Source organism: Chanodichthys erythropterus, chromosome 1, assembly GCF_024489055.1.
Source record: "Chanodichthys erythropterus isolate Z2021 chromosome 1, ASM2448905v1, whole genome shotgun sequence".
In the NCBI taxonomy this organism is placed as follows: Eukaryota; Metazoa; Chordata; class Actinopteri; order Cypriniformes; family Xenocyprididae; genus Chanodichthys; species Chanodichthys erythropterus.
Genome location: NC_090221.1, coordinates 4,862,878 through 4,985,747, shown reverse-complemented (window position 1 = coordinate 4,985,747; position 122,870 = coordinate 4,862,878). Strand labels below are relative to the sequence as shown.

General features: G+C 36.6%; 5 protein-coding genes across 11 annotated transcripts; 4 read left to right on the top strand and 1 right to left on the bottom strand.

The window, feature by feature from the left end:
* The first annotated feature begins 7,926 nt into the window (after positions 1-7,926).
* Positions 7,927-25,362, top strand: mtnr1al (melatonin receptor type 1A like). The gene is made up of 2 exons (XM_067367850.1): positions 7,927-8,191; positions 24,593-25,362. Exons 1-2 carry the CDS (start codon positions 7,927-7,929, stop codon positions 25,360-25,362), a joined length of 1,035 nt encoding a protein of 344 aa, XP_067223951.1.
* Positions 25,363-31,729: 6,367 nt separating this feature from the next.
* On the bottom strand, positions 31,730-73,051 carry slc36a1 (solute carrier family 36 member 1). Its single transcript, XM_067385375.1, has 12 exons — positions 72,913-73,051; positions 71,041-71,150; positions 69,454-69,565; positions 69,295-69,385; positions 65,937-66,025; positions 65,453-65,542; positions 64,632-64,716; positions 63,722-63,940; positions 62,654-62,752; positions 62,378-62,544; positions 60,598-60,767; positions 31,730-33,252 (listed from the first exon to the last, which is right to left on the bottom strand). Exons 2-12 carry the CDS (start codon positions 71,066-71,068, stop codon positions 32,984-32,986), a joined length of 1,419 nt encoding a protein of 472 aa, XP_067241476.1. The 5' UTR covers positions 71,069-71,150; positions 72,913-73,051; the 3' UTR covers positions 31,730-32,983.
* A 280-nt stretch (positions 73,052-73,331) lies between these two features.
* atox1 (antioxidant 1 copper chaperone) lies at positions 73,332-76,061 on the top strand. Of its 3 annotated transcripts, none has more exons than XM_067367638.1 (4): positions 73,332-73,557; positions 73,733-73,805; positions 73,998-74,169; positions 74,994-75,132. In XM_067367638.1, exons 1-3 carry the CDS (start codon positions 73,459-73,461, stop codon positions 74,141-74,143), a joined length of 318 nt encoding a protein of 105 aa, XP_067223739.1. In that variant the 5' UTR covers positions 73,332-73,458; the 3' UTR covers positions 74,144-74,169; positions 74,994-75,132. The 3 variants fall into 3 exon arrangements, with proteins under 3 accessions (XP_067223739.1, XP_067223827.1, XP_067223654.1); XM_067367726.1 differs by having other exon boundaries at positions 73,444-73,557; positions 74,019-74,169; positions 75,128-76,061; XM_067367553.1 differs by having other exon boundaries at positions 73,444-73,557; positions 75,128-76,061.
* A 13,069-nt stretch (positions 76,062-89,130) lies between these two features.
* On the top strand, positions 89,131-101,160 carry sparc (secreted protein, acidic, cysteine-rich (osteonectin)). 2 transcript variants are annotated; one of them, XM_067367340.1, is made up of 10 exons: positions 89,131-89,259; positions 94,283-94,352; positions 95,112-95,138; positions 95,542-95,629; positions 96,755-96,888; positions 97,127-97,247; positions 97,777-97,910; positions 99,807-99,955; positions 100,178-100,326; positions 100,410-101,160. In XM_067367340.1, exons 2-10 carry the CDS (start codon positions 94,296-94,298, stop codon positions 100,436-100,438), a joined length of 888 nt encoding a protein of 295 aa, XP_067223441.1. In that variant the 5' UTR covers positions 89,131-89,259; positions 94,283-94,295; the 3' UTR covers positions 100,439-101,160. The 2 variants fall into 2 exon arrangements, with proteins under 2 accessions (XP_067223441.1, XP_067223527.1); XM_067367426.1 differs by having other exon boundaries at positions 96,767-96,888; positions 100,410-101,159.
* Positions 101,161-105,450: 4,290 nt separating this feature from the next.
* Positions 105,451-116,011, top strand: g3bp1 (GTPase activating protein (SH3 domain) binding protein 1). 4 transcript variants are annotated; one of them, XM_067385364.1, is made up of 12 exons: positions 105,451-105,572; positions 106,624-106,740; positions 107,670-107,751; positions 107,857-108,030; positions 111,043-111,133; positions 111,241-111,331; positions 111,881-112,091; positions 112,212-112,313; positions 114,424-114,541; positions 114,783-114,908; positions 114,996-115,105; positions 115,185-116,011. In XM_067385364.1, exons 2-12 carry the CDS (start codon positions 106,646-106,648, stop codon positions 115,416-115,418), a joined length of 1,434 nt encoding a protein of 477 aa, XP_067241465.1. In that variant the 5' UTR covers positions 105,451-105,572; positions 106,624-106,645; the 3' UTR covers positions 115,419-116,011. The 4 variants fall into 4 exon arrangements, with proteins under 4 accessions (XP_067241465.1, XP_067241449.1, XP_067241456.1 ...); XM_067385348.1 differs by having other exon boundaries at positions 114,424-114,565; XM_067385355.1 differs by having other exon boundaries at positions 114,780-114,908; positions 115,185-115,992.
* Positions 116,012-122,870: the final 6,859 nt, after the last annotated feature.

Genomic DNA, 122,870 nt, shown 5'->3' with positions numbered 1-122,870 from the left:
CGGTTTGGTTGAGAAAACTATGTGACACGACGTGCTGGCAAAATGAGTCGCAGTATGCACAGGCTAACAGGCGAAACAAGTGAAAAATATCAATTTCGGTCAGTTCATTAAGCCCTCGTCTAGTGATCCCAATGCTCCAAATAGCAATTAAACATCTAAAAGTATCTTTATTTGTATGTTTTCTGAGAGGAGTACCTTTCCTTTGACCATGAAAAATGTTGTTTTTCTCTGCTCGCTTCTGGATGACTGGTTTTTCCTCATTCACAAAGTTGTAATGCTGCGCTTTAAAACGATACCACTTGTGCTATTCATAGCGAATTCTCGATGGCATGAGTCTGAACCAATGAAATGTGATTTTCAAACTCATGCTGATGTAAAAAAAACAATCTTACACGCACTGCATAATCCCGATATACACTTATACACTGAATTACAGTATTTCAAAAATCCGTCTTGGCGAGTATTTCATGCAAACATTATCTGTTATGTCTTAAGTGAAAAACATGTGATATTAGAAATGGTTGGTACTTAAAGCTGCTGTCTGTAACTTTTTTGTGTCCAAAATCTAGAAAAATTATGTAATGAGCGAGTACATCATGAATCCGTTTTCCAAACTGTGTTTTTGTCTTATCCTGAATCACTACGGTACACCTATAATAAGTGTTTATATTTGGGGGCGATTTCGAACGCCAACCGGTGCAGAGTAGCACAGTACCTGCGTGACTCGACAAAGACATAAACAGAGAGTTCCAGCTACAATGTTCTTCCGCAAGACGCATGCAGTTCTTTTTATTAACCACTAGAGCGCCAATAGTTACGGACTGTAGCTTTAATATATAGGCTGTCTGTTTCATTGATGTGTGTTCACACTTGTCACGTTTGGTTCGATTAAAACGAACCCTGGTGCGATTGCTCTGTTAGTGCGGCTCATTTGAGCATGTGTGAACGCTGCCATCCGAACACTGGTGCGCACCAAACAAGCGGACCGAGACCACTTAAAAAATGGGTCTCGGTCTATTTCCACATGAACTCTGGTGTGGTCCGAATGATATATGAACGCAACACGGACCAAGTACATGTAAACCAAACCAAAAACAGGAAGATAAGACCCTAAAAATGACAGAATCCTCATGCATATCAGTCGCGAGTTTGCCCATCACACGCAGCAGATTGTTTGTGTGCGGTGGAGGGATTCCTGCTGCTGTTTTGACTCCTTTACACATTTTATAAGCTCTTCACGAGTTCCCAGCTGGCCAAAATACCATCATATGCAGGCTACACACACACAATGAGCGCATTTATCTCAGCACACGGGATTGTTTTTGGATGTTCAGTAAGTTCCGTATCAAAATAGGCAAATATGTCATAAAATCCGTCATAAAATCCCTGTGCCTTTAGGTTCGGTATCTATTGGTTCGAAATTGCCAATCTGAACACTAATCGGACCAAGACTAAATTTTTATTTAGTTATTTTTTTGTCAAACAAACCAAACGTATTGAACAAGTGTGAACGCACCCCAATCAAACAATTGTGGAATCATGGAAAAAAGTTATATATATATATATATATATATATATATTCCTATAAATATGGGTTTTGACATGGTTTTTGCCAAATTTGGTGGCATTACCAGGGATTTTAAGGTATTGTTGCTCGATGATTTTGTTTTGGAACCTTCAGAAAACTCTCCAAATTGACTCTATCGACTTCAAACAGGTGTAGCTCAGTCATTTTTTGTCAGATTCCAACAAATCATACACATTTTAATAGAGAATGTAAGTATAACAATAACTCATGTTTAAAAATTTGCTCATTCTGACTCATTTTGGCAGCACGGGTCACATATGTTATTATTAGCATTGACTGATTGTAGTGTTGCATGTCATTATCAGGTTGGATGCCAGCTGTGGGGCGGATGATTACATCTGCAAACATACCTGAGGTGTGTTGTTCATCCAACCCATATGTGCTCACTGAAACCAGTGTGCTATATAATTTGAATCATGTTCAAGTGTGCCATATGGTATAAAGGTTTTTAGCGATGCAAGGAATATAGAAGCACATTTCACTACAACAAAACAGCAGTATAGTGGTTATATTGATTTGTACAGTCGACTGAAGCAGAGGCTGGTTCTCTGCTGGATCAAAACATTAAGCACCCAATGTGAAATATTACATGTTTGTTCAAGAAATATCAAATATAGTTCCCCGCAAGTTGATGTGTTATTGGCTACTGGGAAATTTGTGAGTACCCTTAGGCTGTGTATGAATTGCTGTGTTTGGTGAAGAGTACTTTTTTGCAGTTTTAGAAGGTTTCAGTGATCTGAGGCAATCATACAGCTTTTTAGTGGCTCATTATGCTTCTTGACAAACTTTCTAATGCTTACTAATCATTAAAAAGATTAAAAATACTGCCAAAGTATGAAAGAAATTGGACTGATTGAAGAATTGTGTGTGTGTGAACATCACAAACAACAGCTGCATTTCTGAAGCGCTTCTCGTGTTCATAACAGTAATGTCATCTTTAGGGTACAATATTTTTTTTTTGTTTTGAGAAGTTATGAATAGGGATTTCCACCACAGCACATCTTATTGGATACAAAGATGAGCTGAATGTGATTCATTTAGCAGACTGGTGCATGCGTCATCAAATTGTATCTGCATGTGCTCAATGAAACCACTTCCTTCCGTCATTGACTGCTACTGTACATCATTGTAGTGTTTAGTCTGTAGTGTTTCAAATGACATAGTACAGTGTTGATGTACATATTAATGGCAGCTGTTGCAAGTATTTGTTATGATCTGCCGGATGTTTGTGCAGTGGCTGTGGTATGTGTGAATGTATTTTTTCTTTTGTATTTTCAAAAAAAATTAATGTGGGACGAATCCCATGTTTAAAATGAGTTCCTCTGTGAGAGAATCTGTGTTGTCTTTGCCATTTCCAATCTCTGTAGAAAACATTATGAAATATATTAAATAAAATTATGTTTAATAAACAGAATGCAATATGTTGTATTTTGGATGAATTATATGCTTGCTTGAGGATTCAAAACATTATATTAAAGGGGTGGTTGATTATGATTTCACTTTTTTAACTTTAGTTAGTGTGTAATGTTGCTGTTTGATCATAAACAACATCTGCAAAGTTACGACGCTCAAAGTTGCAAAGAGAGATATTTCCTTTTAAGGAATTCTCTGTTTAAGGACTACAACAAACGGCTGGTAGGGACTACAACAAGCTTCTTCCTGGGTTGGTGACTTCACAAACCCTAAAATTTACATAAACCCCGCCCCCGTGAACACACAACAAAGGGGGCGGGGCCATGTTGGGCTGCTTTAGAGAAGAGGAAGAGTTGTTGTAGTAGAGTGTTGTTGTCATGCCGCCATTTTACGCCGGACTGCTTCACAAACGAGGGTCAATTCAACGAAAAAAGATTAACATGACGGCACATGTTAGTCGATGTGTTTAATCAAATCCACAGCAACTACATAAATTTATCCACTAAACATTCAGAAACGTCTAAAAGTTGTAACTTCTTCCTGAGTCTCTCCATCAGTGTCGACTCCGGTTTGAACAATGTAAGGCTGAACACCGTTACTTACAATCCTCATTTTGCCTGCGTGAGATTCTCCAGCTTTGTTGTTGTTTTTGAGCAACCGAAGCACAAGCTGTTTAAGCTCCGCCCTCTTATGGAAAGGGGGGCGGGGAGCAGCAGCTCATTTGCATTTAAAGGGACACACAAAAACGGCGTGTTTTTGCTCACACCCAAATATGGGCAAATTTGTCAAGCTATAATACATGATCTGTGGGGGATTTTGAGCTGAAACTTTTTTTTTCTAAACTATGACTATGAAATTTATTCTCAATATTAAATGAGTTTATTTTCAACATTTTATTTAGACTTTTTTAATCCTTTTTATTATTTTTTTTTGTTATTATTGTTTGGCCCTAATTCTCTTCAATACAATTCATCAGAAACAACTATAATGCTGTGTTTTATAGATATTTAGGTTTTATTTACACTCTAAAAAATGCTGGGTTAAAAACAGCCCAAGTTGGGTTGAAAATGGACAAACCCAGCAGTTGGGTTAAATGTTTGCCCAACCTGCTGGGTAACTCAACTATTGTTTAAAAATTACAGTATTGCTTACTTAAAATGAACCCAAAATATCTTGAAAATTAACATTTTAATAAATTAACATTTTAATTTCATTTTAGATTCATTTTAAGCCATACGAGTCATTTTCAAACAATAGTTGGGTTAAATAAAACTACCCAGCAGGTTGGGCAAACAATTAACCCAACTGCTGGGTTAAAACAACCCAATCGCTGGGTTTGTCCATTTTCAACCCAACTTGGGTTGTTTTTAACCCAGCATTTTTTAGTATGTAGCTTTACTAAAACGGCATCGCACAGATGTTGACATTCCGGACATCTCTGAATGAATTTAGTGATGGATGAGGGAGAATTAAAGCGAACAATGTCCGTGGGGAAATGGCTGGATAGTTGTGGTTTGCTATTGGTTGATCTCATGTGAGTGACAGATTGTCCCGCCCTCACGCCAATGAGGGGAAGTTATTCTGATAAAAGATTATGTGCAAGGATAGATCATTTATAATGAGTACTGCAATTATATAAAAAATAAGAATTGTCTATTTTGATTTCATGGTGACTAATTTCCACAATTAAACTGTGTGAAAAGATTATCAGCAACTGTGCAGCTGTTCGGACTACCGTCCCTCAATAGTCAAGTACAAAAGTGAGCGAGAGACTGCGTGATGCAGCAGAAGCCCATTCAAGGCCGCTCATTAGCATAAAAGGGTCACTTTATACAAACCTTTTGTGAACTTGGCTGTGGCCCAAATGTCTGTAATCAGCAAAAACAAAAAATAAAAAAACACATTCTACTCACATACTGATACGAGGAAGTGAGGCATAGTTTTAACGGGATACAAGTGAGTGCCCTGTTAATCCCCCGTGACACTCTCACATGATAAACAGTCTTGTGGGTAATACTCGCTCACATCTGGATTGTTAAATACAGTGGCTGGAGAGAAATGCACACTGCTTTGCATTCATCATCATACTAAGCAAACAAAAAAGTCTGGTTATTAATGTGACCCCCTGCCATTTCTGGGTCAACAGATGGAGGGCAGCAGTGGTTTGTGTGCTCAGATTAGTGTATTTATAGTGCTTTATGAAAAGAGGGAAGATGAGAAGCCATCAACTGTGGGAAAAAAATTCAGTGAAAATCATACGCCCACAACTCACGTGCAAACACAAATATGTGGAAAGAAGGTGCCAGAGACACACCATACGTTAGGGAATTCATACTTGTCTCTCAGATTTGACACGTGTCTGTTTGGAAACTGATAGATGATGTTCAATCCCGTTATATATGGCATCATGGTGGAGCATGGAATATTGGACATGTTAGCGCCACATTAATCATGATTTTTTCAAGCTTTTTTTTTTTTTTAGCTAAATTGTTGCCTTAGAATGAAAAATATTCTGAAAAAATATAAAATGTTATCTTCAACACAGGATCATTATATGTAGTTAGTAAGTGAGTGTGTATGTATTGCATGCCTTGACACTAGTGTTCTGTCATAAACTTATCAATAAACCAACCAAGAATGACAAGATAAAGGATAAAATATGTATGGACCTGGCAGACTGACAGATGATGAGGCAGTGGAATATATCAGGAGAAAATACCATTACTGACAGCTTATTATGAGCCATAAAATCCTCACGATGTCCAAACCTTCTTGAACAAGCATCATTACAGCAGACAAAATTGCCACAAAAAACGTTTTTGATTTTGAAGCATTAATGTAAGGCATGATGGATGATGAATGAATGTGGTTTAAAAGAGATGCAGCGGTTTTGCATATTTGTTTTGATGAATAAAACGAGGTTACAGGTTTTCAGAATGACTCCTGGGTAACGGAACAATCGCCGGATGATTTTTACGTTTCTGAAAAAAAGTGGATGAGATAAAGCAAGAAATGGTTCTGCTTTTGCCAAAGCTGTGTGCTGTTTATTTACATAAGAATACAAATCATTCTTTAGTCAATCATAATTCTGATATGCTAAGCTATAATTATGACATAAAGAGTCAAAATTATGACATAAAATTTCAAAATATAAAGTTATAATTATGACATAAACAGTTAATTATGACTTTTTAATAATTTCGGCTTTATCTCATAATTTCAACTTTTTGTCATAATTTCAACTTTTTATGTCATAATTTATACTTTGTATGTCATAATAAAGATTTACAAAAGTATAATTTGTAGGTCATAAAAAGTAAAAATTATGACTTTAGAAGTTATGACTTAGAATGTCATACTTTTGAATTTTTGTGTCACAATTTTGATTTTTATATCATAATTATGACTATGTAATTATTATAAGGTCATACTTTCAACTTTTTATGACATAATTAGATTTACCAAAGCATAATCTTTTAGTTCGTAAAAAGTAAAAATTAGGATTTGTATGATATGAATTAGAATGTTATAGTTTTGATTTTGTGTACCATCATTTTTCCCCGCATAATTATGACTGTTGTAATTATAATGTCATCATTTCAACTTTTTATGTCATAATTTATACTATGTATGTCATAGTAAAGATTTACCAAAGTATCATTTGTAGGTCATAAAAAGTAAAAATTATGACTTTAGAAGTTATGACTTAGAATGTCATACTTTTGAATTTTTGTGTCACAATTTTGATTTTTATATCATAATTATGACAATGTAATTATTACGAGGTCATACTTTCAACTTTTTATGACATAGTTAGATTTACCAAAGCATGATTTTTAGTTCATAAAAAGTAAAAATTATGATATGTATGTTATGACTTAGAATGCCATAGTTTAAATTTTGTGTACCATCATTTTTCCCCTCATAATTACGACTGTCATACTTATAATGTCATCATTTCAACTTTTTATGTCATAATTTATACTTTGTATGTCATAATTAAGATTTAACAAAGTATGATTTTTAGATCATAAAAAGTAAAAATTACGGCTTTGTTTGTTATGATTTAGTATGTCATAATTTCGACTTTTTGTGCCATAATTATTATTATTATTATTTAGACTATGTCATAATCCTAACCCTAACCTTCCAGCAAGGAGGGTCAGACCCCCTAATTATGACTAAGTATGTCATAATCTCGATGTTTTTTATGTCATAATTTATACTTTTTGTCATAATTTATACTTTTTATGTCATAATTAAGATTTACCAAAGCATGATTTTTTTCTTATGAGGCTGAAATGGACTTCATCATTCGAAGATTTTTAGTGCAGCTTCACGCCAGCAGGGTCAGACCCCCTCCCGCCCCACCTGCTGACTGAGACATGACAGTGTGCTTTCACTGCGCGCGCCAGGCTGGAGCCATCAGGTGCCCTCACATGATCAGCACGAGCATCCTCAGCATCAGCATCCAGCTTCACACAAAGGCAACACAAGTCAGAGCACGTGCGGATATAAATGAGACAGGTCTCTGGATCTCCAACTGCGCCTCACGATGAGGGAACTTTTGAAGTTTGGGAGGTGTTTATCCACCCTTGTTGCCTATTTATTTCCCGGCGGCAGCACTGTGAATGAGGGACGAACTGTTACGAAGTGAATGAATGGACTTATATTTTATGTATCAGATTTATGAATGGGCGTCTTGGCAAGCACAGCGCGCTTCATAAGTTTTAATGATCGCCCAAAGAGACGCTGGATTACAAATTTGTCTAAAAAAAAAAAAAAATCGCCGCAATTTTATTTAAACCTGTACTATTTTTTCTCTCATTTACGATTTAACTCGAAATCAACTCGAAACCCCTCCATGGCAGCTGTAAGAGCGCGCGACTGAACTGGCGCGCTACCCGCAGCTGCTCGGTGTCTGGATGCGCGCGCTGCGCGATAGATACCCGTGGCACGGAGGACTGGACCCCTCACCGCTGCCCTGCGATGATGAACTGAGGATGGTGGAGGGAACGGACGCCCCTTTGAGCAACATTTCGACAGGAAATCGGGACAGCAAGTACCTCTCTTTCCCCTGGGTGGTGACTTTACTCTCCAGTGTTCTGATCACCACGATTATAGTAGATGTTCTGGGCAACCTGTTGGTCATTGTATCAGTCTTCAGAAACAGAAAGCTCAGGAAGGCAGGTAAATGTCTCTATAATTCATCATGCTGACATGTTTTATTAGCAAGGGCTTCTGAACTGACATATTTAGAGATGTCTCAGATTGATCAAGAACATAATATGGGTTTATTTCTGACAGAGCAGTCAATAAATAATCATTAACGAAAAATATGCATTATTAATATTTATTATTATCACCTGGTTTGCTGGTCTTTAAACCTGAACAACTAAAAAGTGCCCAAATTCCCTCTAAAACAAGAGCAGATTGAGCAGTAAGTCCAGCAAACCAATGGCTGGTATTTTTATTTGATTTATTTTATTCAGCAGGGTCATTATTATTCATCTTTTGGTAACACTTCATTAGTTAACATGAACTAATAATGAACTGCACTTCTACAGCCTTTATTAATCTTAGTTAATGTTAATTTTAACATTTACTAATACATCATTAAAATCTTGTTAACTTTAGTTAATCCAACTAACATGAACAAACAATGAACAACTGTATTTTCATTACTAACGAAGATTAGTAAATACAGTAACAAATCTATTGTTCATGGTTAGTTCTGTTAGTTAATACACTAACTAATGTATAACTAATGAACCTTATTGTAAAGTGTTACCCATCTGGTTAAGCCTCTTATTCTTAATAATAATAATAATAATGCTAACAACAACAACAACAATAATACACTCTAAAAAAATGCTGGGTTAAAAACAACCCAAGTTGGGTTGAAAATGGACAAACCCAGCGATTGGGTTGTTTTAACCCAACTGTTGGGTTAAATGTTTCCCCAACCTGCTAGGTAGTTTTATTTAACCCAACTATTGTTTGAAAATGACTATATGGCTAGCTTAAAATGAATCTAAAATGAAATTAAAATGTTCATTTATTAAAATGTTAATTTTCAAGATATTTTGGGTTCATTTTAAGTAAGCAATACTGTAATTTTTAAACAATAGTTGAGTTAAGTAAAACTACCCAGCAGGTTGGCCAAACATTTAACCCAACTGCTGGGTTAAAATAACCCAATCGCTGGGTTTGTCCATTTTCAACCCAACGTGGGTTGTTTTTAACCCAGCATTTTTTAGAGTGTAGGTTATTAATATGCAATACTAATAATATTTATGCACAATTGTTTTGCAAGCTAAATGGTCACACATTTTCATCATTGTTTTGATCTGTTTAACTGTTAAGCTACACATAAACTTTAATATGAATGAATGGCAGAAAAAACAATTAATTATGCAAATGTAGTGGACGTAGGTTGGTAAGAGCAACATTGCAGTCTTTAGCCTCCTCGTTAGAGTGGCCGACTCTCATGCCGGCGGACCCGGGTTCGAGTCCCGCTTAGAGCGGACAGGTTCGATGATACACAAACAACGCGTTTGCACAGCAAATAGTGATCATCATGATTTCCATTGCATCAAATAGTAGCTTTCACAGAAGTGATTATTGGTTTGTCTCTGCTCATTTTCTTTTCAAAGATTCAGAGACAGCGTAATTGACTCATCAAAGACTTGCAGACCATTATGATCACATGATGTGTCAAACTGAAAACAAGCATGGTGGTATGCAGTTGCTGTATGGATGCTGACCTGTTTTCATTGTCATTTTCAGTCTGTGGATAACATCTCAATCTACCTCCGGCCACTGGTCTCATCTCACCTGACCTTTTCCGTTTGAAGATTTAAACTTTAAGGGCTTTTTAATGTACAGTCATTTTGTCTGACCAACTAATGATTGACCTTTAAAAGAAACAAGCACTGAGAAACTGTGAAGACAAATGAGACACTTTTCCTAATGAGCTTCTTTTTTATGCATGACAAATAAAACAGAGTGTCCTGGTAACCAGTCACATACAGATCTTAATGCAGCATGCATAGTCTTATAGATACTAACTAAATAGTTCCACACAGAAATATCCTCTTGTGATGTTTAATTCTGTTGATTGTACTCCCTGAAGGAACAACACTACACAACTGTGGTTTGTACTGTCAGTGTTTCCTCTTATATAAAGCCATTTTAATGCAGAAGCTTGCAATGCTGCTGCTAGTGAGACGGGTTCATGAACTGCTGACACATCTCCAGTAATTAGAGCTCTAGTGTTTTCACTGCAATGTGATGTGTTCTAGAGATACCACCACAGCATATGCACATCATATGATCTCTTGGTAAATCTCTTCATTTTTTTTTAAGCCCTGACATAAGTACACTACAAAACATTTTCTTAATCAGTATTTTCACCATGTTTTGAGTAAAAAAAATATCTAAATATCCTAAAAGGGATAGTTCACCTAAAAATGAAAAGGTGTATATGACTTTCTTCTTTCAGCCAAACTTAATCAGAGTTATATTAAATAATATCCTTTCTCTTTCCAACTTTGTAATGGCATTGAATAGTGCCAGAGTTTCTGAAGCTCCAAAAAGTGCATCCATCCATCACAAGGTAATCCACACAACTCCAGTAGATTAATTAATAAATTGCCTTCGGAAGTGGTGGGTTTTTGAAGAAGAAGAAGAAGTTTTATTTATATAGCGCCTTTCCATAGCTCAAGGTCGCTTCACATAGCACTATACAATACATTTGCACATCCACATACATAATACAAACCCATAAGGCCAGATATAGCCGCATTATCCAAAATGCATACTGAAAAGATACGCTGAGTCTTGAAGGTAGGCAAAGATGATATATTATGAAGTGTAAGGGGTAGCGAATTCCATAATGTAGGAGCATTAACACTAAATGAACTACCACTATGGGTGTTCGATTCCAGGTTTTTTGGAGTCGACTCCGACTTCCGACTCCCACTGTAGGAGTCGACTCCATTTACTGTACATCAAAACAGGGTCATAAATAAGCCGAGATGGCAGTCCTTACACACTTAATTTATTTTTCCCCGACGTCTTAAAATCCCCTCATTAAAACAACACACGTTTAGCGAGACTGTCCAAATTAGTCCAATTTAGAGATGACTTGATGAGTAGCCTATGTATACCTAATTTTACAGAGAGAAAAGTCACGAAAAACATCTGTGGTTGAATATTATGTCAGAATTAAATAGACGAGAAAGCAGGGATTCTTTAATGAATTCATCTCATTATAATGGTCGGGGTATGGCGCTAAACGCACTCATTGGCTTAAAAGTGCTTGGACACGAGAGTTAAAGGTACAATTTGTGATATTTTTTTCCGCTAGAGGTCGCTAGAAGCCTATTCAAAACAAAGGCGTAGTTTGATGACGCCAAGTTTTAGAGCGGAAACTTGGGACATGTGGTCTCCATCTCAACGGACGGTGCAAAAGAATAGGGATTGGAGTCTGGAAGAACTCATGTTCGTGGATGCGATTATTAACGTTACTGTAGTATGAAGCAGAGCAGGACCGAGTGTTGTGGAGCTGAACCAGGAGCTGAAGCGATTGATCAACACATGCCTCACGAGCAGCGGGGCTTTTATTATGACACAGCCGCCGGCGCCGCTTCCGCTTTTCCGGTCATGAGTTTACGGGAGCTGTCCTTGTCGACAGAACCAGCGGCAGATGGTAAACAGTAATTATGTTCCATAAATAAGTAACACAATCCACCATAAAACGTGCAAGAAGTAAATAAGGAACTGCTTGAAGCGAGCTAGTGGTTTGCTGGACGCTAGACTCTACTTCCGCATTTGTCCACGGCACTGTTGTCATGTGGTTTCTACGTCAGTAAAGGCGGTAACAAAGGTAACTGACATCATTGACAGGCGACTGCACTGCCCCGTGTCACTGTTTAGAATGGGAATTTTCTCATGATTTACAAGTAGTTGAAAACATTAGAGATATTGTTAGTAATAAACTGGACAAAATATATAACACTAGCTTAGTGGTTTTTGGATATTTTACTGCAAAAATTTTACATATTGTACCTTTAAAGATACTAAAATTAATACAATGCATACAAAATGCATACAATATACACTTATTAATGTGTTTATTGTTGATGTGAGTTTTTTATTATTTTTATTTATGGTTAGTTTAATGAACAGGATTAACTATGGAAAATCAAATCTATATTTATTGCAATAATATAAGCTACCAAGCTGACACGGAGGTATGTATAATTACAAACTAAACTCACTATGACTGTTATCAATTTCTAAAGTGAGCTACGTAAATGTATGTGACAAAGTTTCTGCGATGGCTCTCTGACCCGATTCTTCAGTGTCCGAATTTCTCGCTTCATTTCATTCACTCCTTGTTTAGTGCACTTAACCATAGACATTATGCACTTTACTGCCATGCATTATATAGGCTATATGGATTCGAGAATCAGTAAACAAGTGACCGATTCCGGACACAGCAGCAGAGTCGACACCGAGAGTCAATTCTTGTGCTGGAGTCGACCCTGACTCTGGGGCTATTCAGAGTCGAGGACTCCACATCACTACCTACCACCTACAGTGGACAGCCGAAAACGAGGAATGGACAAAAGACCAAGCTCAGATGATCTGAGGGACCGTTAGGAGAGTATGAGTAGAGTAGGTCAGACAGATATGGAGGTCCAAGACCATTTAATGCCTTAAATGTTAGCTGTAATATCTTAAAGTGAATACGTGATGCCACAGGCAGCCAGAAGATCATGCAGTAGAGGAGTAATGTGAGCAGAACGCCTGCTAGAGGTGAGAACTCTTGCTGCTTTTTAGGCAGACCAAGAAATAGAGCATTGCAATAATCCAGACGTGAAGTGATCAATGCATGAATTAAGATTTCAATATTACGAAGATGGAAAAAAGAGTTTTTAACGACAGAAGAAATATGAGAGGCAAAAGATAGAGATGAGTCAAATATGACACCAAGATTACGGACAGATTAAGAAGGCTTAAGATGAACCCCGTCAACTTCAAAGGACAGGTCCGTCCTTTTGACTGAGGTAGCAGAGCCAATCAACTATATTTCAGTTTTGTTGTTATTTAGTTTAAGAAAATTCAAGGACATACAATGCTTGATATCCCTGATGCATGCAGTAAGTGAGTCAGGCAGGAATGGCCTATCAGAGCTGGTGGTAAGGTAGATTTGAATGTCATCAGCAATGAAACTGAAGTCCATGCATGTGTATGATGTCACCAAGTGGAGAACTATAAATGATAAACAGAAGTGGACCCAGAACTGAACCTTGAGGAACACCCTGTGAGACCGGAGCAGTGGCAGATTTATACCCTTGTATGGTGACTGACCCTTTTCTGTTGCTGATGTAGGAAATGAGCCAGTGAAAGAGCTGACCGATATCAGAAAGGCGAGAGATGAGTATTTCATGGCAGACCGTGTCAAATGCAGAGCTTAGATCGAGAAGAATCAGGATGTTTATTAACCCAGAATCCGTGGACAGAAGAATGTCATTAACCACACGAAGAAGAGCAGTTTCACTGCTATGTGAAGAACGAAATCCTGACTGAAAAGGTTTAAAGGTGCCCTAGAATTAAAAATTTCATTTATCTTGGCATAGTTGAATAACAAGAGTTCAGTACATGGAAATGACATACAGTGAGTCTCAAACACATAGACTGTAAAAAAAGATGGACGACGCGACGTCGCTTCCTTCCATTGTAATGAACTGAAGCCAAAATGGCCGACCGAATGGGCGCTGACATGTTACGCAATACGTCAAAAAAAAAAAAGTTTGGAGCCTGGGCATGCGCAGAAGGAACCGTCAGTGGAGCCGGAGGCGGAGTCGCGATATCAAACTTCCGCCCAGACGACTGCGTCATCATTCATGTATTTTAAATAGACTATAAAAATTATATACAATTTAAAATTCTACCTATAAAATAATAGGCTATTCTATTTCTAGAGCAATAATACTTTTAAAACAGCAAATTCAGTAGATAAAATCAATATAATATGCCTCTAGAAACAACTCTAAATCGTTAGAAACGGTCCTGCCATTTTAAATCAAGTTCAACTAACGTTACAGGAGATCGATTGCTGTAATTAGAGTAAGCTATCATTAGTTTTGTCCTGCTAATTATTATTTTATACCCATAAAAATAATAAGTAACTGCCAGATAACGATCACCTGCTTTTTCCCGACATTGTTAACATTAGGTGTGTTATCTTAACTAATAACATTTATTAATTAGCTTATAACACCCATATTTAATGTTACAGAAAAAGGTTCAGTGATCCGTCATATCCTGTAGGTCGGTTAGTACAGTTTACTGCTGAACAACTCATTTTGTTGGTGTTAAATAACAAAGAAATCGAAAATTAACAGTTAGTTAATACATCTTCAATCTCCCCTCGAAGCTCCGACAGTCCTCAGACAAGCTGAGCTGTCAATCAAGTTCGAATCATGACGACACGCCCTGTTTTTATAGCATCAAATTGCTAGCTAAAATCTAAATCACCACAAAAACGAACAATTGAATATATATCTGTGTGATAACAACTACTTTAAATGACCAAAACCATCTTTCAGAAAGTTTTATTTGAAGCAGAATTTATTTTTAAGTTTTCACTGAAGTCTCATTCGACTGCATTGAGAGGGCGGGGTTTATGACCTGTACTGCATCCAGCCTCCAGGGGGCGATCAAAGAGCCCGTGGCTTCACTTTTCAGAACGTATGAGACACACCCGCTCAAACACCATTGCTTCCTCCTTCTTATATAAATCTAATTTGATTAAAAGACCTCAGACGAACAGGCGAATCTCAACATAACACAGACTGTTACGTAACAGTTGGGATCATTAATATGCACGCCCCCAATATTTGCATATGCCAGCGCATGTTCAAGGCATTAGACAAGGGCAGCCAGTATTAACGTCTGGATCTGTGCACAGCTGAATCATCAGACTAGGTAAGCAAGCAAGAACAATAGCGAAAAATGGCAGATGGAGCAATAATAACTGACATGATCCATGATATCATGATATTTTTAGTGATATTTGTGAATTGTCTTTCTAAATGTTTCGTTAACATGTTGCTAATGTACTGTTAAATGTGGTTAAAGTTACCATCGTTTATTACTGTATTCACGGAGACAAGAGCCGTCACTATTTTCATTTTTAAACACTTGTAGTCTGTATAATTCATAAACACAACTTCATTCTTTATACATCTCTCCAACAGTGTGTAATGTTAGCTTTAGCCACGGAGCACTATCAAACTCATTCAGAATCAAATGTAAATATCCAAATAAATACCATACTTACACGATTAGACATGTTGCATTATGAACACTTTGTAAAGTTCCATTTTGAGGGTTATATTAGCTGTGTGAACTTTGTTTATGCTGTTTAAGCAGTCGTTAGCTCTGGGGGAGGGGAACACAAGATTTAAAGGGGCCGCAACCTGAATCGGCGCATATTTAATGATGCCCCAAAATAGGCAATTAAGAAATAAAAAAATAAAAAAAAAACTATGGGGTATTTTGAGCTGAAACTTCACAGACACATTCAGGGGACACCTTAGTCTTATATTACATCTTTTAAAAAGATGTTCTACGGCACCTTTAAAAAGGCCATTAGCATTTAAGGAAAATCTCAATTGTGAAGCCACAACTTTTTACTTAAGAATGGTACATTTGAGATTGGCCTGTAATTGTTCATGTTTAGATGGTCAAGGCCCGTTTTTTTTAAGAATGTGGTCACTGCAGCCATTTTTAATTCTGCTGGAACAATGGCAGATGCTAAACTACAGTTTATCATATGTGTTATGAAAGGTTTAACCTCAGGAACACACATCTTAAACAAAACAGTCAGTGTAGGATCAAGCTGGCAGGATGTGGAATAAGACTTCACAATTAGATCACTTATGGTAGCAGAAGTAGTGAGAGTAAAAGCAGAGAGAGAGTCAGCTGACATCAAGTGTTCATTTGAGTCCGTTGTATAAGGGGTGATTCATTGATTGACTTCAATTTGTCTGAAAATTAATGAGAAAAATTATTCATAAGCACCTTGGAGCCAGAAATAACATGTTGTGGAGGGTTAGTGAGTTTGTTGACCATAGCAAACAGAGATTTGGGCCTGCATTCTTAATAGTAGAAGAGAAATATGAGGATCTTGCAGCATTGAGGGCTGTACGGTAGTCAAGAAAATGTTATTTCAAAGCCAAAGAGTTTTTGTTAGAAAAATGTGCAAAAAAGATTGCAATACATTTTATAAGAAAAAACTAATTCAGTCATGTTTAGATCAGTGTTATTTTGTAATTATTTGTAATATTTACTAGCAATTGCTGAGGGAAAATTGTTTCAAAGTAAATCTTATACCAATTTTTTCAGTGTATATATCTTAATATCCAAACTAAAAGATTTTTTTTTTTTTTTTGTTACAGAAAATATTTTTTTTTGCATTGTATAGCAATGACCAGACAATACAGGCACTATATGGCTCTATGTAGGTCTTTAAATGTGTTTTCATTGTGAACACTTACAGGTGAAGCTGTACTTATCTCGTCATTTGGTGCTCAGTGAGGGAAGATCCATTACAGATAGTGGATCTGGATCAAAGCTAATAAGTGATAAATGTGATGATTTATTCCTTCACAGGCCCTAACATTTCAGACTGATGCACAAGTGACAAAATTCAATTTGTATTCCATTTCCATCATATTCATCAATAGCCAAATTAATTTATAGCACTTAAATTTAAAATATTCTTGACCTCGGTTCTTGTGACATTGTCAAGTCGTCATCTTTATTTAAATAGCACTCTATACAATACAGGGGTGTGTTTCCCAAAAGCATTGTTACCCAACTAAAGTCGCAAGTTCTGTTGTTACCAATGTAGTTGAACGATTTGGCATTTCCCGAAACCATAGTTCCAGCGAACATTCGCAAACAAGTGGTTAGAAGCATAGTTTCTTGGTAAAATCACATGTGGACAACATTCAGTACATTCTATTTCATCCCATTTAAATATATAAACATTTCAGTATATTGAAATTAAATGCATAAGGAAACCCCGGAGTATAACGTACATGTGATGAATCAAACAACAAAACAACAGGGAATGGAAATGGTGAAGTAGTTCTCAGTTCCTTACAGCAGAATGCCAGAGAAATTATCTTGTGGAAAAAGCTGCTGACTGAGTGAACCACAGAAATATTAGGAATAAAGTGTACACCCAGTACTGCATGTTAACGTGATTTAAAAATTAACAGTTTTTTATTGTTTATTTAAATTATATACCAAGTCCTGTCATGAAAATCAAGATGGCACAGGCTGATGGGATCCTTAACGCAACCTGCTGACATTTACATCGTTAACCACGTGGCACAAGTTGATTGATTCCTGTTGCATTTGTAGCTATTGAACTTGCTGTGCAGCATTTAAATAGTGGGTCAGTGTTTACTTGTTTGCAGCATGCTTTCAAAGTTCCTCAGAAACCCTCCATCTTCCCCAGCTCCACCTGTATAGATCTGATAATTTCAGGTAATAACTTATTTGTGCAGCAGTAGTATGTCTTAGACATGTTCACAGCAGCATGTCTGTGTATGTATTGGCAGTAGCAAACCTCTGTAAATAATAACAGAATCAATGATGCAAATTTTAATACAAGACAAATGCAAAAACGGAAAGAAGCTCTAAAAAGAAAATAGTGTCATTATTAGTTCAGTTCAATAACAGTGTCAATGCTGCAAAATTCATCAATTGTGAAACAAATTCAATTTCAGCTGTAAAGCAGCTCTACAGTACACAATAGTGTGATCATGATGCAGCTCAATTCAGTTCAAGTTTTCTTCTCATTTTGATAGTGTATTCCTGTATATGAAGTGTCTTTTAAACCCCAACTAAGCAAGCCAAAAGCAACTGTGGCAAGGAACCTAAAGTCCGTCAGGTGACAGAAATGTATAAAAAGCTGAAATGGTCCACAGAATGTACCTCCAAGACAGAAGAGTTCATATGAAGAACAATCCAGTCCATCAAAATTCACACACGTCCATCAGTAAAAGTCTGCTACTTTGATCATCTAACTGAACTCCCAGAACAACACTGAGAGCTTGTTTCAGAATGACAGCCTGTAGGCATGATTTTACATGTGTCCTGTCATCACAGATATCTGTTGAGCGAGACGAGGTGATCTGTGAATTAAGTGCTATCTGTGCAACAAAGAAAAACTTTAACACCCCAAAAGACCAGAACTACAGTTCTTCATTTTTGCCACCTTTGTAACTACAGACACTTTGTGCGTTTTGTAAGGAAAATATCCATATTTATAACTTTATAAACTAGAATCACTGGCTTCCGTACGTGAGGCGATTCCGGCGGAAGAGTGAACTTTGACCTGATGCATGACGTATTGACCAACGCAGAAAAACAACAGAAAATTAGAAGTCTAAAATGAGAATTTTTAAAGGGAAATGTCGGAGGAGCTTGATTTTGTTCGTTTGAACTGCGAGAGGCGTCTACTCTTACCTAAGCTTACTCTACTCTTACATCCAATATCACATGCTGAAACTCGACTCTTTCGTGACTGCGCGGATGGACGATACTGGAAGCTAGTGATTATAGTCTTATAAATATGGATATTTTTCTTACAAAAATGCATTGCTTTGTTTCAGAAGGCCTTTAGTCCACTTTTAAATAAACTTTTCCTGATAATTTACTCACCCCCATGTCATCCAAGATGTCCATGTCTTTCTTTCTTCAGTCGAAAAGAAATTATGAAAACATTCCAGGATTATTCTCCTTATAGTGGACTTCAATGGGCACCAAAGAGTTGAAGGTCAAAATGAGTTTCACTGCAGCTTCAAATTGTTCAACACGATCCCAGATGAGAAATAAGGGTCTTATCTAGAAAAACCATCGCTCATTTTCTTAAAAAAATTGAAAATTATATAAGTTTTAACCATAAATGCTCATCTTGAACTAGCTTTCTTCTTCTTCTCTATTAGAATTCCAGCAGTGTAGACGCTGCTAAGCGTATTACTGCCCTCCACAGATCAAAGTTTGAACTAATTTTATATGCAATATGCTAGTATATAGATAAGACCCTTATTTCTCATCTGGGATCATGTAGAACAATTTGAAGCTGCACTGAAACTAATTTTGATCAACTGTTTGGTGCCCATTGAAGTCTACTATAAGGAGAATAATCCTGGAATGTTTTCATAATTTCTTTTCGACTGAAGAAAGAAAGACATGGACATCTCGGATGACATGGGGGTGAGTAAATGATCAGGAAAAGTTTATTTAAAAGTGGACCAATCCTTTAACCCTCCGAAGCCATATGGATTACTTTTATGATGGATGGATGAGCTTTTTTGGGCTTCAGAATCTCGGGTACCATTCACTCCGATTATAAAGCTGGGAAGAGCCAGAATATTTATTAAATTTAACTCCGATTGAGTTTGACTGAAAGAAAAAAGTCATGTACACCTATGGCTTGAGAGTGAGTAAATTATTGGATAATTTATATTTTGGGTGAACTATCCCTTTAACATGTTCTTTACTTCACCCAAACAGACAACTGTCTGAGCATCTTCTCTTAATATGAAACATAGTAACAACTACTGTATTTATTTGTTGCTGATTGAGTGAGTGGACAAGCAGAAGATAAGGCTCTCTGGTTTGAGCAATACCAGTAAGTGAACTAAAATATCAAAAATGTTAAATGTGATACCAGCACTATAGGATGGTTAAAATACTGTGTTGTTCACGTACGAGCCCTGTCGACACGTGGGAGATTAACACAGCTGGATGTGAGATGTGTGCTCAGTAATTCAAAAAATTCAATTCATTGCCTCGAGTCACAGAAGTCAATGCAGCACTTGTTTAATGGAGCATCTATACCTGGAGTGTTGAAACGAGCCTTTTAAACAGATATTGAAACACAAAATAAAGCAATTTCATTAGTGTGATGATGTTAATCAGAATTTTATTATGAAAAGAAGCCCCCATAAGAGATGCCACACTAGCACTCATGTGTTCAAAGCGCTCAGCAGGCATGGACACAATTTAATTTTGTTCGATTTTATAGGCCTTTTAATGTTGTTACACAGAACTAGCAAATCCTTTCATTAATGTGAACAATCTTTCACTACATGAGCTACATTGTAACGGAGCATGAAGATGTTGCTCAAACATTACGAGATCTAATTATACTGTGTAGGTCTTTGCTTTGAACCTCCTGGATTTGTCTACACAGTTTGATATTGATATTTACTGCATATTTGTTTGTGACTCATATCAAGCACATCTATTTGTTTTGGGCTTATCACTAAGACTGAGTTCATTCATGCAAAAATACAGAATGATAATCCACACATGGAAAGGTAACATGGCTGTTAATTTCAGTCACACAACAGAGGCCAACAAGAGACTTTACCATCCCAGTGTAAGACTGTTAACTGCTAAATGAGGTGATTTATATGATTTTCACATATTCAGTCAGGTGTTTGGTGGTTTCTCTATTGCATTACACCGAGTCAGGTCTTAAACATACACTACGTATATGAATTCAAATGCATCTAACTTTGCATGCTCGATTTAAAGAGTCATTGCATTTTGAAATGTATCTATAATACCTGGAGAAAATGATCTCAATGGCATGGATACGCAATTTAAAATCTGCCGTCTTTGTTCACAGATGCTTATTTGAGCTTGAGCCATTCATGCCTTGTAACCAATTAATCAGAATGTGTTTTTTTAATTAAAAAGTCAGTATTTTGGTCCAGATGGTGAAGTTAGCATCTACCTGTGGGGAAAACTCGCAAACATGCTAACTTGGCTTTAAAACAACATGGATTGTTAAAAACATTTTACGAATAAAAAACAGACAAAGCTTGCATTCTCAGAGTTTTCACAATGGGCGCTATAGCGAGAAATACAGGGAGTGAAGAATTATTAGGCAAGTTGATTTTCTGATCATATTTTTTTTCCAAGCACATTTTACCAATTCCAATCCACATCAATCTTAATAACTACTATTAATATTGTTTTTAATCATTTATAAGTGATATATAATTGTTCATGAAGGCTGGAAATGAAAAATGCCCTATATTCAGGTGTGCAGAATTATTAGGCAGGTTTTCTTTTACAGATAAAATGAGCCAAAAAAGAGATTTAACTCAGACTGAAAAGTCAAAAATTATTAAATACTCATGAGAAGGACGCAATACTAATGTAATACTAGAAATTGCAAAGTTAAAGCATGACCATTGGACAGTGAAATGCTCATTGGGGCAGCGGGTCATACAAAAACAGCTGGAGAAGAAAAGACACGTTAACTGCAAAATAATTAAGAATTAAGGTGAAGAATTAAGTGTGAAACCATCAGGAACACTTCAGTCTCCAGCGCCACCATTTCCCAGTACTGAAACCTACCTGGAGTCTTCAGAAGTGTGAGGTGTCAGGATCTCAGAGACTTAGGTTAGGTGAAGAATCCTAAAAAGCGACCTGCTCTTAATAAGATTCACAAGCTGAAGTGTTATAAAGTACATGAAGACTGGGTTTTTATAGGCCTTATAGACAGACAGCTTGAGAGTGACTCCTGAAGGACCAGCACCACATCCTCTTGTACCACTGTTTGAAGAATTTATCTTCCAGAATCTGGCAGTAAGTTTTGGAAGATCATGTAGTCCATCTCTGCAAGATGGACATTTCAGGATAAGAGATGGACTAAAAGTGAACTCCCACACCTTACTGCCAGATTCTGGAAGATAAATTCTTCAAACAGTGGTACAAGAGGATGTGGTGCTGGTCCTTCAGGAGTCACTCTCAAGCTGTCTGTCTATAAGGCCTATAAAAACCCAGTCTTCATGTACTTTATAACACTTCAGCTTGTGAATCTTATTAAGAGCAGGTCGCTTTTTAGGATTCTTCACCTAACCTAAGTCTCTGAGATCCTGACACCTCACACTTCTGAAGACTCCAGGTAGGTTTCAGTACTGGGAAATGGTGGCGCTGGAGACTAAAGGGTTCCTGATGGTTTCACACTTAATTCTTCACCTTAATTCTTAATTATTTTGCAGTTAACGTGTCTTTTCTTCTCCAGCTGTTTTTGTATGACCCGCTGCCCCAATGAGCATTTCACTGTCCAATGGTCATGCTTTAACTTTGCAATTTCTAGTATTACATTAGTATTGCGTCCTTCTCATGAGTATTTAATAATTTTTGACTTTTCAGTCTGAGTTAGATCTCTTTTTTGGCTCATTTTATCTGTAAAAGAAACCCTGCCTAATAATTCTGCACACCTGAATATAGGGCATTCTTCATTTCCAGCCTTCATGAACAATTATATATCACTTATAAATGATTAAAAACAATATGAATAGTAGTTATTAAGATTGATGTGGATTGGAATTGGTAAAATGTGCTTGGAAAAAAAATATGATCAGAAAATCAACTTGCCTAATAATTCTGCACTCCCTGTAGTGTGTATCGTCTTCTTTTATTATCATGGCAGTGTCATGCAGGATCCTATTGCACAGAATCCAATGACTGAGACCATATTTAATGCATATTTATTCTGATTTGAAATAACAGGAATCACTTTTACGTTGTATTTATTCTTAATCATGAGATTAATGCTTTTAAATTCAAACTCTAAAAAAAACCTCTTGTTTCAACCCAAATTTGGGTCAAATATTAAAAAAATCCAAGGATTGGGTAAAAAAATTGAACCAAATGGTTGGGTTTGCCCATATTTGACCCACATTTGGGCTGAAAAACCCAGCATTTTTAGAGTGACATATCAAATTATACCTGTGACCCTACAGAGGACAAGCACTTTGGAAAAGGGATGGATGAACCAATGCTATCTCACGACCAATTCGTATGTATTTTGTGAGGTGGCTAATTTGTATGAATTCATGTGATTTGTCTAAACCCCAGTGACAGGTAAGTTTAGCAGGGTTAGGTGTAGGTCATTTGTATGAATTCATACAAACTTGGCAACTCATAAAATACATGCGATTAAGCAAAAAATGTACGAATTTGTACAAGTGAGATTGTACAAATTATCCACCTCGTAAAATATGAATGAATTGCTGTGACATCAGGTTGGATGAACACATTAGTAAACCTAAAAATGGTCAAATTAAACATTGCAGTTGGGTTGAAAATGGACCCATCGACTGGGTTGTTTTAACCCAGTGGTTGGGTTAAATGTTTGACCAACCTACTGGGCAGTTTTATTTAACCCAACTATTATTTAAAAAATTACTATATGGCTGACTTAAAATGAACCCAAAATAGATTGGGAATTAAAAATCAGACACATCATTTCTAGAGGCAACAATATGGAAGAGGATTAGGGCCAAGCAATAATAAAAAATAAAACCATCTCGAGATTAAAGTTGTTAAATTTCGAGAAAAAAATCTTGAAATTTCGAGAAAAAAGTCGAAATAAATTGTTGAAAATAAAGTAATTAAATTACGAGAAAAAACTCGTTAAATTTCAAGAAAAAAGTTTAGATAAAATGTTGAGAATAAAGTCATTAAATTATGAGAAAAAAAGTCATTAAATTATGAGAACAAATTCGTAATTTAATGATATTTTTCTCATAATTTAATGACTTTATTCTCAACGTTTTATCTCGACTTTTTTCTCAAAATTTAACGTCATTTTTCTCATAATTTAACAAATTTGTTCTCGTAATTTAACGACTTTTTTCTTGTAATTTAATTACTATTCTCAACATTTTATCTCGAATTTTTTCTTGAAATTTACCAAAATTTTTCTCATAATTTAACGAATTTATTCTCGTAATGTAACAATTTTTTTCTTGTAATTTAATGACTTTATTTTCAACATTTTATCTCGACCTTTTTCTCAAAATTTAACAACTTTAATCTCAAGATGGTTTTATTTTTTTTATTATTGCTTGGTCCTAATCCTCTTCTGTACAACAATAATAATCAAAAGGTGAACATTAATTAATAAGCAATTTAATAAATGTTTATTGTTTATTATTCATCAAACTTATTAATACATTTTAATTTGCTAAACATTAATAAATGTTCATTTCCAACCTATTTTGGGTTCATTTTAAGTAAGCAATACAGTAAATTTGAAACAATAGTTGAGTTAAATAAAACTACCCAGCAAGTTGGGGAAACATTTAACCCAACCACTGGGTTTGTCCATTTTAAACCCAACTCAGCATTTTTCTCTCTCTCATTCATACGTTTTCATTCGATCTGCTTACGTCCCACTGACGGTTAAATTTAGGTGTGGACCTTCAAGGGTGGCTTTATTTTCCTTAAAAATGATATGTTTCTGTACAAATCACATCATGTGAATTCATTCAAAGTCATTCATTTCTCATGAGATCAGGTTGGAGCTATCTGTTTTTTGAAGGCACGTTTGCAATATGTTGTCCTTTCTATGCTTGAGTTTGTTTCCAGGTCTATGTATGATCTTCTAGAAGAGAATGAAAAGAAAACTCCACACAAAATGTCTGTACACCCTGTTTTCAGCGATCTTTTTCTCTCGTGCTTATACAGGTAATGCCTTCGTGGTGAGTTTGGCGATAGCAGACCTGCTAGTAGCCATCTACCCCTACCCACTCGTCCTAACTGCCATCTTCCACGACCGCTGGATCGCTGGTGATATTCACTGCCAAATCAGTGGCTTCCTCATGGGGCTCAGCGTGATCGGCTCTATTTTCAACATCACAGGCATCGCCATCAACCGCTACTGTTATATCTGCCACAGCCTTAAGTACGACAAGCTCTTTTCCAACAAGAACACAGTATGCTACGTGGTGCTGGTCTGGGCGCTGACTATCCTGGCAATCGTCCCCAATTGGTTCGTGGAGTCTTTGCAGTACGACCCACGCGTCTACTCGTGCACCTTCGCCCAATCGGTGAGCTCGCTCTACACCATCACGGTGGTGGTGGTACACTTCATCCTGCCCATCGGCATCGTCACATACTGCTACCTGCGCATCTGGATCCTCGTCATACAGGTCCGCAAACGGGTCAAGCCCGACAGTCGGCCCAAGATCAAGCCTCACGACTTCCGAAACTTTCTCACCATGTTTGTGGTGTTTGTGTTGTTCGCTGTCTGCTGGGCTCCGTTGAACCTCATAGGCCTGGCAGTGGCGATCCACCCTAGACTCGGTCAAGCCATACCCGAGTGGCTCTTCACAGCCAGCTACTTCATGGCATACTTCAACAGCTGCCTAAATGGTGTTATATATGGAGTGCTAAACCACAACTTTCGAAAAGAGTATAAAAGGATTGTACTTGCTATTTTCAAGTTTAATTGTTGAGTTTTCACAATGAGACAAGCACTGTGTCTTTCTTAACATTTGTAAGTTATTCAAATGTAATGGTGCATCTTTTGTCATTTGAATGTTTGAATTTTGTTATACTGTATGCTTAAATTTGCACAGAATTATATATGTTTGAACTTGAGTTTCTTGTTTACATTATCATCTGCACAATACGTTCTTATTTAAATATTTAATTGGCATCTTCATGTAAAAGATGATGTCTTAAATCGAAACAATTTTAATTAAAATAGTGCTTGAATTGATTTACAATCAATGTACTGATTTTGTTGAAAATTCAAATGCCTGAAAATGTTTAGATATAATACATTTATATTTATATATACTATTTATTTAAATATTTTCTGAAATGCTATTGCTTTAAAACATGTCATGTGATTTTTTTAATGCTGTCTCATTTACATGTTAAATATTTGATTCCACTGGATAAAGATCTAGTAAAACAATTAGTGTTAAGGGAGCATGTCAAACAAGTTATTAGGAGAAATGTTGAGATAATTTTCAGGTTATAATTAAGTTCATAATGATTAAACTTAAATCTACTTATCATTTAATCTTAATTTAATTAACTCCATTAAATCAATTTTATTAGGGTGACAGAAGTCCCATATTAAGAGAGACTTGATATTTATTTCTAAAGAAAATATATCTATGTTATGAATGAATTAAAGTATGTATTAATGAGGATATAGGATATATGAGATTTTAATAGATTACATTTGTGAGCATATTTTTGCTGAAGTAATAGGGTTATGCTAAATGAAATGACCTCAATTACAAAAAAGAGTGTATTATTTATTCTAAATTATTTCACACATATATATCAATACAAATGAACTGATTCGTGAATGTTTCAAAAATGCACAAACAATATATTAAGTGTTCCAATGGAAAACACTTCCATGCATCCTACAAATATTTGTGTTTTTGTGCGTAAAGGTGGTTGGAAATCATAACGTGTAATGCTGTTTTATTTGAAATCTCCACTCTGCATATTTTTCTGATCAAATATTTATTAAACAATCATATTTTTATATGTTGACATTCCTGTGAATGCACCTGGAATCTGAGTGCTGCATTCATTCCCAGAACAATGTTTAACAGAAATTAAGTCCTAATAAAATTTGATCACTGTGCAACATAAGAAAATATATGGAATATTCACTCCACTGTGGGGAAAGAAAGTACTTAGAAGTAAAGAAACCTTTTCTGACATATGGTTGTTTTCATAGATGAACACCAGAAGTACATGCTTGGCAAGATGTATGTTGTTACAACAATGAATAAATACTCACAAGTCAACACACGTTAGAATCGAACCCTTGCCCAAGGCAGTTTTCTTCATGGTGTGCTGCCAGTCATCATTAACCATTCAGAGCAGGTTTGGCAGAAGAAAAACTATAGATCTCTGACAGGGAGCTTTGTGGGTCAGAAAGGACAAATAGCTTGTAGATGGTAGATTTATGCCTCAGGGCTTCAGAATAAAACAGGGAAACGTCACAGAGATGCTGAAGCTCACAGAAAGCCCAAATCACAGTTGAAGGTATCCTACAACACTGCTTAAGCTTTGCTCAAGAGATAGACAGTCAAGTAGCATCTATGGCTGGACATGATTAAATTGTTCCAGGCAGGCCAATACACTGAATATATAATTACACATGATATGTGTTAAAGTCGTCATTAAATCAAAATTGACCCTATTTACTTTGTTAGTGCATATCACTAGTCTTGTGGTCAACAATTAATCCGTGATGGGCGATTTCAAAACACTGTGATTTATGAAGCTTCGAAGCTTTACAAATCTTTTGTTTCGAATCAGTGGTTCGGAGCGCATATCAAACTGTTAAAGTCACGCCCCCCAGTGGTGAACCATGGAAATTTCGAAACACTTATGACATAACAAAGGCTTGTTTACTGAAATCATGTGACTTACACGCTCCGAACCACTGATTCGAAACAAAAGATGCATAAATCTCCAAAGCTTCATGAAGCAGTGTTTTGAAATCACCCCTCGCTAGATATTGTTGAATAAAGTCGTTGTTTTGTTTTTTTGGTGTGCAAAAAGTATTCTCGTCGCTTCATAACATTAAGATTGAACCACTGTAGTCACATGAACTGTTTTAAATATGTCTTTAGTAGCTTTCTGGGCATTTTAAAGTGTTAGTTATCTTATTGTCAATGCAGGCCTCACTTAGCCATCAGATTTTATCAAAAATATCTTAATTCGTGTCTAAAGATGAACGAAGGTCTTACGGGTGTGGATAAACATGAGGGTGAGTATTGACAGGATTTTTCATTTTTGGTTTAACTAACCCTTTAAGATGAGTTTGCTATGATGTAATTTCTTATGACAGGGCTCTCTGTAATCCCTGATTTTGATTGGTCACTGGTACCATTCAGTAGTCAGATATTTCCAAATATTCAACATCGACTATGGCAATGCTGTATATAAGTGCACTCATCCTGGTATATCATTTGATACAATGCACTTATTGTGTACATGCATGTTTATACATTGTACTTAAAAAATACCTGCATGTACTGTAATTACACTGTTGACCCTTCCCTTAACACACCCTTAAAGGTGCCATCGAACGTTTTTTTACAAGATGTAATATAAGCCTAAGGTGTCCCCTGAATGTGTCTGTGAAGTTTCAGCTCAAAATACCCCATAGATTTTTATTTATTAATTTTTTTAACTGCCTATTTTGGGGCATCATTAAATATGAGACGATTTAGGATGCTGCCCCTTTAATTCCTCACACTCCCCGCCCACGGAGCTCGCGCTTGCCTTAAACAGCATAAACAAAGTTCACACAGCTAATATAACCCTCAAAATGGATCTTTACAAGTTGTTCGTCATGCATGCTGCATGCATACATCAGATCATGTGAGAATAGTATTTATTTTGATGTTTACATTTGATTCTGAATGAGTTTGATAGTGCTCCGTGGCTAAAGCTAACATTACACACTGTTGGAGAGATTTATAAAGAATGAAGTTGTGTTTATGAATTATACAGACTGCAAGTGTTTAAAAATGAAAATAGCGACGGCTCTTGTCTCCGTGAATACAGTAAGAAACGATGGTAACTTTAACCACATTTAACAGAACATTAGCAACATGCTAACAAAACATTTAGAAAGACAATTTACAAATATCACTAAAAATATCATGATATCATGGATCATGTCAGTTATTATTGCTCAACTCATTTTCGACTGGACAACCATGTAACTTTCTCATGAGTCATGACACGCTTCCCATATTTTTTGTTGATGTCAGAACTCATAAATTCTTCTCTCTTGGTAGAAGCTGGCCAAATAATAAAGATGCCAGTGTGGATAGGTTGTATCATGGTCCTCAAATATCATAAAGGAAAAATACCCAAGGAGAAAGCATGAACCAGTCTATATTAAATACAAGTTCACTTGCTGAGAGAGTAAACATGGTTTGTGCCGGACACAATGTGTTTTGTGTGGTGAATTATTGGCTGCCGAGAGCATGAAACCTTGAAATTACAAAATAAACAGTTTCTGTGTTGGGTTACCACTTGATGTTCAATGCGAAAGCTGGGTCTTGAAGCTAAATCAGTTGATAATGTGACACCTCAAATAATACTCACTACTGTATCGAAGAATTTAATAATTTAAAGACAGCCAGTGGTGAAAATCAAGTTTTTAATGTTGTTTATATGTCTGTGTGGAGTTTTTAATAAGCTTTAAAGGGGTGGTTGATTGTGATTTCACTTTTTTAACTTTAGTTAGTGTGTAATGTTGCTTTTTGAGCATAAACAACATCTGCAAAGTTACGACGCTCAAAGTTCAATGCAAAGAGAGAGATTTTCTTTTAAACAACTTTCTTTGTTTAAGGACTACAACAAATGGCTGGTAGGGACTACAACGAGCTTATTCCTGGGTTAGTGACATCACTAACCCTAAAATTTACATAAACCCCACCCCCAAGAACACACAACAAAGGGGGCGGGGCCATGTTGGGCTGCTTTAGAGAAGAGGAAGAGTTGTTGTAGTCGAGTGTTGTTGTCATGCCGTCATTTTACGCCGGACTGCTTCACAAACAAGGGTCAATTCAACACAAAAGATGAACATGACGGCACATGCTAGTCGATGAGTTGAATCAACTCCACAGCAACTACATAAATGTATCCACTAACCATTCAGAAACGTCTAAAAGTTGTAACTTGTTCCTGAGTCTCTCCATCAGTGTCGACTCCAGTTTGAACAATGTAAGGCTGAACACCGTTACTGACAATCCTCATTTTGGCTGCGTGAGATTCTCCAGCTTTGTTGTTGTCGAGCAACCGAAGCACAAGCTGTTAAAACTCCGCCCTCTTCTGGAAAGGGGGCGGGAGCAGCAGCTCATTTGCATTTAAAGGGACACACACAAAAACGGCGTGTTTTTGCTCACACCCAAATAGGTGCAAATTTGTCGAGCTATAATAAATGATCAGTGGGGGATTTTGAGCTGAAACTTCACAGACACATTCTGGGGACACCAGAGACTTATATTAAATCTTGTAAAAAGGGGCATAATAGGTCCCCTTTAAGACAAACCATATGCAAATTCATAAGTCAACAACCATTGCTGAGTATTTTCTCCTTAAAACTGCAGTGAACCAAAGGCTCAAAGTCTCAGAAACGCAGTTTGAAATCGCCGGTGTTTCTTACATCACAAACTTGTAACTTGTAACCAATCACGTCAATGTGCATGCGGGCTTTAGCATATCATTAACTTTCTGACATTCTAAGTTGTTCAAAGCGTTTCTAAGGATACTGATTTTTAGAAGGCAGACGGAGATGGCGAACGGGAAAATGGTTTGTGTAACATTTGCAACACATTATGAGCTGTTTGATAACATAATCAAGCAAAAGGCTAATCATATTAATTAACGTTATGTGTCCAATGATGTAAAGAGCAATACATAAAATGCATTACAATTCTGATTCATCAAATTGTAGACGACCCTGTATAATTCACTCTTCCACTTCTTTACTAGAGTAAAGTTGACCGAGTGGATCTCTGAGCTGATGTGAGTGGAGGCGGGGCTAATTTGCATATTCATGGTTCCACGTATACTTTTTCACAAGAAAAACAAAAACATTTTGGTGATCAAAGATTAGTTTTCAGGGATGAAATTATTGACTACATGGGGACTTTAACAGTATAAGCCCCCATTTTTACTTTTAAACTCAGTGGAATGCCTTTTCCCATAGGCCTCCAAAGTTACTGCCTATTGTATTCGACAGCATGCCACAGTCAATGTCCACTGAGCTTGTATTGAACAGGAAACATTTCTGTAATGAGTCTTGACACAAGTCGAATATTACTTGACCTTCCTCACATCCTACAAACTGCTAGACACTGGGAGATCTTTGTTTGTTGTCGAGCAGCTGAAGAAAAGTAAAAATATTTGAGGCCCGGAACTACATAATAGAACATGTTCAAAACTTGCCTTTAGTCCACACAGCATTTTATAGCCATAGCAATTTCCTTTTGATCTGTCTAAGAACAAAACATTGTTATTGCCATTTCTGACACATTATTGTGGATGTCAGCCTTTCCCAACCAATCAAATGCTTCGCCATGATGCAACTCCAATGAAAGAGTTGTGGATGACAAATCAACATTCTCAGCTCGTTCATTTGTGCAAAAGTCATATCAAAAGAAAGGTAATGGAAATAAAAATGAATGATTAAACAAAGGTATAATTCACACATGTATGGTAATCATAGCCATGCTGATGTTCATTGACGAAATCTGCTTTGTATTGCTCAGTGCAAAGTCATTTTCCCTTCACAAAAAGCCTCAATGCCATATTGGTATACGTCACAGACAGGCACCTCTATCTAAACAGCCACAACTAAAGGGATTGACTGCATGTGTTAAATTCATCTGAGCTTTTCACAGACACTGACTCGGTTTGAATAAACCGGCAACCACGCACTACCTCAATAAATGCACCTCCTGAAGTGTTGCTCTTTCTAAAATGTCTAAAACTAATGTGACTAAAGCCACATTTAACAACTGCCAACAGTTACCCTGTAGGACAGGAAGTATTTCAAAATCATTTCAAAGTACAAAATCTTTCCAAGTACCGTTGGAGCATGCATACTCTCGGTTGGAAACCACTACAGATGCAGAGAGAAAAATCACACATGAAGAAGAGGCAGTACACTTGTAAACATCAACACAGGCTATCCATTCTTTAATTCAACCACAGAGCACATTCCAGCCTGCAGATACAATGAGGAAACTCAACTGGTGGACCAAGAAACTCTCATGTTGATAATCAACAAATAAATGAGCAAGTAATGTGATGTCTGTCCAATTTTTTTTTTTTTTTTGAATATCATCTTTACATAATTTCACCAAGTTTAAAGAAGGAGAACATGGACAAAATACAGTATATATACACAATAAGGCCCAAAAAGAAGAAGAAAAAAAAAATCCATGAAACGACAAATCCAAAACAAATAACACTGCAATTAAAATTGCTGTAAATGAGTGCAAGCTAGTTTATGATACAATAAATGATCACAAACTACAATAAAAACTTTGGCACTGCCATCAATATATACAGCAGATTGATACAAAACAAACTGGAAAAAAATTCAAGTACCTCAGTAATAAGCATTTAACACAACCGTACCAGTATTATGTTTTAAAAATAAAGTGAATATGTAGTTATTGGAAAAAAAAAGACTTAGATTATCTTTGAATAATAATGCTGCAATCAGGAAAAACAGAAAATATATTAAATATTTCTCTGCTAGACCAGTCACAGATGGCATCTACTAACTGTAAAAACATTTTTAATGAGATGGTTGATAAGACATACTTAAAAAAAAAACATTAAAAATATTTATAAAAAAATATTTAAAATTGTAAATCAATAAAAAAATGACTAAAACAGCATTAATTGTGCAGATAACATTGTTTCAGAACCATTGATCTTAGTTGAGATTGAGAGGTACTGGGTATTGTGTAATTGTGCAAACATAAAACATTCTGTACTTCGAATGAATTTTCCACATGTTTACAAAACAAGTCTAGGATGAGTCTGTGTGTAGTATCCAGAATTAAATAATTTGATTTTGGTCTCGAAATCAAGAGCCCTAAAAATTCTAATACACAATCACAAGCAGAAATCACTATCTACGTCAATTCTTTTCCATTTTAAGCACTCAGAATGAGTAAACAGCATATGTGAACCAGACAAATTTAACTGAATGTGACAAAAAAAAAGAAAATACTTACTGAGAATCTGTTCGTTGAAACACTGTAAACGACATAAAGAAAAAACAATACAGAGATTATTCTGATAACGTTCAGCTTAAAATTTGGCTACGGTTGACCCAAAAGATTTTAAAACAAGTACTTTGAAACCAATGTAACTCGATACAGACTTCAGTGCTGCAAAAACTGAAGGACAAAACATCTAAAAAATCCATAAGCCATCTACGGACGTTCAGTAAGAAGAATCCCAAGTGGAATTCAGCAGAAATCAAAGGAGCCTGTAGTGAGTAAATGATTCAGTGGGTCTGTACAGCCTACATTTTATCTGTCACTCTGTAAACATTCACAAGAGCTGAAGGTGCGTGCTGTTGTGTCTGCTGCCGTTACGTGCCACGATCTCCTGGATGGTGATGTACGTCCCTGCCACAAAGCCCACAAAGCCAATGAGACTGATGATGATGTCCTTGACCATCACCCAGAGCTTCATGTCTTCATTATGGAAGGTGATCATCTGAAGCAGAGGAGGAATGATGAGGGCCAGAGCGCTGCTACTCACGGAGCCCACCAGAGAGATGACGAGGTCAAGCTCCGGGATCAATATTGCGAGAGCACCTGTGGTGAAACAGCAAAAGGAACATATTTTTAAACCATGCCACCACTTCCAGGTGCTTGTGAGAGAGAACAATGTAAAAAGCCAGAAGCTGGGAAGTTCACCACAAAATAAAAACAATTCTGACATTATTAAATCACCCTCATGCTGCTCAAGAGTTTTGTTTAACTTCAGAACACAAATACAGATATTTTTAATGAAATATGAGAGATTTCAGATTTTTTCATTTGAAGTCTATTCACCCAAAATTCCGATGCTTCAAAACAAGAGATCGTAAAAAATAAATGTATATGAATCGAGCAGTTTAATCCAAGTCTTTTGAAGAGACACAATCGCTTTTTATGATGAACACATTGAATTTAGGCTTTTATTAACACATATAAACACTGATTAGAAAACAAACAGAAGCTCAATCGAACTTGCTTTCACTTGATTTCGCTTTTTTAACTTTAGTTAGATAATAAACTGCGTAACACGAGAATGAACCTCTTTGGTTCTTGCTGAAGCTCAAACGTGCTGCGTAACACGAGAATGAACCTCATTGGTTCTTGAGGAAGCTCAAACGTGCTGCGTAACACGAGAATGAACCTCATTGGTCTTTGCTGAAGCTCAAACGTGCTGCGTAACACGAGAATGAACCTCATTGGTCTTTGCTGAAGCTCAAACGTGCTGCGTAACACGAGAATGAACCTCATTGGTCTTTGCTGAAGCTCAAACGTGCTGCGTAACACGAGAATGAACCTCATTGGTTCTTGAGGAAGCTCAAACGTGCTTCGTAACACGAGAATGAACCTCATTGGTTCTTGCTGAAGCTCAAACGTGCTGCGTAACAAGAGAATGAACCTCATTGGTTCTTGAGGAAGCTCAAATTTGCTGCGTAACACGAGAATGAACCTCATTGGTTCTCGCATGTCAAGCAAGCATGCTTGAGCTTCCCTAACCAAATCTAATGCTATATGTACGTTCATTGATCAGTGTTTATATGTGAATAAAAGGCTAAATTATATCCGTTTATCATATAAAGTGATTGTGTCTCTCTTCAGATGACTTGGATTAAACCGCTTGATTCTCATGAATTTATTTTACGATCTCTTTAAGAATGTTTTGAAGCATCAGAGATTTGGTTGAATAGACTTTCGATGGAGGACAGAAATCTCTCAGATTTCATTAAAAAAAATCTTCATTTGTTTTCCGAAGATGAACGAAAGTCTTGTGGGTTTGGAATCACATGAGGGTGAGTAATTAATGACAGAATTTTCATTTTTGGGTGAACTAACCCTTTAATGCCACTGAGAGCGTTTCACGTTCGGGTGAGGACAGTGGCCATGCCGTGCAGCGCTTTGGGAATGAGGTATCTTAATCTGTTGCTAAGGGGAATGAAGTGGGCATGGAAAAGCTTTGTTCTCAACAACACAAGCCACCTCTGATGTTGGTCTTTCCCCTCCCCTTCCTGTGTTTTTCACACTGTGCATGGCGGGAATACACCACAGCTTTTAAATCTTCAAACGCTCACATTGCAAATTCCTGTCTGTCACACATGAACACACACATTCAAACCCACAGCATGCTTCCTGTCACTTATTATTATTTGTAGGGATTGTCGGCTTCTCATTTTCTTCTCATTTGACACATAAGATAAGATTCTTTCAACCAGGGAATCAGGCAAATCAGCACTGAAAGGTTGTTCTTTTCGGAGTACGTGCCACAACCCAAAGACCTTGGCTTGATGAGAGAACCAAACCAAACAAGCTGCTTTGTAATATGTGGTTTTGAAAGGTGTTGTGGCCAAATTTAAGTCCAAAGAAGACAAATAGTCCAAATGGGTAGAGATGTAGGTTACTTTGAAGATTTGAGCAGCGTACACCAAGCAGCTTACAAAGCAGGCACAGGTGACAGATCCCCCTCGGGGACCGGGAGCAGAACAAGGGCTTAAAAGCTATCGGAAAGTAAATTCACATTAAGGACATGTGTTGGATCAATTGATGGATCTACTAAGCTCTGCTCTTCTAACAAACTAAATTGTACAGGCGTCCAGGAGTCCGCGGCCTGTTACTCATTTGTTCTTGGCTATATACAGAACATGAATTTGCAGAAAGATTATTGTATGAGTCTGATGCTCTTCATTTATTCGAAAACATGTTAAAATGCAATTCATACGTGCATACAATGATTTGAATAAGCATCTGATGAGCATGTTTTTAATTTCTTAAAGGGGTGGTTCATTATGATTTCACTTTTTTAACTTTAGTTAGTGTGTAATGTTGCTGTTTGAGCATAAACAACATCTGCAAAGTTACAACGCTCAAAGTTCAATGCAAAGAGAGATATTTTCTTTTAAAGAATTCTCTGTTTAAGGACAACAAACAGCTGGTAGGGACTACAACGAGCTTCTCCCCGGGTTGGTGACATCACTAACCCTAAAATTTACATAAACCCCGCCCCCAGGAACATGCAACAATGGGGGTGAGGCCATGTTGGGCTGCTTTAGAGAAGAGGAAGAGTTGTTGTAGTAGAGTGTTGTTGTCATGCTGTCACGCCGGACTGCTTCACAAACAAGGGTCAATTCAACGCTGGATTTGCACAAAAGATGAACATGACGGCACATGCTAGTGGATGAGTTGAATCAACTCCACAGCAACTACATAAATTTATCCACGAACCATTCAGAAATGTCCAGTTTCATTCTAAAAGTTGTAACTTCTTCCTGAGTTTCTCCATCAGTGTCGACTCCGGTCTGAACACCGTTACTGACAATCCTCATTTTGGCTGCGTGAGATTCTCCAGCTTTGTTGTTGTCGAGCAACCGAAGCGTGAGCTGTTAAAGCCCCACCCTCTTCTGGAAAGAGGGCCGGGAGCAGCAACTCATTTGCATTTAAAGGGACACACACAAACGGCGTGTATATATATTAAACTTGTGATTATTCGATTTGACGAAAACTACTTACAACGTGTTTTGCACTGGAGTATTAAAATACTTTTCATGTTTTTATCATGGACACTCATATTTGTTATTTATTAAAGCCAATCGGCTTTATTAGTATGAAGAAAATATATCTGAAGAGGTCTGAGATCAGAGTGAACCCTCTGACATCTCGTCTATTTTAGTTTGCCGTTGTCACTGTGCTACCCTACATCTAACAATCAAATATCATTTAGTCAGGAAGATTTCAGAGCATATTTTAGACAACAGCTGGAGCTCTACCGCCACATCCTCACGTCACATCTCAGTGTTTTGTAATTCATGTCCTTTTCCAAAATTCAGAGATCAAGGCCAGCTTTGTATCGAGGACAGCTGCCATCTGGTTTCCCTGTACTCAGTCGGCCACGTCCCCAGTCCTGTATCATACTATAAGGCAACCATCCACTGAAATCAGAGCTGAGTAAAATAGTATTTAATCAGACAGGCCCATCCCTCTCAGCCATTAATTGGATGTCAGGCACATCCCAGGTCCGAGCGAGTTTTCCTCATCCATTTCAGAACTCACCTCTGGCTCATCTTGACATGTCACAGAAACCACATCTGGAGTCAGCACATTTGTCCTCTTGGAAAGGGAAACGGCTATGCCTTGCCAATTGAAGGGCTTCTAGATTAATGAGGTCTGCCACTTTATTTAAGCTATTTTTATAAAGGCAGTTCTCGCACAGCAAGCATTTGATTTGCACGCGCAGCAAGTTTGACAACTGTCCTTTGAGGCAAACTGATTTATGTATGGAAGAGTATGAGAGAAGCCCACTTTCAGACCTTTAAAGAAACTCAAAAAGTGTCAAATGAAAAAGGTGTTGAGCAACAGAGAATATAAGAGCTGTTCGCAAAGGACATCATTTCCCATTAATCATATTTAACCCCAGAGCACAGTTTTATAGGCTCAGCAGCACTGTATGAAATTCATGATCAGATCCAGTGCATATCAAGCACATTTATCATATGGCGTAAAATGCCAGACTAGACTTTCACTCTTACTATAGAAAATGTAAATGCCAATGTGTAACGTCATAATGCTATAGTTCAGGTCCCTTCTTCACTGCAATCTTAGAGCACACGTCTTCAGCAAATTGCATAATTTGAGCTGTAATTCAATGTTTAATAATAGTACAGTGGCATGAAAAAGTATGTGAACCCCAGAATCTGTGAAAATGAGAATTATTTTAATAAAATAAGAGGGATAATAAAAAGTGCATGTTATTTTTTGTTTAGTAAGATATTTTACATAAAAGATGTTTGCATTTAGTTCACAAGACAAAACAATAGTTGAAATTATTAAAATAACCCCATTCATAAGTATGTGAAGCATTGATTCTCAATACTGTGTGTGGTTACCTGATGATCCACGACTGTTTTTGTGTTTTGTGATGGTTGTTCATGAGTCTCGTTTGTTCTGAGCAGATAAACTGAGCTCTGTTCTTCAGAAAAATCCCCCAGCTCCTGCAGATTCATCAGTTTTCAAGCATTTTTGCATATTTGAACCCTTTCCAGCAGTGACTGTAGGATTGAGATCTGTGTTTTCACACTGCTGAGGGACTCAAACACAACTATTAAAAAAGGTTCAAACATTCACTGATGCTCCAGAAGGAAACAAGACGCATTAAGAGCCGAGGGGTGAAAACTTTTGAACAGGATGAAGATGTCACAAATTTTCTTATTTTGTTTAAATATCATTGTTTTTCATTTAGTACTGCCCTTCGGAAGCAACAGAAGATACTTGCATGTTTCCCGGCAGAAAATTGAGTACAATTTACCTTGATATTTGAATTCAAAAGTTTTCACCCCCCGACTCTTAATGCATCGTGTTTTCTTTTAACCTTTTTTAGTAGTTGTGTTTGAGTCCCTCAGTTGTCCTCAGTGTGAAAAGATGAATCTCAAAATCCTACAGTCACTGCTGGAAAGGGTTCAAATATGCAAAAATGCTTGAAAACTGATGAATCTGCAGGAGCTGGAGGATTTTTCTGAAGAACAGAGCTCAGTTTAACTGCTCAAAACAAACAAGAGACTCATGAACAACCATCACAAAACACAAAAACAGTTGTGGATCATCAGGTAACCACACACAGTATTGAGAATCAATGCTTCACAAACTTATGAATGGGGTTATTTTAATAAATTCAGCTATTGTTTTGTCTTGTGAACTAAATGCAAACATCTTTTATGTAAAATATCTTACTCAGGACAGTACAAAACAAAAAATAACATGCAGTTTTTATTATCCCTCTTATTTTATTAAAATAATTCTAATTTTCACAGATTCTGCAAGGGGTTCACATACATTTTCATGCCACTGTATTTGCACTTTCTTATTAAAATAATATAAATTAAATTATTTAAATAATATCTGTTCATCTGTTTATGTTAAAATTTGTCATCTAATAATCAAGGCCAGAATCACGGATACCAATTCTATTATTTTGTATTTGTATTTGTATTTTATTTATATAGCACCAATTTAATACAACATTAGTTGTCCAAAGTGCTCCACAGTGCCAAAAGAAAACAAAAGTATAAATAAAAAACAAATAAAACAATATAAAACACACACATTAAACATCACTCTCCATCATTAGAACGTGCATTCAGAGTTAAGCAAATGTGATTTTAACATAGCTTTAAAAACAAGTAGAACAGTAATCGTTCCACAATTTAGTACCAGCTCGAGACAAGGCTCGATCACCTTTGTGTTTGTATTTTGTCTGTAAGCAGATATTTGTTTTCGGATCTCAAGGATCTGGGCGGAGTATACACTGTCACCATCCTAGACAGGGAATTGGGCGCTAAATTGTGAATGGCCTTAAAAACAAGTACGAGAATCTTAAAAACAATTCGATAACGTACTGGAAACCACTTCAGTGAAATTAAAAGCGGAGTAACGGAGTCATGTTTTTTTGCAGACTTGATCATTCTTGCTGCTGCGTTCTGAATTTTCTGCAGTCGCATTAATGCTGAAATTGCCTTCTCAAAATCCAATAGTGATTTAAGCTATTAAGCTTAATTATTTTCCATTCTCTTAGGATAAAAGTAATTATATCAATTTAATACATTTAAAATACAACATTCATAACATTTAACGGGCCTAAACTGCAATTATTAAACCAATAATAACACAAATATTATTTACACTATATGATTAAGTTTAGGGTCAGTAAGGTCAGTTTTTGTTTTTGATTTTTGAAGTCATTTATGTTCACTCAGGCTGCATTTACTTGACCATAAATACACTAAAAACAGTGATATTGTGAAATATTATTACAATTTAGTTAATTATTACTATTAGTTTACAGTTTACTATTTTACAGTTTTAAAATGTAATTTTATTCATGTGAGGTCAATGATGAACGATCCTTCTGAAATCATTCTAATGTGCTGATTTGACACTTAAGAAACATTTTTTATCATTATCAAAGTTCAAAAAACGAATAAAAAAAAATTACTGTCAATCTTATAACAACTTTTAATTTAAATATATTTATAACAATCGTCAATAAATAATATAATGTCGTATGTAGCTTTGCCTTTATTTGATGTGAAATAACTCTAGATCATACATTAGTTAAAATCAGGATTGATTCTGTTGAAACAACATCATTATTTAAAGTATTGGGGTATAACAGTACATGTATTTATCCCGAACAGTCACGGTACAGACTTCACGGTTCTGTGCATGCAGTCAGACGACGAATACAGTCAGTCACATGCGATCCACACTCCAATCCAGAAGAGGGCGGCAATGCAACACTGCTTGGTAACCGCCACAACAGGAAAAAGTGCAGAAGAAGAGACGATCTATGCATATATATGTTTACGTGTAATCTCTGAAACAGTGTTTCAACCGCGGAGAGACATCAATAAAACAGCTCGAGAATAATATCTCACGTAGCATTACATTTACCTCAGGCAAGTCATTTAGTGTCCACATGTTAATGGGGAGCGTTTCACTAAATATATGCACTATATTAGCTTATATATTCATTATATTATGTAAGTAATGTCTTAATTATTTAATGTTTAAATAAATTTGTCATGAAAACAAGTTATAACAGTGTAACTGTGTAAATGATTATATTTCAAAAAGGAAGCATAATTTTATAATTAGATTTCAAAGTTAATGCAAAACCTGCCTTATGTGCAATTAGCATGTTTTTTATTATTTACTTATAAATTTATTTAAAGAGAGAGACACAATTTGCTCAATAAACCACTGTTTGATAAAAAAAATGAAACCGAGCCATGACTTCAATACCAAGGTGTACCGTTACACCCCTAGAAAGAATTACTTCAGGATCTATCCACCCATACAAATGTTTCCTTTATACTATTGACAACATTAAGAGGAGGTAATAAACAGCCAACAGCCCGTTTGGTAATTATTAGGCATGGTGGTGACATTATGAGATTCTTGGCTTTTGCTACAAATTACAATGCAAGCAACACTACAGGACCAAGAATGAGCTAAAACGATTCTCAAGGCAACAATATTCAAGGCTATATCCTCAGCCTCTTAATTACCAAATGCAGCGGACCTCAGGGACACATTTCACAGCTGTAAACACTCAAGACATACGGGCATATCTGCACTTCTCAGCACTCAGAGACAACAGCATGGCAATGTCAGCTCCGGGTCAGAGCGAAGGAGTCCGCATAAAGCGTCTCGCCTTTGACAACACTTCACTTTAAAATATTCCCAGCTCTGATGACCAGAAAATTGGTTGGTTGAATTTGGAACATGGCCAGGCTAATTTGTTTATTTCAGGCTTTGAGCGTTCCGATGTATTCGAACCACACAAGTGGGATCATTTAATTACAATCCAATTTACATTCGCACACAGGGCGAATCCCCCTCTGCCGTGTGAAGATTTCTAGGGGTGGACTGTGACAAAACTACAGAGGGGAGCGCAGACACTGCAACAAATTACCCATTATCCCCTTCTGAATAATTCCTGACTGTCAGACAATGACTGTTTGAAAAATAAATAGAGGCTCATCACTGGTTCATTGTCAGGAGACAGATGCGGTGGCCTGTATTTGAGCAGTAATGAATGTTTGCGTCAAGGAAGTATCTTGAAAACCACTAAGAATCCATCTGACATTCTGGAAAGAAACACCCTAAAAAAAATGTAGATCTATTTATAAATCTCTCTCATCAGAAGATCTCAAAGCATGGCAACACGCACAACAGGCAGCTGTTGGACACAACTCAGGCCTGCATCTCTTTAATGAAAGTTTGATGCCGTCGATGTGATCGATGTAACCGTGTGACTCACTGTGCACGCACAACATCAGAAGTCAGACTAATGTTTTAACATGTGCTTTTTGGAAATTTGAGCCAGCATATTAATAAATCATATTATGCACAAAAGCAAAAAAAAACTGTTGTAAGAAGTTATTCAGGAGCCACAGACTGGCTGCACAAAGAGAACATTCTAGTGCGAGGAAAAAGCCTTTGCCCATTCTTGTAAAAATAAATTGAGAAGTAAATACATATATATTGTCAGTAACAAGTCCATTGAGATGTTCTCAATGGATCCTTTCAGTCCATTAAGAAGGCCTGTTGTCAGTGGCCATTGTATAAAATTAATAAGTTCATCTGAGACATATCAGTCATGAGGACGCTATTTATTTCTCAGCAGCATTTCAAAATGAGCAACTATTAAACTGTCAGAGGGACAGAAAGGCACATGGAATATGCTGTGTGGAATAAAAGAGCCTACGAAGATGGGAGGAAACACAACATAACGCCTCATTACAATGTCTAGGACAGTTAGTGTCATGAACACCGTGGTATTAACCATGAAAAATGGTGTGTTTCAGTCCCTCTTATGGCGGAGAAGAAAATCACTATGGTTTAGAATGAGGAGAGATAATAAAGCTGAGACTATAATGCCATTATAAAATGAAATATGAGTCGAATCTCATCTCCAACAATACTCCAGACCCACACTAACATTGTATGTGTGAAACAGCTGGGAAAATGTCTTATAATTAGGAATGTGTCTGTTCAGTGAATCTGAGTATTTATCATCATGATCAAAATGAGCATCATATACAGTACTGAGCAGTCATCATTCCTAAGGACTAAAACTGAAGCTTATTTATGCAATTTCATTTGGATACATTTCTACAGATTTTAACCTCTCTAAATTGCAAGAATTAAGAACATCTGGTACTTATCTTGAGGAAAAATGGTATATAGCTACCTAACAGCACTCTGAAGTCAATTGCTTACATTACTCAAATCTCTTAGCAGAGGAACATTAAGGCTTCTTTCACTAATAATTCAATACTGAACAATTAAGATTTCTATTTTGGAAAAGAGGATGAAATTATAGGGAAAAAGGATGTGAAATTATGAGGAAAAGAGGGGGGAATTGGGTTAGGAGATGGCTAAATGGATTCAACTTGTGTCACATGAATGTGCATCAAGGCTCATTACTAGGTCAAGGCTCTGACATCAACCTTTTTACCTTGGCAATCTCAATGTAATTGTGCTTACAATTTTCAAAATTCCCATAGAATAACTGTAAAGGAGGGACCCAAGGCATATCTAGAGACTTGTAAGTAGTGGTCAACCAATATAGATATTTGATGGTCAACGCCAATATCTTTCTGATCAGGGTGGCATTTTCAGGAATGTCAAAATAAAAGTCACACATCCTGCACATCAGCCAAATGGCCAAAAATTTATTATTAATTTATTTATTTATCGGCTAATGCAGATAATTAAAAAATGTCAACATCGGCTATACAATATGTCAACCTTGACTATCTATCGTCGGCCACTAGTAGAAAGCAACTCTTCAACTGCATACACTGCAAAAAATGCTGTTCTTACTTAGGGCCTTATTTAAACGATCTAAACGCAAAGTGTGAAGCGCACGGCGCAGTTGCACTCAGGGCGTGTCCAAATCCACTTTTGCTATTTTAACGACGGAAAAACGGTCCGTTTTTTAAATGGGTTGTCCCTATTCTCTTAATGAGTAATGGGCGTAACGTTCAATAAACCAATCAGAGTGTGATCTCCCATTCCCTTTAAGATCGAGATGCGCTCGCGCCATGGCGGATTGCTATTTACATGGCGGAATTTGTTGGCGGAAAAGCTGAACGCTTTTCAAGCGAAGAAACTGATCTGCTCGTGCGCGAAGTTAAAGCGGGCTTGCAAATGTAGGCTTTCAAATAGCTCCTCGCGATCAGTCAGTTAATATGTGTGTGTATTGGCACGATTGTTCAATTAATTAGCCAGTTTCGTTCATCATTATAAGTAGTAATAGGCTGAATTGAAAATAGGTAGCCTAATTCTAATACACGCAATGACTATTCATCATTACATTTTTATATATATATATGTAGCCTACACAATAATATTCTTTTACACTGTAATCCTTTTGTTTTTAATATTTGGCATGTTTGTGTGATGCGAATCCCTGTGTGTAATAAGCAAAGTCAACGCGCACTGTGGACGCGCCCAGAGGCGCAGTTTCTACCGACGCACTCTAACAAAAAAATATTGCGCCATTGGCTTTAGACTTTAGACCAGGTTTGAGTTGGTCTATGGCGCAGTCTATTTTCAGCTCCTTAAAATAGCAATGCGCCTGAACACACCTCTTTTTTAGACCAGCACGCCCATGGGCGCACTAACTGGCGCAAATGCATTTACTAATTTAAGGACGTGACGCTGAACGGGAAAACGCGAACTAGCAAACACACTTGCGCTGCACCTTGCGTTGCATTGCGCCGGGTGTATTATAGGGCCCTTGGAGTTTTTGTCTTGTTTCTAGTCAAAATATCTTAAAGTTCTTAAATCAAGAAGCATTTTCTTGACAAGTAAAAATTATTTTCTTGTTTTGTGCCAGTGAGGTAAGCAAAATAATCTTACATCAAACCAAAAATAAGATATATAAATCTTGTTTTCAGTTTGGATTATGATTATTTTGCTTACCCCACTGGCAGATAATTTTGCTTGTTTTAATGAAAAACTTAAAAATTAAATAATTGTTTTGTATGGGCAAGCCCCACTCGCTACTTCTTTAAACATAATTTTCTTGGCCAATTCATAATTTAAGGTAGATTTAACTAGTATTCTCACACAAATCTAATCCGAATCGAATCGAATCTTCTCTGGAGTCATACATTTATATATAAATGAATATGGCACCAATCAGCATTGTAGTCAAGACCAGCTCATTCAAGTCATTCAAGTCCGAGTACTTCTTTAATATTCAAGTACAATTTTAATGTAGTACTTTTTTACTTTTACTCAAGTATGATTCTGGCCAGATACTTTTACTTTGAATTGAGTAAAATTTTCACTCAGTACTTTCACTTGAGTAACATTTTTGGGTACTTTTTACACCTCTGATTGTTGGTGTTTCGGAGTGGGATTGCGTGCATTGCGCATAATTTTACTCATTCCCTCTCACACCCAAAGTGTGCAAACATAAAGCCGCCTCTCAGTACTAATGTGAGTTCTTTTTTCACTACTTATTGCACTCAAACAGTCAAATACACACAAAATAATGTCAAAATGCCGATCTTGGTGAGTATTCATGCCAGTTATGTTTTAAGTGAATGTAAACAGTTGAGAAAGAAAAAGTATAATGGATCCATGCGTCAGGTCTTAAAGTGACAGCAGCCTAATATCTACATGGCAGTTTTTTTGTGGCCATTGAGTGTCTAGTAACTTTTGAAAACCACTAGCCACTGTGGACGGTGAGCAAAAAAGTTGACATGACATCTAAACTGTAAAACTTATATAGCTGTGCTAGTTTTATGTCTTTGATATCACCTAATCAAAGAATAAAGTTTTTCATGTACATTATTTATTAATTTGGCATAGGCCTCATGATTATTCAAATTAAACAGAAATTGTGATATACTGTAGGGCTGCGGTTTAATTAAAAAAAAAAATGCACTGTTTCCGCAGCCCAGTGTTTTTACACGTGAGCAGCTAATGATCAGACAATGTTTTGAGTGTCTCAGAGCGGCTCAGTTCACAGTAAATGCTGCTCCACACAAACTCCATCTCTGCTTCTGGTCCGAGTTTATATCAATATTTTATATAGTATATCTCCAAGTTATAATTATAATTATTTTATAGCCATATTGATATATAAATCATAACATTTGACCAAATTGTGCAGCCCTCCCATTTTCATATCTGACCGTACATTATCCCTCACTTAACAGAAGAAAAATGTTAAGTACAAATACATACAGTAAAAGGTCAGATGTAAGCAATGTTAAGGAGGTCTCTATAAACGATTAAAGGTCAGATCGTCGTGAGCACGGTATCACGTGAGTCCGTTTCAAAGACCTTCACTCTTTACTGAATGCCATTTTCAGAGACCTTTGGAGCCACATGGTTCAGGTGTCTCCTTTTGTTTCAGCGGGACTGCAGGAAGCAGGTTTGGAGCCTCCCTGGGGCTACGGGAGGTCAGTTTCAGCAGCTCCTAAGGTAAAGTAGAGGAACACGGCGCAGTCAGAATGCCCTGGTGCTCATGTGTCAGCGTGCTGTCAGCGGTAGCAGCGCATTCCCAGAAAAAGTACAGGACCAGAGGGGGCTCACGCACTGTCCATTCCACTTTCCATTAAGAGTGCACACGGGCACGCTTGCACCCTTGGAAACCCAGTAATACCACTCTCATCTTTTCTGAGCTAGCTTTGATGTGCTCTTCTGTGAAGTTGATTTCGAGCAGGCACTCCACTGTGAGAATGGAGCCTTTATAAGAAGTACAAATGGTTTGATTGAGCATTACTTTCTTGTTTCTACATGTCACACACCCACCTAATTCCTACGGCTTTCTTCAATGAATCCTAAATGAACTTTTGGAGAGCAAGGCAAACAGAGGAAGTATCTGCACCTAATACATCCGAACATGAATCAGACCGAGAGGATTCTCTGCAAAGTCTTGAACAAATGAAAGACAGACAGTTTTCTCACCTCGATAAATCAAAGCAGAGACACAATACTGTGACACGGTTAGAGCTTAACGTTCCGAGTTGTTTAATTCTGTAATCCAGCGATGCCTTTGAACAGCATTAGGAAACTTGCTGAAACAAAGACTGAAAGAACTCAGAAGAGCTGTTTTTGTCATGCATTAGTCATTAAAAGACGGTCTAGCATTATTTATACAGGATGCTTTTGTTCTGAGTAATGCAGATGCGATGGAGTGCTAGTAGCACGAAATCTGTGTCACTGTTGTTTTAACAGCAAAGTATGAATGGAGCATGTATGTGCCTTCCACATGCATACCAAGTGCTAGATGGGAACGATAATGTCACATCTTACAGGTTGCATGTGCATGCATGCATGCTGTCAGGTACAAACAAAAAGCTTTAAGGGAACTTCAGTTTTATAACACGTGACACAACAATTACAAGCTGATAATGTAATAACAATGGCTTTACAATAATAAAAGATACGCATGTCAATCTTAAAGTTCTTGGATATTTTAAACATTGGATATTAAAATTTATGAGAGAGTTCTCTGGTGCTGAGCCTTCTGTTTTGCCTTTGGATAACTCTGCTGTTTTCAAACCAGGACTCTTTATGTTCTATACCAAAAAAGATCAAAAGCTACATTTACAGGTGGTTTTCATCTAAAGTGTAAAAGTTTTACTTGTTGCAACATACAAAGGATCTGTTTTAAATTCTAATGAGTTGCATTGTAAGGCATCATAGACACCTTAAATGCATAGTTCGCCCAAAAGTAAAAATTCTGTCATCATTTACTCACCCTCATCAAAGAAACATGTCTCAGTGTTTTTTTTTTTTTTTTTAATAATTCATGGCCCCAGTATCCAATTTTTCCTCCACACGTCTCATTAGGGTGAGTAAATGATTAGGTTTTTTTTATTTTTAGGTGAACTATGCCATTAAGGTATGTCTCCTAAGACAGATTTGGGCCAAAAGGAGACAATCACAAAGAACAAAATCCCAGAATGCACTGCAACAACCTAAAAAAAAAAAAGGAAAATATCCAAGATGGTGAACAATTTGAAATAAATATTTCATTTAATCTTGAAAAGTAACTAAAATACTAAAAAAAAAACTAAAAAAACTAAAAAAAAAAAATTATTGAATAAAAATTTATTATTTTACTAAATATTTTCTAGGGTTGCACGGCTCATGATTTTTCATGGCCGATTCCAATATTGGTTGTTTAATATGTTAAATATTGCAGTTTGGATGCTTTCATTGTGACACTGACTGGGTATGCAAAAGTTTATAAAATTGACAGCATATCTTTACTTGGGGCATTTGGAAACAAAGCTTACCTATTTCAGAGATGCATGCAAAAGTGAAACACGCTCTACTCCGCTTGTGGGATTGATATCGGACCAGAGAAAGCGTTGAGAGAGTTGGGCAGTTTATGCAAATAGCACAGTCGGCAGCAAATCGCTATGAGGTTCAGGTAGTGATGTCGGACCCCAAAGTGAAGGCATTATAGCATTGCTAGCAGAATTTAGCAGAGTTTTGTCGCTGTAGTGGACACGCACCATATATGATGTCAGCGAGGTGTGGGTAGTCCATTTCACGTGCCGGTGTGGACGGCATTTTTTGTAACTTCCGAAGATGCACGACTTCGAGGTGATTCTGGCTGAGCAGGTATATCTGTACCGGGATCTTACCTGCACCCACTTTGCAATTGTCTAAATTAATTGCTTAAATTTACAAAATGAGCCTACAATAGCAGAAATAAGCCTTTTTAATGAAAATAATGGTCCATGTTTAATAAAATTTCTCATGAGTATTTAATGAAATTAGAAAATATTTAAAAGATTGTTGTTTAATTCAGTTTTATACATGTGTTCTCATATCCATATATTTTGTTCTAATGTAACAATTATTTTAAAGTTTAGCGTGGGTTTGGTGAACTGTAATAAAAAACAAACATCGTCACATGTGTACCTTTCTTCTCACTGCTGCTTCCTGATGGTTTAGGGGACAATTACTCAAAATCGGCCCGTCATTCAAAGAATAGTACTACGGTGATTGCGTCAAGTATAAATGCCCAATCCATTTGGGGAGGAGCACAAGCAGACTATTTATTAGGTGCACTGAAAGGAATAATATTAATATACATCATCTGTGCATGATCATCGCGTAAACGACTGGCCCTCTGGCTTGTCAATCACTGCCGTGACGTTCCGTGTGAGAGACGCGTGGCTGCGCGCTCCAGTAACTTTCCACACTCCACAGGCGCCGCATGCAGTGTTTTTGTCAGGAGACAGGAGTAACAACTTCAGATTATGAGTTACCTGCGGTGAGTCCGACATAATGAATCAAAAAAACACGACACAGCGAATGCTGGTGGTAAACACTCGTGTTCCAATACTCGTGCACGAGTTTTGGGAGGCGTTCCTCTCACTAACAGTCTTTGGTTTCTCAGTCGACGAAAAGATCCTCTTTAGCACCTTTAAGTGACGGAAGTGACAGAAGTGTCTTCAGCGTGTCTCATCTCTGGCCTGTTTTACCGCCATGTTACAGACTTTACAATATTTCCACACAAATTACATTTCGGGAAATTTTTGCAGTGCAGTTTGGAACAGAGATCGACCCAAAGAAACCAAAAAGTTGTGATTTTTGGCCATGCATTGTATGTATTTTTATGCTTGTTATGTAAAAATAGCACCGTGATAACCTCAAACTGTACATTTCACACGAGTTGCTGCCCGTTTCAAATCCGTCACTTATGAGGTTGTATTTCGGTGAGGATGTTTGCACAGAGAGCACAGCCGTAGCTCACTAGGTTTTTGGATCAGAGCATTGTGTATCCTTCATAATAGCTTGGTTGCATGATCCTACGTCTACACACCGTGCTCTTTTCTTCAAATTCAATAAAGCAAAAACATTAATAACAGGTGAACAGGTCAACAACAACTTTCATAAGACCTCATTAATCTAAAAGCAAACAACATGACAAACAGTTTATACAACTAGGTCAGTGATCATGAGCCAAAGGACAAAGATTTTCAACATCCTTTCAGGCCAAATGGTAGATTAATCTTATGTTTCTGACATATTCTTGTTGCCTTACATAGAGCAGGAACTAATTTCTTAGAGACTTTATGAGGACGGATGATAGCGTAATCTTTATGACACTCGTGTCTGTTTTTGCAGCATGACTGATGTTCTTAAAAGGTTTCATGATTTCAAAAAACACCACTTAACTGCTGCATGTTTTATAACAGCAGTCGGATCAAGTATCCTTCAGTCGTGACACAGGCAAACAGATGGAAGGCATCATGGTTGTGGTCTCTTCTCAATCTGATGGCTTTAAACTGGACTGACTTCTAAGTGGTGACGTGACAAACAGCGTGCTGCCTTTTTGCCCATCTCCTGCTGTGCATTTCCACAGGCTTTGTGGTTCATCTAAGTACTGTATCCAGCAGGGGTGATGGAGGAGTGTGGAGAGATGCGGAGATCTTTTTGCTCATTCATCTGGAGAGATACAACATAGTCCCTGCTGACACAACAATTACAGCTCATAGGATCCCTGCCCAGCCTTTACATCAAAAAACCTTGAGAAACTCTAATTAGTTTCTGAAGTGAACAAGCTGATCGACAGCTTCAATCTTTAAAAAAAAAGGCCATATGAGGAGAGGAGAGGGAAGTATTTGTCTCTTTGGTCTGTTTGATGGACTGTACATGTGAGCCCGATCACTCAATCTTGGTCATTTCTGTTTCTCCATAAAACATTAATATGCCCTAGTCAAACTCAGAACTTATTGTTGATTATTAAACTCAGTATTTCCAATTAAACTAGTATTTACACTTGACATTGTGCAGCATTTGCTACAGTAAAGTTCACCGAGTTGAGCTCATTTGAGTGAGTGGAGGGCGGGGCTAATTTGCATATTCATGGTTCCATGTATACTAAATGAAACAAGGGTGTCAAGTTACACAAGCTATTTTAAGGCATGAAGAATTTTCTTTCACAGATGAGTTTTATGGGATAAAATGATTGACTACAGGGACACTTTAACATTCACGCTTCAGAAATTGCTCTACGGCATTAAGGTGAAAGTGGAGGAGATAACTTCCTTTTGCTATTGTCTCACAGTATCAGTCTCACTGTCACTTACTCTCAATGAAATGGAAAACACACAGTGCTCCTCTCAATTTGCATGTCCATTCAATCAAGTTGTAAAGAATGATAGAGCCTATAAGAGGAATTTGTACAAAAGAGAAAAACAGCATTTGCAAAGCATTTATGTATTAAGCTGGTCTGCATTGCTTTGAAGCCTGGTTTGAAATCAAACCACAACATGAGAGCCTGCAAAATGGCAAATTTGCACTGAATTGAGTCTTTAATCCAGTTTCATTTTCCTGTACACCAAGACCTGAAAGCTGAACAACAAGAACTAAGCACTAAGAGGAAAATAAAACATCAGATCAGAGACAGTCCAAAATCAATCTTAGAAGATTATCAGAAATACAGAATAAATTAAACTTTAAAAAAAGTAATGAAACAGTCAAACAGTCAAACTCTGCAACTGCTCATGAATTAATAAGAATGGATACAGCGAGCAACACTAAATAAGCTTTATCAGAGTGTCAGATGATTTTTGAAGTGAATTGGGATTTTCCAGGCTGCATATCCCTTTAAGGCATTTCATCTTTAAAATGTTTGATTAGAAGAAATGACCTATTTCTGAAGTGCTGAAAGTGAGCAAACCAAAGCAGTTTTTCAAAGCAGCTGAAGAAGAATCTCACATTTATTCAAAGACTATAATTCTTTTGTATTATTAAAGGGATATTTCACACAAAAATGACAATTATGTTATCATTTGCTCATGTTGTTCCAATCCTGCATGACTTTTTTCTGCAAATGTTTTTCTTCTCCATTCAATGAAAGTAAATGGGGTCCAGTGTTGTTTTAGACCCTGCTGACTTCCATTAAATGGGCAAAACATTCTTCAACAAACCTTTTTTGTGTTCTGCAGAAGAATGAAAGTCATATAAGCAAACACAGTAAATGTTGGTGCTACGTTCAAACTGTGTTACACTGTAAGAGAACTGTTCATTAATTATTAATATTAAAATGAGCAACAACAAACAAGCAGGGGATGTGAAATTACATGATTCTTTACACTTGCTAAACTTACTTTTGGAGATAATCCTGGTTATTGCTAACATTAGGTATTAGAGCAATTTTACTGGCTAGATCGCCTAGAGAGGGCAGAAGACGGTTTAGAAACACCATTTGCAATTTTATTCAGAGTCACGGAAATAGCAGCTCAATGCATTTAAGCTCGTAGACACGATCAAGACGATCTGAAGTTCAAACTGAGCTTTAGAGTACAAATGTGATTTAAAGGATTAGTTCACTTTCAAATGAAAATTAGCCCAAGCTTTACTCACCATCCTGAATGTATATGACTTTCTTCTTTCTGATGAACACAGCCGGAGATATATTAATAAACATCCTGACACATCTGAGCTTTATAATGGCAGTGAATGGGACCAACGATTATGAGCTGAAGAAAGTGTCTCCATCCATCATGAACGTACTCCACACGGCTCCAGGGGGTTAATAAAGGCCTTCTGAAGTGAAGCAATGTGTTTGTGTAAAAAAATATCCATATTTAACAGGTTATGAAGTAAAATATCTAGCTTCCGCCAGACCGCTTTCCGTATTCAAGTTACGAAGAAAGTGTAAACTGGCGTCACGTAAGTTAAGGTTTTTCTATGAGCTGAATAGGGAAGGCATAAGACGTAGCGTAAGCTTTTTGAACTGCAAGAGTTTTACACTTTCTTCGTATGTTGAACACGGAAGGTGGTCTGGCGGAAGCTAGAAAGTTTACTTCATAATTGGTTAAAAAAAAATTCTCTTTTTTATACAAATGCATCACTTCCCTTCAGAAGGTCTTTATTAACCCCCCGGAGCTGTGTGGAGTACGTTCATAATGGATGGATGCACCTTCTTCAGCTCATACTCGTGAATCATGTTCACTGCCATTATAAAGCTTGGAATGCGTCAGGATATTTATTAATATATCTCAGATTGTGTTCATCAGAAAGAAGAAAGTCATATACACCTAGGATGGCTTGAGGGTGAGTAAATCTTTGGCTAATTTTCATTTGAAAGTGATCTAATCCTTTAAGTGACTTTGAACGTGGCATGGTTGGTGCACGTTTTATTTCAGAAACTGCTGATCTACTGGGATTTTCACAAACAACCATCTTTGTAGTTTACAGAGAATGGTTCAAAAAAGATCAAATATCCAGTGAGCGACAGTTCTGTTGGGGAAAATGCCTTGTTGATGCCAGAGGTCAGAGGAGAATGACCAGACTGCTTCCAGCTGATAGAAAGGCAACGGTAACTCAAATAAGCACTTGTTACGACTGAGGTCTGCAGAAGAGCATCTCTGAACAAACAACATCAAATTTTGAAGCAGATGGGCTACAGCAGCAGCAAACCACACCGGTGCCACTCCTGTGAGCTGAGAACAGGAAACCGAGGTTACAATTTTCATGGGCTCACTGAAACTGAGAAGATTGGAAAAACTTTGCCTGGTCTGATGAGTCTCGATTTCTGCTGTGACATTCAGATATTAAGGTCAGAATTTGGTGTAAACAACATGAAAGCATGGATCCATCCTGCCTTGTATTAATGGTTCAGGCTGGTGCTGTGACATTCAGATATTAGGATCAAAATTTGGTGTAAACAACATGAAAGCATGGATCCATCCTGCCTTGTATCAATGGTTCAGGCTGCTGTAGGTGGTGTAATGGTGTGCGGGATATTTTCTTGGCACACTTTGGGCCCCTCAGTACTGATCAAGCATTGGTTAAACACAACAGCCTACCGAAGTATTGTTGCTGACCATGTCCATCCCTTTATGACGACAGTGTACACATCTTCTGATGGCTACTTCCAGCAGGATAACACGGCATGTCAAAAAGCTCAAATCATCTCAGACTTGAACATGACAACGAGTTTGCTATACTCAAATCTGGCCTTCACAGTCCCCAAATCTCAATCCAATAAAGCACCTTTTGGATATGGTGGAAAGAGATTAGCATCATGCAATGCTTCCCAACATTTTCCAGAAGACCGCTATTCTTCCACTGAAACAACTATTCCCAGTCTCCCTACTAGGGTTGTCAAAAGTACTGAAAGTCGGTACTGAAATGTTAAAAATGTGTCTTGAGTGCTGTTAAGCATGTTATGACTAACTTAAACACCTCTGATTGGCCATTGTGTTCACGTGCACAACAGATTGGCTACAATGATCAATGCTTCAAAAACATGTTGTAAATCTTTCACACTCTCGCTTGCACAGATACACATATTAAAGTTTAAAAGGAGGCATTTATCACGGACTGGTCTGCTGATGGCTGACTTTTCAAATGCTCCCACTTTCAAAATCTGTGTAAGCATTCTGTTCCGCTTTTGAAGCATTGAACATTGTAGCCAATCACAGACATATCTGTTGTGCATGTAAACACAATGACCAATCAGAGGTGTTTACGTTAGTCAGAATCTGCTCAACAGCACTTAAAATGCTCTAGCATGGTATCATCACCTTTTTAACATTTCAGTATGGTACAGAAGTACCTGTTCTTTTGACAACCCTACCCTCTACATATTTGGATTTTATATGTTGAAATGTTTGTGGCATTTGTGTATAAATGTGCATGTTTTGTACCCGACCACATTCTTTTGAAGTGAAGTCATTCTTCTGCACAAGCAGCTCTATAAACAAGTTCAATATGCCAGCTATATGTCAGTCAGCAGTGAAACCCCTTAAGCGTAAAGGATCAGTTCTCTTGCCAAACACAGTGTTCTTCTCTTCTGACGTTATTCTCTGCGACACATGCTTATTGCATCCACACTATCAGCACAGCCCAGCCGCTGTTGGCCTTTGATGGATTCTGCATACACTTGTGATCACACGAGGTGGAAGAAGAGCCTCAGCTCTGTGTGCTAGATGAAGCCCTCTAGCTTCTCTCTGGAGAGCTACAAATCAGGCGTCACAGTTTTGGTCTCTTCATCTCCAAGACAAAGGCACTCTCAACCACGTCCCGTCTGCCCTCAATCAGCCAATGAAGAGGGTCTCCAGTGTTTGATTTTAGATTCATAAATAAAAAAAGAAAAGAAAATGAGTAAAGATGCAAATGCTACAGAGTGAATACTGAAGTAAATTGCTGCTTACATTGAGATCATCCCAATGGACTGAAAACTTCCAGCAAAGCTGCAAACCAGGACAAAAGTTGGAAAACACAAAGACTGAGGTAACGAGGGGTTGTCGCAATGAGGAAGTTTAAAGGGAAAGTTCACACAGATATGAAAATTACCCCATGATTTTCTCAGCCTCAAGCCATCCTAGGTGTATATGACTTTTTTTTTTTTTCAGACGAATACAATTGGAGTTATATTAAATAGTGTCTTGGCTCTCCCAAGCTTTATAATGGCAGTGAATAGAGGTTGAGTTTTTGAAGACCAAAAAAGTGGAACAATATGCTGAGCCAGCGTTCTGACATAGAACCTGAAAGTATTCTCATCGCTTCATAACAGTGCCCTAGATTAAAAAAATTGAATTTACCTTGGCATAGTTGAATAACAAGAGTTCAGTACATGGAAATGACATACAGTGAGTCTCAAACTCCATTGTTTCCTCCTTCTTATATAAATCTCATTTGTTTAAATGACCTCTGAATAACAGGCGAATCTCAACATAACACCGCATGTAACAGTCGGGATCATTAATATGTACGCCCCCAATATTTGCATATGCCAGCTCATGTTCAAGGCATTAGACAAGGGCAGGACGTCTGGATCTGTGCACAGCTGAATCATCAGACTAGGTAATCAAGCAAGAACAATAGCGAAAAATGGCAGATGGACCGATAATAACTGCCATGATCCATGATATCATGATATTTTTAGTGATATTTGTAAGTTGTCTTTCTAAATGTTTCATTAGCATGTTGCTAATGTACTGTTAAATGTGGTTAAAGTTACCATCGTTTCTTACTGTATTCGCGGAGACAAGACTGTCGTTATTTTCATTTTTTTAAACACTTGCAGTCTGTATAATTCATAAACATAACTTCATTCTTTATTGTAAACATCCAAATAAATACCATACTTATGCAATTAAACATGTTGCATGACAAACACTTTGTAAAGATCCATTTTGAGGGTTATATTAGCTGTGTGAACTTTCTTTATGGTGTTTAAGGCAAGCGCGAGCTCTTGGGGTATGGAGCACGAGATTTAAAGGGGCCGCGTACCCTGAATCGGCGCATTTAAAATGATAGGCAGTTAAAAAAAAAAAAAAAAAAAATATGAGGTATTTTGAGCTGAAACTTCACAGACATGTTCTGACATGTTCAAAACATGTTCTTCGGCACCTTTAAGGTTGAACCACTGTAGTCACATGGATAATTTTAACGCCGTCTTTACCTTTCTGGACCTTGAAAGGTGTAATGACGTTGCTGCTATGCGTGCTTCAGAAACCCTCGGATTTCATCAAAAACATCTTAATTTGTGTCCTTAAGATGAACGAAGGTCTTACAGGTTTGGGGTGACATGAGGGTGAGTAATTAATGACATAAATTTCATTTTTGGGTGAACTAACCCTTTAAGCATGTCATATGTATGCAACAGCCAATCTACTCTCTGCTGTCAGCGTCGACCTAAAAATCGGACTTTTTCCCCCCTAATCTTTTAAAGTATTAAAATCATGCAGTTTTCACAAGTCGTTGCGATATGCTTATTGCGAATGTAGATTTGCTATTTTTAGATAATTTTTCTATATTTTATACAGTTTTGCTCTTCTTTTTCTTCTGTTTTAAGGAAACAAGACAAAAATACATTATATATATATATATATATATTTTTTTTTTCCCAGTGAGAAAAAAAAACAAAAAACAGGCAGAGGTACACATTATGACAGCTGTGACATGTGACAACAGGAAGGACTGTCCACTTAACCATGTTAAGCACAAATGTGCAAATGTGTTTGCTAGCTCTATAATCTGGACCCAAAGTCAGTGACATTCAAATGGACGGTGTTTGTGAATGGCTAAAAATGTCTGGTAGCTGAAAACCATGTGAACTAAATGGCTATTGGAGCGTCCAGCACTCTGTCAAAGTGTCAATCTGAGAAAATGACAACAGATTGTGGTCAGCACAAGCCTGGCACAAAGTGTGATGAACTGTGAAGGTGCTTTGACGGCATCTTCACCTCAGAGACTCACATCCTGTGTGATTAATATACAGAAAGCTGACCAACTTATAAATTACAGGCCGTAATTGATCTGCTAAATCACAACCCTGATTTTAATGGGGAGAAACAATCTTTGGCTGTTAGTTTATTAAGCTTATGGTTTGTTTAATTTAATGCATATTGGGGAAAAAACAAAACTTGAGACTGCAAAAAAATGACTACAATTTAATTTAAATTGGTTAAAGAGAATCACGCTCATTTAAATTAAGAATGAATCTGCTCAAATATCCCTGATATTTTTTGACAGTAAAGGCTCATATTTGGCTATATGTTCTTCTAACTTATGGAGAACTCTAAAGGTGATGATACACGTGGCAACTTTTTGAGCAATGTTGCTGCGCAGTGTTGCGTCAACAGGCAACAAAAGCCTATGGTGTGATTTATGCACATTTGTTCAAAATAGCCTGTGTGGGCAGATATTTCACATGATAGGCATAAGTTTACACGATGGATACGTGTTCTCATCTTTTTTCTGTTAATTATTACCATGTTGAGCTTTGTGTCTATTTTTCCTAAATGCATCAACTCAGAACACTTAATGTTATCTTGGTTTGACTGCTTAGTTAGGCAAAATTATTTATTTTCTCATGTAATCTAAGATACAATATGGGTGCGGTTCGGGTCACGGCCTTTATGTCAAACGGGTCGGGTCATGTACAGAATTAAATTAGTGCTGCTGTCGGACAACGGGTCAGGTGTTCTTTTGTGCAGGCTATAACACAGGCTAATGGCTTCAACAGAAGCACATATTATTGATTAACAACCTCGTAGCTCACAGTAAGGTTTATAAGTTATATGGTTGAAAATCTATTTCACTACGACGAAATTGAAAGAGTTTTTACTGTTGCACTCTATAATAGCCTAAAACAACAGCCTACTAAACATTCCTGCCTTATAACTTGTCTTTCAGAAAAAATCGTGCAAGAGAAAGACTGGAATATAATTATATTTTCATTGTTAAGAAAAAATTTGTGCTCAAAAAGCAATGAATGACAACAAACGTTTTTTATCCTTTCTATTTAATTAGATAAATGTGAACATCTTGAATTACTGTGAAGTGTCAAATTCTTCCTGTCTATTCGTTAGCTCTATTATTAAAAGTATAGAGAAATGTGGTTCTATGAAAGAGAATTATCTTAAGTTTGAGAAGCTGGGATTTATATTATTGTCCTTTAGAAAACACATTGCCATGGCTTCAGCTGAAGTCAGTTTTCCTTTGACTGCTTGAAATACAACTACCTCAAGGTCAAGAGAAGATGTTCATCACGTGTTCACGCTGGGTCATGCATGAAAACCCATTCAGGTGAGGAGATAAACAGGCATCACAATTGACATCACAGCTAATGCGTCACACGACATTTTCATTCACATCGATTTTCAAAAAGCCAAATGATTATGTTTTTCTTTAAAAAAAACAACAAAAAAACAACATCAAGCACAATGCCTTGGGCGATTTAAACTCGAAAGGCCTATCTCTCCCGGCACCTGCTACCCATGATGACAGTGACATTATCACAAGGAGGTTTGCAAAAAAACGAGGTTTGCAAAAAAACAATGTTTACAATGCTCAATTTAACTAATAACCAAATATAATCTCACAGCTGCACATCCGAGTCCATGCCAACACCACAATGCTGACAATTTTCCCTCCATGCTTGAATGCCATTAGCATGACGGCTGAAATGGTACCCTTAATGTTTCAGCTTTAAACCACTTTAAAAGCAACTAGGTCAACACAACAACACAGAAACACAAGGAGCATATAGTACTTCATTTAATCCTATTTAAACAATTAAAACATTTTTTCCATGCACATGCATACATTATATGTTTTCCTCCTGACTCTGTTTTGCTTAAGTGTTAATTAAGATATTTTTTTAATTATATACAGTACAGTCCAAAAGTTTGGAACCACTAAGATTTGTAATGTTTTTAAAAGAAGTTTCGTCTGCTCACCAAGGCTACATTTATATAATTAAAAAATACAGTAAAAAACTGTAATATTGTGAAATATTATTACAATTTAAAATAACTGTGTACTATTTAAATATATTTGACAAAGTAATTTATTCCTGTAATGCAAAGCTGAATTTCCAGCATCGTTACTCCAGTCTTCAGTGTCACATGATCCTTCAGAAATCATTGTAATATGCTGATTTGCTGCTCAATAAACATTTATTATTATTATCAATGTTGAAAACAGTTGTGTACTTTTTTTTTCAGGATTCCTTGATGAATAGAAAGTTCAAAAGAACAGCATTTATCTGAAATACAAAGCTTCTGTAGCATTATACACTACCGTTCAAAAGTTTGGGGTCAGTAAGAATTTTTATTTTTATTTTTTTGAAAAGAAATTAAAGAAATGAATACTTTTATTCAGCAAGGATGCATTAAATCAATCAAAAGTGGCAGTAAAGACATTTATAATGTTACAAAAGATTAGATTTCAGATAAACACTGTTCTTTTGAACTTTCTATTCATCAAATAATCCTGAAAAAAAAATATTGTAAACAAATATTTTGTACATCTGTACACATTACATGTTTCTTGAGCAGCAGATCAGCATATTAGAATGATTTCTGAAGGATCATGTGACACTGAAGACTGGAGTAATGATGCTGAAAATTCAGCTTTGCCATCACAGGAATAAATTACTTTGTGAAATATATTCAAATAGAAAACAGTTATTTTAAATTGTAATAATATTTCACAATATTACTGTTTTACTGTATTTTTAATTAAATAAATGTAGCCTTGGTGAGCAGAAGAAACTTCTTTTAAAAACATAAAAAATCTTTTGGACTGTACTGTACTGTATATATAGGTTAATCTCTATATATTTATATTTACAATTACAATTAGGGATGTAACGGTACATCGTTATATCGGGATATCAAGAAATATAAAAAAAGCTAAATGTATTGTTGATGTAAACAATATAATTTGCAACATAAAATTTTATCCAAGCCTCAGCTTACTGTATTTATAAGGTATAATTCAGCCAAAAATATAAATTCTGTCGTCATGTAGGCCTACCCTAATAAGACCAAACCTATAAGAATTGTATTCGCGTTGGAGATTAATATTTTGTAAATAAAGTGGTAAATTATGTTTTTTTGCACAAAAAAGCACTCACATCACTTCATAAAACGGAGGTTAAACCAGTGGAGTCATGTGGATTATTTTAATGATGTCTTTACTACCTTTCTGGGACTTGAAAGTGTAAGTTGCAGATTTCTCAGATTTCATTAAATAGATCTTCATTTGAAAAGTTAAAAGTCTTACAGGTTTGGAACGACATGAGGGAGAGTAATTAATGACGGAATTGTAATTTTTGGGTGAAATAACCCTTTAAGATTAACAGGCTGCTCATGTACGTGGAAGCAGTGTTAACAGGGTGATGCAGTGTTCAAGACTGCCTCCTAGTGAAGAAAACACTGCCAGAGCAGAACAGTCACTGCTGCTCATGTGAGATCACACCTCACGTGTCAAACAGGAATTGCCAACCTTGGGTTTCAAGGGAAATCAATACAACTGCCTTAAAAAAAAAAGACTAACCCTGGATATTTCTAAAAATATATGTTAAAGGCATGGGAGGTAGCCGTTTTGTTGAAAGTGGTTTGGCCGAGCAAATGCCATTCATGGCTATTTAAAAAAAATGGAGGCATGATTACCTTCATCTACAGAAAAAGAGGCACGCTTTCATGTGCACTACCTGCCCACCTTCTTCGACCCACCGACTTTGTGCAACCAAAACACAGAGCTCATTTATTTTCAGCACTCCATCCGAATATCTATCACAGGGCTGAGTCACATGCGGACAAACATTCTCTGATGTGTTCAAGGTTTGGTTTATTTCAGAAAAAAGTGACAAAAGGTAAAAATAGACTTCATCTAACAATGACAAATGCCTTGCAAAGTGCCTGAACAACCTTGGGCCTCTGCAAAAAGGAGAAGTTTGACACTCGCATGAACGTTTTCCCAAGCAAATGAGCCGTTGAAAACGCTCCTGACTTTTGACGCAAGCGGCCCAATGGCTGATGGATGAAAGACTGCTGGAGTGAAAAGGTTTAAGAAGCGTTTGGTTTGTTAAGGTGTTTCTGTTGCAGCATGACTCACATGTGAGGCCTACGAGAGCCACGCGGATGCTGAGGTCCACCATCACCGCCCACCTGGGACCGCAGCGCGCCACCGCCGGCGGGATCAGAATTTCTGCTGACACGTAGAACTGCAGAGCGTAGGTGATGTAGATTCCAAAAGAGTAAAGCAGCTTCACGATCTGATATAACCTACAGAACAGACAGACATTACATACATTTCTGCAGCCATTTATGTCAAACTACCTTTAAAAAGTTTGAAAGAAGTCTCACCAAAGCTGCATTTATTTGATCAAAAATACAGTAAAAACAGTAATATTGTGAAATATTATTACAATTTGAAAAAAAACCTTTTCAATTTGTATATATTTTGAAATGTAATTTATTCCAGTGATCAAAGCTGAATTTTCAGCATCATTACTCCAGTCTTCAGTGTTACATGATCCTTCAGAAATCATTCTAATATGATGATTTGATGCTCAAGAAACATTTATTATTATCAATGATGAAAACAGTGCTGCTTAATATTTTTGTGGAAACTGATTTTTTTCAGGATTCTTAAATAAAAATCATTATTTGAAATAGAAAAACAAATGAATGTATCCTTGCTGAACAAACATATTCATTTCTTTAAAAAACATTACAGACTCCAAAATGTCTTTACTATCACTTTTGAATAATTTAATGTGTCCTTACTGAATAAAAGCATTATTTTCTTTTTAAATTTTTTTTATTTTACCTCAAACTTTTGAACAAGCAACACTTACACAAATAATATTTGAAAAACAATTTGTTGAACCTTTTTTAATTGGTGAATATGGGTAATGGCATGATAGTAATGCATTAACAGAATAATTAGACAGATCACTAATGCCTAACCTACAGTATAAACCCTGAAGTCTTGTATAATTTCAGTTTTATGATTGTCTTTCATCATCATCATAATCAACAAAATATAAATAAAAAGTGGGACTAGAGGAAAATACACATTAATGGGTTAGTTCACCAAAAAATGTCATTAATTACTCACCCTCATGTCGTTCCACACCCATAAGACCTTCGTTCATCTTCAAAACACAAATTAAGATATTTTTGATGAAATCTGATGGCTCAGTGAGGCCTGTAGACAGCAAGATAATTAACACTTTCAATGCCCAGAAAGCTACTAAAGACATATTTAGTAGAAAATAAATTTTGTGCACCAAAAAAAAAACAAAATAATGACTTTATTCAACAATATCTAGTGATGGGCGATTTCAAAACACTACTTCATGAAGCTTTGAAGCTTTTGTTTCGAATCAGTGGTTCGGAGCGTGTATCAAACTGCCAAAGTCACGCCCCCCAGTGGTGAACCATTGAAATTTCTAAACGTTGCGAAACACTTATGTCGTAACGAAGCCTCATTTACTGAATTCGCGTGATTTTGGCAGTTTGATACATGCATTGATACTGATTTGAAACAAAAGATTCGCAAAGCTTCATAAATCAGTGTTTTGAATTCGCCCATCACTAGATATTGTTGAATAAAGTCGTTATTTTGTTTTTTTGGTGCACAAAACGTATTCTCGTCGCTTCATAACATTAAGGTTGAACCAATGTAGTCACATGAACTGTTTTAAACATGTTTTTAGTACCTTTCTGGGCACTGAAAGTGTTAATGGCCTCACTGAGCCATCAGATTTTATGAAAAATATCCTAATTTGTGTTCCTAAGATAAATTAAGGTCTTACGGGTGTGAAACGACATGAGGGTGAGTAATTAATTAATTGAACGAACCCTTTTAAAGATTCTCTGGCACTCACCAGCACAACGGTAAGTTTAATGTGATGCTTCCACGAATGTGCTCTCCAAAGCCAATGTAGCCGATGGTGCCCAGGGAGATGTAGAGGGTGGTGACGATGCCCATGCCGAGATACAGAACCATGGGGAACTTTCTGGGATTCTGCATCTTATTCTCAAGTGGTAGCACCTGTAAATGATGAAGATCGAGAGCAACACCTTTTTGAATTGAACTTTTTTTCACCTGAATAATATTTCTGTGGTGACAAACATAATATCAGAGCAAAAATAAAACTCACAACTCCAATTCCCTCAAAGGCGAATATTGCCGTTCCAAAGAAGAGAGGATAGTCAACGCCTCTTCCCACCAGTGGGAGGTTGATGGGGTATGGGATATTCTGACAATGGAAAGCATATATAGCAAATACTTCTTATTAATTATTCATTGTAACTCATTTTTTTTGTTTAAAACTGTTAAAATCTCTGACAATATGATAGAAGTTTCAGATTTACACAATCTCACACTGTATAAATCAGACTAATCTCAAATACTGTTTTGAAGCACAAATGTAATGCGAATTAAATCATGGTGGTAAACCACTGATTTTACAGTGATCTTATGACATGCTGTGCTGGTTAAATATGCATTAAAAGAACATTTTGTGTCCTTTTGTAAGCATTCTTGTGAACAACAAACCAATTTGCAATCTTCAGCCAACTTCCTCTTTCCGTTTCCCCATGACAAATTTTCTTCTCTCACTGAAAAATTGTGTTATCCACTTGCTCGATTCTCAGTAGCTGCCTTGCCAATTACAAGAGGAGGGTCTGATTTAAAGCATTTAAAGCTGTTCAATAGGAAATAGGCTCTAAAAAACAACCCCGAACCCTGTCATTTACACTTAAATCTTCATCCATAACATCTGAGACTCAATCAGCAGCCCAGCGGAGAGAGCTTGGCCCTGAGGATTGCTTGGAGCAGAGGATCTATTGTTGTATCATTTCAAGCCTAACAAACTTTGATTCCACTTACATAAGGTGTTTGAACACTGTTGTAAACAACCAGCACATAATGGTAAAAATCCAACCACCAGTTTTTTTATAATCCCCATAAATCATAAATATTCTCTCCAAATTATCTGTTTTTTTTTTTTTTACACTACATATTAATTAAAGACATCTTATATAAAGTGTGACCCCCTGAAAAGTGTGTTTGTGCTATCAATGTGTTTAAAAAAATACCAATTGGATTAATACTTAATGCAATTACAATCATACATAGCACAATAAATAATGATGCAATGTGTGTAACAAAGATACACTTTCAACACTGTACTCTGAGTGTGTGTTGCGTGTTTAATGTGTCTTACCATCAGACAGTAGTAGTATATGAGGACCAGGCTGACACACATGGAAATGTTTGCTAAAAACGACAGAGGAGCCAAGTACTTGAGGTTGCGGATAAACACCAACACGATGACAAAGGGCAGGAAGAAGAGCATGTAGAGGCGAGAGTCGTAGCTGGGGACAATCAATGCCGTCTCGTTGTTGTGACAGTTCACTGTTGTCGCATTAGCAGTCTCAACCACCTACAATATGCAAATTAGTGGATTATTTTATGGCAATAACAGTATGACGGTAACACTTTACAATAAGGTTCATTAGTTAACATAAGTGAACTAATAATGAACTGCACTTTTACATCATATATTCATCTTTGTTAATTTTAATTTCAACATTTACTAATACATTATTAAAACATTAGCTAATGCACTGTGAACTAACATGACCAAACAATTAATTAACCTTAACAAAGATTTGTAAATACAGTAACATGTTTAACTTATGAACCTTATTGTAAAGTGTTGACAATATGAGAGTATTGTACATTTCTAGGCTCAAATTAAAGAAAGGAAGAACATCTTTTTGTTGGGGAGAAGCAAACCCAAGGTGGTTTATTCAAATTAAGTGAAAGGCAATGCTGCCCTCTTGTGGTGAAAAAAAAAAAAAGATTGCTCACAGCATTTCTTTGATGCATTTACATTCTATAAATAATTTGGCAGAAGTTTTATCCAAAGGGACAATGTATTTAGGGTAAACATTTTTAGCCATTTTTACATTCTTCACAAATAAAACCAATGACTTTTAGCATAAATTTCTTAAAAGCTGGCCAACAGAAACTACTGTTTTCACTGGGTTCTTATTTAATAACATGACAATAACGGAAATTCTGCTGTTTAATATGGACAAAACCTTTCTTCTGTTTTAAAAGTCTCTCACCTGTTTGACATTGTCACTGAGGAACACGAAGTACACGCAGCAGAAGCCCAGCTGGGTTATGTTGAGGAACAAATTTACCACACGCCTGAAAGCCAAAAAACAGAAACAAAACAGTATGTTCAAGTGCAGGTCAAACTATTTTTAGTAATTTTTAGCAAACTAAAAGTTTATTTAGACAAGCTTTCCAGTAAGCACACATAGTTTCAGCTAGTTTTTTATAACAGAAAATAATATTTTTATTCAGCAAAGATGCATTAAATTGATCAAAAGTGACAGTAAAGACATTTGTAATGTTATTTCAAAATAATGCTTGTCTTTTTAACTTCTATTCATCAAAAATAAATAACAGTTTTCACTAAAATATTATGCAGCACAACTGTTTTCAGCATTGATAATAATCAGAAATGTTTATTGAGCAGCAAATCAGCATATTAGAATGATTTCTGAAGGATCATGTGACACTGAAGACTGGAGTAATGATGCTGAAAATTCAGCTTTGATCACTGGAATAAATTACATTTTAAAATAGAAATCAAATAGAAAACTGTTGCTTTGCACTGTAATAATATTTCACAATATCATCTTTTTTTGATCAAATAAACTGAGCCTTGGTGAGCATAAGAGACTTCTTCCATAAACATTAAAAAAATCTTACTATATATGCTATCATGTGCAAGACAGTGACGCTGCACAGAAATCAGGTGCTGCAAGTGTCACAAGTGACAAGTGGTCAAAGATTATGATGAGAACAGCACAAACTGTGCTACTGAATTATATAAAAAACCTGACTTGTAAGCACTGAAACAAAGTCCTTTAGTTACCTTCCCCATATAGAGTGTCTGCTCAGCCACGGCACGTTCTCCATGCCATATTCCACTGCATCTCCATAGGAAAGAAAGGGCTTGCCCATCCTAAACACAGACAATATTTCATTTAGAAAAATAGAAAAAATAAATAAAAAGTGTGTCATTTAACAATCAACTGCATGACAGAAACACAAAAAATTTATTTATATATTATACTAAAAATATTTCTGAACAGACACCTAAATTTAATTATCAGACCATGGATTAATGAATTAATTATTTGTCCAATGAATTCAAGAGTCAGCCCTATAGTGGTAGATAAATTAAGCAACTTTAAACAAAAATTAAAAAATTTAAATTTAAAAAAAAATCTTAACTCTTTGGCTGAATGCACATGATAAAAGAAACAAAATTAAACTCAAATTCACCATGGCAGAATAAACTGTCAAGAACATATACTGCCCGTATTTCTAAAATTATTAAAGCTGTTTATCCTTACTTTACACTTAGATGATGTGAACATTTCACAAGGAGGCTCATGCAATGTACAGCCACTATACCCATGGCCAGAAGACTTAAAGGTCCTAACTGCAACACGAGAAGAGACAGAGAACATCACGTCAATGATAATGCATAGTTTCCTCATGGTTAACTTGTTAACTGTTATCTCCTTTTTGAACACAGACATGAAAATGCACTATACAAACTTAAATGCCACATTGAGAATTGTTATTACAATTTAATATAGCTGGTTTCTATTTAATTATATTTTAAAATGTAATTTATTCCTATGATGTCAAAGCTGAATTTTCAGCATCATTACTCCTGTCTTCAGTGTCACATGAGCCTTCAGAAATCATTCTAATATGATGATTTGATGATCAAGAAACATTATTATTATCAGAGTTGAACACAGAATGAGCACTCTATTTTTTCCTGCATATTCACAACACTTGTTTGTGCAGTCTAGAGAACAATTTCATAGTAATGATGTGGTACAACTACACAAAGCATCCCTAAAAATACAACTGACAAAAAGGTCAAAGCGTGATATTCGTCCGATAAGTCTGGCAGGAGGCATTCATCAGGGACGTGTCCACACGTCTGCGTCATCTTTGATTAGGTAGAAACACTTGTCAGACTGTGTCTTTTTGTCCCTGTGTCCTCAGCTGATGCTGAGAGAGGTTTTAGTGCCCTTCAGAGGCTGAAAACATGGCTCCACAGTACAATCACACAATGAGTATATAGCTGTGTCACACGCAAAGAGAAGTCAAAGAGAATGATCGCTCAGCAATTTTTTGATTGCATAGAGAACCAAAAAAAATGTCATCAGAAATTTGAACATAGCCCTAACCTTTAGTACTATACTTAGTTTGTGCTATGGACATGAATGAGACACTAAATTATGCAGATTGTTGTGGGACGGTGCACTACTATTTTTTCCCAAAAAATCATGATTTGACTGGTGCATAAAATGGAAATAAAAAAAAAAAAAAAAAAAAAAAAAAAAGAGAAGTTTGGGGTCAGTACAATTTATTTTTATAGACATTAATGGTAACACTTTATAATAACTGCACACTATGAAGCATTAGTTAAGCATTAGTTAATAGTTAATTAATCACTTATAAAGCATTAATATACATTAGTAAGTAGTTTATAAATACAGCTATAATTGCTTTATTCTTGATTTATAAGCATATCTATAATGTGTTTAATAATTGTATTTTCATACTTTACTAATAATCAATTTATTATTTCTAAATTAAGTATTACATTATTTACAAACCAGTTATTTAGGAGTTGTCAGTAGTTCATTTAGTAAGTGTAAGTAAATGATTAATAAACTATTTAAACATTCATTTATACATCTTATTATTTAGACACATAGTAATAGTTACTTAGTGTGTTAGTAAATGTTTTATTAATACATATTCCTACTGCAATTCATGATTAATTCAGGTAGTTATAAAACATTTAGAAGTAGTCAGTTAACTATTTTTGTGAGCTCATCTAAAGTGAGGACTATTTATGCTTTGTAAAGCTTTTATAAATGAGATTTAAAGGTTCAGTGATCTTCTGCACTGCTGTTCTCCAATTTTTAAAGTTAGTACTGAGGTAGTTTTGACACTAGGAATATGTTAATAAAGCATTTATTAACACACTGAGTAACTAATACTATATGTATAAATAATAAGATGCATAAATGTACATTTAAATATTTTATTAATAATTTACTTACACTTCCTAAATGATCTTATGAACCACTGACAACTCCTAAATTACTGGTTTGTGAATAATGTAATACATAATTTAAAAATGATAAATTGATCATTAATAAAGTATGAAAATACAATGATTAAACTCATTATAGATATGCTTATAAATCAAGAACACAGCATTTATAGCTGTATTCATAAATGGCTTACTAATGTCTATTAATGTTTTATAAATGATGAATTAACTATTTACTAATGCTTAACTAATGCTTCATAGCGTGAGTTATTCTAAAGTGTTACCAAATTAATACTTTTATTCAAAATGAAGGACACATTAAAATTGATAACGTTTAGCAGTAAATACATTTAAATTTATGTTGCAAAAGATTTCTATTGAAATAAACTCTTTTCTTTTGAACTTTATACTCAAAGAATCCTGAAAAAAAAGTATCACAATTTCCACAAAAATATGAAGAACAACAACTGTTTTCAGCATTGATAATAATCAGAAATGTTTTTTGAGCAGCAAATCATCATATTAGAATGATTTCTGAAGGATCATGTGACACTGAAGACTGGAGTAATGATGCTGAAAATTCAGATTTGATCACAGGAATAATATTACATTGTAAAATATAGTAAAATAGAAAATGGTCATAACAGCAAATTAAATTGAATTCACAATATTACTGTTTTTACTGTATTTTTTATCAAATAAATGCAGGTTTGATGAACATAAAATACTTCAAATTCTTTAATAAAAACATCAAAAATCTTTCCGGCGCTAAACTTTTGAATGGTAGTGTACACTGAAGCAGGAAAAAAAAATCATGGGACCAGTATATGAAGTATTAAATTACTAAAAAGTAAAAAATTAAAAATAAATGTTATAATCCTGCCAACATTTTATTTACTCAACCAGGGATCCAGACTGACTAAATGCTCACATTTTGCAAACTTTTCTTTTTTTGTGCCAGTGACACTAAAATATGTTAGAAAACGCACTGATCACCAATATTTACCATGGATTTACTGAAGTAATACTAACTGTAACCATGGTATTTTGGCAGAAATGTGGTATATTCATATTGAATGTAAATATATTAAAGCATGTCATGTATAATGTTTTAAAATCTACAGGAGTAATGAACTATTATTACAGTCATTATTGTTATGCATATATTGCATTTATATTTATACTAAATGTGCTTAGGCAACCGTTTCTCATAACAAACACCTTAGTTTTAAAGAAACCAAACCATACAGTTATTTTTTGTTGCATGTACACGCAATACTAACACATGGCCAGACCAAAGTTAGAGGAAACACAAAAACACTGTTCTCTCACCAGAGAGCTGTACACACATTACTGTTTGTGTTGCCTGTTCAAAAATCAAAAGTGCGCAAGTGTGGAAGTTCTTAAATATCATAACACTTAAAATATCATAACACGAGAAATCATGACAGGAACAAAACTGAAAGGCTGACATGATGTTGACATACAGATCATGATCAGATAAGGACATGCAACAACTAACACAATGAGGACACAAGATAAAGCAAAACACAAGACCAGAACAGTTAAAAATAAAACAGACAACATCATGAGCATTCATCTCCAAATTAAATTTTCTGTCCTACCACGAGTCCTGCATTCTTGACAGCCAGAGGCAAGCCGAGCAGTCCCGTGCCAATATTTCCTTTTAGTAAATGAATTATGGTCTGAAAAAAACTGAAAAAGTAAAACAAAATTAAAACAGATCTATGAACATAAAAGTTTTAAAAGATCACAGTGCTTACGAGGATCCTGTTCTTCCTCCGATCCGTTCATATTCTGTGTGCCGTGGGGAACCTGGTGAACGGATGGGCTCATCTTCAGTGGGGCTCTCCGCTCTTCTAGAAAAGTTTGGGCCTAGGATCAACACACAAATAAAGCTTTCACATAATATTAAACTTAAAAAAAAAAAAAACCACACACACACACACACACAAATGCTACCTTTTAAAAGTTTGGTGTCTGCAAGATTTTTAAATATTTTTATAAGAAGTCTCTTATGTGCCAATTTATTTAATTATTTTAATGCATTTTAAAATGTAATTTATCAATTCCAGTGATCAAAGCTGAATTTTTTAGCATCATTACTCCAGTCTTCAGTGTCACATGATCCTTCAGAAATCATTCTAATATGATGATTTCCTGCTCAAGAAACATTTCAGATTATTAGCAATGTTGAAAACAGTTGTGCTTCTTCATATTTCTGTGGAAACTGTGATATACTGTTTTTCATTATTATTCAATGAATAGAAAATTCAAAAGAACAGTATTTATTTGAATTAATACTCTTTTGTAACATTATAAATGTCTACTGTTCAATTTTAATGCATCCTTACTGTATTAAAGTGTTGGTTGATTATGATTTCACTTTTTTAACTTTAGTTAGTGTGTAATGTTGCTGTTTGAGCATAAACAACATCTGCAAAGTTACGACGCTCAAAGTTCAATGCAAAGAGAGAGATTTTCTTTTCTCTGTTTAAGGACTACAACAAACAGTTGGTAGGGACTACAACAAGCTTCTTCCTGGGTTGGTGACATCACTAACCCTAAAATTTACATAAACCCCGCCCCCGAGAACACACAACGAAGGGGGCGGGGCCATGTCGGGCTGCTTTAGAGAAGAGGAAGAGTTGTTGTAGTAGAGTGTTGTTGTCATGCCGTCATTTTACAACGGACTGCTTCACAAACGAGGGTCAATTCAACACAAAAGATGAACATGACGGCACACACTAGTGGATGAGTTGAATCAAATCCACAGCAACTACATACATTTATCCACTAACCATTCAGAAACGTCCAGTTTCTTTCTAAAAGTTGTAACTTCTTCCTGAGTCTCTCCATCAGTGTCGACTCCGGTTTGAACAATGTAAGGCTGAACACCGTTACTGACAATCCTCATTTTGGCTGCGTGAGATTCTCCAGCTTTGTTGTTGAGCAACCGAAGAACGAGCTGTTAAAGCTCCGCCCTCTTTTAGAAAAGGGGGCGGGGAGCAGCAGCTCATTTGAATTTAAAGGGACACACACAAAAACTGCGTGTTTTTGCTCACACCCAAATAGGGGCAAATTTGTCAAGCTATAATAAATGATCTGTGGGGGATTTTGAGCTGAAACTTCACAGACACATTCTGGGGACACCAGAGACTTATATTACATCTTGTAAAAGGGGCATAACAGGTCCCCTTTAATTTCTTTAAAAAAAATCTTACTGACTTCAAACCTTTTGAACAGTAGTGTATGTTTGTTCATTAATTTATAACATCATCTATGCTAAGCCAAAAAAAAAACAACAACAGGCATGACAGTGTCCCATATTGCAAAGGAAATTGGTTTACCATCCTGATAGTTGATATCAGAGGCCATGCTTGCTTTGGTACGGTGTAATTTGCCACTGATAGCTTCACTGATCAAAAGCTTCCCTGCGGAGACGCTGCATCTACAGGCTCTGTGATCGCAGACAAATGAACAGAGTTAATAGCCCTCCCAGAACACATGCATGACGCACAACGTGCCCTTTCTGCGTCATTTTATTTATATCTCTCAGGGCAAAAAACAATATGAGGATTTCAAACATGCAAAATGACTATGCAATCAACATTAGTTATATCTGACACTTTAATATAGCAGCAGGAATTTCACAGAACAGCTCAAATGAACTACTGCATCATTCACATCCACCATCTGTATTATTACACATATAGAGAAAAAGAATTAATAATGTGTTGTCTAATTGTCAGATATGTAATATATAAACGGCAAACAAAAGTAATATATATATTGCACACACACTGCCCTCCAAAAGTTTGGAAACACCCCTGGCAAAGTTTGGTTTTGGACGATATCAGCATAAATCATTTTTTTGGTGCAAATACATTAAAGTAACTTGACATTATCACTGAAGACCAGCAATGATAATTTTCATTTTGATTACATAATAATGGCAATATTTACATGTCAAAGTCAGACATGCCCCTTTGCCAGCTGTGATGCTGGTTACTGGTTTAAACTTGGCCCAGGATTGTAAAAGATTTTTGGGTCAGCACACCTTAATACTTTCAATGAACCAATCAGAACCCAATTTAGGTCAGACAGCTGCTAATGCTGGATATTTTGATGAATTGAAAATTTAAGTTTTTTTTATGTATAAACTGTTTATGTAATAAAATATGTTTTCATAGTTTGTGTTGTCCCTTATCAGAATCTTATGATTAGAACCTTATCTTAAAATAATCAGAAATTAAAAAGGATTCATGCCAATATTGTCCAAAAACCCACTTTTCTAGGGCGTTTCCAAACTTTTGGAGGGCAGTATAATATATTTACATGTATGTAAATATCTTCTGACACCATCACTCTACTACGAAACTGCCACAGTATGTTTTGCATGTATTTGATATTAAACCTTACAAGTGTGAAACACACCAGTTGCATGTCAGAAAGATGTCACAACTATTTGAACTTGTTCCAAACCACATTATTTCAGCAAACTCATTCAGCCACTGTGTAAAAGCTGTAACTGACATTTTTAAGCCACAAACCATAGATAAACTCACAACAAAGCTTAATTCTTTTGCTACAGATATGAGAGCATTAAAACCACACTATATGATAATGCAAAGCAGCTCTGTTCAGTGCTGACACATGATCTAAAATCAATGTTTGACTTTGGAGTGGCCAGTGCTTCGTCTTGAACACATTTCCCACTGACTGCGTCCTTAATGTCTCGTATGCAAAAGACAAATCAATATAAAAACAGATCAATGTAAAAATGAAAGGTTTTCATGACCATGAACTTGTTGTTGAAGTAAATTTGGTAACACTTTACAATAAGGTTCATTTAATGTATTAACTAACATGAACCAAGTGTTGTTAATAAAAATACAGTAATTAATAGTTTATTCATATTAGTTCACAAATATTAATCTTTTGATTATAAAAATGAGTGGTAAATGTTGTGATTAGCATTGACTAATATGTTGTAAAAGTATTGTTATTGTTAATTCAAGTTAACTTACAGTTAACAAATGACAACTTATTTAATTTATGTCTCGTTCACGACAGTAATAGGTGGTAATAAAGTGTAATGCTTTCAAAAATAAGCAGTAATAATATGTCCTGCCTTCAGCTGTCAGTGCTGTCACAACCAAACATCTTGTTTATCTTGCTAATGCTGTGCTACAAACATGAGATGACAAACTTGGACTTACCGTAAGCACCGCTGAATGATATTCACCTACTGTATAAAGCTCATAAAATCCATATCTGAACCCGGACATATTAAAACAGCAGCACAGACGCGAACAAACAAGCAGACATGATGATGACCTGTATCTGCTCTTCTCCTGAGTGTATCCGCCTCTGCGGTCACATGACCATCAGCATGTGCCGGTCAGCTGATTTCGCTTCTGCCTGTACAGAGCAAACCAACAAACATCACTAATGTTTCTGTTTTGAGAATTAAAGAGTTTAACTTTTAAATTTTATCCACATCACATGTTGGCTAAATTAAAACCAACGTGAATTATGTTAATCGCATTATTATTTTTTTTTTGCCTGCAAAGGGAGCGTCAAGCAAAAGTCATCATTTAAAATTACGTAGTGTACGTGTTTAAAACGTTTGTATAGTAACTCGTTGACTCTTAACACAGACGTCATATATAGTATAGAAGAGTATTTCAAAATATGAGCACTTTGATCACATCTATGTACGTTTAGTTCGTTTTTCAAATGATCGCTTTGTTAGTAATTTAGAGATGAGCCCTAAACTAAACAGCGCGTCATCCGTACAGCAACAGTCAGTCCCAGGTCCCAGCAAAAGCGAGTCTGTAAAGACAATCGGATCGATCATGACGGTAATTTCACATTTAATCTAAAATGTAACTCGTAAAGATCTGTTTATATTTTGCTGCCTGATTTCTGGACATCCTAAATCACTTTTTTATGATAACTTCGTAGACATTAGCGTCATAGCTAGCTTGTGATCCTCTCTTAGAATTGGATCAAATATATTTTCTTTTCTCATGACAGACTCAAGAGTTTTTTGTTGACATGACATGTGAGGGATGCTCTGGTGCAGTAACTCGAGTGCTTAAAAAACTGGGTAAGTTAGGCTTTTAAATATTTCATATTTCAAACAGTCTCCTGCTGTGAGACCTTTGAACTGTGTATATTAACCTGTCAAAACTATTTAAACTAGATGTTTGTGAAACTACTTTGGTTTAATATATACAAAATAGTAGCTTAATTTCCTTTCCTTTTTTTATTAAATGTGTTTTTTCATGTTGGGACATAGTTCATTTGTGTTTCTCAACAGATGTCAAGTTTGACATTGATCTCCCCAATAAGAAGGTCTTCATTGAGTCAGACAAAGACACAGATGTTCTTCTGGAAACACTGAAGAAGACTGGGAAAACTGTTACCTACATCGGTCCAAAATGAAATATTACACATTAAAACACTATGAGGTGAGAAGCAGCTGTTTGAAATTCAAATTAAACTGTTATTAATCGCAAAATACTATTGATTTGTGAGGATAAAGCAGAATAAAAAAGTATTAAAGGTGCAATATGTAATATTTTTGCAGTAAAATATCCAAAAAGCACTAGGCCAGTGTTATATATTTTCTTCACTCGAGCACTTACAATATCCCAAATGTTTGCAACTATTTGTAAATCGTGAGAAAATTGCAATTGCGTCATACCCGCGTTACCCTCGGTTTCCATTTTATTTTGTAGAAACCATGGAAACACCAAAGACGCTTTAATGTAATACACGTTCTGATAGACAAGGGAACAACTGTTTTGATATATTTATAGACAGAAAACTAATTATTGTTATATAGCTCAACACATTTAGTCGTATTGTTTAAATCAATTTTCTTGATTTTTTGCGAGTACCATGCTTTACCATGCCTCAGAGAAAAACACTATTTTGTGAAGTAGCTAATATAGCATAATCAGATGCAGCTTTATTTTTAGTAACAGTAATACAGCATTTTCTCCATCATACAATACGTTTTAAATTAATTGCATGCCATTTATCAACACAAGCCATCCAGCATTTAATATGATATTGTAAAATCGATCTATCTTCTTTACATGCACACCATTGAAAACAGTCCCAGGATTTATTTGAAAGTTTGTTTGTTTTTTACAGTAGGCTTTTACATATGAAAGTTTTACTATTAGTTTCCATCCTTCTGTTAAGCTTCCATAAGTGTTGTCTCTTTCTAATACCCTAATATACCTGTACATATTCTTATGATCGCATATCCTTCTCTTTCTTTCAGGTATTGAAGGTCTCATTTTTATTCTGATCTTCCTTCTCATAGTGATTTTGCAAAACAGAAATATTGCAGTTGATATTACCTAAAGCAGACTTGTGTTCAACTTTATTTTTATTCGATGAACCATGTTTTAATAGGTCAGAATCATGCTACTTTGAAGATTATGAAGTGATACTCCCTCATCAGACGGCACATCACACATCAGATAAATCAACACATGCCTTTGGGACCACTGATGGAGATCTGTTTAGCAGAGAATAAGCAGCTATTAGGCTGATTTTTTGTCAATTGTAATAATGCTGAAATATAACCGTTTACAATGTGCTTGTTTTCATGCCACACTTGTCTGCTTGGAATTGTTGTAAGTGTCCAGATGATGGTTCAAATAAAGATTCCTCTATTTACTTAGAAGAAAACATACTGTGTGAATGTGTGGTGTTTGTCTATAACCAGTGTTGTTTTAGTATAATTGAGATACTTTTATTTTGAATTATTGTTTATTTTTTAGTGTAAATTTTAGTTAAAGTTTAAATAATTTGTATGTGTTTTTGTCATTTTTGTGTTTTTTAATTATGTTTTCATTGTTCTTTTTCTTGGCAAGTAGCTAAAATATTTTTTTACACTTTTTTTATATATTTTATTTTATTTCAGATTATGTTTATATTATTTCAAGTAATGATTTTTTTTTTTTTAATGGTTTTAGTTGTCATTTCATCCTAGATCTAAGTTTTTCTTTTCTTACTTTAAATCAATATATTATCAGATCAATAGATTTTAAAATATATATTGTTCAACAAATTATGTTAATATAACTGACCTAGATTGAATTCTTAATATAATTCTTATCTTTTTAATGGCACTTTCAACTTGATTTTTTTTTTTTTAATTTTCAGTGTTTTTTTTACATAACACCTTAAGGCATCTAATGAAGTATAACATGTACTGGTTACTGTAAAAAATCTTTATTTTGGTAAAGCAAATGTAATTGGACTTCTGTCAGTGGGCTTATATTTTTAACTGGCCTCAGTATCAATAGGGGGCAATGTTACCCTTTCAATAAAACATCTATTTTCCAAGCAGCATTTTTTAAATTGAGTGTCTGCATCCTTTTTCAGGCCAATGACCCCTTTGGTGGACCGAGAGATGTATACAATAATGTATTTACATTATTTATTATTAATGGTTTGAAGAGTAGGGTTAGTTTTACATAACACATTTTAATGTGACGGGAAAATTAAACACTTTATCTGATTTTTTAGGTGTTGCAGACCCCCTGTAAAAGAACTATGTTAAATTATCTCACTTAAGTCACACATTTACTATATTCTGTTGGAGCTGTGGTGCAGCTCTCATTCGCTATACTGGTGAAGGAAAAAGCCCATGAACAAAGAAAACAAAAGAAAACATAAAATTTTTGAATGCAGAAAGACCCAAAGCAATCCGTTTGTCCTACCATCACTGCAAAGCTTGTGTTTTAGGAATACTGTTTAAGGAGATGTTCCTATGTATCCAGAAATCATGAATGCATACAGGATGACTCCATTAGGAAGGTATTCTACAGAAGTACAAGGGTCACAATCACAAGAAATGCCATACAAGCTGATTCACATAATGCTGTTAGAGTCATCAAGCCGCTGCCTATAATATGCCTTATAATACGACTGTGCAAACTGCTGTACATCTTGTTCTTTAGAAATGGGTGTTTGCTGGATACCAATATGTCATAGCACATTTTTGTGTATTATTACCTCTGTCTAGTGTGCCGAATACACAAAATAAAAGTGAGTGTAGCATTATTCTCATTGATGCAGAACAGGTTCTTACCTGAAAAGAATCTGAAAGAGTGAATCAGCGACTTGCGTTCCATTGTTCAAGTTGGTATAATTGCTGAGGGTGTAGCCTATAAAAGCACAGAGGAGATGTTGACAGGCAATGCAGCTGTACTAAACCAGGGTGGCAAACAACTGTAATGTATATCTGTGTTTATTTACTGATGAAACAATTCAATTTAACTCCAAAAATAGATCCCAGTCTGGACAGAATGCAGCAGTGTTGTATTTACACATCACACTCAACCAAAAGACAAGAAGAAAACTGTCTTCAGCCATGCCAAGCTTGCCTGGTTTTAAGTGATGGAAACTCACTCATGCTACTGTGGTGTCGACACAATTGATCTTTTGTTGTGTGGAATGGCTAGATTGAAAAGAGAAAATGCAAGGAATGCTCAATCATTCAGGCCGTGTGTAGTGACCGGAGAAGCCTTCGCAACTGTAAAGAGTGTCAGGAAGATCCCCATTGGTTCCCGCCGGCTGGATAAGACAGTGAATGGCAAAGTAACCCACTGTATACATCAAGTAGCTTGAACAAGGAGCCAGTCTTCACTTTTCTTTTTCTTTGCATGACAAATGAAGTATCACTACCTAAATCCTGCAGTACAGGGTAAATCCTTGATTCCTATCTGGAACTTTGTCTCAAGCCCATTCTTTTCTTGGAATTAATTAGTCACTGCAGTAAAAGAATGACTGTGTTTTCACTGTGATACTGCAGATCAAAAGTAGAGGCCAATAGAAAGCTTACAGGGATAGTTTATCCAAAAATGACAATTCTGCCATCATTTACTCCCCCTCAAGTTGTTCCAAACCTGTATACATTTCTTTGCTCTGTTGTACACAAAAGAAAGATATTGACTACAATAGTAGGAAAAAAATACAATGGCAGTCAATGGGGGGCGAGATCTGCTTGGTTACAAATATTTCCGTACGATACCCTAACCCCTCCCCTAAACCTACCCGTCACAGGGGTTTAGATCAATCGCATGAATTCGTACAGTAACCTAACCCCGCCCCTAAACCTACCCGTCACAGGGGTTTAGACCAATCGCATGGATTCGTACGATACCCTAACCCCTCCCCTAAACCTACCCGTCACAGGGGTTTAGACCAATCGCATGAATTCGTACGATACCCTAACCCCGCCCCTAAACCTACCCGTCACAGGGGTTTAGACCAATCGCATGGATTCGTACAACACCCTAACCCCTCCCCTAAACCTACCCGTCACAGGGGTTTAGACCAATCGCATGAATTCGTACAATACCCTAACCCCGCCCCTAAACCTACCCATCATGTGATTTAGACCAATCGCATGAATTCGTACGATACCCTAACCCCTCCCCTAAACCTACCCGTCACAGGGGTTTAGACCAATCGCATGAATTCGTACAATACCCTAACCCCGCCCCTAAACCTACCCATCATGTGATTTAGACCAATCGCATGAATTCGTACGATACCCTAACCCCGCCCCTAAACCTACCCATCATGCGATTTAGACCAATCGCATGAATTCGTACGATACCCGAACCCCTCCTCTAAACCTACCCGTCACAGGGGTTTAGATCAATTGCATGGATTCGTACAACACCCTAACCCCTCCCCTAAACCTACCCGTCACAGGGGTTTAGACCAATCGCATGAATTCGTACAATACCCTAACCCCTCCCCTAAACCTACCCGTCACAGGGGTTTAGACCAATCGCATGAATTCGTACAATACCCTAACCCCGCCCCTAAACCTACCCATCATGTGATTTAGACCAATCGCATGAATTCATACGATACCCTAACCCCTCCTCTAAACCTACCCGTCACAGGGGTTTAGACCAATCGCATGAATTCGTACAACACCCTAACCCCTCCCCTAAACCTACCCGTCACAGGGGTTTAGACCAATCGCATGAATTCGTACAACACCCTAACCCCGCCCCTAAACCTACCCATCATGCGATTTAGACCAATCGCATGAATTCATACGAATTAGCCACTTGGTAAAATATGTGCGAATTGGTCGTGAGATAGCGTTGATATTTTCTCATTTAACATTATATTAAACTCAGAAATGTGTTAAATTACCTTAGTAAATTGGTTGCAAACAGTGATTCACACTGACTTAATATGAAGTAGGTACTGTAGCTGCTACAGAAATGTAAACATGACAGTAGTCTTCAGACAGCCTTAAATGATGGATGGATGTAGAACAATGTCAGCCATATCTTAGATGTGTCTGTTAGCTATCAAAATGTTTTGCAGATAGAAATCTCCAGACACAATATGGGTTTCATGCTCACTGCATGGAAGTAATCACGTAGGTCTTGTTCACTTTTACAAAACTGCTAGCTGAGTCAAAATTATTGTAATTCATAATCAACAACATACTGGAAAGATTTTTAGCCTTTAATGAAAGGCCACACTAGTGCCTGAATGTCCTCAGCTGACCAGCCAGCAGGGTGGCCAGATTCATCCTTTCTGTTAGATTCTTTCACAGGACAGACTATACCGAAACATATTTTTGAGTCTATTTAAATGGTCATCTAATTCTTCAATATTTTCACAGAATCAGACACCAGTTTAAACAGCGATGCTTATCAAGGCTCAGTTTAGTGTATGAAACAAATGAAGTGAAAATATGTTCCTAAATCTTTTCCAAGAGGAATGTATTTCTTTCATGATTTATGAAGTTAATAATGTGATTTTGTTTACTTGAATATGAACTATAAAACACACACAAAAGTATAAAGTTCAGACACAGTCGCTTGGTTACAGGCTCAAACAGGGCTTGCCTTGCTCAAATTAATTTGTCTGTATCTCAAGATCATTTAATGGCTGAGCAGTGTCAAATAACTGCTGCTCTATAGAACATTTGGATTTTTCCTCTTTGGTGCTTTTGAAAACACTAAAATATGTGCAAAGGAAAAAATCTACTGATAAATGTCATATGTAGCGCTGAAAAGAATTCCTTCTTTTTTTAAAATATCGAGCCTACAAAATATGACTAAAGAGTGAGATGCCATGCAGGTAGAGACAAGTGTAATCTTGCACACTGATCAAGGAGAGAAGCATCCGCTGTAACAAAAGCACAGTGCAGCAGCACACCCTGTTCAATCACACCCTGTGTGCGTGACTTCTCCATCTCAACAAATGACCCTAACACTTACTGCAAACGTATAGAATAGAATAAATATAGCTTTTCAAAAAATCAGAAATAAGAAGGAAGACAAAATATAATAAAATAATATATTAAGTTTATGCATAAACCAGCAGAAAAAAATATCTCAATGAAAAAGGACAAAATGCTCATTGTAAGATTTCTTAAAGCGACAGTACACCTGAAAATATGGAAGCTTGTTTTTGCCATGAAATAAAAAAGTTAATTGCAAATTTTTATCTCATGCACAATTACAACATTTTTTCTCACAATTGCAAGTTTATATCTCACAATTATGACTATTTTCTTGCAATTCTGAGTTTATAGCTCACCATTCTGACATTGCGAGATGTAAACTTGCAATTTGGACTTTTTTTTTTTTATATCTCGCAACTGCAAATTATAAAATCATAATTGTACAATATAAACTCACAATTGTAAGAAAAAATTAAATAATTGTGAGATTAAAAGCCATAATTAGCTTTATTATTATTATTCCGTGGGAGCAACACACTCATGTTGCTCCCATAGTGAGCTCGTCAAGTAATTTTTAATATTATTTAAGAGCTGGTGGAGGGAAGAGTTTCAGTGAATATATTATCCTGTTGTAAGGCTGTTTAGTATTTTTACTGAAAAACAAAACAAAAAAAAACAATAGGATTTTTATGCTGTGTGCATAGGTTTAAAAATGAAAATTTGCCTTCATTGACATAGTCCACGAGTAAATTATAACAGGTTTGCAGTTATTGGTTATGGACCAAATTAGCTGGCTTAACAGATGGGGCCTAAACTGAAGCTAATTATGAACACAGTGCGTTAATTAAATGCTACTTTAATTTCTGTCTTTAAATGATGTTTAGTAGGAAAGACTCTATGGATTATTCATTCGATTCAGATTCCAGAAGAAAGCTGCTGATGTGGCAACACAAGGACATTTTTATGAGATCATATTTCTACTCTTAATATTCTTGTCATCAGCACTGTCAAATGTTTTAAATGTCTTCGATATCGAATGCTCCCTGTGGGGATTATTACGGAAAAACGGCCTTCAGGACTGTCGTTGTAAAAATAATTGATTAAAAATGAGCTGCATTGAGATGATAGAAGTGTTGTTCACACATTTGGTGAGAAAATGGGAAAAAGGGGAAGATAAATGAAAAAGAGGAGGCTAGGACTGATAATTTAATAACAGAAGTTTAGCCTGAAGGCGTTAAAGGGGTCATGACAGGAGAAATCAAGTTTGCCTTGATATTTGACATATAAGAAGTTTTTTACCAATAAATCATCTTGCAAAGTTTCAGAGTTTAAAAAGTTTTTTTCTAATTATAAACAAAGCATTTATTTAATCAAACTCCAAAAACAGCTCATTTTGATTCTGCTGGATCTGTGATGTCCCACAGGCAAATACATCTGCATATGACCGCCTCCAGAGCAAGACACTGACGAATAGTTTTACATCATTTCACCATATCCCACCCAATGGAGTTCAGTCGCTTAATGGCTGACATTTACCTACACTCAGTGTTCCCAAGTCTGCGATTTTCCTGTGGAATTGAGCTATTCATTAACACGGTTGCCACGGATTGTTTTTATGTCCGCGTGTTAAAGCAACTCCAAATAACATGATATTTAGCCCCTGAAATGCAAATTTTACCAGGAGAACCCTGTCAAAAACGCTTTACTCATATTCACTTTCCAGTTTAAACAGCTAGTTTGTGTCTCTATACAGACTTCAGAAGGATCCCAGCATCGGAAACAAGTGGATGGTTTATTTTAGAGGCACTCCGGATCGCATTGCAGGATTATATGTTTGTTCGGAGCATTTTGTTTTGTAAACAAGGCACAATGTAATGGAGAGTTTGCAAATAAACTTTTGTGGACAGATGAAGCAGCAACTGTTTTGGATCTGACAGCAGCTGCATCAGTAAATGATTTCATAATGTTTAGTCGGTAAATGGCAGTTTTATATGGATAATGTTTTCAAAACACTTACAGACATGGACGTTGATACTGTCTCCTATGTAATTTTACCCAGTCATAACATTGGTCAATTACTGACTGGTTTTTCTGCATATACTGTATATATACCAGATTTGGACCCCACTGTACTTTTGATAAACTCACTGGAAATTTCTGTTTGTCTCTGAGTTAAAGTTCACCATATTATGAAAAATGAAGACTCTGCATATATAGAAATCACCCTGAAACTCAAAGTAAAAATGCTGACTTTCCACATTAAGGATGTTATTTTATAAGCCCTTCATGTGCTTGTCTGATTTTTATCACTTTAAGTACAACCTGAACATAATCACTAGGCTTCATCTAGTCTTCGTTGTACACGTCACCAGGTCACCTCCAGATTGCACCAAATACTGACAGCGTCTGATGCCCACAATGCCGCATTCTGATCTAGTTAGACACTACAGAAGAATCATCACTATTCTGTCCATTTGCTCCATCTGTCAGTTTACAATAATTGTCTTCCTGAATCGAAGCCCAGATGTTTTCTCTCTACGTCTATCTGTCTGAGTCATCTGTGGAGCAAAGGAAATAAGGGATACAGAGGAAATGCCATTGTATTTTGTCTAGTATACACTATTCCCATCTGTTTCTTTACCTAATTCAGAGTTCTCACCATAACATGGCTTTCTTTAATACCTCAGCATCTTTTTACTGTCAGATTAGATGGCCACTTTATGGCCACAGATTATATCTAATCCTTCACTGAAAAGGATTTGCAGCATCATTGACAGCGCTGTTAGATCCGTGGCTTAATCTGCATCTAGCAAACCTTAGAGTTTATAGAGGTTAATACTGTCTGTACACTGCAGAGGCGGCACAAAAAAATTAAAACTGCAGCAATAATTTTTATTAAAAATTATGAATAAATACTTGATTTTGCAGCATTGACCATCATCTAATGTTTAATGGGGTCATGACATGGATTTTTTAAATGATTACTATTTTAATATGTTCACTTATAATGTTAATAAATTTTTCTGCACAACAAAACAAAAATATATAAAACAATTATATTCATTCTGACCCTCTGTCTGAAACGATCCATTTTCAAGGCGCGGGTTAGTAAACAGCCCCTGTTATGATTGGCTTGCATCATTGCATCGAAAACAGTATCAATTCTAACTCCCTATTGCACAAGTAAGTGTTTTGAAAACATTATCCATATAAAACTGTAATTTACAGACAAAGCATTATGAAATCATTTACTGATGCAGCTGCTGGCCGATCCAATACAGTCGACTACTTCATCTGTCAACAAAAGTTTCTTTTGCGAACCCTTCATACACTGTGCCTAGTTTACAAAACAAAATGCTCCGAACAAACATATATAGTCCTCCGACACAATCCGGGACGCTACTAAAATAAATGATCCACTTTGGATGGATTATGATGTTCTGGGATCACCCATAACGCATTTTTCTATTCCAATGCTCTATTTTTCCATTGATTTTCTATGTAAACATGCGCTAGATGGATGTGACTAATAGTGTTACGCTCTTGCCTTGCGTCTTTTGCAGCGCCTCGCACACGAGCGCCACGTTTTTAAGACGCAGTGTTAAGTTAAAAGAATTTCAACTTTTACAAGCAGCACCGCTCATCAATGTCAGTTCCAAAATAGTGGACCAATCAGAAGAATGCGGAGGCGGGGCAAGTGTTGCGAGCTTTTGTTTACAGTTGCAAGTTGGCATGGCAGCTGTTTTATTTGACTGCAACATGGAGGAGGATGCCATATCTATTATTGTCATATGTATTATTGTCTATCCATGTCAAAAATAGTATCTATTCTACTGTTTGCTTATGTCTATTATTTCCGTTATTGCTGTTACTGCATCATGTCTCAAAAATGCGTTTCGAGACCCTCGAGTTCTGTGCTGCGCTTTTTTAAAAACCATACCTGAGCGCTGCGTCTCGCATTTTTTGACATAAAGACACGTTCTGCGTGAACGAGCCCTTATGCCGAGATGTGACAAGTAAACAGCGCGATATCATGTGAGACTGAGATGAAACTTCAAACAAACATGGGTTCTCCTGCCAAATTTCTACTAATTTTTCTTCCATTTCTGGGGTCCAAATAGACAGAGAAGAAGCCTTTTATTGAAACGAAGCCATGCTTGCTGATGTTGTGGTCTATAACTCCTCCCCGAACTCCCCGCTGCTCTGTATCTTGCTCTCTCATTGGCTGTCGGTCATCGCCGATGTAGTTTTCAGTCAGAACACTTTTCACACTGCAGGATTGCCGACAGGTCCAGATATTTATCATGCCAAATATCTCACGGGCGTCTGCGACTCGTCTGCGATTCTATCAGATCACATCTTTGCTCACTCACGAGCTCCGATTTGCCTGTGATTTCGGGCATTTGTCTGCGATTTCTCAATCGGGGCTAAAATCGTGCAGTTTGAACTCAGCATTAATCTGTACAGAGATGGAAACAAGCTGTTTAAACTGGACATGTCAAAGCGAATGTTCTCTCAGTCTTCCATTTGTCCTGTTGTCGACAGACTCAAGTGAGTATGTCAGAAACTGAACGCACATCTGTATACTGTATCCAGTGTAGACAGCATCAGTGATTATAATGAGTTCTGTTTGATTTAGATGCAAAGTTATGCAACCCTCAAACAGGGTTGCCAGGTTTTCACAACAAAACCCGCCCAATTGGTACTCAAAACTAGCCCAACCCTCACAGCAAAAGAACTCCGCGGTGGATCGACCGCGGAGGTATCGCGGCTTCCGGAGCGCATCCGCGAACGGATCCGTATCGGCGTCTACTAGCACGCAGTGACGGATCTGCAACGAAGCAGATCGCGGACCGTTTGGGACCCGCAAATTGATACAACCGTTACAGTAAAGGCGTGTGCGCGTCCACGGATCCGACATGGGTCCGCTCAGGATCCGCTGATTGACAGTAGAATTTACGGCGCCGCCCCAAGGGGCAGAGCTGATCCTCTGGGCGGCGCCAAAACGAATGTGACAGTCACGCAGGTCTGGCGACTTGAATGCGGATTTGCCTAGGAGTCTCCTGCTGTGTGGGAATTGTGTTTCAGGGCGGTCCCCCAGTAAAATCCGCATTTTGGCGGGGTTCCCTAGGTAAAATTCGCATTCCAGGGGCTAAATATCATGTTATTTGGGGTCACTTTAACTCGCTGACATGAAAAACAACAGTGTTAAAGTAGCCCAATTCAGCAGGAAAACCACGGACTTGGCAACTTGGAAAAAATATTCGTTGATGTCTTGCTCTGGAGGCAGGCATATGCAAATGTACTTGCCTGTGTGACCTAACAGATCCAGCAATATCAAAACGAGCCGCATATATGCTAAAAGATCAAGGCAAATTTGATTTCTCATATCATGACCCTTTTAAACAAACAAACAAATAAGCTTACCAAGACATTAGCAATAACCACTGAGCCCTTGAGCACTATACCTACACTCAAAGTCTACCACTAGATTCAATCTGGATTCAGTGCCTGCAGCACTATGATATTAAGCACCTGAATCACAGAAATAAAAGTGTGTGTGTGTCTTGTGGTAGTACACAGTAGCCACATGGCAAAGATGATGGGGTCTATTTCCAAATTACAGAGCAGCTCTTGAGACAATGAGATGGTTCACTGTGAAAGACACATTCAATTTGTGTGGGCTGCTTTCAGCTGACGTAATGACAAAGAGAGGTTTCTCTTGCCAAACACATTCTGTCGTTGTATTTGCCATCACAACTTTTTTGAGGATGGAAATTTATTGCATTGCGTGCTGACATTATAAGTTATCTGATGCATTGCTCTCTAACAGCTTTAATTGCATTTCAGCTTTATCGTGCCAACTGAACCTGCTCTATAAAGCATTTGATTTATGCACACATACTGTATATGTACAGTAATCTAATGTGTGATGATATATTCCCGTCCAGTGTTGATATTTTTCACTGGTCCTGTTGGCCAGGGTTTACATAAAGTCTAAACAGGAACTAAGAATGAAAAGGGACCTTGTTCCTTAAAGGATGTGAATCTTTGAAGAGCCTGTGGAACTTTATTGAGGAAATGGTGGTCGAAATCCCACCGTCTGGTGTGTAATTCAGAATCTAGCTATTTTCGGTCCGGCCCCAAGAGAGGTATTTCCCGTAAATGAACCAAAGAGGGGCTCTTTCAAAATAAATCAAGGGCCAGCATTTGTGATGCAACATTATTGCTTGAGAATACAGATTTTTTCCTATTCTTTTTAATAGAAATGGAAATGTGTTTCAGTTATAATTTTTTCAGGGAGTCTGTGACCCTTTGCGATCTTGTTAGATCCCACAGACAGCGCCACGTCTGCAGTGAAAAGAATAATTACACCTCCTCCGTGGCCTGCTTTCAGTGTCTGCAGACGCCAGAATGGAAAATGCCACGTTGCAGAGAAACTATTTTTTTCCAGCGTTGTCTCATCCAGATGTTTCTCTCCTAACTGCTCTGTACACTCAGAAAGTACAGACATTAGCAATCTATAGCAGAGCGAGCCTCGCTGACTGTACATTTACGGCAGATGTCTGATGGGTGGAATGAAACGGTAGGCGTGATTAGTTTAGTCTGGTGGTCAGGACACACAAAACTAAGAGACAGTACAGTGGGATGGGCCCCTGGAATTTCAGACTGGATTTTTTTTTTTAGAAGATTCAACCATTTGACACTCACACTCAAAAAATCTGTGCTGCCAATCAGAAATACATGCTACAGTCAGCCACGAAAGATTATCTGATCATACATGCTCTTTAGGATCATAAATGAGTTTAGGAGTAAATCACATAATGGCATGTCTATGTAGAGATCACTTCTGACTGAACACCAGAGAAGTTTCTAGACCAGGTCTTTCTGCACAGCTGAAGCGTATCTTACGTAATCATTGTGTCAAAGAATCAACAGATTGAAAAAGTAATTCATTTCATCTTTCCATCACATAAAACAAGTACAATTTTATATAGGCCTATGCAGTGTACTGGGTCATTTTAAAGTATCTTACATTGTTGATATAAATTATATTGGTTCATTAGCTATTTTTACGATATGTTTTTCTTAGTGCTGTCAATCAGATAAAATATTAACTAATTAATCACGATTAAAAACAATGGAGTTTTTCACACAAAAATGTCATACTTGCTCTCCAAATTAATAGTAGAAACAACTTAAAGACAACTTAAAATTGTTTAATGGCATCTTTTTATGAATGAACTGATCACTGATACTTATACTGATATCTCTATGAAACCAATTTTAATTATAGACACTCAACATTATACACTGTAAAAACAGTAAAATACCATTTTCCATTGAAACAGTAATATACAATAAATACAATGCACTCTAGGTAATATTTCTCGTTTTTAGAAAAGAGGCCTTTCTCAAAAATGACAAATAATATTACCCGTAAATGTTTTTACGGTATAGATTACCGTTTTTTAGTTACTTTTTAGAGTGGTATAACTAAAAGCTATCGATTTCAACATTTATTAGGCTTTAAAAAATAACAACTTTTAATTTAAGTGAATTTACAACAATCTTCACATAAATCCATTATAATAAATGTCATATTTACCTGTGGCCTTACATGTCTAACAGGAAATATACAGAAACTGAATTAAGTTATCAAACACTTTACATTCTTCACTGCATCAATTATAAATAAAATATAGATTAATCCTTATTAAAGCTACAATTTTCTCTATTACATTTGGTTTTTTGATTGACATTAATGACAGACATCACAGCAACTGGTTTATTAGGCTGCCGTCACTTTAAGAGCAGCCGCTGCCATGACGCGGATCTGACGCTAATTAAACAACTCTTTAAGTACATTTAAGGCTTCATTTAACTAATTTAAGACTGCTCTTATGAGGATACTCGACAAAATGGCCATTTTGGCATAATTCTGTGTATTTTTGTTCAAACGCAATAGAGAACTCAATACTGGCACACGTATTTCTGTGTTCGAGTCGCGTGTGTCACATGACACGACATTCACAGTCAGCAGGTTTTCGTATGTCTTGTGGTGCTTGAATGGTTTAAAAGCATTTGTGTGATAATTTAATGTAATGCTAGCCAACTTATGACGAAAAAAAAGATGCTGCGTTAATTGCGATAAATATTTTTAACGCGTTAAACTGAAAAAAAAAAATTAAATGCACTAATTTTGACAGCACTATTTTTTTTTATGTATATGCCTTTTAAAGAAATTATGGAAATTATTTACATAGGCAGTCCAAAGTTTGAAATAACTAGCATTATATTTTTTGAAAGAAGTCTCTTATGCTAACAAAAGCTGCATTTATTTGATCAAAAAAATACAGTAAATCTATAATATATTGTGAAATATTATTATAATTTAAAATAACTGCTTTCTATTATATTTTTGTGATTCAAAGCTGAATTTTCAGCATCATTACTCCAGTCTTCAGTGTCACATGATCCTTCAGAAATCATTCTAAAAATAGAATGAGAGGAATTGTTTTAGTTTTAACGAAAGAATAAACGGCACATCCAAGCAGACAATCCCAAACGAGTTTGCACTGTAATTCAGCTTCTCATTAGTCTTTCTCTGCTTCAACACTGACCTACATGATCAGACATGAATCTTAACTCAGTAACTCTTAGCTGGAAGTGAGATATTTTGTAGATCAGACACAAATCATGAGCTGGCCTGTTATGTTGGTCTGTTCCCTCAAATTAGAAGCAGTTAAGTTCACTAAAAATATTCTTTTTTAGCAAAAACAGTTACTGTGATGCACACCTGTTAGTGTTAAAGATATTAAGCAAAGTCTTTAGACTTTAGACACTCTACTAACTATAAGTAACTTTGCAACTCTTTTTAGAGCATTAGTAGACTGTTAGGATAGGGTTAATAGAATAAGTTGTAGTTGCAAAGTTACTTATAGTCAGTTGGTGGACCATCAAAATAAAGTGTTGGCATACTAGTTGTCATGTAGTTGCGAAGTCACATATAGTTAGCAGAATGTCTAAAGTGGACCACCAAAAACACTATGAGATGATAAAGTTAATGGTCACAAACCTACAGTAAAGTTCAAACCTGAACTAAGTTAAAAGTATACACTGATAAAGGTCCACGTGAGTTGGATACAGAGAGTTAACTTTGGGACGTCCCACCCTAACCGAGTGAAAGGGGTTGACCGGACCTGCCCATAGCAAATGTCTTCTGTGTGAACTTGTGTTGCTGTTAGATAGTTTCAGACCCTTCCAGCAGCTGACTTCTCCTCTGGCTTCTCTGTTAGACAGACAGAAGGTAAGTCCTCTTCCCATTCTTACATCAGGCATTAAGAAAACAGACAGTCCATTGGTCAAGTGTTGATTTACTAACACTTTCCACAGCAAATGCCAAAACAATTCTCAATAATAGTAGCTTGATTTCAGTTTTTTTCTGTCTTAGTTGCATGCTAAAAAGATTGTAAGGTTTAAATATTACTTATGTGTACGTCTGAAAGCACTGGCCTCACTGTAAAACTTCCTCTGTGAAACAGGTGTCTGTTGTTTTATATAAACTCTATGTGCTTCTTATTTATTAATTATGAAGTCTTGTTAAAATAAATGCAAACAGATTATTCACAAGCTAATGTTCTTAATGTGCTGTTTACTCAAAGTTTGAGCACTGTAGCACTCAGAGCAGCACAATATTGAGGTATTGTGTGCCACATATGCAGCAGGAGGGGTGAACACAGAGTCAGGGATGGAGGGGGAGGGGAGAGACATTCAGCCAAATAGACCCCTCCCCTTACAATTACTCCCATCAAAAGGAATGCGTGTTTCCATGGCGATTTTTCACCAGCTGTTTGAGACCGTGTCGAACGAGGCAGATGTCGCTGCTGTAGACAAACAAGAATCATGTGAAGACAAACTGACAGCCCACAGCTGCTGGTAGTTTTGTGAAAAAGTAAAAAAAAAAAAAAATTTTTTTTTTTTTTTTAATTCATAAAACTATACTTATATTTGCATATCAACTGAATATTGTACAATACGCTCTTAAAAATAAAGGCTCCAAAAGAGAGTTTTTGCAGCAATGCATTTTTTGGTTCCTCAAAGTACTATTCAGTGAAAGTTCTTAAAAGAACCATTTTCTTAGTGTAAAGAACATTTCAATAATCTAAAGAACAAAAGGTTCTATGGACGTTAAAGGTTCTGCATGGAACTATATGACAATAAAGAACCGTTATTTTTAAAATTTCCATGTACGCCATGGATAATATTTAGCAAAAAAAGATTTTCAGGAAAGATGGGAGGGAAAAAAAAAAACATTATATTGAAACATACACTCATTTTATGTGCCTTTGGGTAAAACAGAAAAGGATAAATGTGTTTTTTTTTTTTTTTTTTTTCCAAAGGGGGTTTGTAAAGAAAGAAACCCCCACAAATCATATGTGTTTGTCTTATGCATTGTAAAAAAGAATTGTTGGTTTAACTCAAATTGCCTTATAATTCTTAATTGTATTAACTTAAAAATTTGAGTTAATACAATGAAGGCGATTGATTTAATCAATAGAAACTCAAAATATTATGTTATCTGAAGCATATTAATTATCTAAGCTGATTTGACAAAAGAAAAAATGTTGTGATAACAAAAATGAAAATGAGGTTTATATTTACAAATATGGATCGGTGAATCCAAAAAACTGAAAAGCGAAGACTTTATTTTTCTAATGAAGTTGAAAAGAGCAACAAATCAGGTTAAGAATGTGGATTAGCACAAATCTAGTTTTAACCCCATTTTAACTCAGCCTTGCGATTATCTTGAGGGTCAGATAGGAATATAAATGAACAAGTCATATTTTCATGGCCACAGATAAGGTCTTTTCAAGGTGATACCCTTTTATATTGTGTGAAATTCATTTCCTTTCCCACAGACAGTTGCTCTGTTCTTTGCACTGGATAAAGGAGACCGCTAGGCAGTAATAACAGTGCGGTTTAACTTACAAACAGCAGTGGGGGATGGGCTGACGACTTAAAAAGGTCAGGTGATTGTTAACTCAGGTTTCATGGATCTTATTTGCTCAGTCACTCTCTTTTGACTGTCTTTTGTCTAACTCAGAGGTCCCTGCACTGCTTTTCAGCAGAGGATGAAATTTCCTCGTCCCCCTCCTTGTTTTTCTGCACAAGGTTTAGCTTTGTTTATTACAGAAATCAAGATAAAGTTACAGAGGGATGAGTTTTAATTTCCTGTGAAACAAAACCCCAGCAGTAAAACGAACATGTTGATTTGGTGTTTCGGCATTAGCGTGTCAACTCTGATTAGTTTGAACCTCCACTTTTTGTCACATTAATTTTTTTTTAATGTGACTGGCAGGTTCGCTGTTTGTTTCAAGGGAGCTTTCAGTAAGAAGGAGTCTGCTTTTCTGCTTAGTGCTAAACGTCGCACAGATGCAAGCTAGTAATTGTGCCGTAATGCACAGGTGGCTCGTGCAGAGGTTTACAGTTCATGCCAAGTGACATCCTGCTCCATAAATCAAGCATGCCCACCATGCCAAACTCTATCCCAGTGCTGGGCATTGATGAGGATATTCTGTTTGTGTTTTAAAAACTCTAAAACTGGCTTAGCAAAACTATTTTCATGTATTGTTTAGTATTTAAATTTGCAAGAGATGCGTTGGCAGCAAGTCAAATGTAGTGTTTTGCAGCTCATTTGTTTACCCAGAGATTGAACCACCTGTTTTGTCGCTTCAGAGGGGGAGAGATCTCCGTCTGCAGAGCTTCTGGAAAATGACTCTTTGGGAAAAAACGCAGAGTACTGAGCTGCTGTTTTTCTCCCGGTTTACACCCCACAACTGCTTACCTTACTAAACTCTAAATTAAATACTGGGTAAAAATGGCATCCTTTATACCGCTGAATTTCCTTCAGTTCAGGCGTGTTTGATTTTCAATGTGACCTTCCAAACAAAATAAGTTGTTTTGCTCTAAAGTGACTCCACCAGAGTAATGGACTTCTACTTCAAGCCAAAAAAGTGACTTACATAAATGAGCCAAGTCGTCTCCTTAGAGTGGACATCCAAATTAAATAAGGGACACGATGTCGGGTCATTTCCTTCGTCCTATGACCCACACAGCCTCAGCCTGTTAAAATAGGACGTTTTTGTTGACGGAAAGCGAAAAGATTGCTCGTCTGCCATGTTTCAAGACGTCAGCATTTGAAGAGGATGACAGAGTCTCTGTAGTTTTCCATGTCGAAGTCTATTAGAGATGTGGGGTGTCTGACCTCGACTCAAAGACCTTTGCCAAAGAAAACAGGGCCTTTGAAGGGTTCACACACATGCTTACCCAGCTTACAATCAAGAAATCATGCGTCATGCACTCAATGACAAGTTCTCAAGTTCTTGGGTGAATTGACCAACAATATTACACAAAAATCAAACCTAATGGAGGATCCATGGATTTCCATGACACACTCGAAGGCTATTTAAAAAATTATGTGAAAACATTGAAAACACAACCAACTATGGGCCAGATTTACTAAATAGGGCAAAATAGTGTGATTGCAATTCCAAAAAAAGCACCGATGGGAGCGGAAAGTTGTGGAAAGAGTGATCTACTGACGACATGCACATGAAAGAACACAGACGCCAATGGTGCCAATAAACACATCATCAGAGAAGAGATGACGCTGCAAGAGGAAGGCGAAGTTATTTTGATTAAAAATTAAGAAGGCACATGAATAAGAAAAAAAAAAAAGAAGTTGTGCACAGATAAATAATTAATAATAAATACTGCAATATTCCATAAGAACTGGTGACTTTTAAGTCGCAATGTAACGAAAATACACTCTAAAAAACCTAAGTTGGGTTGAAAATGGACAAACCCAGCGATTGGGTTGTTTTTACCCAGCGATTGGGTTAAATGTTTGCCCCAACCTGCTGGGTAGTTTTATTTAACTCAACTAAACTATTGTTTAAAAATTACTATATGGCTTGCTTAAAATGAACCCAAAGTATGATGGAAATGAACGTTTATTAATATGTTTAATGAATAATAATTAAATTAAATTGCTTATTAATAAATGTTCACTCTAGTAATTATGTGTCTTATTTTTAATTTCCAACCTATTTTGGGTTCATTTTAAGCCAGCCATATAGTAATCTTTAAAATTGGGTTAAATACCCAGAACATTGGGCAAACATTTAACCCAATCTTTGGGTTTTTCCATTTTCAACCCAACTTAGGTTGTTTTTAACCCACCATTTTTAGAGTGAATTTAAACTTCATGCCGACTTTAACCTCATGCATTTTTTTTTCTGGAAGAAACTAGGAATATTTTAACCTTGAGCAACAAGCCAAGGAGATTCTCAGCAGTTGCTGGGCAAATTATACTCAGGTCAGTGGTTTCAAGAAGACCCCTTAATTCCCATAAGAATGTTACAACGTGGCCAATTATAACTGCACAGATTTAATGCACTAATCCCACCCATTATCCACTCATGCACACACAGGCCCACCACAGCTTGAGGGGTGAGAAATTAGCTCTGATTTTAATCACAGAAGTCAAAAACCAAATACGTCAGGACGCATATTCATCATGCTTATTACATGAACTTGTTTGATGGATGCTCCCTCAATAACCAATAACTTTCATAATCAAACACCGCCAACATTAGCATTAGGATAAGCTTTTCATGTTCAGAAATGGCAGAGTATCGTTTCATTGCTGCATCTGTGTTTTTATGAAAAACACTAGTGTCTGGCCTTGATCTTTGATCTTTAGTGCACCAAAAACGCAGAGGATAGAATCATCCAGTGATGGTCTACCGATGGCTGCTTTGAACTTTCCAGCCATAAACAAAGTATATCTATATCAATACAGAGAGACATGGGGAAAGGAAGAGAGACCTTTAGTACAGAGAAAATGGCCTTGAGAGTGAGTGCTTTCAGACAAACAGCCCCTATCTTCCTGCAGGAAAGTGTCGTTTCTCAAGGAGAACATATCACATCAGATGGTCTTCCAGGCCCTCTTTGAGCGAGAGGAAAGCAGTCGAGCTAGCAGAACAAAGGCAGACAGTGCTCTTATCTCAATCAGCTTCTGTGTCTGGAGAGACTGACTTCTGTAGGCTACTTATCCGTCGTCGGGCATACCGAACAGGTCTGGTGGCCCGAACGCGTGTGGTTCAGCATCTGAGGTCTTGAACTGAGGTGGTTGGTATTGATTTCGAGCCACGGGTGAACTTATATTAAAGGAATATATAGGGCCAACTGGAATGCAAGTGTGTGATTTTGTCTCATAGTAACATGCATAATACTAACATGATAATGCGATGGTGTTTTTTGCTTAGGCTAAAACTCAAGATGAGGGTTTGGATCTTCTTCCTGTTCTGCCTCGCTGGCAAGACTCTGGCTGCTCCAGTAAGTAAATCTGAATATAATAATAAAATAATAAAAATTAAATGTAATTAACCAATTATATAGGTTAAAGGCTCATTCACACCAAGAATCGATAAAGATAACGATAAAGAAATAGTTCTAAAATTCTTTCTAAATACAGCCAATCAGAATCCATTCTAATTTAAGGGCTTGCGCAATTAAAAATTGCAGGTGACCAAGGTCCAGAAAAAGTCACCCCCTTTTCAAGGATACTTTAAAGAAAATTGATATATGGAAAGCAATCGGTCATAAATTAGAAGTATTAATGAGGAGATCATTATGCCAGGCTAGCAAAAAAGTGAAGTGAAATAAAATGACCTCATATCCAGCACTAGTTTCGACAACATTATCTTGCTTCCTTTGAAGTTGCAGTGAAAAAGACTAGGCGTAATTTTTATTCCACTATATTGACTTCGTCAGGTAAATTCACTGTTAGATTAGATCGATTACACTAGCTATTCACTCGAAACAAAGCATGCCGAGGACATCTGCTGGTTAAAACCATGTAAATGACAAAACATGTTGTACATACTGTGAAACCGCAGCGCGTGAACTTAAAATAAACACTGTTATCATTCGTTGGCGTTTATCTTTATAGTTATTGTTCTTGGTGTGAACGGGCCTTATGAACTGTATTTAATGATTATATTTCTTTTTATTATCTCCAAAAATTTTAGTGCCCTAAATAATGTTGTTGTGTGACTAAACTTTTACTAAAGTCCATACAAATTTAATTTACAGACCGAAGAGGAGCCAGTTGTTGAAGAGGTATGTTATATTTAATTAAACTGATATTTAAATCTTAAAAAAAAAAAAAATCATTGACCAAAAATACACAACTCACCCCCATTATGGGACCAGATGTGTTTACATATGCACATGTTCAACTTCCTGTTAAATTCCCTGGGGGACTGAAATTCATAAAAGTTTGAAAATATATCTGAAAGGGACTAATTACAATTCATTGCTTCGCCACATGTGCACACAGATGCCAGTTGTGTTGGACACAAAAGCAAAACTCTTGTTGTGGCTGTGCAGTAATGTGGGTCATTCGCTCCCATTTCAAGTTCAGTTTTACATATTTTCCTCACATAAAAGAGGAAAGCTGTGTTTAAAACTGGGCTTGGTTCAGGCCATACCCATAATACTTTTTTTTGGTCTGATAATTCAGGAGCTGGAAGTGGGAGTCAACCCAGTCCAGGTGGAGACCGGAGAGTTTGATGAGGCCATTGAAGTTGTGGAGGATGTTATTGCGGAGAGTGAGTTTGATATCTTTTCCACACCACCACCAATGTTTTGTAGATGTACAGTACAGATATTTTTCTGCTGTTTGCATCGTGTCTTTTGTCCCTGTGTATGAGTGAAGTTGTGATAACGTGTGTAGACGAACATGAGACCGTGTGTAATAACAGGCTTCTGATGTAGACAGCTATAATTATGTGTTCAGACAGACCATGGTTATACTGGACTAAGCTGATGCCAGTGCCAGTCATTCAGCCACATAATGTGTTTGCCAACCACAGAATTTCTAAGAAGAGGAAAGAAATGTAAATCCATTGGAAAAGAACATTTTTTAATTTATGCCCTTTATAGGAATAAAAGAAAATACATGAAACAGACACATACATATATATTAAAATAACTGTTTTCTATTTGAATATATTTTATATATATATATTACATATATATTGAATATATATATATATATATATATATATATATATATATATATATATATATATATATATATATATATATATATATATATATATATATATATATATATATATATATATATATATATATATATATATATATACAGCTATGGAAAAAATTAAGAGACCACTCCAAGTTCAGAAATCAATGTTAAGTGGTCTCTTAATTTTTTCCATAGCTGTATATATATATATATATATATATATATATATATATATATATATATATATATATATATATATATATATATATATATATATATATATATATAATGTTATTTATTCCCGTGTCGTCAAAGCTGAATCATTACAGTCTTCAGTGTCACATGATCCTTCAGAAATCATAATAATATGATGATTTGGTAACACTTTAGTATGAGGAACACATATTCACTATTAAATATGACTTTTGCCTCAATAAAACTCTTAATTTACTGCTTATTAATAGTTAGTAATGCAGATGTTAAGTTCAGGTATTGGGTAGATTAAGGGATATAGAATAAGGTCATGCAGAATAAGGCATTAACAGGGCTTTATAAGTACTAATAAACAGCCAATATTCTAGTTAATATGCATGCTGATAAGCAACTAGAAATAAGAATTGTTCCCCATACTCAAGTGTTACCATAATTATATTAAATTATTCAAAATAACAACAAATTAAATCAGTTTTCCCTGCAGACCCCTGCCTAAACCATCACTGCAAGAAAGGCAAGGTGTGTGAGGTCGACGAAAGCAACCAGCCCATGTGTGTGTGCCAGGACCCCTTGACCTGCCCCGCCCCAGTTGGAGATTTCGAGCATGTGCGTGTCTTTAATCATTTCCTTCATTTCACATCTGTCTCAAGTCTCCACATGTGTAGTGACAGCAATGCCTAGAAGTACATGCACACCATTTTAGCAGTTTGATTGAAATGCTTGCTTATGTATGGGGCAAATAATGTCAGAAAACATTAGTAGGATACCTTGGGGGAATCCAAACCTGTCAAGTTGACAACCGTGACATTTATGGCTGCTCATATTTCTGCCATTTATTTCACAGGTGTGTGGCACTGACAACAAGACCTACGAGTCCCCCTGCCACTTCTTTGCCACCAAATGCGCCCTGGAGGGCACAAAGAAAGGCCACAAGCTGCACCTGGACTACATCGGACCCTGCAAATGTGAGCGCATAACTGTGAAGGAAACAAGGCACAAACATTCAAAGAGACTTTGAGAGTAAAATTTAGACCGCTCACAAATTCAGCCGTGAACGCGAGTGGAATTGAGTGCTTTGGAGTGATTGATGGCTTGTAGCTTTGAGGCGTCCCTGTTGCCCCCTCCAAACACTGAGCACAGGACGAGCCTGAGCTTGCCAGTGCTGTTCCACAAAGCAGGCCGAATCCCCCTAAATCTGCCTCATCCACAGTCGTTGTACGCCTGATAGGCTGAGTTGGGACTGAAGGGCTCAGATGGAGCTCCCGCTGTGGCGTAGTCTCATTGCTAAGCAGGGTGTCTCAGTCAGAGACTCAGAAATGTGTTTCTGGCATTAACAAATTAGATCCTAACATTTTTGACAGTAATATTAGCCAGAGGGCTGTAATTTGCCCCCTTTTAGACTATAATGCTACATTATGTGCCAAGAGGCAGACTAGCATGCTGTTTGTGTTTATTATTTATTTCAATAGTTATAATGTTTGGATTTTCCCTCAGACATCGCCCCCTGCTTGGAAAACGAGCTGAATGAGTTTCCTCTGCGCATGAGGGACTGGCTGAAGAACGTGCTGGTGACCCTGTACGAGCGCGATGAAGACAATAACCTGCTCACCGAGAAGCAGAAACTCAGAGTCAGTTCAACTTTTTACTCTTTGTAGTTTGAAAAACCTTTAAAATACTGTTTAACCAGCTGAACTTTCTACATAGCAATGTAAATAGAATTTTAACTAAAAGATAAGTTCAGTAACAGGGAAGGAAAAAAAAATGCACATACATTCAAAAAATATTTAGGCCCAAATTTAAGATTTATGTACGGAGCCTCGCACGTGACATGCAGAAAACATATAGTAAGCTAAATTGTGCACAATATTTAGCAAATTGAGGGAACGAAATAGTAAATCGCGTGCACTATTTAGCAAATCGAGGGAACAAAATAGTATAGAAATAGTAAATCGTGCGCACTATTTAGCAAATCGAGGGAACGAAATAGTAAATCGCATGCACTATTTAGCAAATTGAGGGAACGAAATAGTAAATCGCGTCACTATTTAGCAAATCGAGGGAACAAAATAGTATAGAAATAGTAAATCGTGCGCACTATTTGGAAAATCGAGGGAACGAAATAGTAAATCGCATGCACTATTTAGCAAATCGAGGGAACGAAATAGTATAGAAATAGTAAATTGCAAAAATCGAGGGAGCGAAATAGTAAATCGCGTGCACTATTTAGCAAATCGATGGAGCAAAATAGTAAATCGCGTGCACTATTTAGCAAATCGATGGAGCGAAATAGTAAATCGCGTGCACTATTTAGCAAATCGAGGGAGCGAAATAGTAAATCGCGTGCACTATTTAGCAAATCTAGGGAGCGAAATAGTAAATCGCGCACACTATTTAGAAAATCAAGGGAACAAAATAGTAAATCGAATGCACTATTTAGCAAATCGAGGGAACGAAATAGTATAGAAATAGTAAATTGTGCGCACTATTTAGAAAATCGAGGGAACGAAATAGTAAATCGCATGCACTATTTAGAAAATCGAGGGAACAAAATAGTAAATCGCATGCACTATTTAGCAAATCGAGGGAACGAAATAGTATAAAAATAGTAAATCGCGCACACTATTTAGCAAATCGAGGGAGCGGAATATTGCGCACACAATTTAACAAATTGAGGGAGCGAAATAGTAAATCGCACGCACTATTTAGCAAATTGAGGGAACGAAATAGTATAAAAATAGTAAATCGCGCACACTATTTAGCAAATCGAGGGAGCGGAATATTGCGCACACAATTTAACAAATTGAGGGAGCGAAATAGTAAATCGCACGCACTATTTAGCAAATTGAGGGAACGAAATAGTAAATCGTGTTCACTATTTAGCAAATCGAGGGAGCGGAATATTGTGCACACAATTTAACAAATTGAGGGAGCGAAATAGTAAATCGCACGCACTATTTAGCAAATTGAGGGAACGAAATAGTAAATCGTGTTCACTATTTAGCAAATCGAGGGAGCAAAATATTGTGCGCATGATTTAACAAATTGAGGGAACAAAATAGTAAATCACGCATGCGATTTAGCAAATAGAGGGACAGAAAATCGTGCTCACTATTTAGCAAATTGAGGGAGCAAAATATTGCGCAGACGATTTAACAAATTGAGGGAGTGAAATAGTAAATCGCGCGCACTATTTAGCAAATTGAGGGAACAAAATAGTAAATCGTGCTCACTATTTAGCAAATAATTTCCACAATTAATAGATTTATGCTGATACTAAGCTATTTGAATAAATGCATTTTAAAAAATATCACGGTTTAGTTTAGGATTCAGTTCTCACTATTAACTATTACTTCTGCCTCAATAAACCCCTAATTACAGCTTATTAATAGTAAGGTATAGGGATGTAGAATGTGGATATGCATAAATCTTATATTTAGGCCTAAATATTTTTGAGTGCATAATTAAACAGCCAAAAGCCAAGTGGTAAAACCTCTGAAATGCCAAACCTCACGCTTTGTTTTTAGGTGAAGAAGATTTACGAGAACGAGAAGAGGCTGCAGGCCGGTGATCACTCTCTGGACCTTCTGGCCCTGGACTTTGAAAAGAACTACAACATGTACATTTTCCCCGTCCACTGGCAGTTTGGCCAGCTTGACCAGCACCCTGTTGACGGGTATGTTTAGCTCATTTTCAAAGCTATTCTAGCTAGTTTTACATCCAATCCTAACTGAGAATATTATGTTAAAAAATAAATAATTTACAATAACAATAACTACTGATGGTTCAGCTAAGTGTTTTGGTAACAGAAGCGATTACCTAACAGTACCTTTTAGCTAATATGTCATTAATTATGTCATGTTATTAATCTAAAAGCATGTTTATTGTATTATATCAGGTTCCTGTCTCACACCGAGCTGGCCCCTCTGCGCGCTCCTCTCATCCCAATGGAGCACTGCACCACCAACTTCTTCGAGCAGTGCGATGCTGACCAAGACAAGTACATCGCTCTCGAGGAGTGGGCCAACTGCTTTGGAATCAAAGAGCGTGAGTTTCTGACCATGCAATTCATGTTTAGTTTTATGTTCAGTTCATTTTATTCGCTAACTTTGAATGTTTTCTGCTTTCAGAGGACATCGACAAGGACCTTGTCATCTAAGCGCGTCTACCATTGACGCTTCCTAGTTACTATTGGGGCGAGGTGCTAACCCTTAAGTTAAAATCAAAGTAAAGGTGCTAATTGCGATTTCTAACAACCTGCATATACCACTAAACATTCATAATGTTTAAAAAAAAGAAGTGCACAATCCACACGGTAACTATCACAATGAGTGATTGAACACTGCCCATTTTTAAGTTGGTAAAACAAATGTTGGACAGGCTGTATTAAAGAGTGAGTTAAATATGATGAACTATGTATGTTGCAAAAACACTTTTTTTTTGCTTTGGAAATGGATCCACAAATGTTTTTTTTTTTTTTAAACTCAGAATCAGGGCTTGAATTGTAAGTTTGGAGTCGGTGGAAATGTACAAAAACAAAATAAAGTTTCCAAATAAATGTTCTTTCTGCTTGCTTTATAAACTTTTAGTTTTGTTTGTTGCACTCTGTGGTGGTGGATTTATTGTTTTGATTTCTTTATTAAATCTGAAAGCGTCTTTTAATTTGAGCCCTGAACATCTACAGGCTGATGTTTTTATTTGCATATTGTTTCCTGTCAGAAATCAGGGCCAAATGTTGAGTGTTTTAAAAGTTGAATAATAAAAGGAAATATTATTTGAATTCAAGAGGACAGAATCTCGCAGGATGAGATTTATTTTTTTCTCTCCCTCTAACATGTTCACATACATTTGCCACAATGTGAGCACTATGAATCTTTTTACAAAAATAAAAGCTACTGAAATTTCCAAACTCAATCTTTGCATGCATTTATCCATTTGTCTTGATTCGTTTCCCCCAGGTTCATAACTGCATAACTCATTTACTCCTTAATGTTTGCTAGGGGCAGAATGAAAAACTTTGTCAGACATAATGTTTGCAGATCATTTGTTTTATTCTGGCACCCAGACCATTTTAGCACAGAAGTAAATATGATTATGACTACATAAACACTGTAAATGTGCAAAGAAAACAATGGTGCATGCATGGTCAGCGGGAGCTCTGTATACTGTGGGGCTAAACATCTGGAACACATATGTTTGTAGTTTCCTCGAGGGTGGAGTGGATGTTTATGTAATTTCCTTTGCATTTAAAATGATATATTTTAGGACCCTGTATTTACAGGATTATTTTTAAGCCTCCGAGCCGGTGTGGCTTCCTCTGTGTTTAACCGGTTGCTGAACAGTTAAATGCTGAAAAATATCAACAAAAACAAACAGCCCTTTCAACAAGCACATAAATTTGTTTTCTAATAATTTAGACTAAGATCTATAGATATCAGTGAGCTCATGTGAAAAGAATCTTCTTAAACATTTTGAATTATTCCAGAAAGCAGGAAAATTGTTATAGTCTGTGTTTTTTTTTACTCTATCTAATCATTATGTTTATATTATTAAACAACCATTAATTCAGGCTCTATTATATCTCAAACTCAAACATGTTTCAAGTATGTTGCATGCATTGCATGAAGCATGGGAAAGAGTCGATGGTCTCAGTGGGGATAGACAGTCATGGGAAAGCAGAGCAAGAAAGAAAGAGCAGGATTTACCCAGGCACCATGCTTACCCTTCCAGCCAGACACTCACGTCAGGAATCTCAAACAATGGCAGAGCTCCAGCCAGAACACTGTGCTGCTCAGTCCAGCCCACTTCTGCACCAGGGAGGAGTGAAACACTCTTCTCCACTCCTTCTTAACCCTAAAAACAGAATGCTGGTGGAGATCACAAAATCCACAACATTACTAACACATGTCCTAAAAAGGCCCAACGTGAACAACAAATATCCTAATATTTCAGCTGATTTTCTGTCAAAATTATGATATATGCTATCACTCACTGCCAGTGTCAGAAATTATTGAGAGTAATTCCTTCCTGTTTTAGAGCTGATTTTAGTGTTTCCATCCAAAAAACAAAAACTTTTAATATTATAGCCACACTTTAAAGGGGTGGTTGATTATGATTTCACTTTTTTAACTTTAGTTAGTGTGTAATGTTGCTGTTTGAGCATAAACAACATCTGCAAAGTTGTGACGCTCAATGTTCAATGCAAAGGGAGATATACAGAATTCTCTGTTTAAGGACTACAACAAACGGCTGGTAGGGACTACAATGAGCTTCTTCCTGGGTTAGTGACATCACTAATCCTAAAATGTACATAAACCCCACCCCCGAGAACACACAACAAAGGGGCGGGGCCATGTTGGGCTGCTTTAGAGAAGAGGAAGAGCTGTTGTAGTAGAGTGTTGTTGCCAGGCTGTCATTTTAGGCCGGATTGCTTCACAAACGAGGGTCAATTCAACACTGGATTTGCACGATTAACATGTTAGTCAATGAGTTGAATCAACTCCACAGCAACTACATACATTTATCCACTAACCATTCAGAAACGTCCAGTTTCATTCTAAAAGTTGTAACTTCTTCCTGAGTCTCTCCATCAGTGTCGACTCCGGTCTGAACACCGTTACTGACAATCCTCATTTTGGCTGCGTGAGATTCTCCAGCTTTGTTGTTGTTGAGCAACTGAAGCGTGAGCAGCAGCTCATTTGCATTTAAAAGGACACACACAAAAGCGGCGTGTTTTTGCTCAGATTTGACAAGCTATAATAAATTATCTGTTACTGTCCTTATCAATGCCTGAATTTATGTACACTGTACTGATTCATGACCTCAGAAGCTAGGGAACTGATTGAGACGCACCCCTGGAATACCTGTATCCTTCTCTCTCTACTGTGAGTTGAATTCCTTCGAAAACAGCAATGTTGCTGAGAAATAAAATGTAGGGTTTCATTAGTGAAGTTATTTTATATCAGTGTTGACAACAAGTTTCTGTGCTTCTGAATGTTTTTGTGTGCAGCATGATCTCTGATTTCTGTGTGTGAGCGCTTGTGAACGTGCGTCAAAAACAGCGCATTAATATAGAACGTGATTAAACTGACTGGACTTGTGCATTAGACAGTTTTAATGCGCACCTTCCAGCCAATCAGAATCGAGTATACAGACAGACCATGGTATAAAATGTTTTAAACTATATCAAATGTTCGATATAAGATAAAAAAAACAGACAATTTCCATATGGTGTATTTTGATCCTCATTTTGAAATATTAGGGTTTTTCTATAACTTTCTATGGCACATTTTTGCCCTGCAGCCCTCGTTAATATTGGACCTACTACTGACGACTCCTAAAACAACCTGTCCTCAGACCCATACATACATACATACATACATATATTACATACATATATATATATACATATATAAGTATGTATATATATATTATATAGATACTTGGCGTAAACTTGAAATTCAAGCATGTCTTTTAAAGACATTCTACTGTCAGAAGGAAAAGGTTTTTATTTAAAAAATATGAAATACGATTTCACAGCTGTGTCTGTACCTTTTGTTAACACATTAGATATTTATGAAAATATTTTTACACCTAGATTTGTCAATGTTTACTATAAATATTTAATACATTATTCTGTTTGTCAGTGTTGATGCATACTGAGTCAAAGAAGCGTTCATCATTGATGAATACCTCTGAACATATTGAACAGATGAATTCAACATGTATTAATTTGCATGAATTTTTTTTCATGTCATGATTGTAATATTTTGTTTGAGAGATTATTGATCACATCTACCTTATTAGATCTTATTTATTCTCATGATCCAATACAAACAATGACAAAAACAGTCAGTGAGGTTCATCTCTAAGCCATATTAAACTGAAAAATGTTCAGTTAAACACTCAACTAATGAGAGCCGTTGTAATTTGGTGGGATTTGTTAGTCATGATAGTTGGCAGACACATTATGCATTTAAAATGCAAACGAATGTGTTTCCCAAAAACATCTTGCCAACAGTTTCCTCCACGATCTTCTTAGCTCACGACTGCATTTGGGAAACACAAGCAACCCAGTATTGTTTTCAACCGCAAATTGTTGCATGCATGGGAAGCGTGTCGCCCCCTAATGGACAATATACGATCTCAATATAGTCATATTACAAATATTGAACTCTACGTAATTATCTGGATTTGAATATATAAAATGGGTTAATCTCGTTGAATAATAAATAAATAAATAAATAAATAAATAAATAAATAAATGTCAGGATCACGTTCGCTATATAAATAGGACGTAAAAATATTTTCTTCACGACATAATTACCTCACAAATATAATTATCTATTGAGCCCGGACTTCTCACTATTTGTATAGCAATATTATTATACTGTCATTTTTTACTAGCTAAATTATATTTTACTGTGATGTATAATAGGCATATACTTGAAAAAATAGCCATGTCACCACAATGAGAAAATAATTTCAAATTTTTTTTTTTATTTATTAAATATTTTGATAACCAGAATAGGGTAAATGTGTTTAATTCTAATAAAATAAATATCACCATAAAAAAAAAAAAAAAAAATATATATATATATATATATATATATATATATATATATATATATATATATATATATATATATATATATATATATATATATATTTTTTATGGTGATATTTATTTTATTAGAATTATATATATATATGTATATATATATATATATATATATATATATATATTTTTTTTTTTTTTTTTGTATTTTGTATTTTGGTTTCTGAAGCGACCTACATTTCTTCACTTCCCAATAATCCCCCAAACTAAACGCACTCTTTCTTCATACATCACTGCCATAATGTTTTCTCACTTGAATCCAGTTTCTAATACAGAAATCACCTGGCAACTGTTTAGTTTTGCAAACAAAATGCGCAAAACATCAACAAGTTCAGCTGCTGCGCAACTCACGTCCGTGCGGGCCTAACAACCTTGCTTTGATCCTTCGTTTCACTCTCGTTTTCAAACAGCCTGCATAGATTATGCTAATTAGGCGATTAGGGAGGGCTTTGCGAGAGAACGAATGCTGATAGGACGCACAAACCCTCTGCTTCGATCTGATTGGCTGTTCGGCTCCGCAATCAGATGGGCCGTTGATTTTAGTAGGAGCTAATGTGAAACCGGCACTTCGCCACACGCGCTGCTGCCAGTGTCTGAGCTAAAGCTTCACAGCTACCGGCGCTTCGCTCAAATCATTTCAGATTCAACCCAAACACACATTACTGATTCCCTCTTGGTAAGTGTTTTTTTTTGGAATTTAATGGTTAAATTATATATATATAAAAAAAAAATCAAGCGTTTAAAATGTTATTGTCTTCTAGTCCAGTTAGCGTGATGAATATGATAGCTCGTGCGCAGCTAATAGCCATGTGCTTTTTGTGCCGCATTTATTTAGTATAAATTTTTAATTCCAACATTTTTCATATTAAATCACCTCGGATGTTAAAATAATACGCGTTAATTGAGAGTTTAAGCGATAATACTCACGGTTAGGCCGCTGGGTGGGTTTTGTTGCTCGACGCTGAGAGGATTAGCTTTAGCTACATTCACCTCACCACCAGCCGACATTTCCGTCAAAGCGATCCCGCGTTTACTGAGCTATTACAGTGTAATACACGCTTTATACATTAAATTTAGTTTCAATTTATGCATAATATCATCGTTTACTGTAGATAATGCTCATCTGATACAAGCTTATGCGACAAAATGCTGGACACGTGCACGATTCATGAATGAAAATCAAGCATTTGGCCTATAATGTGTGTGTCTGAGTAGATAAATGTTTTCTAATATGATCTGATTTGGTCATAAAGGAACCGGGCTCAAGATGGCAACGCGGTGTGTCTTGTTCGGGCCTACTTGAGTCCATTTCACAATGGGTTCATCTAATTAAGACTCCGTTTTCCATTGGTAATAATGTCCCACCCTACACGATGAGCAGCCAAACCAACTGCTGTTCATATGGGGTGTGACTAATCTCAAAAGAAATGTATAGAAACGATCGACTGTCGACATTAAAATGGCCTCGTTGCTTCTCTATCTCGACTTAACAAAGAAATTTGTTTCGGTTTCACTGAAGGGTCGGTCTTTGACTTTGCTCAACATATGTAGCGTTTAATGAGTTGTTCAACCAGAAATATTAATTGTCAAACTTGCCCATCATGTTCTCTCTCGAGGAACACATGATGTTACTGACATTTCTTTTGTGTCCATCAGGAGAAAGTCATGTGGGTTTGGAACAACGTGAGGTGAAAATATTTTAATGAGTCATTTTTTTGTTCATTTAGTTGAAACCAGTTGACCAAAGAAATGGTGATGGAGAAGCCAAGTGCCCAGCTTGTCGGGCGAGAGTTTGTCCGACAGTACTACACCCTGCTGAACCAGGCTCCTGACTACCTGCACAGGTGAGGATCATATTTAATCTTTGTTAGACAAATGAACTTTGCATAAATTTGATCACAATCCCTTATGTTAAAGGGTTAGTTCACCCAAAAATGGAAAATTCTGTCATTTATTGCTCACACTCATGTCGTTCCACACCTGTAAGACCTTCGTTAATCTTCGGAACACAAATTAAGATATTGTTGATGAGATCCGATGGCTCCGTGAGGCCTTCATAGGGAGTAATGGACACTTCCTCTCTCAAGATCCATAAAGGTACTAAAAACATATTTAAATCAGTTCATGTGAGTACAGTGGTTCAATATTAATATTATAAAGCAACGAGAATATTTTTGGTGTGCAAAAAAACAAAATAACGACTTATTTAGTGATGGCCGATTTCAAAACACTGCTTCAGTAAGCTTTGGAGCGTTATGAATCAGCGTGTTGAATCAGCTGTTCGGAGCACCATAGTCACGTGATTTCAGCCATTGGCAGTTTGACACGCGATCCGAATCATGATTCGATACACTGATACATAATGCTCCGAGGCTTTCTGAAGCAGTGTTTTGAAATCAGCCATCACTATATAATTCGTAATTCATTTATTTATTCATTTTTTTGGCGTATATTCTCGTCTCTTTATAATATTAATATTGAGCCACTGTACTCACATGAACCGATTTTAAATGTTTTTAGTACCTTTATGGATCTTGAGAGGTTATGTCATTGCTCCCTATGCAGGCCTCACTGAGCTATCAGATTTCATCAAAAAATATCTTAATTTGTGTTCTGAAGATCAACGAAGGTCTTACGGGTGTGAAACGACATGAGGTTGAGTAATTAATGACAGAATTTTAATTTTTGGGTGAGCTAACCCTTTAAATGTTTAAAAAGTGGTAGCACAAATTGCAGCAAAGCTAAACGTGTTGCTTTTGTTCTTATTTCTCAGGTTTTATGGCAAGAACTCCTCTTATGTACACGGTGGTCTGGATAATAACGGCAAACCAGCGGAAGCAGTCTATGGGCAGTCTGTGAGTTTTTTTTTTTTTAAAACAAGTGTTGTGAATTATTTTTATTTTATTTTTTTTAAATGGTTGATTCAGTGTAGTAGCTCAATGTCGTTCTTTTTTTAACAGGAAATCCATAAGAAGGTGATGGCTCTCAGCTTCCGTGATTGTCACACTAAGATCAGGCACGTCGATGCCCATGCCACCCTGAATGAGGGAGTGGTGGTGCAAGTGTTGGGGGAGCTGTCCAATAACATGCAGCCCATGAGGAAGTTCATGCAGACGTTTGTTCTAGCACCTGAGGTATGAAGATTTCTTCACAGATGTGTTATCAGATGAAATTAACAAGACCTCAGGGGAATAACTGAACTTGTCTTTGAATGTCTGCCAAAGCAGACGTAAACTATTGTATATGTGAGGATGTGTGAAGTGAAGACAATTCTAAAGACCTGCAAAATGGAAAAGGTGAATATGCAAATCTATAGTCATCATTTTAGTACTCAGGGGAAAGAAAATATCAGGCATTTTTGATGCTTCAATCTAAAACCCGCAGCATATATAATATATTAATTGAACAATAATTAAACAATAGCACTATGCTATATATATATATATATATATATATATATATTATATTATATATCTCTCAATCAAATTAGGGATGTGACGAGATCTCGTGTCTCGCGAGACTAAACTGTGAGGCGAAAAGAAGTCTCGTGATGTTGCCATGACAGAGTGTTAGGATGATTAGGAAAGAATATGCCACCACTACGTTTACATTACGCCTCCACTGTCATTTTGCTTTGTATTTAAATAAAAAATATTTAATTCAGTTGGATAACGGACGCCGTCGCTCCATATTTACAGAGTTATGCGCGATCGCTAAAAGTGAAAGTAAACGCGAGCGCGTATTCAAATGCGATTTCAATACCTCGCATTTTGAAAGCGGCTCCCTGATGAATGCAAGCATCTCTCAATATGAAAGCTATTTTAGGCTGTGCAGTGTAGTTGTAACCATCTCTCAGCTATGTATCAAAGAAAAAATTGGTCTTATTTGCACTTTGAATATTGAGAGAGTGCGATTATGGTTGCACTTAATGTAAAGTGTTACCATGAAAACTAATAACAGTTTTCTCTTAATCTTATTAAGCAAAAACAATAAGGTTTCATTTGTTAACATTAGTTAATGCACTGTAAACTATGAACTAACAATGAATGAATATTTTTATTAACTAACATTAACAAAGATTAATAAATACTGTAGCAAATATATTGCTCATTGTTAGTTGATGTTGGTTAATACATTATTGTTAATAAATAAGACCTTATTGTAAAGTGTTAACCTTTTTTTGATATATATATATATATATATATATATATATATATATATATATATATATATATATATATATATATATATATATATATATATATATATACATACACACACATATATACATATACATTTTATATATATATATATATGTATATTTATATGTATATATATATATGTATATTTATGTATTTATTTAGTTTTTAAAAGGATTGTTCATCCAAAATTGAAAATTCTGTCATTAATTACTCACCCTCATGCCAGACCTTTGTTCATCTTCAGAACACAAATTAAGATATTTTTGTTAATCCGATTGCTTAGTAAGGCGTGCATAGACAGCAATGAAATTTCCTCTCTCAAGATCCATTAATGTACTAAACATATTTAAATCAGTTCATGTGAGTACAGTGTTTCAATATTAATATTATAAAGCGACGAGAATATTTTTGGTGCGCCAAAAAAACAAAATGACTTAAATAGTGATGACCAATTTCAAAACACTGCTTCAGGAAGCTTCGTAGCATAAATGAATCAGTGTGTTGAATCAGCGGTTCGGAGCGCCAAAGTCACGTGATATCAGCAGTTTGACACGCGATCCGAACCATGATTCAACACAAAACATTTAAAAATCCCCCGAAGCTTCACTGAGCCATCGGATTTCATGAAAAATATCTTAATTTGTGTTCCGAAGATGAATGGTCTTACGGGTGTGGAACGGCATGAGGGTGAGTAATAAATGACAAATGATGTACAATGCCTAGTTTACGCAAGTTTAGCCTTCAAATATGGAAACATTTGGATTTGTGCTGAATCAGAGATCAACACTGGTTCTCTCTGTTTCACTTTAAATAGATTCGTCTTGGCTTGATGTTATAGGTACTTTTGTGTTCTGTTAAAATGAAAAGGATTTGTTGTGCAGTGAGGGGAATCTAAAATAGACTATAGCTGTTTATAATGTTTGTAAACATTTTACTGGTATTTTACATTGTTTTCGAATGTTATAGTCTAATAAAAGGAAATGCGTGACTTAGCTTTTTCTCTCTCTCAAACACTTGTATGTCTAGCGTATTTAACCATGCAGCAAGCGCTTTAAAACATCTTGGAAAAGTTACTTAAATAGCTTAAGTAAAAGTATTAAATGGTCAGTTTTTATTTTTGGTTAATGTTTAACCACTCAATTGTGAGCGTCTCTAGTGCAGCCGTAGAAAATGGTCTAATGCGGTTCATGGATTCTTGTCCATGAAACGCCCCACTTCTGGTATTTTGCCGGTTAATTGACATGGTTAAATTGCAGTCGAGGATATTTTTTAAATCGAGGCCTCAAGTTTAATCGAGTAATTGTGACAGTCCTAAACTAATCATCTTGTAATGGATGTCACTTCAGTTCTGCATTCTAAGTATGAATTATCATATGCAGTAAAAGTCAGAACAATATAATGCAAGCCCTCTAAAAGGTTTTGCCACAAGCTCATGCTCGTATCGCAAGAGCATTTTTAACAAGACAAGAAATAGTCATGTTTTAATATTGCAAGATCACTTCGAATTTTAAGAAATCATTGGCTAGATATTTCTTGTGTGGAGTAAAGCTTAATGCTCAGGGATACTTCATTTTCTGCATTCCTCTTCATCTGTCTTTTTCGACATTATTTTCAAACACCCGGATCACTCGCTAATGCACTGTTGCAGAATGTGGATGAGGGAATACTTTTGGCTTTACTCGCAAGCAATAATGTCCAGTCTGTACCTTCATCTGTTTAAATCAAAATATTTATTGCTTGTGTAGTAATCACCGATGACTAAATAGAAATTCACAAGCTGAAAAGTGTTGCAAACTTGGACTTGGTGTCTTGGAAGCATCAATTTGTTTTGATCTTCATTAGTGCAAGTTTTTAGCTCATAAAATGGCTATAGGCAGATTTGGCCTTTTTAAATTAACTCATTTTTCCTTTTTTTATTTTTTTTTTATTGCTGTAATCTTTTAGGGTACCGTTGCAAATAAGTTCTATGTACACAACGATATCTTCCGGTACCAGGATGAAGTGTTTGGGGACTCGGACTCAGAACCTCCTGAGGGTGAGCCGCTGATATTGTTGGTGTATTTCAGGCATCTTTAGAGTAATCGGTCTCCCAAATGCTCTCGCTGTGAGCAGATGACTTCATTCATCTCCTGTTGTTCACAGAGTCTGAGGAGGACGTGGAGGATCTGGAGCGAGTGCACTCACCTGAGGTGGTCCAGGAGGAGTCTGCTGGATACTACGAACAGACACCTTGGTAAATTGTGTTCGGTTTGACGGCTCATTTAATATAGTTGAGTTTGGTAGTCACTTGGGTAAAGCGGGAAGCAAATCATGTGGGTGTGTTTTAAGTCAAAACAAACCACACTAGTGCTGCTTGATCATGACAAAAATCAGAATCAATTTGATCACAAATTCATGATTTAAGATGATTATTGGTTAGGTGATATGAGTCTTATTTCATGATGTAATTTTAAATATCAGTGAAATGTCACAATTATAGACACATTAGTTAACATAGTATTAGTTTGCTGAAGTAAAAAGTTCCTTAAAACGGTTACAGAAGACAAGTAAACAGTCAGCAATACAATAAGAACAAGGAATTATCTTGTTTTCATAATCGTTGGAAGCTGAAATCGAAAAATCGATTGATTTAATCACACACCCCTACTACACACTCTTCAATTTTGATTTGTTAGATAACACTTCAGTAACCTTTAGTTATCGCAGTATGATATCCTCTAGAAAGTGAAGACTCCTTTTTACCACTGTATTGTGGTTTCATGGACATCTGTGCGTTTTTCAGCGTGGAGCCCGAGGGGCCGCAAGAAGAGGTGTCCGTAACTCCAGAGCCCCAGCCTGAGCCAGAAGCAGAGGTGGAGCCTGAGCCAGCAGCTGTGGAGCTAAAACCAGAGCCCGTCAGCCAGCCTGAGGTTCATGTTGAGGAAAAGACTCAGAGGTCTTCCCCTTCGCCCACACCTGCTGACACCACACCCACCATGCCAGAGGACAACCGGGTAAGACCACCCTCATTCATCACTGTCTGTTGAGTCTCTCGTATCAACAGACCTGTATTTGTAAAGCTGTGGAGTCATCACAAACCGGATAAGTGAGATTAAATGCTTTATTGTTTTCAGCCATCTTCATGGGCTTCAGTCACTAGCAAGAATCTCCCACCGGGAGGAGTGGTCCCTGCCACAGGAGTCCCTCCACATGTTGTCCGAGTCCCATCTACGCAGGTAGACACTCACAACAGACTCTTTTACTCCATTTAAAGATTTAATATCGGTCTAGTAAATCTTATCCCTAACCTAATTCATGTAGTTACAGCTTAAAGGTGCCCTAGAATCAAAAATTGAATTTACCTTGGCATAGTTGAATAACAAGAGTTCAGTACATGGAAATGAGATACAGTCTCAAACTCCATTGTTTCCTCCTCCTTATATAAATCTCAGAAAAACAACCGACTGTTACGTAACAGTTGGGATCATTAATATGTATGACCCCAATATTTGCATATGCCAGCCCATGTTCAAGGCATTAGACAAGGGCAGCCAGTATTAACGTCTGGATCTGTGCACAGCTGAATCATCAGACTAGGTAAGCAAGCAAGGACAATAGCGAAAAATGGCAGATGGAGCAATAATAACTGACATGATCCATGATTACATGATATTTTTAGTGATAATTTGGCAGGGAGTGCGTGATTTAAAGGGGCTGCAGCCTGAATCGGTGCATAGTTAATGATGCCCCAAAATAGGCAGTTAAAAAAATTAATAAAAAAAAAAAATCTATGGGGTATTTTGAGCTGAAACTTCACAGACACATTCAGGGGACACCTTAGACTTATATTGCAGCTCATAAAAACTGGTTCTAGGGCACCTTTAATGTAAAGTCCAACAGTAGCTATGTTTTCATCCACTTATTTTTGTGTATTTTGGGATATTGCATAAAAAATGCTGGATGGAAACACCAAGATGCACAAAAATTCTAAAAATGTGCATAAAATGTATGTGCTCAATTAAGGTGGTTAATTTTTAATTAATTTTTTTTAATCCAATAAGAAAACTGATAGAAACACTTACCGAAAAAATTCCTTGATGCGCTTCAAAAGTCATGTTACTTTGCACGATGGGACAGCATAACTGGACTGAACAGCGGGCCATTCTCATTGCACAGCATCTGAAATTTTGATCATTCTGAAATGCCTGAGCAAAGTCTGTCGTCAAAGTGGTTTGGTGTAATTACCTCCCAGTACTGTCTTGCATGACTGCGTTCACGAACAGCAGGCATCCACCTCCAAAAGCAAGATAACATGACCGTGTTTGTCTGCGCGCTCTGAGGCACAAGTCATTTATTATAGGCCTTTACAAAAATTATTATACACAGTGGCTTCTACTTTTCTTAGTAATATTTAGCACCAGATTTTGTTCTCTTCGACTTTATTCGCAAATGTTTTATGCAATATTCCAATTTTGTGCACAAGTTAAATTTGCAACTTTGGAAACACAGCTAGTGTGACTCGCTGTACATCGTACATCCTAATCAAGGTAGTTTTGTTCACCCAAAAATGGCATTTCTATCAATAATTACTCACCCTCATGTCGTTCCAAACCTGTAAGACCTTCGTTCATCTTCGGAAAACGCGCATAAGGAATTTTTGATTAAATCCAAGAGGTTTATTATCCCCAATAGAAAGCAAAGTAATTTCGTCATTCGAGGTCCAGAAAGGACAAAAGACATTGTCAAAACAGTCATGTGACTGCAGTGGTTCAACCTTAATGTTATGAAGTGACAAGAATACTTTTATGCACACAAACAGAACAAAACAAATAACTTTTTATTCAACAATTTCTTCTCTGTTAGCTTAGTTCAGCGCTTCCATGTTTCCGTCCAAATGCTGGCTCAGTATCGGCCGCCGCTGTTCACGTGAGCACCACAACACATACATGTGATGCTGATTATGGAGCCATCCAATAATGAGCCGGCGTTTGGATGTAAACACAGAAGCACTGAACTGTTCACTGCGTCAAATGCATACAAGGATTTTCTTTGTTTTTTTTGTACACAGTATTCAGTCTCTTCATGACATTAAGTTTGAACTACTTTTCTGGACCTTGAATGGTGATAATTGTTGCTTTCTATTGGGGATTAAAAAAAAAACAACAACTTGGATTTCATCACATAACTTTGTGTTCTGAAGATGAACAAAGGTTTTATGGGTGGAATGACATGAGGGTGAATAATTGACAAATGTAATTTGAGTAAACTAATGCTTTAAGTAAATTTGCATTAAGTGATTTCATATACAGCCTTATTTTCATGCATGATTGTGATTATGATCCATAGCCACGTGTAGAGGTGAAAGCAGAAACGCAGACCACAGCACAGAGACCCCAGAGAGACCAGAGACCACGTGACCAGAGACCAGGACCCGCTCCAGCTCAAAGAACATCGAGACCAGGAGGTGTGCAAAAGTGTAGTGAATCTAGTATGGGTCCATTTTTACACTTTTGATGCTTTTTAAAATATTTACGAAAGACTTTATTAGCTGAATTTGATCTTATTGGCTTTGGCAAAACTGCTTAAGGCAGCCTGAGCGCTGAAATGATCCTCATGTCTGTTGAAAGTTAAATTAAAGCACACATCATGGCTGTTCCACTAGAAACCTGAAAGCAGGAATCATCTGTTTGATCTCTGTTTAGCAGTGAGGGAGGGTGAGAGCGGAGAGTCAGAGGTGCGGCGGACGGTCCGGTATCCCGACAGCCACCAACTCTTTGTTGGAAACGTACCTCACGATGTGGATAAGAACGAGCTCAAGGAATTCTTTGAACGTAAGTTGTACAAAAAGCATTTTTCAGTTCAAACTTTTTAAACTGTAAATCAGATCCTCCGCTTACCTGCGAATCTCTTTTGCACAGAGTACGGCACTGTCCTTGAGCTGAGAATCAACAGCGGCGGAAAGCTGCCCAACTTTGGATTTGTGGTATTTGATGATTCTGAGCCCGTGCAGAAGATCCTCAGTAACCGGGTACGTGTGACTTTCAGATGTTTTGTGGTACGGGATATAATGCAGAATCATCAGAATGACCGTTTTCTTTATATCATAGCCCATTAAACTGCGAGGAGATGTTCGGCTGAACGTAGAGGAAAAGAAGACCCGCTCGGCCCGTGAAGGTGACAGGCGGGACATCCGCCCCAGAGGCCCCCCGGGGGGACCGCGTGACAGGATAGGCGGGTCAAGGGGACCGCCCGCCCGTGGAGGCATGGCTCAGAAACCCAGTTTCGGAGCCGGTCGAGGCACAGGACCCAGCGAGGGCCGCTACGCAGGACCACGTCAGTGAGGCAGCTCCCACGTCATTCACTGCTGATGCAAGTCACCCTGGTTAACACAGATGGCTTCCCTGTTCCCTGTCTCCATCCCTCACTCCAGGACCCAGGAGTGTGATTTATTTTTGTTTCTTTATCTGGACTTCCTTTTATTTCCGAGATTGAACTTGAATTTGTTGTAGAAAAACAAAACTACTTGAATTGGGGAAAGGAGAAACCTATCATTTGGTTTTAGCGTTCTCTCCCTGTTTCTTAAAGGAACGTGTTTTTACTGCTTGGGCAATCCTGTGTATTGCTAGAACCCGCTTTCAGGTCAAGTGCAAGTATGGTTTTATTTGGAATTTGCCAAGTCGAATCATGGTTGTGTGTGAGTGACTATCTAGCATGTAAAGAATCCTGTTTGCCTTCTACTGTTGCACTTCATCAAGAATGACAACATATTTTAACAACTCCACTGATGAGAGAACAAAATAAACTCTATGTACTATTTTGAAGCATGGTTGTGTCTTGTCTAGGTTAAGAATTGTCAACGGGGTTTATACGGTAATGGAAAACATGAAGGAATTTTTATTTGACTTCTAGAACTACAACTAAAATGTTCAGTGTTTTAAGCCATTTGCCGCTGCTAGACAAGTTTTATTTTTTTTTTTTTTTTTTTTTTTTTTGTTTGTTTGTTTTTCTAAAGGAAAAACTATTTGACAAGGAAAAGTTATTAATTTCTTTTATAACTTTTAATTATAAAATTTCTTTGACTTGAGCCTGAAATTAAATGGTCCGTTCCATTTAAAACAAAAACCTTTTAGACAAAATGTTTGCATATGTGATCATTTGATATTTTAAAGGGCATAGAAATTTGCATGTCAAATGATCTGGTAGGTTTTACAGAGTTGAAGAGCAATTTATTTTAAAAATTCTCACTTCCAAAATGTTTAAATTGCTTTTTGTAAATGGTTTTAAAGTTGGTTCTAAAATACTTACCTGGTGGCAAAATCACAGATGACACAGTCCCCATCAAATCAAAATTGACTTTAAAAAAAAAAAAAAAAAAATGTGTGGTATTTATGATTTATCCATGCATATTTATGTAAAATTCATGTGCCCTCGTAAACTATAATCAAAAAACGTCTCATCTTGTAATCTTGTCTCTTATGACATGTTTACAGGTGCTGTCACTCACATGACATCACACCATCCAATCAATGCCCCATTGACCAAATCATGTTCTGCCCTACAGTTTTCCTGCTTGAAGTAGTTGTCAAATGACAAATCAGGTCCTTCCTTTAAAACGTGTCTCCAGAAACTGTCAATTATCCTAAGCGCAAGAGAAATTAGTGCATAATAAAACCAGTTTAATGTAATTTCTTACACTTGATTAACTGTTAATAAATAAAAATAGCCTAAGTCAATATATGAAGCATTAATTTGGTAAAATGTCCAAATATTTCAGTTATTAAAACAGTTTAACACAATAATATTAGATGTTTGTGAATACATGTAGGGTAAGTGCAAATGCAAGTATAAACTAAGCTATCGGGCTAATCAGGTATCTGATATGCCAGTACATAAGCTAACATACAGACATAATTGGTCATAACATAGTTGAAATGCTTTTATCATAACGATTTTTTGCAGCGCTAAAAAGTACCTATTGAAAGCAATTTGAACCACTTGGGGTCCTAATGGAGACCTGATTTCAGGGGGGACCCAATTTGTCACTACACCATTTCACTAGGATATGTTACAATAGGAAGAAAAGGCGATTGCAATTTCCGTTACATGTCAAATTATACATGGTATGAGTTATTTCGCCATGTTGAAATGACGTTACCGAGGGTGTTTCACTAAATGTCGAAGAGAATCCTCATGCTCATTGGTTGCCGCATCTGTAGATATGCTAGTAGCATAGTGTTGTTTGGTGATCATTTATGTATATATCATGTTGTTCCAAATCTATATATATATATATATATATGAGAATATATGCAAATCTAATTTCTAAAGGCTCCAGCACCTGAAGATATTCTCAATCTTTTTTCCATTACTGCCGGGGTAGTGCTGGTCATAACAGAAAAGTCAATTTTGCACCTATAGACATCCATCATCCAGCCACCAAAATGATGAGATTCTGCAATATTGTGCTGCCACTCTCAACAAATATCAATATGTTATATTGCTCCAGCAGTGTACTTTACAGATACCTTATCTTGAGGCACACACCGGCCAATCATCTTCCCATTTTCTCAGTCTGATTGAGTTACTGAGATTATTCGGCCTAATTTTGAATTCATGTGCTTGCGTCATACTGAAAAAATCACAACTGTAGCTCATTATAAACTACATTAACAGTGAGAATGATTAGCTGTAGCTGTGATGTAGGGGGTGTTGACCAGCAGGTGGCCCAGCATTAGTATTCATGAGAGGGAAAGTGCAGCTTCTCTTCGCCACTTGATTTTGAAGCCCCACACCCTCCTGACCCACATGAGTTCAAGATGTCCTCATACAGCTGGCCACAGCCCACCAAACATACGGCCCCCCAGCTGGACCCTCACAAAGCCTCGGGCTCTGCAACAACAGATAACGGCACGGATATTTAAAGAGCTAGTGCAGCCAACGTTCGTATTTACTCACCCTCATTTTGTTCTAAATCGTATAACTTTAAAGAAAATTTTGAGGAATTTCATTGCTTGCTTTTGTCCTTGCAATTAGTTCCCATGACCATTGAGGCTTTTATGTCTTAAAACCAAAAAGCACCATAAAAGTTATTATACAAGGCTTCTCTGTGTGAGGAACAGACTGAAATTAAAGACATTATTTAATGAATATCTTCCCTTCTAGTGAGCTGTGAACCACTGCAACCAAATCATTCAGAGTCAGTGAATTGAACCAGATCAGTTAAATTTGGGAATGAATTATTCAGACAGTTTTTAAGCGAATCAATCATTCCGTTCAAAAGTTGTAATAATGTTTTATAAATCGAGTGGTACTGGTAGGTTTCCGCCGGAAAGCCGTTTGTCTTTGCGTCATTATATGGATCATTTATAGCCTTTTCTCACAGCAGCTGGAATAATTAAACTCATTTTGATGGCGGATTGTATTCCAGAAAGGTCCAAATGACAATCATCAGTGCCAACTGGAGATTCACCTGTAGTCAAAAGCAAAAGACGTTGGACTGTGGAGTGGCTACAGAAATTGAAATCTACAGGTTACGCTAATACACACTAAATACACAGTCACACAATGCTGATGTTGTTAACATTAACAATTTGAGAACAAAGTATAACAATAATAATTTGCTTGGTTTGATGCGATCCGAGCTAAACGATCATTAGATTTAATCACCGTTGGCAGCGCGATTTCCTCAGTTGGTCAGAACAAAAGTGGCAGACATGTTACTTACTTGTTCAGATGACATTTTCCAGTGAAAATTCTTATTTTGGTCATACTTCCATGATGTAGAATCTGTGATTCCGAAGTACAGTGTCCACACAGATGTGATGACTGACAGAAAACATTAGATTCATCCGCACTGAGGAGCCGTGCCGACGCACAACCTAATTCTGCAAATAACTGCAATTGCAGGTTTCAAACAGAGATGGCGACAAAGAGGCAAAACTTACGGACTGCAGCTGAATCAGTCGACTCCTATACATAACGCCACTGAAAAATAGGTCATGTACATGCACTGTGCTTGTCTTGCATTATGATCATTGTACATTAAACTTCAGTGTTCACTTAAACAACATTAGCCAATATAGTAGAAATATCAATTTCTAATCTTCCCTTTCTCTCTCAAATTCTAGTGAATTGTTGTTTCTCATTTACACTCTTTTTGAGCTGCTTCAATCTGGCTTCTGCAAACTCCCCAGCACTGAAACTGCATTAGTTAAGGTCACTGATTACTTGTTAATAGCTTCAGACTCTGAATGTCTTTCCATTCTGATCCTTGTTGATCCGAGTACAGCTTTTGACACTGTAGGTCATTCTCTTTTACTTTCTTGTCTGGAAACTGTTTGGTGTTACTGATAATGCATTAAGCTGCTTCAAGTCTTATCTCTCAGACTGTAGGCAGTTTCCTTGGGCGGATGCAAGTCCAAAGTTGGTTCAGTTCAATTCGGTGTTCCCCAGGGATCGATTTTGAGCCCCTTCATTTTTACATTTTTCATCTTGGTCTTAATTTTCATTTTTACACAGATGACACCCAGATTTACACTCAATCAAATCCTGTTGATAATGCAGCTGTCGCCATTTTTTAACACTGTATTTCTGAGAAAAAATTTGGATGTCTCTAAATTTTCTGTCTAAACAGCGACAAGACTGAGCTTATGCTCATTGGTTCAATGTAAAGTTGGTTCTTTAACCTTAAATGTGGAGGTCTCTGATCTTATACAAGTTGATTTTCTGATATTTCTTTTCCAAGCACATCTTACCAAATCCAAACCACATCAATCTTAATAACTCCCATTAATTTTGTATTTAATCATTTATAAGTGATATATAATTTTTCATGAAGGCTGGAAGTGAGAAACATTATATTCAGGTGTGCAGGTTTTCTTTTACAGAGGTTTTCTTTTTTTAACTCTGACTAATAAGTCAAAAATGATTAAATGCGCATGAGAAGGATGCAATACTAATAATTGCAAAGTTAAGGCACGATTAATGGACAGCAAAATGCTCATTGGGTCAGCAGGGTCAGACAAAAACAGGTGAAGAAAAGACTGCAAAAGAATTAAGGTGAAGAATTAAGTGTGAAACCATCAGGAACCCTTTAGTCTCCAGCGCCACCATCTTCCAGAAGTAACCTACCTGAAGTCTCCAGAAGTGGGTAAAGAATCCTAAAAATGACAGGCGCTTAATAAGAATCACAAGCTGAAGTGTTGTAAAATACATGAAGACTGGGTTTTTATAAGCTTTATAGACAGACAGCTTGAGAGTGACTCCTGAAGGACCAGCACCACATCCTCTTGTACCACTGTTTGAAGAATTCATCTTCCAGAATCTGGCAGGAAGTAAGATGAACTAAATTCATTTTTAGTCCATCTCCTATCCTGAAAAGTCTGTCTTGTAGAGATGGACTTAAAATTGCATTTGTGTTCCATAAAAGAAAGATAGTCACACACATTCCCAATCGCCCCCTGGTGGTTGGCTGCAGTGTAGGTCATAATCTCAACCCTCTACATGTAATCAAACGGGACACGAGCCAAACAAAAAAAATCCAATTACACTTGTGTATGGTTTTGGGTAGTTCTCATCACCCAGATGTATGTTCAAGTGTTTGTTTTCCCAATAAATATGGCTTTAGTTAGTTATTTGATGGTGTAACGTCTTGATTGACAGCTTGTGATTGAGTCTGTGGGCGGGACCTTAACTCCGCGGCTCCACCTCAGGATCTCTACTGCACAGACTCGGGCTCCGAATGACGTAATCGGCAACGACAGCCTCTGGGATATTTTGGCTTCATTTTTCTACAGTGGAAGGAAGCGGAGACACTCTTGAATAATGACAGATTTCATTTCATTTTTTGGGTAAACTATCCCTTTAAAAACATTTTACCTCCAGAGTTTTTTTATTGCTAAATTGTTAATGAAACAAAACTGGCATCTCTGTTTCTCAGCTAAGACTGAAAATATTCATTTCTCATTGAAGGAAAAAACATTCTGTCAAAGCCTTCATGTTTCACTGGCTTCAGGCCCCGCGGCGGTTTTCAGTGTCAGCTGTAATGTAATTCTAGTCCCACTGTAAGAGGGGCCGGTGGTCTGGAGAGGGGGAGGAGCTCCTCCAGACTACTCAAGCGAGGGGAGAGATCGACTGAGCCTTTGTGGTTCATAATCCACTTGCATAATTTAAAAGCCTGAGCAAGCATGGCCATAAGGCCGAGTATGTATTTAAATGCAGCCACATGAGGCCTCTGGGAAATTCTTGCAAAGTGTACGGTACTTTCCAGAGCCTGAATCTGCTTAATTGACTTTCCTCTAAAAATTGGTTGGGGTATATAAAGCTCCAAAAAAACAAATGCTTCAAATTAAAATTATGTCAATATTCAACATGACTTTGACTTTTAAAGGTGCAGTGTGTAAATTTTAGCGGCACCTTGGGGTGAGGTTGCGAGTTGCAACATAGGGAAGCTACGGTGGCTGACACAGGACAAAGATGTCGTCGTCTGAGACAGCAGAGAGTAGCTGGTCAAGCAAATGCACTCTGTGGAGCAGTTTGTCCATTTAGGGCTACTGTAGAAACATGGCGGTGCAAAATGGCGACTTCCATGTAAGGAGACCCGCGGTGTATGTGATAGAAATGGCTCATTCTAAGGAAATAAAAACATAACGGGTCATTATTTAAGGTCTTTATACACCCCTGAAAACATAGTTATGTATATTATATTGCATTCCTGTCAACAGATCCTCCTAAAATATTACACATTGCACCTTTAAATTTTTTAAAAAAGGAAGAGGAGTACTACAAGGAGAGATTATTTGCTCCTTCTTCTTGACTACAGCACCACAGTAACACTTTACAATAATGGTTAACAAACTAAGAATGAACAATACTTCAACAGTAATCTTAGTTAATGTTCATTTCAGCATTTAGCAATATTGTTTGTTAACATTAGTTTAACACTGTGAACATAAACAATGAACTGTATTTTTATTAACTAACATTAAAAATATTAACAATACTGTATTAAATGTATTGCTCATTGTTAGTTCATGTTAGTTAATACATTAACTAATGTTAACAAAATGGTTGAGACATTGCAAGAAGCGGCAAACATTTTTTTCTAGGGCATATCTGCTATAATAATAATAATAATAAAAATAATAATGAAATATATGAAATAGAAATAGCTTAAGATATGTAGCTCTGACTTGACACATTGTTGTCATATCTTTACATCTCATATAGGATGGCCATAATGGAGTTATTAGAGATGTTAAGATATGACAACAATGTGGTCATATCTTAACACTTATATATCTTTAAAAAATGTATGCACCACAAAAGCTGAAATTCAGTTTTAAATTTTTTTTTTTTTGAATAAATAAATTCAACCACACACAAACATGCACGCACACACACACGTTGTGTTTCAATGTTTTATGGGGACATTCCATAGTAATGGTTTTTATACTGTACAAACTGTATTTCTTTCCCATAACCCTGAACCTAACCATCACAGAAAACTGTCTGCATTTTTACATTTTAAAAAAACATCACTTAGTATGATTTATAAACTGTTTTCCTCATGGGGACCAAAAAAAAATGTCCCCACAAGGACAGGGATTTTGGATATTGCCAGTTCATTTGAATGAAAGCAGTTTCCCTTTTTAATGGCGTTAAACTGAACATACAAAGCAAACTGACGTGCCTGTCAATTGTGCCTGAAAGGTGCAGACATTTTATATATATATAAAATACATAAAATGTTTGGGTCAAAGACAAAAAAGGGTTTTCAGCATTAAAACAATAAG

Excerpts from the sequence above, each read along its gene's own strand:
- atox1 (XM_067367553.1), top strand. The coding sequence starts at position 73,459 with ATGAGCCCTAAACTAAACAGCGCGTCATCCGTACAGCAACAGTCAGTC. Across the intron at positions 73,558-73,732 it reads CAATCGGATCGATCATGACG|ACTCAAGAGTTTTTTGTTGA; the intron begins GTAATTTCACAT and ends TTCTCATGACAG. Across the intron at positions 73,806-73,997 it reads TCGAGTGCTTAAAAAACTGG|TTCATTTGTGTTTCTCAACA; the intron begins GTAAGTTAGGCT and ends GTTGGGACATAG.
- sparc (XM_067367340.1), top strand. The coding sequence starts at position 94,296 with ATGAGGGTTTGGATCTTCTTCCTGTTCTGCCTCGCTGGCAAGACTCTG. Across the intron at positions 95,139-95,541 it reads AGGAGCCAGTTGTTGAAGAG|GAGCTGGAAGTGGGAGTCAA; the intron begins GTATGTTATATT and ends CTGATAATTCAG. Across the intron at positions 95,630-96,754 it reads GGAGGATGTTATTGCGGAGA|TTTTCCCTGCAGACCCCTGC; the intron begins GTGAGTTTGATA and ends AAATTAAATCAG.
- mtnr1al (XM_067367850.1), top strand. The coding sequence starts at position 7,927 with ATGCGCGCGCTGCGCGATAGATACCCGTGGCACGGAGGACTGGACCCC. Across the intron at positions 8,192-24,592 it reads CAGAAAGCTCAGGAAGGCAG|GTAATGCCTTCGTGGTGAGT; the intron begins GTAAATGTCTCT and ends GTGCTTATACAG.
- g3bp1 (XM_067385340.1), top strand. The coding sequence starts at position 106,646 with ATGGTGATGGAGAAGCCAAGTGCCCAGCTTGTCGGGCGAGAGTTTGTC. Across the intron at positions 107,752-107,856 it reads AAGCAGTCTATGGGCAGTCT|GAAATCCATAAGAAGGTGAT; the intron begins GTGAGTTTTTTT and ends TTTTTTTAACAG. Across the intron at positions 114,909-114,995 it reads GCTCAAGGAATTCTTTGAAC|AGTACGGCACTGTCCTTGAG; the intron begins GTAAGTTGTACA and ends TCTTTTGCACAG.
- slc36a1 (XM_067385375.1), bottom strand. The coding sequence starts at position 71,068 with ATGGCCTCTGATATCAACTATCAGGATG. Across the intron at positions 65,543-65,936 it reads TCACATCATCTAAGTGTAAA|GATGGGCAAGCCCTTTCTTT; the intron begins GTAAGGATAAAC and ends GTCTGTGTTTAG. Across the intron at positions 64,717-65,452 it reads AGACACTCTATATGGGGAAG|GCGTGTGGTAAATTTGTTCC; the intron begins GTAACTAAAGGA and ends TTTGGCTTTCAG.